This window comes from Pelophylax lessonae (assembly GCF_965119305.1).
Source record: "Pelophylax lessonae genome assembly, chromosome: 3".
NCBI lineage: Eukaryota > Metazoa > Chordata > Amphibia > Anura > Ranidae > Pelophylax > Pelophylax lessonae.
This window is the reverse complement of record NC_138770.1, coordinates 685,620,757-685,764,935: the sequence shown is the minus strand read 5'-3', so window position 1 is coordinate 685,764,935 and position 144,179 is coordinate 685,620,757. Positions and strand designations below refer to the sequence as shown.

General features: G+C 48.1%; 2 protein-coding genes across 2 annotated transcripts; one reads left to right on the top strand and one right to left on the bottom strand.

Moving 5' to 3' along the window:
- Window positions 1–25,039: 25,039 nt before the first annotated feature.
- SPDYA (speedy/RINGO cell cycle regulator family member A) lies at window positions 25,040–87,216 on the top strand (the record flags this gene model as incomplete). The annotated part of the gene is made up of 6 exons (XM_082249314.1): window positions 25,040–25,241; window positions 44,211–44,269; window positions 49,820–49,905; window positions 70,076–70,247; window positions 79,493–79,775; window positions 87,113–87,216. 6 exons carry the CDS (start codon window positions 25,040–25,042, stop codon window positions 87,187–87,189), a joined length of 879 nt encoding a protein of 292 aa, XP_082105440.1. The 3' UTR covers window positions 87,190–87,216.
- A 1,353-nt stretch (window positions 87,217–88,569) lies between these two features.
- TRMT61B (tRNA methyltransferase 61B) lies at window positions 88,570–112,428 on the bottom strand (the record flags this gene model as incomplete). Its single annotated transcript, XM_082249320.1, has 8 exons — window positions 88,570–88,684; window positions 99,859–99,945; window positions 101,525–101,727; window positions 104,271–104,362; window positions 106,208–106,398; window positions 108,841–108,943; window positions 111,292–111,950; window positions 112,098–112,428. 8 exons carry the CDS (start codon window positions 112,426–112,428, stop codon window positions 88,620–88,622), a joined length of 1,731 nt encoding a protein of 576 aa, XP_082105446.1. The 3' UTR covers window positions 88,570–88,619.
- Window positions 112,429–144,179: the final 31,751 nt, after the last annotated feature.

Below are 144,179 nucleotides of genomic sequence, written 5' to 3'. Positions count from 1 at the left end.
TCCCCTATACTGTACATGGACAGACTTCTCCCCCTATACTGTACATGGACAGACTTCTCCCCCTATACTGTACATGGACAGACTTCTCCTCCTATACTGTACATGGACAGACTTCTCCTCCTATACTGTACATGGACAGACTTCTCCCCCTATACTGTACATGGACAGACTTCTCCTCCTATACTGTACATGGACAGACTTCTCCTCCTATACTGTACATGGACAGACTTCTCATCCTATACTGTACATGGACAGACTTCTCCTCCTATACTGTACATGGACAGACTTCTCCCCCTATACTGTACATGGACAGACTTCTCCTCCTATACTGTACATGGACAGACTTCTCCTCCTATACTGTACATGGACAGACTTCTCCCCCTATACTGTACATAGACAGACTTCTCCTCCTATACTGTACATGGACAGACTTCTCCTCCTATACTGTACATGGACAGACTTCTCCCCCTATACTGTACATAGACAGACTTCTCCTCCTATACTGTACATGGACAGACTTCTCCCCCTATACTGTACATGGACAGACTTCTCCTCCTATACTGTACATGGACAGACTTCTCCTCCTATACTGTACATGGACAGACTTCCCATCCTATACTGTACATGGACAGACTTCTCCCCCTATACTGTACATGGACAGACTTCTCCTCCTATACTGTACATGGACAGACTTCTCCTCCTATACTGTACATGGACAGACTTCCCATCCTATACTGTACATGGACAGACTTCTCCCCCTATACTGTACATGGACAGACTTCTCCCCCTATACTGTACATGGACAGACTTCTCCCCCTATACTGTACATGGACAGACTTCTCCTCCTATACTGTACATGGACAGACTTCTCCTATACTGTACATGGACAGACTTCTCATCCTATACTGTACATGGACAGACTTCTCCTATACTGTACATGGACAGACTTCTCCCCCTATACTGTACATGGACAGACTTCTCCTATACTGTACATGGACAGACTTCTCCCCCTATACTGTACATGGACAGACTTCTCCCCCTATACTGTACATGGACAGACTTCTTCTCCTATACTGTACATGGGACAGACTTCTCCTCCTATACTGTACATGGACAGACTTCTCCTATACTGTACATGGACAGACTTCTCCCCCTATACTGTACATGGACAGACTTCTCCCCCTATACTGTACATGGACAGACTTCTCCTCCTATACTGTACATGGACAGACTTCTCCTCCTATACTGTACATGGACAGACTTCCCATCCTATACTGTACATGGACAGACTTCTCCTATACTGTACATGGACAGACTTCTCATCCTATACTGTACATGGACAGACTTCTCATCCTATACTGTACATGGACAGACTTCTCCTCCTATACTGTACATGGACAGACTTCTCCTCCTATACTGTACATGGACAGACTTCTCCTATACTGTACATGGACAGACTTCTCATCCTATACTGTACATGGACAGACTTCTCCCCCTATACTGTACATGGACAGGCTTCTCATCCTATACTGTACATGGACAGACTTCTCCTCCTATACTGTACATGGACAGACTTCTCCTCCTATACTGTACATGGACAGACTTCTCCCTATACTGTACATGGACAGACTTCTCATCCTATACTGTACATGGACAGACTTCTCCTCCTATACTGTACATGGACAGACTTCCCATCCTATACTGTACATGGACAGACTTCTCCCCCTATACTGTACATGGACAGACTTCTCCCCCTATACTGTACATGGACAGACTTCTCATCCTATACTGTACATGGACAGACTTCCCATCCTATACTGTACATGGACAGACTTCTCCCCCTATACTGTACATGGACAGACTTCTCCTCCTATACTGTACATGGACAGACTTCTCCCCCTATACTGTACATGGACAGACTTCTCCTCCTATACTGTACATGGACAGACTTCTCATCCTATACTGTACATGGACAGACTTCTCCTCCTATACTGTACATGGACAGACTTCTCCCTATACTGTACATGGACAGACTTCTCCCCTATACTGTACATGGACAGACTTCTCCCCCTTATACTGTACATGGACAGACTTCTCCCCTATACTGTACATGGACAGACTTCTCCCCCTATACTGTACATGGACAGACTTCTCCCCTATACTGTACATGGACAGACTTCTCCCTCCTATACTGTACATGGACAGACTTCTCCTCCTATACTGTACATGGACAGACTTCTCCCCCTATACTGTACATGGACAGACTTCTCCTCCTATACTGTACATGGACAGACTTCTCCCCCTATACTGTACATGGACAGACTTCTCCTCCTATACTGTACATGGACAGACTTCTCCCCCTATACTGTACATGGACAGACTTCTCCCTATACTGTACATGGACAGACTTCTCCTCCTATACTGTACATGGACAGACTTCTCCTATACTGTACATGGACAGACTTCTCCCTCCTATACTGTACATGGACAGACTTCTCCTCCTATACTGTACATGGACAGACTTCTCCTCCTATACTGTACATGGACAGACTTCTCCCCCTATACTGTACATGGACAGACTTCTCCTCCTATACTGTACATGGACAGACTTCTCCCCCTATACTGTACATGGACAGACTTCTCCCCCTATACTGTACATGGACAGACTTCTCCTCCTATACTGTACATGGACAGACTTCTCATCCTATACTGTACATGGACAGACTTCCCCCCTATACTGTACATGGACAGACTTCTCATTCCTATACTGTACATGGACAGACTTCTCCCCCTATACTGTACATGGACAGACTTCTCCCCCTATACTGTACATGGACAGACTTCTCCCCCTATACTGTACATGGACAGACTTCTCCTCCTATACTGTACATGGACAGACTTCTCCTATACTGTACATGGACAGACTTCTCCCCCTATACTGTACATGGACAGACTTCTCCTCCTATACTGTACATGGACAGACTTCTCCTCCTATACTGTACATGGACAGACTTCTCCCCTATACTGTACATGGACAGACTTCTCCCCTATACTGTACATGGACAGACTTCTCCTCCTATACTGTACATGGACAGACTTCTCCTATACTGTACATGGACAGACTTCCCTCCTATACTGTACATGGACAGACTTCTCCCTCCTATACTGTACATGGACAGACTTCTCCCCCTATACTGTACATGGACAGACTTCTCCCCCTATACTGTACATGGACAGACTTCTCCTCCTATACTGTACATGGACAGACTTCTCCTATACTGTACATGGACAGACTTCTCATCCTATACTGTACATGGACAGACTTCTCCCTCCTATACTGTACATGGACAGACTTCTCCTCCTATACTGTACATGGACAGACTTCTCCTCCTATACTGTACATGGACAGACTTCTCCTATACTGTACATGGACAGACTTCTCCCTCCTATACTGTACATGGACAGACTTCTCCCCTATACTGTACATGGACAGACTTCTCCTCCTATACTGTACATGGACAGACTTCTCCTCCTATACTGTACATGGACAGACTTCTCCCATGTAATGGACAGACTTCTCATCCTATACTGTACATGGACAGACTTCTCCTCCTATACTGTACATGGACAGACTTCTCCCCATACTGTACATGGACAGACTTCTCCCCTATAATGTACATGGACAGACTTCTCCTCCTATACTGTACATGGACAGACTCTCATCCTATACTGTACATGGACAGACTTCTATTACTGTACATAGGACAGACTTCTCATCCTATACTGTACATGGACATACTGTACATGGACAGACTTCTCCTCCTATACTGTACATGGACAGACTTCCCATCCTATACTGTACATGGACAGACTTCTCATCCTATACTGTACATGGACAGACTTCTCATCCTATACTGTACATGGACAGACTTCTATACTGTACATGGACAGACTTCTCATCCTATACTGTACATGGACAGACTTCTCCTATACTGTACATGGACAGACTTCTCCCCCTATACTGTACATAGACAGACTTCTCCTCCTATACTGTACATGGACAGACTTCTCCTCCTATACTATACATGGACAGACTTCTCCCCCTATACTGTACATGGACAGACTTCTCCTCCTATACTGTACATGGACAGACTTCTCCTCCTATACTGTACATGGACAGACTTCTCCTCCTATACTGTACATGGACAGACTTCTCCCCCTATACTGTACATGGACAGACTTCTCCCCCTATACTGTACATGGACAGACTTCTCATCCTATACTGTACATGGACAGACTTCCCATCCTATACTGTACATGGACAGACTTCTATACTGTACATGGACAGACTTCTCATCCTATACTGTACATGGACAGACTTCTCCCCCTATACTGTACATGGACAGACTTCTCATCCTATACTGTACATGGACAGACTTCTCCTCCTATACTGTACATGGACAGACTTCTCCTATACTGTACATGGACAGACTTCTATACTGTACATGGACAGACTTCTCATCCTATACTGTACATGGACAGACTTCTCCTCCTATACTGTACATGGACAGACTTCCCATCCTATACTGTACATGGACAGACTTCTCCCCCTATACTGTACATGGACAGACTTCTCCCCCTATACTGTACATGGACAGACTTCTCATCCTATACTGTACATGGACAGACTTCTCCTATACTGTACATGGACAGACTTCCCCTCCTATACTGTACATGGACAGACTTCTCCCCCTATACTGTACATGGACAGACTTCTCATCCTATACTGTACATGGACAGACTTCTCCTATACTGTACATGGACAGACTTCCCATCCTATACTGTACATGGACAGACTTCTCCCCCTATACTGTACATGGACAGACTTCTCCTCCTATACTGTACATAGACAGACTTCTCCTCCTATACTGTACATGGACAGACTTCTCCCCCTATACTGTACATGGACAGACTTCTCCCCCTATACTGTACATAGACAGACTTCTCCTCCTATACTGTACATGGACAGACTTCTCCTCCTATACTGTACATGGACAGACTTCTCCTATACTGTACATGGACAGACTTCTCCCCCTATACTGTACATGGACAGACTTCTCCCCCTATACTGTACATGGACAGACTTCTCCTCCTATACTGTACATGGACAGACTTCTCCTCCTATACTGTACATGGACAGACTTCCCATCCTATACTGTACATGGACAGACTTCTCCCCCTATACTGTACATGGACAGACTTCTCCTCCTATACTGTACATGGACAGACTTCTCCTCCTATACTGTACATGGACAGACTTCTCCTATACTGTACATGGACAGACTTCTCCTCCTATACTGTACATGGACAGACTTCTCCTATACTGTACATGGACAGACTTCTCCCCCTATACTGTACATGGACTGACTTCTCCTCCTATACTGTACATGGACAGACTTCTCATCCTATACTGTACATGGACAGACTTCTCATCCTATACTGTACATGGACAGACTTCTCCTCCTATACTGTACATGGACAGACTTCTCCTATACTGTACATGGACTGACTTCTCATCCTATACTGTACATGGACAGACTTCTCCCCCTATACTGTACATGGACAGACTTCTCCTATACTGTACATGGACAGACTTCTCCTCCTATACTGTACATGGACAGACTTCTCCCCCTATACTGTACATGGACAGACTTCTCCTCCTATACTGTACATGGACAGACTTCTCCTCCTATACTGTACATGGACAGACTTCTCCTATACTGTACATGGACAGACTTCTCCTCCTATACTGTACATGGACAGACTTCTCCCCCTATACTGTACATGGACAGACTTCTCCTCCTATACTGTACATGGACAGACTTCTCCCCCTATACTGTACATGGACAGACTTCTCCTCCTATACTGTACATGGACAGACTTCTCCTCCTATACTGTACATGGACAGACTTCTCCTATACTGTACATGGACAGACTTCTCCCCCTATACTGTACATGGACAGACTTCTATACTGTACATGGACAGACTTCTCCTCCTATACTGTACATGGACAGACTTCTCCCCCTATACTGTACATGGACAGACTTCTCCCCCTATACTGTACATGGACAGACTTCTCCCCCTATACTGTACATGGACAGACTTCTCCCCCTATACTGTACATGGACAGACTTCCCCTCCTATACTGTACATGGACAGACTTCTCCCCCTATACTGTACATGGACAGACTTCTCCCCCTATACTGTACATGGACAGACTTCTCCTATACTGTACATGGACAGACTTCTCATCCTATACTGTACATGGACAGACTTCTCATCCTATACTGTACATGGACAGACTTCCCATCCTATACTGTACATGGACAGACTTCTCCCCCTATACTGTACATGGACAGACTTCTCCCCCTATACTGTACATGGACAGACTTCTCCTCCTATACTGTACATGGACAGACTTCTCCACTGTACATGGACAGACTTCTCATCCTATACTGTACATGGACAGACTTCTCCCCCTATACTGTACATGGACAGACTTCTCCCCCTATACTGTACATGGACAGACTTCTCCTCCTATACTGTACATGAACAGACTTCTCCCCCTATACTGTACATGGACAGACTTCTCCCCCTATACTGTACATGGACAGACTTCTCATCCTATACTGTACATGGACAGACTTCTCCCCCTATACTGTACATGGACAGACTTCTCCTATACTGTACATGGACAGACTTCTCCCCCTATACTGTACATGGACAGACTTCTCCTCCTATACTGTACATGGACAGACTTCTCCCCCTATACTGTACATGGACAGACTTCTCCTATACTGTACATGGACAGACTTCTCCCCCTATACTGTACATGGACAGACTTCTCCTCCTATACTGTACATGGACAGACTTCTCCCCCTATACTGTACATGGACAGACTTCTCCTATACTGTACATGGACAGACTTCTCCCCCTATACTGTACATGGACAGACTTCTCCCCCTATACTGTACATGGACAGACTTCTCCCCCTATACTGTACATGGACAGACTTCTCCCCCTATACTGTACATGGACAGACTTCTCCTATACTGTACATGGACAGACTTCTCCCCCTATACTGTACATGGACAGACTTCTCCTCCTATACTGTACATGGACAGACTTCTCCCCCTATACTGTACATGGACAGACTTCTCCTATACTGTACATGGACAGACTTCTCCTATACTGTACATGGACAGACTTCTCATCCTATACTGTACATGGACAGACTTCTCATCCTATACTGTACATGGACAGACTTCTCCCCCTATACTGTACATGGACAGACTTCTCCTATACTGTACATGGACAGACTTCTCCCCCTATACTGTACATGGACAGACTTCTCCCCCTATACTGTACATGGACAGACTTCTCCCCCTATACTGTACATGGACAGACTTCTCCTATACTGTACATGGACAGACTTCTCCCCCTATACTGTACATGGACAGACTTCTCCTCCTATACTGTACATGGACAGACTTCTCCCCCTATACTGTACATGGACAGACTTCTCCCCCTATACTGTACATGGACTGACTTCTCCTATACTGTACATGGACAGACTTCTCCTATACTGTACATGGACAGACTTCTCATCCTATACTGTACATGGACAGACTTCTCCCCCTATACTGTACATGGACAGACTTCTCCTATACTATACATGGACAGACTTCTCATCCTATACTGTACATGGACAGACTTCTCATCCTATACTGTACATGGACAGACTTCTCCCCCTATACTGTACATGGACAGACTTCTCCTCCTATACTGTACATGGACAGACTTCTCCTATACTGTACATGGACAGACTTCTCCTCCTATACTGTACATGGACAGACTTCTCCCCCTATACTGTACATGGACAGACTTCTCCTATACTGTACATGGACAGACTTCTCCTATACTGTACATGGACAGACTTCTCCTATACTGTACATGGACAGACTTTTCACTAATGCCTCGTACACACGCAACGATTGTTGGCCGAACGATCGGCCGTCTTTTGTCCAGTGTTGTTGTGTTGGTTGGAATGTGCCTAGACTGCACACGAATTTTCTTGGCCAACAAAAACCAACTTCAGAAGTGATGTCATGTTCTGGTTTACTTTTCGTGTGTTTTTTCTTCTCTGAGCATGCCCAGTCTTGCTCATCAGATTTTTGTCTGCCGAAATCTGTACTGACTGACGGAAAATCGGCCGTTCTGTTGACGGCCAACAAAAATTTTATAGCCTGCACACCAGATTTTGTTCGGCCGAAAAGTCGCAAAGCATCATACTAACAAGCCGATGATCGGCCGATCGGACGTTGGCCGAAAATTCATGGCCAACAATCGTTGCGTGTGTATGAGGCACAAGCCAACATTTCTGTATTACAAATCCTTTTTTTTATTGGTCTCATGTAATATTCTAATTTTCTGAGATACTGAATTTTGGGGTGTCACTCGCTGGAAGCCAAAATCATCAAAATTAAAGAAAGAAATGCTGGAAATCTCTCACTCTGTGTGTAACATCTATAGAAAATATCGGAGATTACCTTTCTGAATTTAATTACTGAAATAAATTAACTTTTTGATGATATTCAAATTTTTGGAGATACACCCTGTATATATGTGTGTATATATATATATATATCACTACAATAACAATGTATATATATATGACACAGATAGCATTGATGGATCGGTGTAACATGAAATAAAGTGAACGTTCGGTGAAGGATGAGAGATGAAGGAAAGGAAGAGCCGTGTCTTGGGATGGTTCAGGAAAGTCATTGTTCATTGAAGTATAAAATGAAGATCATGGCGCCATCTGCTGTCCATTGTGTAATATCACAATACATCCTCCAACATCACATACCGCCCCCCTGCTGGTGACACAGATCTCCTTCTGCTGGACTTTTTATGTAAAGTGAAAAAGAAGAGAAAATGATTTCTGTCTTCCCATCATTTATCAAAGGAAATGGAAACTCTGAGATCATTCACTAAACATCTGTAAATCAGACGGACGGACGGATAGATAGATAAGATAGCACTGTACAGAAACACATCATTAAAGCTGCACTCAGATATAAAAGACACAAATTAATCCAATTCCATTACCCACACTAGGATTACAGCTGTCCCCTCCCCCTCCTAACACCTATATACTGACTAACCTGTGCAAGAAAGATCTATATACTTCCCTATTCCCAGCCCACTCTGCTCCGGTCATGTGATCCGACTCCCAGCCAGTGGCAGCTGCAGGGGAGAGGAGACATTCTAATGGACCTCTTATGTGATGGGGGGCTTATGTGACTCACCCCCGCCTGAACCATTACCCCCCCCCCCCCTCCTCCCCCACACCATTACACCACCACCACCAGCCTGAACCATTACCCTCCCCCCCCCCCCCCATACCATTACACCACCACCAGCCTGAACCATTACCCTCCCCCCCCATATCATTACACCACCACCAGCCTGAACCGTTACCCCCCCCCCCCACACCATTACACCACCAGCCTGAACCATTACCCCCCCTCCTCCCCCACACCATTACACTACCACCAGCCTGAACCGCCCCCTCCCCTCCCCCACACCATTACACCACCACCACCAGCCTGAACCATTACCCCCCCTCCCTCACACCATTACACCACCACCACCAGCCTGAACCATTACCCCCCCTCCTCCCCCACACCATTACACCACCACCACCAGCCTGAACCGTTACCCCCCCCTCCTCCCCCACACCATTACACCACCACCACCAGCCTGAACCAATACCCCCCCCTCCCCCGCACCATTACACCACCAGCCTGAACCATTACCCCCCCTCCTCCCCCACACCATTACACCACCACCAGCCTGAACCATTACCCCCCCCCTCCTCCCCCACACCATTACACCACCACCAGCCTGAACCATTACCCCCCCCCTCCCTCACACCATTACACCACCAGCCTGAACCATTACCCCCCTCCTCCCCCACACCATTACACCCCCACCACCAGCCTGAACCATTACCCCCCCTCCCCCACACCATTACACCACCACCAGCCTGAACCGTTACCCCCCTCCTCCCCCACACCATTACACCACCACCACCACCAGCCTGAACCATTACCCCCCCCTTCCCCCACACCATTACACCACCACCACCAGCCTGAACCATTACCCCCCCTCCCCCACACCATTACACCACCACCAGCCTGAACCATTACCCCCCCCACACCATTACACCACCACCAGCCTGAACCGCCCCCCCCCCTCCCCTCCCCCCACACAGTAAGTCCGATCCCAAGCCGGGAATCGGTTTCTCAAAGGAGAAAAAAAAGCTGATCACCGGCTTCTGTGAGAGGGAAATCTGTCCCGAACGCAGAGAGACACTGCTGCCCCATCTGTGCCCAGCAGTGCTACCTACCAGTGCCACTTAGTGCTCACCAGTGCCACCTATCACTGCCACCTTCCAGTGCCCTTCAGTGCCATCAATCAGTGCCCACCAATGCCACCCACCAATGCCTACCAGTGAAACCCATCAGTGCCACCTACCAGTGCTCACCAATGCAAATCAGTGCTCACCAGCGCCACCTACCAGTGCAACATACCAGTGCAAATTAGTGCCCTCCAGTGGATACCAGTGCCACCTAATAATGCCCACTAGTGCCACCTATTAGTGCTGCCGGTGTTACCTACCAGTGCCCTTCAGTGCCACACTATCAGTGCCCACCAGTGCCACCTACCAGTGCAAATCAGTGCTCACCAGTGCCACCTATCAGTGCTGCCAGTGTCACCTACCAGTGCCTCTCAGTGCCATTTAGTGCTATACTATCAAAGCCCACCAGTGCAACCTACCAGTGGCCCACCAGTGCTACCTATCAATGCACATAAGTGAAGGAGAAAAATTATGTTTGTAAAATGTTATAACTACGAAAACTTTTTTTGTTTGTTTAGCAAAAAACAAGTTCCACCTACCAGTGCCCATCAGTGCCACCTATTGGTGCCCTTTAGTGCCATCCCCACCAATGCCACCTACCAGTGCCCACCAGTGCCACCTACCAGTGCCACCTGTGACGGGAGTCACTTTGGTTGGGGGCCTGTGGAACCCAGCTTACCTTAGAGAGGTTGGGAAATCCCTCTATCTGCCCCTAGGCCCCTCTTATGTGTAAGTCCCCCTGTGTCTATTAGGGGCACAGGGTGACTCGGAAAATGCAGACAGATACTTAATGAACACTGAAAATAAGGTTTAGATTACTTCAAATGGGACAGTAATATTTATCAATGATATCCCTGGAGAGGTATATGAAGATTTAATCCCACTTTACACTGTGGGGCCTGTGGCCTCTTGTGGATCGAAGTCTGTGGCTCCTAAGTGGTCAGGGCATTGTTTGGATGTGGATTCCATGTACTCCACATAGGCTGGTATAAGTGCTGAGTTAATTAGCATGTTAATGATATCAGCTATAGTCGTTACTAGAGAGGGATTATCCATGAGTCAGCTGTACCTCGTTATCTAACCATTGTGTGAGGTTTTGGGTAAATATTCGGCTCATTCTTCATGTAGTGACTGACAAACTTCTCAAGTGTATATAAAGTCTGTTTCTTCTTCAATAAATCAGTTTCAGAGTTTGCAGCTAAAACGAGTTCTGTCCGGTCTCGGTTGCAATAGGCGGCTATAATATCTGATATCTATCTTCAGACTGGAGGGAGCCGTATACTGACGGAAGAACGCAAGCACAGTGTACGTCAGTCCCGTCACACCACCTATCAGTGCCCATCAGTGCTGCCAATCAGTGCCACCTACAAGTGCCTATCAGTGCCACCAATCAGTGCCACCTACAAGTGCCCTTCAGTGCCACCTACCAGTGCAAACCATTGCCACCTACCAGTGCCCACCAGTGTCACCGATCAGTGTCACCTACCAGGGGCCATCAGTGCCACCTATTAGTGCTACCTATCACTGCCCACCAGAGCCAATCAGTGCCCACCTGTGCCACCTACCAGTGCCCACAAGTGAAACATACCAGTGCAAACCATTGCCACCTACCAGTGCCCACCACTGTCACCTATCAGTGCCCACCAGTGCCACATATCAGTGCAAATCAGTGCCCACCATTGCCACCTACCAATGCCCACCAGTGAAACCTACCAGTGCAAATCAGTGCCCACCAGTGCCATCTATCAGTGCAAATCAGTGCCCACCAATGCCACCTACAAATGCCTACCAGTGAAACCCATCAGTGCCACCTACCAGTGCCCACAAGTGAAACATACCAGTGCAAACCATTGCCACCTACCAGTGCCCACCACTGTCACCTATCAGTGCCCATCAGTGCAAATCAGTGCCCACCATTGCAACCTACCAATGCCCACCAGTGAAACCTACCAGTGCAAATCAGTGCCCACCAGTGCCACCTATCAGTGCAAATCAGTGCCCACCAATGCCTACCAGTGAAACCCATCAGTGCCACCTACCAGTGCAAATCAGTGCCCGCCAGTGCCACCTACCAGTGCTCACCAATGCAAATCAGTGCCCGCCAGTGCCACCTACCAATGCAAATCAGTGCCCTCCAGTGGATACCAGTGCCACCTATCAATGCCCACCAGTGCCACCTATTAATGCCCACCAGTGCCACCTACCAGTGCCCACAAATGAAACATACCAGTGCAAATCATTGCCACCTACCAGTGCCCACCAGTGTCACCTATCAGTGCCCATCAGTGCCACCTACCAATACCCACCAGTGCCACCTATCAGTGCAAATCAGTGCCCACCAGTGCCACCTACCAATGCCCACCGTGCCACCTACCAGTGCTACCTATCAATGCACATCAGTGAAGGAGAAAAATGATTGTAAAATGTTATAACAAACTACGAAAACTTTTGTTTTCAAAATTTTTGGGCTTTTTTTGTTTGTTTAGCAAAAAGTGATGAATTATCACCAAAATAACCGCTCAAAAATGATACAAATATAATTTGGGTACAATGGGGGGGGGGTCAGGAAGGGGGAGGGGAGTGCCCGGTATGGGGGGGGTGTCAGGAAGGCGGAGGGGAGTGCCCGGTATGGGGGGGTGGCAAGGAGGGGAGTGCCCAGTGTGGGGGGGTGTCAGGAAGGGTGAGGGGAGTGCCCAGTGTAGGGGGGGGGGGTCAGGAAGTGGGAGGGGAGTGCCCGGTATGGGGGGTGGCAGGGAGGGGAGTGCCCAGTGTGGGGGGGGGTCAGGAAGGGGGAGGGGAGTGCCCGGTAGGGGGGGTGGCAGGGAGGGGAGTGCCCAGTGTGGGGGGGGGTCAGGAAGGGGGAGGGGAGTGCCCGGTAGGGGGGGTGGCAGGGAGGGGAGTGCCCAGTGTGGGGGGGGGGGGTCAGGAAGGGGGAGGGGAGTGCCCGGTATGGGAGGGGGGGTGGCAGGAAGGGGGAGGGGAGTGCCCGGTATGGGGGGGGTTTCAGGAAGGGGGAGGGGAGTGCCCAGTATGGGGGATGGCAGGGAGGGGAGTGCCCAGTGTGGGGGGGGGGGTCAGGAAGGGGGAGGGGAGTGCCCGGTATGGGAGGGTGGGTGGCAGGAAGGGGGAGGGGAGTGCCCGGTATGGGGGGGGGTTTCAGGAAGGGGGAGGGGAGTGCCCAGTATGGGGGATGGCAGGGAGGGGAGTGCCCAGTGTGGGGGGGGGGGTCAGAAAGGGGGAGGGGAGTGCCGGTATGGGGGGTGGCAGGGAGGGGAGTGCCCAGTGTGGGGGGGGGTCAGAAAGGGGGAGGGGAGTGCCCAGTGTGGGGGGGGGTGTCAGGAAGGGGAGTGCCCGGTATGGGGGGTGGCAGGGAGGGGAGTGCCCGGTATGGGGGGCTGGCAGGGAGGGGAGTGCCCAGTGTGGGGGGGGGGTGTCAGGAAGGGGGAGGGGAGTGCCTGGAAGGCAAGTGGTTAAAATAAAATATATATGTAATAAATGGAATTGATATATATAGAATATAATAAATATAAAGGGGAGGGACAATAATCTATCACACAGATAATGACCTCTTCTCACACAAGTCACAGCCAGTACTGCTCACCTCCACCAAGGGGGTCACAGTGCTGGCCCCGCCCCTTGCTTTCTCTTCCCACCAATAAGCGCCTGACACCACCCCAGCCTTTGCCCCTATGGCCGCTAGGGCTGTACACTGGGCGGGGCGTCATCCTTCAGGCTTGTCTGTGATATGCGGGTTCCCCTCAGTTCATTCCGCTATTGGTCATAAACGAATGGTGTGTAAGTTACCTCCGCTGTTGATTGGTCGAAATCATGTAGAAACTTCTATTGGTGTAAAGCAGCGCATTGTTCATCAGAGCTCCGCCAATCAGAGGCTGATGGTGATTGGCGGGAATTACCTCAGCCCCAGGGTAGGCGCGCTGTCATTGGGCAGAACCTTAGAGTGGCATTTCATGGAGTGGGACTGCGCTGTTGTTGGGCGGGATTCAGTGTTCACCACTATTGGTCAGAAGTCAGAGCGTGGGCGGAGCCCATTGGTGGAATCCTCAGGAATCATCTTCTCAGCCTGAGTGGTACTGCCCTGTGATTGGTGAGTGGCAGCGTGTTATCGGCTGCTGATTGGTGGAAAGCTCTCCCTCATCTTCTCCCCGCCTGGGCGCCAAACGGAGTCTGTGACAGAATCCTCCAATCCTGGAGGAGGGAAGGTAGAGAGAGGCCCCTCCTCACCACAGGGGCCCCTATACAGGTCACCACAGGGGCCCCTATATATACAGCTCCTCACCACAGGGGCCCCTACACAAGTCACCACAGGGGCCCCAATATATATATATACAGCTCCTTACCACAGGGGCCCCTATATATATACAGCTCCTCACCACAGGGGCCCCTATATATATATACAGCTCCTTACCACAGGGGCCCCAATATATATATATACAGCTCCTTACCACAGGGGCCCCTATATATATACAGCTCCTCACCACAGGGGCCCCTATATATATACAGCTCCTTACCACAGGGGCCCCTATATATATATATATACAGCTCCTTACCACAGGGGCCCCTATATATATACAGCTCCTCACCACAGGGGCCCCTATATATATATACAGCTCCTCACCACAGGGGCCCCTATATATATACAGCTCCTTACCACAGGGGCCCCTATATATATATACAGCTCCTTACCACAGGGGCCCCTATATATATATATACAGCTCCTTACCACAGGGGCCCCTATATATATACAGCTCCTCACCACAGGGGCCCCTATATATATATATACAGCTCCTCACCACAGGGGGCCCTATATATATATATATATACAGCTCCTCACCACAGGGGCCCCTATATATATATATATATATATACAGCTCCTCACCACAGGGGCCCCTATATATATATATACAGCTCCTTACCACAGGGGCCCCTATATATATATACAGCTCCTTACCACAGGGGCCCCTATATATATATACAGCTCCTCACCACAGGGGCCCCTATATATATATATACAGCTCCTTACCACAGGGGCCCCTATATATATATACAGCTCCTTACCACAGGGGCCCCTATATATATACAGCTCCTCACCACAGGGGCCCCTATATATATACAGCTCCTTACCACAGGGGCCCCTATATATATATATACAGCTCCTCACCACAGGGGCCCCTATATATATATATACAGCTCCTTACCACAGGGGCCCCTATATATATATACAGCTCCTTACCACAGGGGCCCCTATATATATATACAGCTCCTCACCACAGGGGCCCCTATATATATATATACAGCTCCTTACCACAGGGGCCCCTATATATATATACAGCTCCTTACCACAGGGGCCCCTATATATATACAGCTCCTCACCACAGGGGCCCCTATATATATACAGCTCCTTACCACAGGGGCCCCTATATATATATATATACAGCTCCTCACCACAGGGGCCCCTATATATATATATACAGCTCCTCACCACAGGGGCCCCTATATATATATATATACAGCTCCTCACCACAGTGGCCCCTATATATATATATACAGCTCCTTACCACAGGGGCCCCTATATATATATACAGCTCCTTACCACAGGGGTCCCTATATATATATATACAGCTCCTCACCACAGGGGCCCCTATATATATACAGCTCCTCACCACAGGGGCCCCTATATATATATATATACAGCTCCTCGCCACAGGGGCCCCTATATATATATATATACAGCTCCTCACCACAGGGGCCCCTATATATATATATACAGCTCCTCACCACAGGGGCCCCTATATATATATATATACAGCTCCTTACCACAGGGGCCCCTATATATATATACAGCTCCTCACCACAGGGGCCCCAATATATATATATACAGCTCCTTACCACAGGGGCCCCTATATATATATACAGCTCCTTACCACAGGGGCCCCTATATATATATATACAGCTCCTCACCACAGGGGCCCCTATATATATACAGCTCCTCACCACAGGGGCCCCTATATATATATATACAGCTCCTTACCACAGGGGCCCCTATATATATACAGCTCCTCACCACAGGGGCCCCTATATATATATATATACAGCTCCTTACCACAGGGGCCCCTATATATATATACAGCTCCTTACCACAGGGGCCCCTATATATATATATACAGCTCCTCACCACAGGGGCCCCTATATATATACAGCTCCTTACCACAGGGGCCCCTATATATATATATACAGCTCCTTACCACAGGGGCCCCTATATATATACAGCTCCTTACCACAGGGGCCCCTATATATATATATATATATACAGCTCCTTACCACAGGGGCCCCTATATATATATATACAGCTCCTTACCACAGGGGCCCCTATATATATATATATATATATATATATATACAGCTCCTTACCACAGGGGCCCCTATATATATATATATATACAGCTCCTTACCACAGGGGCCCCTATATATACAGCTCCTCACCACAGGGGCCCCTATACAGATCACCACAGGGGCCCCTATACAGCTCCTCACCACAGGGGCTCCTATATATACAGCTCCTCACCACAGGGGCCCCTACACAGGTCACCACAGGGGCCCCTACACAAGTCACCACAGGGGCCCCTATACAGCTCCTCGCCACAGGAGCCCCTACACAGGTCACCACAGGAGCCCCTATACAGCTCCTCACCACAGGGGCCCCTATATATACAGCTCCTCACCACAGGGGCCCCTATATATATACAGCTCCTTACCACAGGGGCCCCTATATATATATATACAGCTCCTTACCACAGGGGCCCCTATATATATACAGCTCCTCACCACAGGGGCCCCTATATATATACAGCTCCTTACCACAGGGGCCCCTATATATATATACAGCTCCTTACCACAGGGGCCCCTATATATATATATACAGCTCCTTACCACAGGGGCCCCTATATATATACAGCTCCTCACCACAGGGGCCCCTATATATATATATACAGCTCCTCACCACAGGGGCCCCTATATATATATATATACAGCTCCTCACCACAGGGGCCCCTATATATATATATACAGCTCCTCACCACAGGGGCCCCTATATATATATATACAGCTCCTTACCACAGGGGCCCCTATATATATATACAGCTCCTCACCACAGGGGCCCCTATATATATATATACAGCTCCTTACCACAGGGGCCCCTATATATATATACAGCTCCTTACCACAGGGGTCCCTATATATATATATACAGCTCCTCACCACAGGGGCCCCTATATATATACAGCTCCTCACCACAGGGGCCCCTATATATATATATATACAGCTCCTCGCCACAGGGGCCCCTATATATATATATATATACAGCTCCTCACCACAGGGGCCCCTATATATATATATACAGCTCCTCACCACAGGGGCCCCTATATATATATATACAGCTCCTTACCACAGGGGCCCCTATATATATATACAGCTCCTCACCACAGGGGCCCCAATATATATATATACAGCTCCTTACCACAGGGGCCCCTATATATATATATACAGCTCCTTACCACAGGGGCCCCTATATATATATATATATACAGCTCCTCACCACAGGGGCCCCTATATATATACAGCTCCTCACCACAGGGGCCCCTATATATATATATACAGCTCCTTACCACAGGGGCCCCTATATATATACAGCTCCTCACCACAGGGGCCCCTATATATATATATATACAGCTCCTTACCACAGGGGCCCCTATATATATATACAGCTCCTTACCACAGGGGCCCCTATATATATATATATATACAGCTCCTCACCACAGGGGCCCCTATATATATACAGCTCCTTACCACAGGGGCCCCTATATATATATATACAGCTCCTTACCACAGGGGCCCCTATATATATACAGCTCCTTACCACAGGGGCCCCTATATATATATATATATATATATACAGCTCCTTACCACAGGGGCCCCTATATATATATATACAGCTCCTTACCACAGGGGCCCCTATATATATATATATATATATATATATACAGCTCCTTACCACAGGGGCCCCTATATATATATATATATATACAGCTCCTTACCACAGGGGCCCCTATATATACAGCTCCTCACCACAGGGGCCCCTATACAGATCACCACAGGGGCCCCTATACAGCTCCTCACCACAGGGGCTCCTATATATACAGCTCCTCACCACAGGGGCCCCTACACAGGTCACCACAGGGGCCCCTACACAAGTCACCACAGGGGCCCCTATACAGCTCCTCGCCACAGGAGCCCCTACACAGGTCACCACAGGAGCCCCTATACAGCTCCTCACCACAGGGGCCCCTATATATACAGCTCCTCACCACAGGGGCCCTTATATATATATATATATATATATATATATATATATATATACAGCTCCTCACCACAGGGGCCCCTATATATATACAGCTCCTCACCACAGGGGCCCCTATACAGGTCACCACCACAGGGGCCCTTATATATATACAGCTCCTCACCACAGGGGCCCCTATACAGCTCCTCACCACAGGGGCCCCTACACAGGTCACCACAGGGGCCCCTATATATACAGCTCCTTACCACAGGGGCCCCTACACAGGTCACCACAAGGGCCCCTATACAGCTCCTCACCACAGGGGCCCCTACACAGGTCACCACAGGGGCCCATATACAGCTCCTCACCACAAGGGCCCCTATACAAGTCACCACAGGGGCCCCTATACAGCTCCTCAACACAGGGGCCCCTACACAGGTCACCCCAGGGGCCACAATACAGGTCCTCACCATAAGGGCCCCTATACAGATCCTCACAATAAGGGCCCCAATACATGTCCTCACCACAGGGGCCCCTATACAGGTCCCTAGCAAAGGGGCCCCTACACAGGTCACCACAGGGGCCCCAATACAGGGTATCAAATATATACAATTAATATTTAAATAAATAATATTTTATATTCAATGCAACAAATGTGAAATCGCACCCCCTCCCCCGACATCTCACCGACCTCCCCCCGACATCTCACCGACCTCACACCGACATCACACCGACCTCACACCGACATCTCACCGACATCTCACCGACATCTCACCGACATCACACCGACATCACACCGACATCACACCGACATCTCACCGACATCTCACCGACATCACACCGACATCACACCGACATCACACCGACCTCACACCGACATCACACCGACATCTCACCGACATCACACCGACATCACACCGACATCTCACCGACATCACACCGACATCACACCGACATCTCACCGACATCTCACCGACATCACACCGACATCACACCGACATCACACCGACATCTCACCGACATCTCACCGACATCACACCGACATCTCACCGACCTCACACCGACATCTCACCGACATCACACCGACATCACACCGACATCTCACCGACATCTCACCGACATCACACCGACATCACACCGACATCTCACCGACATCACACCGACATCTCACCGACATCTCACCGACCTCACACCGACATCACACCGACATCACACCGACCTCACACCGACATCTCACCGACCTCACACCAACATCTCACCGACATCACACCGACATCACACCGACATCCCACCGACATCACACCGACATCTCACCGACATCACACCGACATCTCACCGACATCACACCGACATCACACCGACATCTCACCGACCTCACACCGACATCTCACCGACATCTCACCGACATCACACCGACATCACACCGACCTCACACCGACATCTCACCGACCTCACACCGACATCTCACCGACATCTCACCGACATCTCACCGACATCTCACCGACATCACACCGACATCACACCGACCTCACACCGACATCTCACCGACATCTCACCGACATCACACCGACATCACACCGACATCTCACCGACATCTCACCGACATCACACCGACATCACACCGACATCACACCGACCTCACACCGACATCACACCGACATCTCACCGACATCACACCGACATCACACCGACATCTCACCGACATCACACCGACATCACACCGACATCTCACCGACATCTCACCGACATCACACCGACATCACACCGACATCACACCGACATCTCACCGACATCTCACCGACATCACACCGACATCTCACCGACCTCACACCGACATCTCACCGACATCACACCGACATCACACCGACATCTCACCGACATCTCACCGACATCACACCGACATCACACCGACATCTCACCGACATCACACCGACATCTCATCGACATCTCACCGACCTCACACCGACATCACACCGACATCACACCGACCTCACACCGACATCTCACCGACCTCACACCAACATCTCACCGACATCACACCGACATCACACCGACATCCCACCGACATCACACCGACATCTCACCGACATCACACCGACATCTCACCGACATCACACCGACATCACACCGACATCTCACCGACCTCACACCGACATCTCACCGACATCTCACCGACATCACACCGACATCACACCGACCTCACACCGACATCTCACCGACCTCACACCGACATCTCACCGACATCACACCGACCTCACACCGACATCTCACCGACATCACACCGACATCACACCGACATCTCACCGACATCTCACCGACCTCACACCGACATCTCACCGACATCACACCGACATCACACCGACATCTCACCGACATCTCACCGACATCACACCGACATCACACCGACATCACACCGACATCTCACCGACATCTCACCGACATCACACCGACATCTCACCGACCTCACACCGACATCTCACCGACATCACACCGACATCACACCGACATCTCACCGACATCTCACCGACATCACACCGACATCACACCGACATCTCACCGACATCACACCGACATCTCACCGACATCTCACCGACCTCACACCGACATCACACCGACATCACACCGACCTCACACCGACATCTCACCGACCTCACACCAACATCTCACCGACATCACACCGACATCACACCGACATCCCACCGACATCACACCGACATCTCACCGACATCACACCGACATCTCACCGACATCACACCGACATCACACCGACATCTCACCGACCTCACACCGACATCTCACCGACATCTCACCGACATCACACCGACATCACACCGACCTCACACCGACATCTCACCGACCTCACACCGACATCTCACCGACATCACACCGACCTCACACCGACATCTCACCGACATCACACCGACATCACACCGACATCTCACCGACATCTCACCGACCTCACACCGACATCTCACCGACATCACACCGACCTCACACCGACATCTCACCGACATCACACCGACCTCACACCGACATCTCACCAACATCTCACCGACACCGACATCACACCGACATCACACCGACATCTCACCGACATCTCACCGACATCACACCGACATCACACCGACATCTCACCGACCTCACACCGACATCACACCGACCTCACACCGACATCTCACCGACCTCACACCGACATCTCACCGACATCACACCGACATCACACCGACATCACACCGACATCACACCGACATCACACCGACATCTCACCGACATCACACCGACATCACACCGACATCACACCGACCTCACACCGACATCTCACCGACCTCACACCGACATCTCACCGACATCACACCGACATCACACCGACATCACACCGACATCTCACCGACATCACACCGACATCTCACCGACATCACACCGACATCACACCGACATCTCACCGACATCACACCGACATCACACCAACATCACACCGACATCCCACCGACATCACACCGACATCTCATCGACATCACACCGACATCTCACCGACATCACACCGACATCACACCAACATCACACCGACATCACACCGACCTCACACCAACATCTCACCGACATCACACCGACATCACACCGACATCTCACCGACATCACACCGACATCTCACCGACATCTCACCGACATCACACCGACATCACACCGACATCTCACCGACATCACACCGACATCACACCGACATCTCACCGACATTTCACCGACATCACACCGACATCACACCCACATCACACCGACCTCACACCGACATCTCACCGACATTTCACCGACATCTCACCGACATCACACCATCTCACCGACATCACACCGACATCTCACCGACATCACACCGACATCTCACCGACATCACACCATCTCACCGACATCACACCGACATCACACCGACATCACACCGACATCTCACCGACATCTCACCGACATCACACCGTCATCTCACCGACATCACACCGACATCTCACCGACATCACACCGACATCACACCGACATCACACCGACATCACACCGACATCTCACCGACATCTCACCGACATCACACCGACATCTCACCGACATCACACCGACATCTCACCGACATCACACCGACATCACACCGACATCACACCGACATCTCACCGACATCTCACCGACATCACACCGACATCTCACCGACATCACACCGACATCTCACCGACATCACACCGACATCTCACCGACATCACACCGACATCACACCGACATCACACCGACATCTCACCGACATCACACCGACATCTCACCGACATCACACCGACATCACACCGACATCACACCAACATCACACCGACATCACACCGAAGAATGGTCAGCTGTGTTTACAACATCCGACCGTCCTTCTCTCTCAGTGGGGAGCGATTGCGGGTGTCAGGCGGCAATCAGAGTCAGCCGACCTGTGCATCGGAGTCACGGCTGATGAGTGGGGGTGGGAGCGCGCCACCGGCGGCACGCACTCGCCCCCTAGTTGCCTGCCCGCGACCAACATAGCCCTACGTCGGTTTGCCTGGGGGAGCCACAATGCTGCAGTAAATACACAGCGTGTGGCCGGCAACTGGTTAAATTGAATTTGACTGACACCCCTACTCTATTTCATTGCGGGTGCTGCAGTGTTATGGGTATTATGGGTATTAGGAGTATTATGGGTATTAGGAGTATTATTGGTATTATGTGTATTATGGGCGGGATTATGAAGGGCCGGTTGTATCTGTATGACTAGATGTCAAGAGCACCCCACCCCCCCCCTCCCTTACATACCAGTGCATCCCCTTACCCTGTGCTGCTGACATGGAGATGCTTAGGGTGAAGCCAGGAAGCAGAAAGTGCAGGGTCTGGAGGAGGTCCAAAGGGAGGGCTGGAGTCAGCTGAATGCTGAGACCAGGGGAGGCGGAGATGACGGGGTGCTGCAGCTGCACAGAGAAGTGCAGGATCTGGAGGAGGAGTTTTGTCCTCCTCGCTGCTGAGATAAGATAGGGGGTGGAGATGAGCCTCTCAGCAACTGCACAGTGAACTGCAGGATCTGGAGGAGATGTTCTGTCCTCCTCACTGCTGAGACAAGGTGAGGGGTGGAGATGAGCCTCTCAGCAGCTGCACTGAGAAGCGCAGGATCTAGAGGAGGAGTTCTGTCCTCCTCACTGCTGAGACAAAGTGGGGGTGGAGATGAGACTCTCAGCAGCTGCTCAGAGAAACACAGGATCTTTAGAAAGATTTCTGTCCTCCTCACTGCTGCCCACTGCTGAGACAAGGTGAGGGGTGGAGATGGGACTCTCAGCAACTGCACAGCAAAGCGCAGGATCTGTAGAAAGAGTTCTGTCCTCCTCACTGCTGAGACAAGGTGAGGAGTGGAGATGGGACTCTCAGCAGCTGCACGGAGAAGTGCAGGATCTGTAGAAAGAGTTCTGTCCTCCTCACTGCTGCCCACTGCTGAGACAAGGTGAGGGGTGGACATGAGACTCTCAGCAGCTGCACAGGGAAGCGCAGGATCTTGAGAAGGAGTTCTGTCCTCACTGCTGAGACAAGGTGAGGGTTGGAGATGAGCCTCTCCGCAGCTGCACAGAGAAGTGCAGGATCTGGGGGAGGAGTTCTGTCCTCCTCACTGCTGAAACAGGGTGGGGCAGAGATGAGCCTCTCAGCAGCTGCATGGAGAAGTGCAGAATCTGGGGGAGGAGTTCTGTCCTCCTCACTGCTGCCCACTGTTGAGACAAGGTGGGGGGGGGGTGGAGATGAGGGGGTAGCTGCAATAGAGGTGCAAGGGCCACATGAAATGGTCTGGACTCAGCCTTGTGTTTGATACATGTGGCGTAGACAATAGCCAAAATTGACTGACATAGTTGCAGCCACTTGCAGTCTACTATACAGCAGGGCTTAGGTTGGCAGTGGAAGAAGCAGCACAAGAAGCCAATCAGTTGTGCAGCAATACATTGAGCATGCTAATAGGAGGAGAAAGTATAGAGATACCCCATGAGGCGTCTTTCACTGCCCAATCAGTGGCGAGAGGGAAATACAAAGTGTTTGGCAGGTAAAGCTGCCGCGGTGTTTGTATTTATCTGTTTGCCTGGAGTTCAGCTTTCACCGCCGCTCATAGATGTGCGTTCCAGCGATTTCCGCGTCTCACCACAATCTCTTCTTTCTGAAGATTGCTCCGGACATGAGACACAACCCACCCTGCAGTCAGACGCCCGCCACGGTCACAGTGTACGTCCGCTCTGCATCCAGACCCCCCCAGCAGAACAAACTTCTCATGAAGCGCTATAAAGAGGAAACGCACAACAGCACTGCTGCAAAACGGAGCCGAGGACTCTGCCTGATCATACAGCGCCAGGAGATGACCGCCTTCTTCCAGATGTTTGGTAACTCCTTCCATATTCCTTTCCTTCTTCCAGATGTTTGGTAACTCCCTCCATATTCCCTTCCTTCTTCCAGATGTTTGTTAACTCCCTCCATATTCCATTCCTTCTTCCAGATGCTTGGTAACTCCCTCCATATTCCATTCCTTCTTCCAGATGCTTGGTAACTCCCTCCATATTCCATTCCTTCTTCCAGATGTTTGGTAAATCCCTCCATATTCCCTTCCTTCTTCCAGATATTTGGTAACTCCCTCCATATTCCCTTCCTTCTTCCAGATGTTCGGTAACTCCCTCCATATTCCTTTCCTTCTTCCAGATGTTTGTTAACTCCCTCCATATTCCATTCCTTCTTCCAGATGCTTGGTAACTCCCTCCATATTCCATTCCTTCTTCCAGATGTTTGGTAAATCCCTCCATATTCCCTTCCTTCTTCCAGATATTTGGTAACTCCCTCCATATTCCCTTCCTTCTTCCAGATGTTCGGTAACTCCCTCCATATTCCATTCCTTCTTCCAGATGCTTGGTAGCTCCCTCCATATTCCATTCCTTCTTCCAGATGTTTGGTAAATCCCTCCATATTCCCTTCCTTCTTCCAGATGTTCGGTAACTCCCTCCATATTCCATTCCTTCTTCCAGATGCTTGGTAGCTCCCTCCATATTCCATTCCTTCTTCCAGATGTTCGGTAACTCCCTCCATATTCCATTCCTTCTTCCAGATGCTTGGTAGCTCCCTCCATATTCCATTCCTTCTTCCAGATGTTTGGTAACTCCCTCCATATTCCCTTCCTTCTTCCAGATATTTGGTAACTCCCTCCATATTCCCTTCCTTCTTCCAGATGTTTGGTAACTCCCTCCATATTCCATTCCTTCTTCCAGATGCTTGGTAACTCCCTCCATATTCCCTTCCTTCTTCCAGATGTTTGGTAACTTCCTCCATATTCCATTCCTTCTTCCAGATGTTTGGTAAATCCCTCCATATTCCCTTCCTTCTTCCAGATGTTTGGTAACTCCCTCCATATTCCATTCCTTCTTCCAGATGTTTAGTAACTCCCTCCATATTCCCTTCCTTCTTCCAGATGTTTGGTAACTCCCTCCATATTCCCTTCCTTCTTCCAGATGTTCAGTAACTCCCTCCATATTCCCTTCCTTCTTCCAGATGTTTGATAACTCCCTCCATATTCCATTCCTTCTTCCAGATGTTCGGTAACTCCCTCCATATTCCATTCCTTCTTCCAGATGTTTGGTAACTCCCTCCATATTCCATTCCTTCTTCCGGATCTTCGGTAACTCCCTCCATATTCCATTCCTTCTTCCAGATCTTCGGTAACTCCCTCCATATTCCTTTCCTTCCTCCAGATCTTCGGTAACTCCCTCCATATTCCTTTCCTTCTTCCAGATGTTCGGTAACTCCCTCCATATTCCTTTCCTTCTTCCAGATGTTCGGTAAATCCCTCCATATTCCTTTCCTTCTTCCAGATCTTCGGTAACTCCTTCCATATTCCTTTCCTTCTTCCAGATGTTCGGTAACTCCCTCCATATTCCTTTCCTTCTTCCAGATGTTCGGTAACTCCCTCCATATTCCTTTCCTTCTCCAGATCTTCGGTAACTCCCTCCATATTCCTTTCCTTCTTCCAGATCTTCGGTAACTCCCTCCATATTCCTTTCCTTCTTCCAGATCTTCGGTAACTCCCTCCATATTCCTTTCCTTCTTCCAGATCTTCGGTAACTCCTTCCATATTCCTTTCCTTCTTCCCAATTTTCAATAACTCCTTCCATATTCCTTTCCTTCTTCTAGATGTTCGGTAACTCCCTCCATATTCCTTTCCTTCTTCCAGATCCTCGGTAACTCCCTCCATTTTCCTTTCCTTCTTCCAGATCTTCGGTAACTCCCTCCATATTCCTTTCCTTCTTCCAGATCTTCGGTAACTCCCTCCATATTCCATTCCTTCTTCCAGATCTTCGGTAACTCCCTCCATTTTCCTTTCCTTCTTCCAGATGTTCGGTAACTCCCTCCATATTCCATTCCTTCTTCCAGATCTTCGGTAACTCCCTCCATATTCCTTTCCTTCTTCCAGATCTTCGGTAACTCCTTCCATATTCCTTTCCTTCTTCCAGATTTTCAATAACTCCTTCCATATTCCTTTCCTTCTTCTAGATGTTCGGTAACTCCCTCCATATTCCTTTCCTTCTTCCAGATCTTCGGTAACTCCTTCCATATTCCTTTCCTTCTTCCAGATGTTCGGTAACTCCCTCCATATTCCTTTCCTTCTTCCAGATCTTCGGTAACTCCCTCCATATTCCTTTCCTTCTTCCAGATCTTCGGTAACTCCCTCAATATTCCATTCCTTCTTCCAGATCTTCGGTAACTCCCTCCATTTTCCTTTCCTTCTTCCAGATGTTTGGTAACTCCCTCCATATTCCTTTCCTTCTTCCAGATCTTCAGTAACTCTCTCCATATTCCTTTCCTTCTTCCAGATGTTCGGTAACTCCCTCCATATTCCTTTCCTTCTTCCAGATCTTCGGTAACTCCCTCCATATTCCTTTCCTTCTTCCAGATCTTCGGTAACTCCCTCAATATTCCATTCCTTCTTCCAGATCTTCGGTAACTCCCTCCATTTTCCTTTCCTTCTTCCAGATGTTTGGTAACTCCCTCCATATTTCTTTCCTTCTTCCAGATCTTCGGTAACTCCCTCCATATTCCTTTCCTTCTTCCAGATCTTCGGTAACTCCCTCCATTTTCCATTCCTTCTTCCAGATGTTCGGTAACTCCCTCCATATTCCATTCCTTCTTCCAGATGTTTGGTAACTCCCTCCATATTCCCTTCCTTCTTCCAGATGTTTGGTAACTCCCTAAATATTCCCTTCCTTCTTCCAGATGTTTGGTAACTCCCTCCATATTCCATTCCTTCTTCCAGATGTTCGGTAACTCCCTCCATATTCCATTCCTTCTTCCGGATCTTCGGTAACTCCCTCCATATTCCATTCCTTCTTCCAGATGTTTAGTAACTCCCTCCATATTCCCTTCCTTCTTCCAGATGTTTGGTAACTCCCTCCATATTCCATTCCTTCTTCCAGATCTTCGGTAACTCCCTCCATTTTCCTTTCCTTCTTCCAGATGTTTGGTAACTCCCTCCTTATTCCTTTCCTTCTTCCAGATCTTCAGTAACTCTCTCCATATTCCTTTCCTTCTTCCAGATGTTTGGTAACTCCCTCCATATTTCTTTCCTTCTTCCAGATCTTCGGTAACTCCCTAAATATTCCCTTCCTTCTTCCAGATGTTTGGTAACTCCCTCCATATTCCCTTCCTTCTTCCAGATGTTTGGTAACTCCCTCCATATTCCCTTCCTTCTTCCAGATGTTCAGTAACTCCCTCCATATTCCCTTCCTTCTTCCAGATGTTTGATAACTCCCTCCATATTCCATTCCTTCTTCCAGATGTTCGGTAACTCCCTCCATATTCCATTCCTTCTTCCAGATGTTTGGTAACTCCCTCCATATTCCATTCCTTCTTCCGGATCTTCGGTAACTCCCTCCATATTCCATTCCTTCTTCCAGATCTTCGGTAACTCCCTCCATATTCCTTTCCTTCCTCCAGATCTTCGGTAACTCCCTCCATATTCCTTTCCTTCTTCCAGATGTTCGGTAACTCCCTCCATATTCCTTTCCTTCTTCCAGATGTTCGGTAAATCCCTCCATATTCCTTTATTTCTTCCAGATGTTTGGTAACTCCCTCCATATTCCTTTCCTTCTTCCAGATGTTCGGTAACTCCCTCCATATTCCTTTCCTTCTTCCAGATCTTCGGTAACTCCTTCCATATTCCTTTCCTTCTTCCAGATGTTCGGTAACTCCCTCCATATTCCTTTCCTTCTTCCAGATGTTCGGTAACTCCCTCCATATTCCTTTCCTTCTTCCAGATCTTCGGTAACTCCCTCCATATTCCTTTCCTTCTTCCAGATCTTCGGTAACTCCCTCCATATTCCTTTCCTTCTTCCAGATCTTCGGTAACTCCCTCCATATTCCTTTCCTTCTTCCAGATCTTCGGTAACTCCTTCCATATTCCTTTCATTCTTCCCAATTTTCAATAATTCCTTCCATATTCCTTTCCTTCTTCTAGATGTTCGGTAACTCCCTCCATATTCCTTTCCTTCTTCCAGATCTTCGGTAACTCCCTCCATTTTCCTTTCCTTCTTCCAGATCTTCGGTAACTCCCTCCATATTCCTTTCCTTCTTCCAGATCTTCGGTAACTCCCTCCATATTCCATTCCTTCTTCCAGATCTTCGTTAACTCCCTCCATTTTCCTTTCCTTCTTCCAGATGTTCGGTAACTCCCTCCATATTCCATTCCTTCTTCCAGATCTTCGGTAACTCCCTCCATATTCCTTTCCTTCTTCCAGATCTTCGGTAACTCCTTCCATATTCCTTTCCTTCTTCCAGATTTTCAATAACTCCTTCCATATTCCTTTCCTTCTTCTAGATGTTCGGTAACTCCCTCCATATTCCTTTCCTTCTTCCAGATCTTCGGTAACTCCTTCCATATTCCTTTCCTTCTTCCAGATGTTCGGTAACTCCCTCCATATTCCTTTCCTTCTTCCAGATCTTCGGTAACTCCCTCCATATTCCTTTCCTTCTTCCAGATGTTCGGTAACTCCCTCCATATTCCATTCCTTCTTCCAGATCTTCGGTAACTCCCTCCATTTTCCTTTCCTTCTTCCAGATGTTTGGTAACTCCCTCCATATTCCTTTCCTTCTTCCAGATCTTCAGTAACTCTCTCCATATTCCTTTCCTTCTTCCAGATGTTTGGTAACTCCCTCCATATTTCTTTCCTTCAACCAGATCTTCGGTAACTCCCTCCATATTCCTTTCCTTCTTCCAGATCTTCGGTAACTCCCTCCATTTTCCATTCCTTCTTCCAGATGTTCGGTAACTCCCTCCATATTCCATTCCTTCTTCCAGATGTTTGGTAACTCCCTCCATATTCCCTTCCTTCTTCCAGATGTTTGGTAACTCCCTAAATATTCCCTTCCTTCTTCCAGATGTTTGGTAACTCCCTCCATATTCCATTCCTTCTTCCAGATGTTCGGTAACTCCCTCCATATTCCATTCCTTCTTCCGGATCTTCGGTAACTCCCTCCATATTCCATTCCTTCTTCCAGATCTTCGGTAACTCCCTCCATATTCCTTTCCTTCTTCCAGATGTTCGGTAACTCCCTCCATATTCCTTTCCTTCTTCCAGATGTTCGGTAACTCCCTCCATATTACTTTCCTTCTTCCAGATCTTCGGTAACTCCCTCCATATTCCTTTCCTTCTTCCAGATGTTCGGTAACTCCCTCCATATTCCTTTCCTTCTTCCAGATCTTCGGTAACTCCCTCCATATTCCTTTCCTTCTTCCAGATGTTCGGTAACTCCCTCCATATTCCTTTCCTTCTTCCAGATGTTCGGTAACTCCCTCCATATTACTTTCCTTCTTCCAGATCTTCGGTAACTCCCTCCATATTCCTTTCCTTCTTCCAGATGTTCGGTAACTCCCTCCATATTCCTTTCCTTCTTCCAGATGTTCGGTAACTCCCTCCATATTCCTTTCCTTCTTCCAGATGTTCGGTAACTCCCTCCATATTCCTTTCCTTCTTCCAGATCTTCGGTAACTCCTTCCATATTCCATTCCTTCTTCCAGATGTTCGGTAACTCCCTCCATATTCCTTTCCTTCTTCCAGATGTTCGGTAACTCCCTCCATATTCCTTTCCTTCTTCCGGATCTTCGGTAACTCCCTCCATATTCCATTCCTTCTTCTAGATGTTCGGTAACTCCCTCCATATTCCTTTCCTTCTTCCAGATCTTCGGTAACTCCCTCCATATTCCATTCCTTCTTCTAGATGTTCGGTAACTCCTTTCATATTCCTTTCCTTCTTCTAGATGTTCGGTAACTCCCTCCATATTCCATTCCTTCTTCAAGATGTTCGGTAACTCCCTCCATGTTCCTTTCCTTCTTCTAGATCTTCGGTAACTCCCTCCATATTCCTTTCCTTCACCCTGAGAGGGGGCTTTTTGCCCAATGCACAGGTAGGGGTTGTACCAGAGCTGGGACAGATAGGAAGGTAGGAGAAAGCACAGATGTGAGAAAGTTTTTTTGGGATTTTTTTTTTGGGGGGGCCGGGGTGGGGTGGTGAGGGCTGTGGAGGCAGGTGGGAGAATGGGAGCAGAGCGCACTCCTGAACGCCGCACTCTGTACTCAGCGCACTCCTGAGCCCCGCACTCCGTACCCAGCGCATGCCAAAACTAAGTACGCAACCCCGCACTCTGTACCCAGCGCACTCCTGAACTCCGCACTCAGGAGTGCGCTGGGTACGGAGTTCGGAGTTCAGGAGTGCGCTGAGTACGGAGTGCGGAGTTCAGGAGTGCGCTGTACCCAGTACCCAGCTGGTGCGCTGGGTACGGAGTGCGGAGTTCAGGAGTGTGCTGGGTATAGATTGCGGAATTCAGGAGTGCGCTGGGTACGGAGTGCGGAGTTCAGGAGTGCGCTGGGTACAGAGTGCGGCGTTCAGGAGTGCGCTCTGCTCCCATTCTCTGGGTGCGGAGTTCAGAAGTGCGCTGGGTACGGAGTGTGGAGTTCAGGAGTGCGCTGGGTACAGAGTGCGGTGTTCAGGAGTGTGCTGGGTACGGAGTGCGGAGTTCAGGAGTGCGCTGGGTACAGAGTGCGGAGTTCAGGAGTTCACTGGGTACAGAGTGCGGAGTTCAGGAGTGCGCTGGGTATAGATTGCGGAATTCAGGAGTGCGCTGGGTACGGAGTGCGGAGTTCAGGAGTGCGCTGGGTACAGAGTGCGGAGTTCAGGAGTTCACTGGGTACGGAGTGCGGAGTTCAGGAGTGCGCTGGGTATAGATTGCGGAATTCAGGAGTGCGCTGGGTACGGAGTGCGGAGTTCAGGAGTGCGCTGGGTACAGAGTGCGGAGTTCAGGAGTGCGCTGGGTACAGAGTGCGGAATTCAGGAGTGCGCTGGGTACAGAGTGCGGAGTTCAGAAGTGTGGTGGGTACAGAGTGCGGAGTTCAGGAGTGCACTGGGTAGGAAGTGCAGGGTTGCATACGGAGTTTTGGCGTACGCTGGGTATGGAGTGGGGGGCTCAGGAGTGCGCTCTGCTCCCATTCTCCCACCTGCCTCCCCAGGTTCTGAGGAGAGAAAGCAGGAGACTGGCCGGTCGGCCGGGCATGCGCTCAGCTCAATCAGCCGGCACCGCTAGAAGGACAGAGGGAGCCTCAGATGTCTGCTTGGAGACCGGCCAGCCGCACATGCGCTCAAACAAAGGTGGCGCCAGAGGATGTATTTGCTTGCGAGACCTTGCGAGACAGCGACAAAGAGGTGGAAGGCAGCTGCTGCTACGCAGGCCACATGAAAAGGCCTGGCGGACGGATTCGGCCCGCGGGCCTTGTGTTTGCCACCCGTGCCCTAGGCTCACACTTAACATAATTGTTATTTAACCACTTACCGACTATCAGCAGGTCGGCTCTGTCCCGCGAAACGATGTAACTGTACATCGCTATGGGGGGACCCTGAGCGGAGGGGCATGCACCATGGGGGATGCTGATCTGCGGGTTCAGCGGCCGCGATTGCCGCTGGGCACCCACGATTGCTCCTCGTGGGGACAGAACGGCTGTCTGCCATTGTAAACACAGCAGATCGTTGTTCTCTCCGTGATGAACACAGGGATCCTCCTATTTAGGAACACAGGTCTCTGTGTTCATGCAGCAAGCCCATCCCCCACACAGTTAGAAAACACCCACTAGGGACACATTTAACCCTTTGATCACCCCTGGTGTTAACCCCTTCTCTGCCAGTGTCATTATTACAGTGACAGTGCATATTTTTAGCACTGATTACTGTAGTAATGTCACTGGTCCCCCAAAAGTGTCAAAAATGTCAGTTAGGGGTCCGATCTGTCCGCCGCAATGTCGCAGTCCCGCTAAAAATCGCAGATTGCCGCCATTACTAGTAAAAAAAGTAAATAAATAAAAATTACATAAATCTTTCCTCTAGTTAGTAGACGCGATAACTTTTGCGCAAATCAATAAAAATACGCTTATTGCGATTTTTTTTTTTTTTTTTGCCAAAAATATGTAGCAGAATGCAAATTGGCCTAAAATGATGAAAAAATTTGATTTTTTTAATTTTTTAGTGTCAATAAATTTTTATTGGAGTTTCAATATAGGAAAGAAACAGATTGTATAAATGTCAAGAAAATTGCATGACTCGCAGGTCAGCATAACAGAGGAAAACAGGTAATAAATTGCGTGACCACATGTAAATTATGCAAAAAAAAAAACGTTCATTATACATCATGGTTATCTGTCTGTGGGGAGCGCGGTCCCAACTCGCATCCGCCCGTGCCCTGGCCCCGAATCTCTCAAGGTGGCGGGGAAGACCAGGGCCTGAACGAAGCGCAACCAGCTAAGACTGGGGGAAGCCACGCCCTCTCTTCTTACATATACATTCAGGTGTGAGAGCGCATGAGGTCTCCGCCTTCAAACTGACGGGTTAAATAAGGGGGGAACGGGGAGAGAGGAAAAAAAAAGGGGGGGAGGGGAAGGGAGTACACAGTCATGACTAATAGGAGGTGAATTGGGACGTCCAGGGTTCCCAGAGTTTAGCACATAGATGGAGTCTGTTCTCGGAGGAGGCAAACATCCTCTCATACGAGGCATGCGTGCGGATGATTTGGATAGTCTAGTGTTTTCCAGTGGCGTAAGATCGTCAGGCGGGCCACCAGCAAAATGTGGGCTAGAACCGTCCTGAGTCTGAAGTGCACTTTCTCGATCCCCAGAGAGCATAGTGCCATAGCTGGGGACAGAGGAAGAGTGATTCCTAGCGTTTGGTGAATGAGGAAGAAGATTTTGTTCCAGAAAGCAGTCAATTTCGGGCATTCCCAGAGCATATGGATCAACGATCCAGTGAGTCCGCATCCTCTCCAGCAGTGAGAGGACACCTGCGGAGAGAATCTAGCAATTGGGCATCTTGTGGCCAAAATTACGTATTGCACTTTATTTTTCATCTAATTAGTACCACATCTGAATGCAATTAATTGGCCTCTATAAATGTCTGTGCACTTCCTTCCACCGCTAGCTCTGAGGAAACTGGCTTGGCACCAGTGAAACATGTCAGCGTAGACGTCATCAGCTTGTCTCCAATTGAATTTTGACCATCGTGTCCATCGGGCACCGTACGGCTGGATCTTATCCGTTCCCCCGCCCCCTACATCCGGCGTGATGTCGGGCTGCCATCGACGTTCCTGCTCCCGCCATAGGGAAGCGTGCAGAGGGGAGCCAGACACGGGGAACGCCTTTGCCGGAGTGCACCGTCTACAGGTCATTTGGGTCAACATCTCCCGTGAAGACTTCCATGGCTTACACTCCAGGATGGTAACTCACTATCTCTCCTATAACAGTCTCTTTATTTGATATGGTTTGAGAGAACTCATTATCCACACAACGCTGGGTTTACCTGAGAGTTTGTGTACATCAGCAAATCGCATCTGCCTGCCATTCAGTTACCAACTACTCGGCTCTTGTTGATTCCAGGTTCTTCATATAGGAACCTATATTACTCACATCCATTCACCCCTGGTGGTGAGCTCTTAGGGCTCTTTCACACGGGCGATCCGATCAGATCCGCCTGTCAGTTTTTTAGGCGGATCTGATCGGATCCTCCATGCCGCTTTATGGGGCAGCGGGTGTCAGCGGAGACACCTCCGCTGACACCCGCTGCCATCCGCATCCGATCCTGTGCTTGAAATCTGGACGGATGGAAACCCTATTTTTCCATCCGTTCAGTAATCGGATCGGATCTGATGAGAGCGGACAAGCGGTCCGCTCTCATCCGATCCCCCATAGAGGGCAGCGGGGGCTGTGACACCTCCCTCTCCGCTCTGCAAGCGGAGACGGAGCTGTCATCCGCCCGGCTCAGCGGGGATCGCGGATCGATCCCCGCTGAGCAACACGGATCCGCCTACGGAGGCTGACCGTGTGAAAGAGCCCTTACTTGAGGAATTACATCGGCTGAACTGTATACGGGCAGTACTTATGTGATTGATTCTTTGACCCTGGGATTGCTTGATCTTATTCACCCTTCTGGTTTATGTAACCTGATATCCCTCATCATCATCATCATTATGATTATTATCATCAGCATTACCATCTAATTATCTTTGGAAGCTCATTTATCCAACCCGGGTTGATGTTTTTCATTTGGATGATATTGTGTTTTTAATCTGATTTTACTTATGTTATGTCACACCTTATTACACTGATTTTGATACCTTGCATTGGCACATGTGCCCAATAAAGTTTATTTTTGTTTAATTTGCATAACGGTGTCCTTAGTTGACTCTTTCTCTGGGGGGATTCTTGTTCTCTCCCTGCCCTGTTTTTTTACAGTACTGCTCTGTCAACGGCCACCTGTTGTGAATCTGGATTTCACCAATTTTTTGGTGCTCCCGTTCACTGGGGCCTGTGGGTATATGCTTGAATGAAGACATTGTGTTGCCCTCCCTGTGTCCCAAGCCTAAGCATCCTAAAGAAGTTGCCTTGCACTCTCTGAATGTGGTTCGGGCAATAGGGTGTATCTGGCATCTACAGAATGTTTTAGGAAATCAGACTCACTATTTGTCCTCACGGATGGACCTCGCAAGGGACTGGCTGCTTCTGCTGTGACCATTTCCAGATGGATCAGACAAACTGTGGATCAGGCTTATTCTATTAAGGGTCAGGTTCCTCCTTTCCCTGTCAAGGCTCATTCTACTGGGGCACTCAGTGCCTCCTGGGCCTTCCGTCATCAGGCATCAGTGATGCAGGTTTGCAGGCGGCTACCTGGTCGTCTGTACTCACATTCACAAAGTTTTATAAAGTGGATGTGTTGGCATCTGCGGATGCTTCCTTTGGCCCCAAAGTTTTGCAGGCTGCTGTTTAGAGGACTTGTCCTTTTTGAGGGTGTTTTTTTTTTTAAGGTGAGCTCCAGTTGTTGACAGTTGAGCTCCTAGTTACTTGGTTGGCTACGTTTAGACCCCGTTCACACTGGGGCGACGCTACTTTCCCGGGGCGACCTCACAGGTCGCGGTGCGCAGCTCGCACCGCGACCTCGGAGCGGCCAGCACGGACTTCATATCATTGAAGTCAATGCAGGTCGCTCCAGGTCGCCCCAAAGAAGCTCCGGGCCCTTTTTCTAAGTCGGAGCGACTTGTGTCGCTCCTATTAGAACAGGTCCACAGCTTCTCTATGGCAGGCGACCTGTCAGGCGACCAGGTCACCTGACAGGTCGCCCCAGTGTGAACGGGCTCTTAGCCTTCGGAATATTTGTTTTTTTTTGCTGTGTCCACCCCTCATGTTTGACACTGCTTTGGGACGTCCCTACGGTCAAGAAGATGAAGAGCTGTGTCCATCAATGAACGAAAGAGAAAATGGGATTTTACTGTAAAATCCATTTCTCTGATGTTCATTGACAGACACAGCACCCGCCCCTCTATGGAGTTTGTTTTTTTCCTTCTGACACTGCTTTTTACAAAACTAAATACTTATAGCAGGAAGTAGGAGTATACTAGGGTGACCACGTGTCCCGGATCGCCCGGGACAGTCCGACTCCCTGCATCTCCCTGTCAGACCGGGGGGCGCGCAGAGCTGTATTATCCTGCCGCCGTCATATGACATCCGGTCAGGATAATAGAACCACATTCCCGCCGTCATTCTGCTATAGGGCGGGCGGGATGGGGTTAAACCTACGGTCAAGAAGATGAAGAGCTATGTCCGTCAATGAACATCTGAGAAATGGATTTTACGGTAAGACAAAAATCCAATTTTTTCGATTACCTATTCCTGGGAGGTGCCTGGGAATGCCTCTCCTGACCTCTTTGATGTAAAAAGGCGAGGTGGCCCTATGGGGGAGAGGGTAGGGGAGGATGTTTGGAGGTCCGTGATTTGGGACCTTACAGTAGGTTCTCCCTACCTTTCCCGCTGAAGCTGCCAGTATGGCGAGAGCTTGCACAGGGGTGAGAAGATTCCATAGGTGGGTGAGGAACTGTCACAGGTACTCCTTAAGAGAGGTGCCCACACCTGCAGGGGTCCCTTCAGTTTGTAGGCAGAATGGGATGGATATTACTTCCATTGGTCCATGAAGGTAAACTGACGGTGATATCACTGGGGGATGCCTTCCACTTCCTGGGGACAGGACGTTGTGTAGAAGCCATTTCTCTTACGTCCTCCGACAGTCGCCGCCTCCTCTAAGTCATCACTGTTGGGTATTGACTTCCCATCTGCAGGAGTAGCTAGGCGTATAGACTTAGTCCAAAGACAAAAGGCATTAGCATATACACACCCATGGGGGCTGTCCCATCTGGTAAATACCCCCCTGCAGTGACCACTCCCAACTCAGTTTCTTTCTGCCTAGCGTCAGGAGTAGTTAGGCTTCCCTGTGCTGGGGCTTCAGTCTCAGCCTTCCTAATCTTTTATTTGATTTTCTTTGAAAATGTCAGTTTTTTTCTCTTACTTTACTAGCTGTTTATTTTGTCAGCTTCTAGTGTTAGTCTTCTCTTCGGATGAAGATGGATCATGCGGTGCTGGGATTCAGAATGACCGCCCTGGTTCCCCAGGGCAGAAGGGTCAGATGGACCCCCAGCCAGCGAGCGTTCAGCTATGGTTCGCCCTGGCATTATGAACGACCCATCCCTGTTCGCTGCAGGGATGCAGCCGTGAGGTGGCTACCTCACAGGACACATCTGCGGTGCGGCAGTGTCATGTCCCTAGCTCACGGCACTCCCTGTCAGGTGAGGACAGCGGTTTTCCGTGCATAGAGGCTTCCCACGCCATCTGGTACAGGTAAGTACTTCTGTGTGGGGCCTCTGTCTGGGGTGGCAGTCTGTGTTGCTGTGTGTCCCCCATGTCTATGCCTGTGTGACTCCCTGATGCGGCCCCTGCAGGGATCGCTTGTGCAGATTCTGTATGTGTGGGGGTCCCCTTCCCTGTATGTGTGGGGGTCCCCTTCCCTGTGTCACTTCGGTGCATTGTTGGGGGTGCAGACGTTGTGTGGCGACCGCAGCGGAGTAAACTCGCGCGGTCCGCCATCTTTGATTTGGGCAGGCATGGTAAGCTTCTCTGTGGGCGATACTGCATGCTGTTTTGGCGCCATCCGCCGCCATTTTTGTGGGTGTAGAACGATCGATCCGACTGCATGTTCGGCGGCCATTTTCGTGAAGCCTCCAATGCAATCCTATGGGGCAGCCATTTTCCCTAAGTCTGGAAGTCTTTAAGTTCAGTCTACTTCAGCAGCACTTCCTTTCCATATGCAGCAGGACATCGGTGGCAACACTCTGCGGGCTCTGCAGGTTATCGCTCTCAATATTCCTCTGTATTATCGCTTCTGGCTCAGTTTTCTCTTCTCCTTTTGGGGGTCTTGTCACTGTAGCTGTAGCGGTGGGCTTCGCATACCGCAGCGTTTTTAAAAGGGACAGTACACATTTTATTGCACTGTTTTTTCTGTGAACATTGAGCAATGGATTCTCAGGAAAGCAAGTTCCCCCCAGCTTCAGTGGGGGTCCCCAGTTCTCCTGTGGCCCCGCTGCGACCCGATTTGGCTGCTGTGGTGGCGACTTTGGTGTCTAATATGGAAATACTGATGTCTGAACGTGCTGCAAAAAAGAGGCCCAGATTGTCTCTCTCCTCTGATTCAGATGGGGATATGGCTGCTGCTGCGAGCGTGCCCTTTTCAGGGTCCCGCTCATCCTTAGACCCCCCGGGGTCTGAGGGGGAGGCTGAGATGGAGGGGGTTGATACCTCCTCCCCAGGGTCACCTGAAGAACGGGCGACCATGGATGAGTTAATTGTTTCTGTTAAAGAAACCTTACATTTAGAGGATGAGCCCTGTCCTCCGGGCGTTGTGTCCTCATTTGGGACACACAGGACCCGCAAGTCAGCGCAGGTTTTCCCCTGCCCAGCGGAATTCCATTACACTGTTAATGAAATGTGGCGCACGTTGAAACGTCCATTCCTGGTACCTAGCCGGTTCAAATTGCTTTATCCTTTTGCACCGGCTACAGAATCACGATGGTGTGTGCCTCCACAGGTGGATCACACTGTGGCCGTGTTAAACAAGGCTACCTTGGTTCCTACTGAGGATACCCCGGTTTTCTGGGATCCCACGGACCGACGGTTGGAGTCTCTAGCTTGCCATTCCTATGCGGTGGCGGGTTCGTTGCTCAAACCTGTTTTCGCGTCCATTCTGGTGGCTCAAGCGGTGGCTGATTGGACTAAGATGCTTAGGAGCAATCTCGTGTCTGATGGCGTTCCGCCTGCCTGGCTAGAAATGGTGGATCAGATCCACCAAGGAGTCATGTATCTGTGTGATGCAGCCTTGAATGAGGCCCCCTTAGTGGCTCGCCTCTCTAGTGTCGCGGTGCTTAACCGGCGACTGATATGGCTGAAGAGCTGGTCGGCTGACCAGTCCTCACGGAAAACAGTTGCTGATTTTCCCTATGCTGGCTCTCGCCTTTTTGGCGAGGCGTTGGACACCCTGGTGAAAGGCGTCACAGGGGGCAAGAGCACTATACTGCCCCAGAACCCGAAGAACAAGGCCTTTCAAGGCAAGCGGGGTTCTGCGCCTAGATCCAATCAGGGGTCCTTTCGTGCCTTTCGGAACCAATCCAAGGGCAAGCCCTTCAAGACCCAGGGCAGTCAGAAGAAGCCCTGGGCGGGTAAGCAGAAGTCTGGCAATGCCGGCTCGGCGGGTCAGTCCGCCTCTGCCTGAAGGGGCGCCCTCACCCATTTCAGGGGTGGGGGGACGTTTTCTTCCAACCTTGGCTGCTCCGGGTATCGGACAGGTGGGTTCTGGAAATCGTTCGATCGGGATACAAGATCGAATTCCTTTCCCGGCCGGCGGACAGATTCTTTCCCTCCAATCTTCATCTGATTCCGGGGCGTCTGCAGGACTTGCATCAAGCGGTGCAGGACCTGCTTGCTCAGGGAGTGATTGTCCCGGTGCCACATCGGGGCAGGTTTCGGGGGTTTTATTCAAATCTGTTCACTGTGCCCAGAAAGGAGGGCAAAGTGCGTCCTATTCTGGACCTGAAAGCGCTGAACCGCTTCGTGCGTGTTCGGAAGTTTCGTATGGAGTCTCTCCGTTCGGTGGTGGCCTCCTTGAGTCCAGGGGAATTCCTGGCCTCGATAGATCTGAAGGATGCGTACCTGCACATCCCCATTTTCGAGGGTCATCAGCGGTACCTTCGGTTTGCTATCGCAGAGGACCACTACCAGTTTGTGGCGTTACCTTTCGGTCTCGCTTCGGCACCAAGGGTGTTTACCAAAGTGTTGGCGCCAGTTCTGGGCCTGCTGAGGGCTCAGGGCATTGCGGTCTTGGGTTACCTGGATGATCTACTTCTGAGATCACGTGCCAGCCAGGACCTTGTGCGCGATCTGTCCATCACGGTGCAGATGCTCCAGGAGTTCGGATGGACCATCAACGTTCAAAAATCGACGTCTCCATCGCTTCGTCTTCCCTACTTTGGAATGATTCTGGACTCTGCTCAGGCAAAGGTGTTCTTGCCGGAGGACAAGTTCCGGACTTTGCAGGACGAGCTCAGGTCCCTCAGGGACAACCCGTCCTTGTCACTCAGGACCTGTATGCGGGGCCTGGGGTTGATGGTATCGGCCTTCGAGGCGATACCCTTTGCTCAGTTTCACACACGGGCTCTCCAAGCGGAGATCCTGGCCAGGTGGGACAGACTGCCTCAGTCCCTGGATCTGTGTGTCTCCTTGAGTCGTCAGACCAGATTGGCTCTTCTGTGGTGGCTCCAGTCCCCGTTGGTGGTGGCAGGCAAGTCCTTCCGTCCGTTGGTGTGGACGGTGATTACCACGGATGCCAGCCTGTCGGGCTGGGGTGGAGTTAGTAGCCCCTTGGCATCAGTATCGTCTGATGTATGCCTTTCCTCCAATTCAGTTACTATCCCGGTTCCTCCGCAGATTGGTCTCGGAACCGCACCTGGTGATTCTGGTGGCTCCGGACTGGCCACGCCGGTCCTGGTACGCTGATGTTGTTCACCTGGCAGTGGCGCCTCCGTGGCGTCTGCCTCTGCGGAAAGATCTCCTGTCTCAAGGTCCGATCTTCCATCCTGCTTTACGGTCGCTGGCTTTAACGGCCTGGCTGTTGAGACCCAGGTCCTGAGGGACAGGGGTCTCTCTTCTGAGGTCATCCCTACCCTTGTCAAGGCTAGAAAGACCTCCTCCGGTAAAATCTATTACCGTACCTGGAAGGCTTATTTCGCCTGGTGTGAGTCCAGGGGGTTCTCCCCTCGCTCGTACTCGTTGCCAAGAGTGTTGGCCTTCCTCCAGTCTGGAGTGGACCAGCGCCTGGCGCTGGCCACGATCAAAGGCCAGGTGTCCGCACTGGCTATTCTTTTTCAACGCCCTGTGGCGTCTCATTCCCTGGTTCGCACCTTCATTCAAGGTGTGCGACATTTGGCTCCTCCCAGGAAGGAGCCCTTACCTCCATGGGACTTGAACTTGGTTCTGTCCGTGTTACAGCGTGCTCCCTTTGAAAACATTTGGGAAATATCGTTACCTCTGCTGTCTAGGAAGGTTGCCTTTTTGGTGGCGATCACTTCGGCTCGCAGGGTGTCGGAACTGGCAGCGTTATCTTGCCGTTCCCCGTACTTGGTGATTCACCGGGATAAGGCGGTTTTGCGTCTGCATCCCTCCTTTCTTCCTAAGGTGGTCTCTGAGTTCCACATTAATGAGGACATTGTCCTGCCTTCGCATTGCACGAAGCCTAAGCATCCTAAGGAGGTTGCTCTGCACTCTTTGGATGTTGTCAGGGCGATCAGGGTTTACCTGTCATCTACGGAGTCCTTTCGGAAGACGGATTCCCTCTTTGTCCTTCCTGAGTGACCTCGGAAGGGCATGGCTGCATCTGCAGCAACTATTGCCAAATGGATCAGACAGACCATTGAACGGGCTTACGCCTTGAAGGAACGGGTTCCGCCCTTCCCTGTTAAGGCTCACTCCACCAGATCTGTGAGTGCGTCCTGGGCCTATTGGCATAGGGCCTCGGTGGCCCAGGTGTGCAAGGCTGCGACTTGGTCGTCGGTGCACACTTTTTCAAAATTCTACAAAGTAGACGTTCTGGCATCAGCTGATGCTTCCTTTGGCCGCAAGGTTCCCAGTGCGGCAGTGCCATGATGGACCCTTGTGTTTTTTTCTGGGTCCCTGGCTGTTGGCATTTGCTTTCCTGGGCTGTTGCTCCTGTTGAGCATTGTTTTTTTCTATTGCCCAGTTGGTTCTCTTACAGTGCATGTAAGGTTCCTTTCTCTGATGTGGGTACTGCGTTGCCTTTTCTACGGTTGCGTCTCCCACCCCTTATGTCTATACTGCTTTGGGACATCCCAACAGTGATGACTTAGAGGAGGCGGCGACTGTCGGAGGACGTAAGAGAAAACTGAATTTTTGTAAAATCTTACCTGTAAAATTCCTTTCTCTGAGTCCTCCGACAGTCGCTGCCCCGCCCCTCTTTTGGGGTTCTTATTACCTACTGCTATGCTACCAAACTGAGTTGGGAGTGGTTATGCAGGGGGGGGTATTGACCAGATGGGACAGCCCCCATGGGTGTGTATATGCTAATGCCTTTTGTCTTTGGACTAAGTCTATATGCCTAGCTACTCCTGCGGATGGGAAGTCAATACCCAACAGTGATGACTTGGAGGAGGCGGCGACTGTCGGAGGACTCCGAGAAAGGAATTTTACAGGTAAGATTTTAAAAAAATTCAGTTTTTCTTGTGGCCAGACCTATCCCTCCAGGATGGGAGGACCCAGCCAAGGTGGCAACTTCTCTGAAGCCAGGCACCAACCCCTCTACGGTAAGACCATAACAGTTTAGTGGGTACGTCTGGTGGAGGGCTCTATGAGTCCAGCCTTTTGAGGTATGCCTTACCGGATAAGTGCACCTATTCAGGGCCTAATAGTTAGCCAGGAAGTTTTGACTACGCCTCGTCCAATCAGAGAACGCTTTGCATTCATTCAGGAGAAATGCAAAGCATTCTCTGAATGGTGCCAGGCCTACCTCCTCTGTTCACAGTGCATCATACCAGCTGCTTACAGGATCCAGAAGCAAAAGGAAATCACTGTAGTAGTGGTATTATAGGGGTGTAGTAGCAGTGTAGTAATGGTGTAGTGGCAGTGTAGTTGTTGTGTAGTAGTGGTGTAGTAGCAGTATCTACTTGATTTTCATCTTCCAGGGGCATCAGCCAGGTATGGTATTTACATCGTTGGGTGAAAACTTTAACAATGTAATTATATATACAGTATAAAATATCCATACCTGGAATTCAGCTTTAAAGTATGTAGAGTATATTTTTTATTTTGAGATAGATTCAAGTTGTGGCATCTTGTTATTCCTATGTTGTATATTTATTTGTTATAACATTTAGATCCTCCTTGAGGGGGTTGTGCCACCTGTTAGGCCCCATTCTCACCTCAACGTTTTGTGGCTTGAAGCTCGAAGCTCCAAAACGCTGGAGGAGAAAAAAATCAATTATTCTCCATGGGGATGGATCACATCTCCACTCCGAGTCACCTGACGACAAACGCCTGAAGCTCAAAACAGTTCTGGAGCTTTTTTTTGTAGCTCCAATCGGGCAGACTTGAGCATTTTGGCCTGTTTTTATTCTCATAGAAATAAACGGAATTTGCACGTTTTTGTGCGCATTTGCGTGATTTTCTGCTCAAATTAAAAAAATTTAAAAAATAAAATAGTAATAATATTTGAATAAATAAATGTAAAATAAATACAGAAATCACAAAAATCATCATAAATAATAACTTTTTATAGCTATCGGATCGCTGAAGAGAAGGGGGTGGGATCTGTTAGGTCAGTTTAAAGGGGTAAATCACATAAGGGCACTCTTTCTTCAATTTTCACTTTAATGTGTCCAGACATTTGTACTTTCATTACAGATGACGACTTAATTCAAGATTTCTTGTGGATGGACTGCTGCTGTACAATAGCAGACAAGGTAATCTTTTCATAAGGGTTCTATTATTTTAAAAAAAATAATAAAAAAAAAAAATTGCATATATATATACATACAGTATCTCACAAAAGTAAGTACACCCCTCACATTTTTGTAAATATTTTATTCTATCTTTTCATGTGACAACACTGAAGAAATGACACTTTGCTACAATGTAAAGTAGTGAGTGTACAGCTTGTATAACAGTGTAAATTTACTGTCCCCTCAAAATAGCTCAACACGGTGGCAAGATGGTACAAGACCCCGGTCATATTGGCGAAATTTATTCCGTCTTACTCACCGTTATGCTGGAGGGGCTGTGGTCAACCAGCTAATATCTTTCATGTATTTTGGTCATGTGTGGGTATTTCCAGCTTCTGGAAGAAAATATTCCAAATCATGGCTGAAATATCTGAAATACTGAAAAAGCCAGACCCCGCCTTAGCTGTTCTCCATTTAGGGGTGCAGGACTATCCATGGGAATTCCGAACCATTATGGTCCATTTACTATTGGCCGCTAACTTATGCATAGCTAGGCATTGGAAGGATAGCTCAGCCCCTGGCCATAGAGAAGTATTAGTCCAAGTCAACCTGACTTACCACTATGATCGTCTACTTGCAGCCAGAACTAGGGACAATGTTATCCCTTTTGACAAACAATGGGCAGCTTGGGTTCACTGGTACTCCTCTTCGTAACATACCTGTCATGCTACGAGCTCTTTGTCCACATATGCCTACTACGTAATACGTTCTCCTGAATTTACCACAGACGGTTATTGCTTTGTTTCTGTTTCTCTGATTTGACCTCACCTAGGTGATTGTATTTTGTTACTGATTGTATTTTGTCACTGATTATAATGACTACGCTCCACCTCATCTTGAGCGAGAGTTTGCTTGTTCTTTGTTATTTGTTTATGCGATTCCTTGTATTTTGAAAATTTAATAAAAATTATTTGGAAAAAAAAAATAACTGAACACGCAGCCATTAATGTCTAAACCGCTGGCAACAAAAGTGAGTACACCCCTAAGTGAAAATGTCCAAATTGGTCCCAAAGTGTCAATAGTTTGTGTGGCCACCATTATTTTCCAGCACTGCCTTAACCCTCTTGGGAATGGAGTTCACCAGAGCTTCACAGGTTGCCACTGGAGTCCTCTTCCACTCCTCCATGATGACATCACAGAGCTGGTGGATGTTAGAGACCTTGCGCTCCTCCACCTTCTGTTTGAGGATGCCCCACAGATGCTCAATAGGGTTTAGGTCTGGAGACATGCTTGGCCAGTCCATCACCTTTACCCTCAGCTTCTTTAGCAAGGTAGTGGTCATCTTGGAGGTGTGTTTGGGGTCGTTATGTTGGAATACTGCCCTGCCCCCCAGTCTCTGAAGGGAGGGGGAATCATGCTCTGCTTCAGTATGTCACAGTACATGTTGGCATTCATGGTTTCCTTAATGAGCTGTAGCTCCCCAGTGCCAGCAGCACTCATGCAGCCCCAGACCATGACACTCCCACCACCAAGTAAGTACACCCCTAAGTTAAAATTTCTAAATTGGGCCCATAGTGTCAATATTTTGTGTGGCCACCATTAGATGCCCCACAGATGCTCAATAGGGTTTAGGTCTGGAGAAATGCGTGGCCAGGCAGTCCATCAGCTTTACCCTCAGCTTCTTTAGCAAGGCACTAGGCAGTGGTCGTCTTCTGCTTCAGTATGTCACAGTACATGTTGGCATACATGGTTCCCTCAATGAACTGTAGCTCCCCAGTGCCGGCAGCACTCATGCAGCCCCAGACCATGACACTCCCACCACCATGTTTGACTGTAGGTAAGACACACTTGTCTTTGTACTCCTCACCTGGTTGCCCCCACACACGCTTGACACCCTCTGAACCAAATAAGTTTATCTTGGTCTCATCAGACCACAGGAGATGGTTCCAGTAATCCATGTCTTTAGTCTGCTTGTCTTCAGCAAACTGTTTGTGAGCTTTCTTGTGCATCATCTTTAGAAGAGGCTTCCTTCTGGGATGACTGCCATGCAGACCAATTTGATGCAGTGTGCGGCGTATGGTCTGAGCACTGACAGGCTGACCCCTCCCCCACCCCTTCAACCTCTGCAGCAATGCTGGCAGCACTCATACATCTATTTCCCAAAGACAACCTCTGGATATGACGCTGAGCAATTGCACTCAACTTCTTTGCTCGACCATGGCGAGGCCTGTTCTGAGTGGAACCTGTCCTGTTACACCGCTGTATGGTCTTGGCCACCGTGCTGCAGCTCAGTTTCAGGGTCTTGGCAATCTTCTTATAGCCTAGGCTATCTTTATGTAGAGCAACAATTCTTTTTTTCAGATCCTCAGAGAGTTCTTTGCCATGAGGTGCCATGTTGAACTTCCAGTGACCAGTATGAGAGAGTGAGAGCGATAACACCAAATTTAACACACCTGCACCTGATTCACACCTGAGACCTTGTAACACTAACGAGTCACATGACACCGGGGAGGGAAAATGGCTAATTGGGCCCAATTTCAACATTTCTATTTAGGGGTGTACTCACTTTTGTTGCCAGCGGTTTAGACATTAATGGCTGTGTGTTGAGTTATTTTGAGGGGACAGTAAATTTACACTGTTATACAAGCTGTACACTCACTACTTTACATTGTAGCAAAGAGTCATTTCTTCAGTGTTGTCACATGAAAAGATAGAATAAACTATTTACAAAAATGTGAGGGGTGTACTTACTTTTGTGAGACACTGGATACCTGGAAACTACAGGCTGGTCAGCCTAACACCAATAGTCTGCAAGCTATTGGAGGGGATGATAAGGGACCATATACAATATATTAGTAATGAAAACAGTATTAGTAGTAATCAGCATGGATTCATGAAGAATCGTTCTTGCCAGACCAATCTATTAACCTTCTATAAAGAAGTGAGCTGCCATGTAGATAAAGGAAGGCCTGTGGATGTGATGTATCTGGATAAAGGAAGGTCTGTGGATGTGATGTATCTGGATAAAGGAAGGTCTGTGGATGTGGTGTATCTGGATAAAGGAAGGTCTGTGGATGTGGTGTATCTGGATAAAGGAAGGTCTGTGGATGGGGTGTATCTGGATTAAGGAAGGCCTGTGGATGTGGTGTATCTGGATAAAGGAAGGTCTGTGGATGTGGTGTATCTGGATAAAGGAAGGTCTGTGGATGTGGTGTATCTGGATAAAGGAAGGTCTGTGGATGTGGTGTATCTGGATAAAGGAAGGTCTGTGGATGTGGTGTATCTGGATAAAGGAAGGTCTGTGGATGTGGTGTATCTGGATAAAGGAAGGTCTGTGGATTTGGTGTATCTGGATAAATGAAGGTCTGTGGATGTGGTGTATCTGGATAAAGGAAGGTCTGTGGATGTGGTGTACCTGGATAAAGGAAGGTCTGTGGATGTGGTGTATCTGGACTTTGCAAAGGCACCTGATACAGTTCCCCACAAACGTTGACTGTACAAACTAAAGTACGTAAGTATGGACCATAGGGTGAGTACCTGGATTAAAAGCTGGCTGCAGGGGCAAGTCCAGAGGGTGATGATTAATGGAGAGTACTCGGATTGGTCAGGTGTGGAAAGTGGGGTCCCACAAGGATCTGTCCTGGGACCAATCCTGTTTAACCACTTTACCACCGGAGGATTTTGCTGTCTTACGTCCAGGCCACTTTTTGCGATTCGGCACTGTGCAACTTTAACTGACAATTGCGCGGTTGTGCGACGCCATACCCAAACGAAATTTACGTCCTTTTTTTCCCACAAACAGAGCTTTCTTTTGGTGGTATTCGATCACCTGTGCGATTTTTACTTTTTGCGCTCTAAACAAAAAAAGAGCGTTTATTTTGAAAAAAACAACAATATTTTTAACATTTTTTTATATGAAATTCCCCCCCAAAAAAATGTAAAAATCTAATTTTTTTTCAATTTTTGGCCAATTTGTTTTCTGCTACCTATGTTTGGTAAAAAAATTGCAATAAGCGTATTTTGATTGGTTTGCGCAAAAGTTATTGCGTTTACTAACTAAGGGAAAGATTTCTGTAATTTTTGGTGTTTTTTTTTTTAGCGCGTAATGGCGGCGATCTGCGTTTTTTTTTTGTGGGACTGCAACATTGCGGCGGACAGATCGCACCCCTGACTGACATTTCTGACACTTTTGGGGGTACCAGTGACATTACTACAGTAATCAGTGCTATACATATGCACTGTTACTGTAAAAATGACACTGGCAGGGGAGGGGTTAATTTTGTTGGAGAGGGAGGGGTTAATGTATGCCTAGTGCTTACTGACGTGTGGGGGGGGAGGTGACTGTGTGACACAAGGACAGATCGGATGTTGAGCTATGCTGAACACTCCGATCTGTCACTCCCTGTCACTTAGGAGATCCGCCCGCTCTGTTTACACAGGCAGGCGGATCTCCAAACTCAATTCCCCGACGATCGGGGAGGAGCGGCGCCGCCGCTCCTCCCCTGGCCCGACTCCCGCTGTGACTGAAAACAGCGGGAGTGCGCCTACAGGGGGAGGAGTCCAGCGACGTAGGTCTACATCACTGGACGGGATCGTGCCACATTGCCGCAGTAGCAGCAATGTGAGCGGTCCTAAAATGGTTAATTTATTCATAAATGATCTAGAGGATGGGATAACCAGCGCAATCTCGGTATTTGCGGATGATACAAAAATAGGCATGCCAATATCTTCTATGCAGGATGTGGAAACCTTACAAGAAGACCTGAACAAAATAATGGGATGGGCAACTACATGGCAAATGAGGTTTAATGTTGGAAAATGTAAAGTAATGCATTTGGGTGCCAAAACTACGAATGCAAGTTACTCACTAGAGGGAGAACCTCTGGAGGAATCAAGGATAGAAAAGGACCTGGGGGTCCTAGTAGATGACAAGCTCAGCAATGGCATGCAATGCCAAGCTGCTGCAAGCAAAGCCAACAGAATACTGGGTTGTATAAAAAAGGGGATTCACTCCAGAAATAAAGAGATTATTCTCCCACTCTACAAGACTCTGGTCCGGCCACATCTGGAGTATGCTGTCCAGTTCTGGGCACCGGTCTTCAGGAAGGATGTGCTGGAACTGGAGAAAGTCCAGAGAAGGGCAACAAAAATAATTAGGGGAATGGAGGACATCAGCTATGAGGAAAGACTACAAGCACTGAACTTATTCTCTCTGGAGAAGAGACGATTGAGGGGGGATATGATATCAATGTACAAATACTGTACTGGTGACCCTAGCATAAGGAACAAACTTTTTAGTAAAAGGGAATATAAAAGGAGTCGCGGCCATTCACTAAAATTAGAGCGTTGGGTGTCCTATGTGTGGATGTTTCTGCATTTTGTAAAACAATTAGAATAGAAACATTGCTCTATAGGAGCACTGAGACTAAAAACGACTGCCATTATAAAGTGTCGGGTGTAATAGAAGGGATTGCCATTTGCCAGGGAGAAGGATAGAGAGCTGTTAAAGTGTCTTTCATGTTTGTAGAGATTCTATACTAACGGCTGCGTGTTTTCTCTATTTGTGTGCAGTACCTCTTGGCAATGACATTTGTTTATTTTAAGAGAGCCGGATTCAGTATAAATGAGTATACTAGAGCTAATTTCTTTATAGCTTTGTAAGTATCAGTTATTTTCATGTAATGGATGTAGTTTATTTTTGTTTAATAATTTTATTAGGATAAAGACAATGTATGTAAGTCATAGGGAAATCGAATTGTACATATTCTTTAAATATGAGCGCATTTCAGTACATACAGTGCCTTGAAAAAGTATTCACACCCCTTGAAATTTCCCACATTTTGTCATGTTACAACCAAAAACGTAAATGTATTTTATTGGGATTTTATGTGATAGACCGACACAAAGTGGCCATAATTGTGAAGTGGAAAGAAAATGATAAATGATACAAATAAATCTGTGAAAAGTGTGGCTGCATTTGTATTCACCCCCCTTTACTCTGATACCCCTAACTAAAATCTAGTGGAACCAATTGCCTTCAGAAGACACCTAATTAGTAAATAGAGTCCATCTGTGTCTCATTTAATCTCAGTATAAATACAGCTGTCCTGTGAAGCACTCAATGATTGGTAGAGAATCTTAGTGAACAAACAGCATCATGAAGGCCAAGGAACACACCAGACAGGTCAGGGATAAAGTTGTGGAGAAGTGTAAAGCAGGGTTAGGTTATAAAAAACGATCCCAAGATTTGACCATCTCACGGAGCGCTGTTCAATCCATCGTGGGAAAATGGAAAGAGAATGGCACAACTGCAACCCTACCAAGACATGGCCGTCCACCTAAACTGACCGGCCGGGCCCCTACCAAGACATGGCCGTCCACCTAAACTGACCGGCCGGGCCCCTACCAAGACATGGCCATCCACCTAAACTGACCGGCCGGGCCCCTACCAAGACATGGCCGTCCACCTAAACTGACTGGCCAGGCCCCTACCAAGACATGGCCGTCCACCTAAACTGACCGGCCGGGCCCCTACCAAGACATGGCTGTCCACCTAAACTGACTGGCTGGGCCCCTACCAAGACATGGCCGTCCACCTAAACTGACCGGCTGGGCCCCTACCAAGACATGGCCGTCCACCTAAACTGACCGGCCGGGCCCCTACCAAGACATGGCCGTCCACCTAAACTGACCGGCCCGGCCCCTACCAAGACATGGCCGTCCACCTAAACTGACCGGCCTGGCCCCTACCAAGACATGGCTGTCCACCTAAACTGACCGGCTGGGCCCCTACCAAGACATGGCCGTCCACCTAAACTGACCGGCTGGGCCCCTACCAAGACATGGCCGTCCACCTAAACTGACCGCCGGGCAAGGAGAGCATTCATCAGAGAAGCAGCCAAGAGGCTCATGGGAACTCTGGAGGAGCTGCAGAGATCCACAGCTCAGGTGGGAGAATCTGTCCACAGGACAACTATTAGTCGTGCGCTCCACAAATCTGCCCTTTATGGAAGAGTGAGAAGAAGAAAGCCATTGGTGGAAGAAAGCCATAAGAAGTCCTGTTTGCAGTTTGGGAGAAGCCATGTGGGGGACACAGCAAACATGTGGAAGAAGGAGCTCTGCTCAGATGAAACCAAAATTTAACTTTTTGGTCTAAAAGCAAAACGCTATGTGTGGGGGAAAACTAACACTGCCCATCACCCTGAACACACCATCCCTACCGTGAAACATGGTGGTGGCAGCATCATGGTGTGGGAATGGTTTTCTTCAGCAGGGACAGGGAAGCTGGTCAGAGTTGATGGGAAGATGGATGGAGACAAATACAGGACAATCTTAGAAGAAAACCTGTTAGAGTCTGAAAAATACTTGAGACTGGGGCGGAGGTTCACCTTCCAGCAGGACAACGACCCGAAACATCCAGCCAGAGCTACAATGGAATGGTTTCATGTGTTAGAATGACCCAGTCACAGTCCAGACCTAAATCACATTGAGATTCTGTGGCAAGACTTGAAAATTGCTGTTCACAGACGCTCTCCATCCAATCTGACAGAGCTTGAGATATTCTGTAAAGAAGAATGGGCAGAAATGTCCTCTCTAGATGTGCAAAGCTGGTAGAGACATCCCCAAAATGACTTGCAGCTGTAATTGCAGGGAAAGGCGGTTCTACAAAGTATTGACTCCGGGGGGTGAATACAAATGCAGCCACACTTTTCACAGATTTATTTGTATCATTTATCATTTTCCTTCCACTTCACAATTATGGACACTTTGTGTCGGTCTATCACATAAAATCCCAATAAAATACATTTACATTTTTGGTTGTAACATGAGAAAATGTGGAAAATTTCAAGGGGTGTGAATACTTTTTCAAGGTACTGTAAAGAAGACATCATAACAAATCAGTAAGAGATGTCTGTAGGGAGCTGATTAAGCACAGTTGTAAAATCCAAAAGATCCCGACCATCGAGTCTGTCTGTGGGGTGACACCAAATATTAATTGGATTTCCCTTTCTCCATTTACTTTCCATTTTGTTAATTGATAAAAAAAAAAAACGATAAACACTTCGATCACTGAAAGAATTCTTATTTTACAGCATTTCTTCACACCTGCCTAAAACTTCTGCAGAGTACTGTATGAAATGCATGACCCAACCTCTAATAAAAAGCAGAAAAAACTCTGCGCTCACCAACTTATATAGAAAATGTGACAAAATCTACCAAATAAATGTTGCAACCAGCCACCGTCCTGTGTTCCCACACCACAAATCACACTAAAAAACCAATATACAGCGCTCAGTATGAATGAGTACACCCCAATATACAGTGCACAGTATAAATGAGTACACCCCCAATATACAGTGCACAGTATAAATGAGTACACCCCAATATATACAGCGCTCAGCATAAATGAGTACACCTCAATATACAGCACTCAGGATAAATGAGTACACCCCAATATATACAACGCTCAGGATAAATGAGTACACCCCAATATACAGCGTTTAGCATAAATGAGTACACCCCAATATACAGCGCTCAGCATAAATGAGTACACCCCAATATACAGCGCTCAGCATAAATGAGTACACCTCAATATACAGTGCACAGTATAAATGAGTACACCCCAATATACAGTGCTCAGCATAAATAAGTACACCCCAATATACAGCACCCAGTATAAATGAGTACACCCCAATATACAGCGCTCAGTATAAATGAGTACACCCCAATATACAGCGCTCAGTATAAATGAGTACACCTCAATATACAGAGCTCAGTATAAATGAGTACACCCCAATATACAGCGCTCAGGATAAATGAGTACACCCCAATATACAGCGCTCAGCATAAATGAGTACACCCCAATATACAGCGCTCAGGATAAATGAGTACACCCCCAATATACAGCGCTCAGTATAAATGAGTACACCCCAATATACAGCGCTCAGTATAAATGAGTACACCCCAATATACAGCGCTCAGTATAAATGAGTACACCTCAATATACAGAGCTCAGTATAAATGAGTACACCCCAATATACAGCGCTCAGGATAAATGAGTACACCCCAATATACAGCGCTCAGCATAAATGAGTACACCCCAATATACAGCGCTCAGGATAAATGAGTACACCCCCAATATACAGCACTCAGCATAAATGAGTACAACCCAATATACAGCACTCAGCATAAATGAGTACACCCCAATATACAGTGCACAGTATAAATGAGTACACCTCAATATACAGGGCTCAAGATAAATGAATGCACCCTAATACACAGCGCTCAGCATAAATGAGTACACCCCAATATACAACGCTCAGGATAAATGAGTACATCCCAATACACAGCGCTCAGCATAAATGAGTACACCCCAATATACAGCACTCAGTATAAATGAGTACACCCCAATATACAGTGCTCAGCATAAATGAGTACACCCCAATATACATCGCTCAGCATAAATGAGTACACCCCAATATACAGTGCACAGTATAAATGAGTACACCCCAATATACAGCGCTCAGCATAAATGAGTACACCCCAATATACAGCGCTCAGCATAAATGAGTACACCCCAATATACAGCGCTCAGCATGAATGAGTGCACCCCAATATACAGCGCTCAGGATAAATGAGTACACCCCAATATATACAGCGCTCAGCATGAATGAGTACACCCAAATATATACAGCGCTCAGGATAAATGAGTACACCCCAATATACAGCGCTCAGGATAAATGAGTACACCCCAATATACAGCGCTCAGGATAAATGAGTACACCCCAATATACAGCGCTCAGGATAAATGAGTACACCCCAATATACAGCGCTCAGGATAAATGAGTACACCCCAATATACAGCGCTCAGTATAAATGAGTACACCCCAATATACAGCACACAGTATAAATGAGTACACCCCAATATACAGCGCTCAGCATGAATGAGTACACCCCAATATACAGCACACAGTATAAATGAGTACACCCCAATATACAGCGCTCAGCATAAATGAGTACACCCCAATATACAGCGCTCAGTATAAATGAGTACACCCCAATATACAGCGCTCAGCATGAATGAGTACACCCCAATATACAGCACACAGTATAAATGAGTACACCCCAATATACAGAGCTCAGCATAAATGAGTACACCCCAATATACAGCGCTCAGGATAAATGAGTACATCCCAATATACAGCGCTCAGGATAAATGAGTACACCCCGATATACAGCACACAGTATAAATGAGTACACCCCAATATACAGCACTCAGCATGAATGAGTACACCCCAATATACAGCACACAGTATAAATGAGTACACCCCAATATACAGCGCTCAGCATAAATGAGTACAACCCAATATACAGCACTCAGCATAAATGAATACACCCCAATATACAGCACACAGTATAAATGAGTACACCCCAATATACAGCACACAGTATAAATGAGTACACCCCAATATACAGCGCTCAGGATAAATGAGTACACCCCCAATATACAGCGCTCAGCATAAATGAGTACACCCCAATATACATCGCTCAGCATAAATTAGTACACCCCAATATACAGCGCTCAGCATAAATGAGTACACCCCAATATACAGCGCTCAGCATAAATGAGTACACCCCAATATACAATGCTCAGCATAAATGAGTACACCCCAATATACAGCGCTCAGCATGAATGAGTACACCCCAATATACAGCGCTCATCATGAATGAGTACATGCCAATATGCTTACCAGATGACGTTTACCATCATCTGGTAGGCATATTGGCATGCCACACTAACAGACGCACTGTGGAGGACTGTATTTAACACTGCTGTGGTGGAGGACTTTTCATTTTTTTCTACACCGTTGTCACCTCATTTTTGGGACATTTAATTTTCTTTTATATATTTAGATATAATTTTTTTATTATATATTTTTTCTTGTGAGTGTCATGGTCAGGAGCTGCATGAGTGCTGCCACCATTGGGGAGCTACAGTTCATTGAGGGAACCATGAATGCCAACATGTACTGTGACATACTGAAGCAGAGCATGATCCCCTCCCTTCAGAGACTTGGGGGCAGGGCAGTATTCCAACATAACGACCCCAAACACCTCCAAGATGGCCACTGCCTTGCTAAAGAAGCTGAGGGTAAAGGTGATGGACTGGCCAAGCATGTCTCCAGACCTAAACCCTATTGAGCATCTGTGGGACATCGTCAAACGGAAGGTGGAGGAGTACAAGGTCTCTAACATCCACCAGCTCTGTGATGTCATCATGGAGGAGGGGAAGAGGACTCCAGTGACAACCTGTGAAGCTCTGATGATCTCAATGCCCAAGAGGGTTAAGGCAGTGCTGAGAAATAATGGTGGCACACAAAATATTGACACTTTGGGCCCAATTTGTACATTGTCACTTAGGGGTGTACTCACTTTTGTTGCCAGCGGTTTAGACATTAATGGCTGTGTGTTGAGTTATTTTGAGGGAACAGTAAATTTACACTGTTATACAAGCTGTACACTCACTACTTTACATTGTAGCAAAGTCTCATTTCTTCAGTGTTGTCACATGAAAAGATAGAATAAAATATTTACAAAAATGTGAGGGGTGTACTTACTTTTGTGAGATACTGTAAGAAGGGCCAGGGGAGCTGGAAAATGAGTTTCCAGAGCCCTCAAAGGTAAGCTGGGTTCCACTGGCCCCCCAACCAAAGTGACTCCCGTCACAATGTCGCCGTTCATTCCATGTCTAGAAGATTTTGTGCTGTCCTTGCAAATCATGGAGGTCTTACAAAATCCTGGATGGAGGAGTTTTTTTTTTTTTTAACAAATTCAGTATTTATTAAGGAGAAAAAGGCATACACAATCAACAAGAGCAATGAATTGAAATACATCCGAACATCAAGGAAACATCGGAGCAGAAGGCAGGAACCATGCGGACATAATAATATGCAATAAAGGATAATACACAGTTATTATAAGTACCTGCAGGATAGCAGGCCTCAAGGGAAAGAACACACCCCCACCGGCATCTGTCACACGGCCGGTATACAGGAGTGAGGAGGGCATCCCACGAGGCCAGCCACCCCAACAGACCCCAAAAGGAGGCAATGATATGTATGCCTTAAGGAGTTTTTGTTGTGGGGTGTGTTCATTTTTTCATCAACTAATTTGAGTAAAACTGCAGATTTTGTAATCTAACTTCTATTTTTAACTCCTTCCTTTCATGTAATGAGCCAAACAAATGTTCTGAAAAAATTCAGTTTTGTCACATTGTTGGACACTGTTCTTATGTTCATTGAGATATTGATTAATATGTTACTTTTTAAAAGGGGTGTACTCATTTATGCTGAGCACTGTATATTGGGGTGTACTCATTTATGCTGAGCGCTGTATATTGAGGTGTACTCATTTATGCTGAGAACTGTATATTGGGGTGTACTCATTTATGCTGAGAACTGTATATTGGGGTGTACTCATTTATGCTGAGCACTGTATATTGGGGTGTACTCATTTATGCTGAGAACTGTATATTGGGGTGTACTCATTTATGCTGAGAACTGTATATTGGGGTGTACTAATTTATGCTGAGCACTGTATATTGGGGTGTACTCATTTATGCTGAGCACTGTATATTGGGGGGTGTACTCATTTATGCTGAGCACTGTATATTGGGGTGTACTCATTTATGCTGAGCACTGTATATTGGGGGTGTACTCATTTATGCTGAGAACTGTATATTGGGGTGTACTCATTTATGCTGAGCGCTGTATATTGGGGGTGTACTCATTTATGCTGAGAACTGTATATTGGGGTGTACTCATTTATGCTGAGCGCTGTATATTGGGGTGTACTCATTTATGCTGAGCACTGTATATTGGGGGTGTACTCATTTATGCTGAGCACTGTATATTGGGGGTGTACTCATTTATGCTGAGAACTGTATATTGGGGTGTACTCATTTATGCTGAGCGCTGTATATTGGGGTGTACTCATTTATGCTGAGCACTGTATATTGGGGTGTACTCATTTATGCTGAGCACTGTATATTGGGGTGTACTCATTTATGCTGAGCACTGTATATTGGGGTGTACTCATTTATGCTGAGCACTGTATATTGGGGGTGTACTCATTTATGCTGAGAACTGTATATTGGGGTGTACTCATTTATGCTGAGCGCTGTATATTGGGGTGTACTCATTTATGCTGAGCGCTGTATATATTGGGGTGTACTCATTTATGCTGAGCGCTGTATATTGGGGGTGTACTCATTTATGCTGAGCGCTGTATATTGGGGTGTACTTGTGACAGTATTCACCGTCACTGGAAGTTAAAGACAGATAAGTAATGGTTTGAATTGCTTCAGATGGGACGGTCATATTTGCCAGCAATATCTCCATATAGGAATATAAAGATTTATTCCCATTTGCCATGAAATCTGTTCTTCCTAAATGCTGTGTATATTACATATCTTTCAATGTCAGACAGGTTTTCCTTTTGTTTGTGTATTGGGAGGGAATGTGGATTGCCCTGTCTCATTGTTAAGTGTTAATGACCTCACATTGTTCTGTCTGACTGCCTTAAGAGAAACTTATTATGGGATGTATATAGGTATGGGGATTGGATGCTAAGGGGAGGGGGGATTGTCCAACATTGTATATTTTTGTGTACACTGTATGAGAGTGTAAAACTCTGTTCCTATTGGATTGTGAATGTCTTGTCCAGTCTTCAACAAGGTCCACCTAGGCGGTAACCTTGTGGGTGAAAACTGTATATAAGTCTGTTTCTTGTTCAAATAAAGTTGTTCTAGAGTTACTTCACCCTCAATCTAGAGTCCTGTCTCTTATTGGGGCAATCTGCTACAAGGGATTGCTATGGTCTTTAATACTCCCTTAGATAATCACTAAGCTCTTGTGTAAGAGCTTGTTCCTGCTGCCCTCTCTGGGGAAAGAGAGGTTCACCCACGGGAACCTGGAGCCTTGTCGTAGGTCCAGGGTGGGTAGGAGACGGCGAGACCCTAACCAAGCTGCGGCGGTTCGTGGGGTCTGAAGTGGTTACGGTGTCTGGTGGAGTGCTTGGAGCCCTCGGGAAAGAACTAGGAGCATCTGTCAACGGAGGTGCCTGGTCGGGGTGCTGGTTGATCCGTTACAGTACTCATTTATACTGAGCGCTATATACTGAGGTGTACTCATTTATACTGAGCACTGTATATTGGGGTGTACTCATTATGCTGAGCGCTGTATATTTGGGTGCACTCATTTATGCTGAGCACTGTATATTGGGGTGTACTCATTTATGCTGAGCACTTCATATTGGGGTGTACTCATTTATACTGAGCACTGTATATTGGGGTGTACTCATTTATGCTGAGCACTTCATATTGGGGTGTACTCATTTATACTGAGCACTGTATATTGGGGTGTACTCATTTATGCTGAGCACTTCATATTGGGGTGTACTCATTTATACTGAGCGCTGTATATTGGGGTGTACTCATTTATACTGAGCGCTGTATATTGGGGTGTACTCATTTATACTGAGCGCTGTATATTTGGGTGTACTCATTATGCTGAGTGCTGTATATTGGGGTGTACTCATATATGCTGAGTGCTGTATATTGAGGTGTTCTCATTTATGCTGAGCGCTGCAATATTTGGGTGTACTCATTTTGCTGAGCGCAGTATATTGGGGGTGTACTCGTTTTGCTGAGCACTGTATATTGGGGTGTACTAATTTATGCTGAGCACTGTATATTGGGGTGTACTAATTTATGCTGAGCACTGTATATTGGGGTGCACTCATTTATGCTGAGCGCTATATATTTTTTGAACATATATTTTTATGGTATTTATTTGATATTTAAAGTATAACTAAAGGCAAAACTTTTTTCTCTTTCGTTCATTGACAGACACAGCTCCTGTTCTTCTTGATCATTGTGTTATGCTGACCCCTGCAGGAGTAGGACACTAGGCAGAAAAAACTTTTGGGCAGTCCCTTGGGGTATACTTTTTTTTCCTCCGGGAGTTTTCCTGTGAGATCTACAATGAACTGCTGGACTGGGCAAGGGGTTGGATTATTTAGATCCAGTGGTCACCCCAGTCTGGCCAGCGAGCGCACGCAGGCCTCAGCTCTGCACTAGGTTGGCCGCGACATATTGGACGGGGGCGGGCCCTGCGAGGTCGCATACGACCTGGCCCCGGCACAGGATTCCTCCTGGCCGACAGCCCGCCCATTTCAATGGATAGGGGTTCTGTCTGGAGTGGTGCCCACCCGCTTCCTGGTATGGTGATTAGCTGTCCCCCCACTAACCCTGGAGGGTTTTGGGTTGGACGTGGGCTCCTCCTTGGGACGGTCCAACCCCTGGGTTCCCCTCCTTCCCACAGGCAACCCCCCCTTGCCAGATTCCTCATCTTGCCCCCCCTCCACATATGCTGGGGATGTATTTTTTTGGGGTGGTCTGGCCACTTTCCTGGGGTAGGGGCAGGGCGCTAACTGGCGAAGGAGGCGGCGGGGGGGGGGGTGGGTCGCCGGGGACTGGGCGATCGACTAACCAGGGGGGGGGGGTTGTACCTGGTGGGGGCTCCTACCAGGACCCCTGTCCTGCCTGGATCTGTCCTGAGGCCTGGTATCCCAATTTCTGGGTCCCTGTAGGCCTCGTGGTGCCGCCATTTTTTTGTAGCCTTGTGTATTCCTATACACGATGGCCATGTTTGTGTAGTCCGGCAGCCAATTTCTTGTGGTTTGCATTGCAAATAGCGGCAGCCATGACAGTGGAGCCCCGTGAGCGCCGATTTCAGCGGTGGGAGCCCCTCCCTATCCCCTGGTGCTGAATCCTGGATCATTTAGCTTCCTGATCGCCACACATGTGGTGCAGATTCTGGTGTAGGTGAGTCTGGTGGGGTCCTCTCCCTCTCTGCTGAGGATCGCTCTGTGCCTTGTGCTTGGCAACCGGGTAGTGCTGCCAGCGTGGTGGGGGTTGTCCCTTTTTGGTGCGTTACACTTTTTGTGGGGTCCCCCTGCTGACTGATGGAGTCTTTGGATCACGTTTCCCCACCTGATCCCCTCTCTGAGGCTAGAGGGCCCTCCGGGTCCCAACCATCCATCCATGCACTGAGGGGGGTACTGGAGTCCCTTAGGGGCGGTTTTCGGGGTCAGGCTAGCAAAAGCGCCCCCCGCCTTTCCCTGCCTCATCTGTCTCATCAGAATCCCTATGGGTAGAGCTTCAAAGGAAAGGCACAGTGGGGAAGGTAATATTGGGCGTATGCTATAGGCCCCCCAACCAGAGGGAGGAGGGTGAGGCGGACCTCATGTTACAGATAGGATTGGCAGCAAGGATGGGAAATGTCATTATAATGGGGGACTTTAATTATCCTGATATAGACTGGGCAGAAGGAACCGCGCATTCAGCCAAGGCTCGGCAGTTCCTAAATGTTTTGCAGGACAATTTCATGGGTCAGATGGTGAATGCACCGACAAGAAACAATGCGGTACTTGACCTACTGATTACCAACAATACAGACCTGCTCACGGATATAGAAACACGGGAAAACTTAGGGAACAGTGACCATAGGTCAATTGGTTTCAGTATTAATTACAGTAATAGGAAACACAAGGGTAATATAAGGACACTGAATTTCAAAAGAGCCAATTTCCCTAAACTGCGCTCGCTGCTAGACAATATCAAATGGGATAGAACCCTGGGAACAAAGAACACGGAGGAAAAATGGGAGTGCTTCAAGAGAATACTTAAAAAGGGGGTGGGCCAGTGCATTCCACAGGGAAATAAATTTAAAAGAGCAAAACTAAACCCTGGGTGGCTAAACTCCAACATAAAAATGTATATTAGAGCTAAAGAAAAGGCCTTCAAAAAATACAAGACTGAGGGGTCATTGGCAGCATTTAAGCATTACAAAGAGTGTAATAAGAAATGTAAAGATGAAATCAAGGCGGCTAAAATAGAACACGAGAGACATATAGCAGAAGAGAGTAAAAAGAACCCCAAGAAGTTCTTTAAGTATATAAACAGTAGGAAAGCGAGGCCAGAACACATTGGCCCCATAAAAGATGATAAAGGAAAAATGGCCACAGAGGACAGAGAAAAGGCGGAAGTGTTAAATAATTTATTTTCTTCAGTCTTCACAAAGGAATCGGGGGGCTACACGAACCCCGCTTGTAAGGCCGAACTAAATAATACACCTCAGGAAGTGCCGCCATGGCTAACAGAAGATAGACTTAGAGCTAAACTAGAGAAACTTAACATAAATAAATCACCGGGACCGGATGGCCTGCACCCGAGGGTTCTTAATGAGCTCAGCCAGGTGATTGCCAGACCATTATTCTTGATCTTTAAGGATAGTTTACAGACGGGTATGGTGCCAGCTGATTGGAAAAAAGCCAACGTGGTACCAATATTTAAAAAGGGGCCGAGATATATCCCGGGTAACTATAGGCCGGTCAGCCTAACATCAGTAGTCTGCAAAATTTTGGAGGGGATGATAAGGGACCACATACAAGACTTTAGTAATGAAAACGGTATTATTAGTAGTAATCAGCATGGATTCATGAAAAATCGTTCTTGCCAAACCAATCTATTAACCTTCTACGATGAAGTGAGCTGCCACCTAGATAAAGGAAAGCCTGTGGATGTGGTGTATCTGGACTTTGCAAAGGCCTTTGACACCGTTCCCCACAAACGATTACTGTACAAACTAAGGAAGGTAGGTATGGACCATAAGGTGAGTACCTGGATAGAGAACTGGCTCCAGGGGAGAGTCCAGAGGGTGGTGATTAATGGGGAGTACTCGGATTGGGCGGGTGTGGAAAGTGGGGTCCCCCAGGGTTCTGTCCTGGGACCAATCCTGTTTAATTTATTCATAAATGATCTAGAGGAGGGGATATCTAGTACAATCTCAGTATTTGCAGATGATACTAAACTAAGCATGCCAATATCTTCTATGCAGGATGTGGAAATCTTGCAAGCAGACCTGAACAAAATAACAGGGTGGGCAACTACATGGCAGATGAGATTTAATGTAGAAAAATGTAAAGTAATGCACTTGGGGGCCAGAAACCAGAAAGCAAGCTACTCACTAGGGGGGGAACCTCTGGGTGAGTCTAGGATGGAAAGGGACCTGGGGGTACTGGTAGACAACAGGCTTGGCAGTGGCATGCAATGCCAAGCCGCCGCAAGCAAAGCCAACAGAATACTGGGTTGTATAAAAAAGGGGATTCACTCCAGAAATAAAGAGATTATTCTTCCACTCTACAAGACTCTGGTCCGGCCACATCTGGAGTATGCTGTCCAATTCTGGGCACCGGTCCTCAGGAAGGATGTGCTGGAACTGGAGAAAGTCCAGAGAAGGGCAACAAAAATAATTAGGGGAATGGAGGACATCAGCTATGAGGAAAGACTACAAGCACTGAACCTATTCTCTCTGGAGAAAAGACGATTGAGGGGGGATATGATATCAATGTACAAATACTGTACTGGCGACCCTAGCATAAGGAACAAACTATTCAGAGAAAGGAGATACAATACTGGCGCTTTTCCACTGCATGGAACCGTACCGATTCGGCACCCTTTTGTGCTTTTCCACTGCTGGTACCGCATGGTATAGGGTCGGAACGGTTCGGTACGGTACGGTATAGGTTTGCTTTTCCACTGCATGGAACCGAACGGTACGGTACGGTACAGCTCTGAAAAAACAGTACCTACTCGATTGTGGTTCCAACAGGTACCAAACTGGTACCATATCCCACAATCCTTTGCATGCAGTCACTACTAGCCACTGATTGGTCAGAGAATCCCACCCACCCCGTTGTTATCCCACCCACTTAACTTTAGTACTACTTTAGTGGAAAAGCAAACCTATACCGTACCGTACCGAACCGTTCCGACCCTATACCATGCAGTACCAGCAGTGGAAAAGCAAACCGGGCCAAGTAGAGCCGAGCCGGTACTAGCCGGTACTTGCAGTGGAAAAGTGCCATAAGACACGTGGCCACTCACTAAAACATGAGGAAAGGCGGTTTAACCTTAAAGTGCGTAAGGGGTTCTTCACTGTAAGAGCGGTAAGGATGTGGAATTCTCTTCCACAAGCAGTCGTATCAGCAGGGAGCATTGATAGTTTCAAAAAACTATTGGATGGACACCTTAAAGATCACAACATACAGGGGTATACAATGTACGGTTAAAAGCAAACACACACACACATCATAGGTTGAACTGGATGGACTTATGTCTTTTTTCAACCTCATTAACTATGTAACTATGTAACTATTTTGAATCCGCCGCGGACGTGGGTCACCCTGCTGGGTCTGCGACCATGCGCCTGGAATCCTCTGATAGTGAGGATGGTTCCTCCAGGTCTGCGACCACGCACGGAAAGGCGCTGGTAGATACACTGATTGTATCTGTGCATGAGACCTTGAAGATGGAAGACGCAGCTGAAGCTGCGACCGAGGCGCAGGTACCTTTTGGCACTCACCAGCCATCTAGAGCGACAAAGGTGTTCCTTTTTCCTGCATAGTTTGACAGAATTGTCGCTAAAGTGTGGGGGCAACCAAAGCATCCCGTTGGGTTCCTAAGCGCTTTACTAGGCGTTACCCCTATGAGGAGTCCCTTCTTAAGAACCCTCCGGTTTCCAGATTGAACAAGGCAACCATACATAGTTACATAGTAGTTGAGGTTGAATAAAGACAATAGTCCATCCAGTTCAACCTGTGTACGTGTGAATCATTTCCCATACCCCTGAATGTTTTTATCCTTGAGAGGTGTGTCCAAGAATCTTTTAAAAGTAGCCATACTTCCGGCAGTTACTACCATGATTTAGGTGGAATAGTCCCCGGCCTTTAGGGATCTGGCTGACCTGAAGGCGGAGGCTGTGGCCCGCATTTTGTACACCTTAGCTGGTTCGGCAATGAGGCTGGCATCTACCATTGCCCTGGTGTCACAAACTGTAACCGAGTGGGCTAAGCTCCTATGCCGTGACCTGGAGAGTAAACAACTCCCTCCTGCATTTGCTAAGCTGTAATGCCTCTTTGGATGCGGCTCCCCTGATGGCTCGCCTCTCTGTTTTGGAGGTGGTCCTTCTGCGTGTCTTTTGGCTCAAATGCTGGTCTGCGGACCAAACTTCTAAAAAGGCTTTGACTGATCTTCCCTTTCAAGGAGATCGTCTGTTTGGAGCTGTTTGAATTACATCATTAAAGGTTTTACAGGGGGAAGAGTACCTTTCTTCCGCAGGTTATTAAGGGTAAGGAACGTCTTCGTAGACGTGGACCTTCCTTCTCGGCTCATAAGAAGTTTTTTCGTCCCTTAGGGTCAATTGACAAGGGCTCAAAGCCTTTCAGGGACTCCTCTGGCGGATCAAAACGACCCTGGTCTGGCACCCTCATGCAGACGGAGCCTGAATCTTCGCTGGTTTCCGGATCGGTGGACCACCCTGTTGCAAGACAAGTGGGTCCACAAAGTCATTCGGTCAGGTTACAAGATCGAGTTTCACTCTTGTCCCCTGGGCAAGGTTTTTTCCTTCCAATCTGCGTCTGTCCATGGACCGGTTGCAGGGTCTGTTTGGGGCGGTACAAGATCTGTTCCTTCAAGGGGCGGTCGTCCCGGTTCTGACTTCGAAACGTTTTCAGGGTTTTTACTGAAACCTGTTCACAGCCCTCAGGAAGGAAGGCAAGCGCGTCCAGCCCTGGACCTCAAGGCACTGAACTGCTTTGTGTGGGTACAGAAGTTCAGAATGGAGTCCATTCGAACAGTGGTGGCATCCCTGCGTCGGGGGGAGTTCCTCACCTCTATAGATATCACGGACGCCTATCTTCACATTCCAATATGTGCCAGTCACCAGCCTTTTCTCCACTTTGCTGTGGGAGAGTAGCATTATCAGTTTATGGTGTTACCCTTTGGTCTCGCCTCCACTCCTCAGGTCTTCACAAAAGTGTTGGCTCCGGTGATAGCCTTGCTATGCCAATGGAGGATTGCGGTACTGGACTACTTGGTCGATCTCCTTCTGCGAGCGGAGTCTCGCTCTGCTCTGGTGGAGAACCTGGAGATCACACTATGAACTCTGCGGGAGTTTGGCTGGATTTTGAATCTTCAGAAGTCTGCCCTGTTTCCATCCACAAAGCTGGACTATTTGGGCCTGACTCTGGACTCGTAGCCAGAGTGCTCCTTCCTCTAGACAAACTCCAGAAATTGCAGGCTGCAATTCGTCTCCTTCTGTACAACAAATGGTCATCCCTCCGGACTTGCATGCGGGTGCTGGCCAGCCTGTCCGGCTGGGGAGGCGTCCTCGGCAAGAGTCCAGACTATCAATCAATGTCCTGGAACTCCGAGCGATCAGTCTGTGTCTGGTTTATTGGATGGATCGTCTTTAGGGATGCCCAGTGCGCATTCAATCGTACAATGCCACGGCCGTGGTTTATGTCAATCACCAAGGGGGCACAAGAAGTGCCCTGGTGGCTCTGGAGGTAGCCGGCATTCTAACGTGGGCAGAACAGTTTGTTCCAGCCCTCTCCGCTATGCACTTTCCCGGGGTGGAAAATTGGCAGGTGGATTACCTTGGTCGGCAGGCGTTGGACCAAGGGGAGTGGTCCCTTTATCCTGAGGTTTTTCATCAGCTCCAGTGGGGCACCCCCAAGGTAGATCTGTTGGTGTCTTGGCTCAACATAAAGGTGCAGAGGTTTGTGGCCCGGTCAAGGGATCCCCTGGTCGACGCCACAGATGCACTGGTGGCCCCATGGGGTCAGTATCGTCTGATCTATGCCTTCCCTCCTCTCAAACTTCTGCCCAGACTCCTATGCAGGATCGAGGCAGAAGGAATTCCAGTTATCTTAGTGGCTCCGGACTGGCCTCGCTGAGCCTGGTACACTGATCTAGTGCGGCTGGTTGCCGACGTCCCTTGGAAGCTTCCTCTCAGGGAGGATCTGCTGTCCCAGGGACTGATCTTCCACCCAGTTTTCTTCAGGGTGTCCGTCATTTGGTTTCTGCAGTGTGGGCTCCGTTGCTGCCCTGGGATCTTAATTTGGTGCTTTCAGCTCTACAGAAGTCTCCCTTTGAAAATTTTCGGGAGATTTCCCTGCTTACGCTGTCCCAGAAGGTGGCCTTTTTGGTGGCTATCGCTTCTGCGCACAGGGTGTCGGAACTGGTGGTGTTATCCTGTCGTTCACCTTATTTGGTGGTTTCACAAAGAACCTCAACCTCAACTACTATGTAACTATGGATGTGTTGGCATCTGCGGATGCTTCCTTTGGCCGCAAGATTTTGCAGGCTGCTGTTTAAGAGGACCTGGTCCTCTTTGAGTGTGTATTGCTTTTTTCAGGTGAGCTCCAGTTGTTTTTGTTTGAGCTCCTGTTACCTGGTTGGCTAATGTTTAGCCTTGGGAATTTTTTTGCTTTTTCCCACCCCTCATGTTTGACACTGCTTTGGGACGTCCCAATGGTCAAGAATGACAGGAGCTGTGTCCATCAATGAAGGAAAGTGAAAATGGGATTTTTGACTTACCGTAAAATACATTTCTCTGATGTTCATTGAAGGACACAGCACCCACCCCTCTGTGGAGTTATAATTCTCCTGACGGTGCTTGTAACAAAACTGAGTGCCTATAGCAGAGAGATGAAGTATACCCCCTGGGACTGTCCATGGGTGTAGTCAGAAGTTTTTTTTAAGGCTAATGTCCTACTCCTGTAGGGGGCAGCATAACCCAATGGTCAAGAATGACAGGAGCTGTGTCCGTTAATGAACATCAGATCAGAGAAATGGATTTTATGGTAAGTCAAAAATTCCATTTTTAGTTTTGGATGGAGTGGGATTGGACCCCCTGTAAGTTTTTATTGCTGTCTGTGCCCCCAAGATTCCCCTTCTATATTTGCCCTGTTTACCAATCACAGATAGTGGAAAAAAAATCACAAATTTTGGGTTGTCCCCAGAAAAGTAATAGAGGGGAAATCTTCCAATGGGGACACTAGTTCTGGTGACCTGGGGGGCAAGAAATCCCCTTGATTTGCAGGGATTTCCTCTCACTTCCTGTTTGGCTATGGGACAGGAAGTGAAGGAAACTACCCCTAAATGGGACACAGATGGCGAAAAAAAACCTGACAGGGTTATAATGCTCAGATAATAACAAATTACCGTGATAAATGGCCCATACCCCTGAATATATATAAGACACAGCCAAAGAGAAAAAGATGGGGCTTTGTAAAGACCAATGGAGAGACGAGGAACACAGGTATTACACAATTGTATAAAAAATCATCTTTATAGAACAAAACAACATAGGATAAAAAATATATATCATAAAGACATATATCCAATTACAATATATAAAAGAAAACGCATGTGTAGAAATAAATTCCCATATGGGAATGCCGATACTTGGTATCAGAAGATGGTATGGTCTCTATGTAGCGCGGTCTAAGGGTCCCCAGCAAGCCGACACGTTTCGCAGCAAGGCTTCCTCAGGGTCAGAGAGACCAAGACAGACCAATATTTCCCACTGTGACAGGGACCATGACGAACAGATGCGCCGATGGGCAGATCGGCCAGGGTGACCAGGATAAAAGGCTCACACTGAAATAACCATATGTGCATGGATAGAAAATACATCCCATTCATCTTCAAGGTGTCACAATACACCTGCAGCTTAAATACGCATATATTAGGGAATCCCTCTCACACTCTGCATCAGTGGTGACGACAACTACTTATTCTAACCCACTGTCAGCATGAGGCAGGCGCTCCCCAGGTACATTCCAAGCAGTCCAACATAGATAATATAACCCCGCTGACCACTAGGTTAGGGGTAGCCTCAAATACACCAGCAATTCACGAGCCTGCCTCAAGGGGTTTATATTATCTATGTTGAACTACTTGGAATGTACCACATATGGTTATTTCAGCGTGAGCCTTTTATCCTGGTCACCCTGGCCGGTCTGCCCATCGGCGCATCTGTTCGTCATGGCAGTATTTATGTAAAGGTGAACTAACCCTATAAAGTAGAAATCCATGATGACCATAACTAATCCTAAAAATACTCCCTCCCCCATCCTAACACCTATGCTGCCTTAAAGGGTGTATACACTATCTCACAAAAGTAAGTACATCCCTCACATTTTTGTAAATATTTTATTCTATCTTTTCATGTGACAACACTGAAGAAATGACACTTTGCTACAATGTAAAGTAGTGAGTGTACAGCTTGTATAACAGTGTAAATTTTCTGTCCCCTCAAAATAACTCAACACACAGCCATTAATGTCTAAACCGCTGGCAACAAAAGTGAGTACACCCCTAAGTGATAATGTCCAAATTGGGCCCAATTAGCCATTTTCCCTCCCAGTGTCATGTGACTCGTTAGTGTTACAAGGTCTCAGGGGTGAATGGGGAGAAGGTGTGTTAAATTTGGTGTTATCGCTCTCACTCTCTCATACTGGTCACTGGAAGTTCAACATGGCACCTCATGGCAAAGAACTCTCTGAGGATCTGAAAAAAAAAGGAATTGTTACTCAACATAAAGATGGCCTAGGCTATAAGAAGATTGCCAAGACACTGAAACTGAGCTGCAGCACGGTGGCCAAGACCATACAGCGGTTTACCAGGACAGGTTCCACTCAGAACAGGCCTCACCATGGTCGACCATAGGAGTTGAGTGCACATGCTCAGTGTCATATCCAGAGGTTGTCTTTGGGAAATGGACGTATGAGTGATGCCAGCATTGCTGCAGAGATTGAAGGGGCGGGGGTCAGCCTGTCAGTGCTTAGACCATACGCCACACACTGCATCAAATTGGTCTGCATGGCTGTCATCCCAGAAGGAAGCCTCTTCTAAAGATGATGCACAAGAAAGCCCGCAGTTTACTGAACACAACCAGACTAAGGACATGGATTACTGGAACCATCTCCTGTGGTCTGATGGGACCAAGATAAACTTATTTGGTTCAGATGGTGTCAACCGTGGCGGCAGCCAGGTGAGGAGTACAAAGACAAATGTGTCTTGCCTACAGTCAGGCATGGTGGTGGGAGTGTCATGGTCTGGGGCTGCATGAGTGCTGCTGGCACTGGGGAGCTACAGTTCATTGAGGGAACCATGAATGCCAACATGTACTGTGACATACTGAACCAGAGCATGATCCCCTCCCTTCAGAGACTGGGCCAGAGGGCAGTATTCCAACATAACGACCCCAAACACCTCCAAGATGACCACTGCCTTGCTAAAGAAGCTGAGGGTAAAGGTGATGGACTGGCCAAGCATGTCTCCAGACCTAAACCCTATTGAGCATCTGTGGGGCATCCTCAAACGGAAGGTGGAGGAGCGCAAGGTCTCCAACATCCACCAGCTCTGTGATGTCATCATGGAGGAGTGGAAGAGAACTCCAGGGACAACCTGTGAAGCTCTGGTGATCTCCATGCCCAAGAGGGTTAAGGCAGTGCTGGAAAATAATGGTGGCCACATAAAATATTGACACTTTTTGGGCCCAATTTGGACGTTTTCACTTAGGGGTGTACTCACTTTTGTTGCCAGCGGTTTAGACATTAATGGCTGTGTGTTGAGTTATTTTGAGGGGACAGTAAATTTACACTGTTATACAAGCTGTACACTCACTACTTTACATTGTAGCAAAGTCTCATTTCTTCAGTGTTGTCACATGAAAAGATAGAATAAAATATTTACAAAAATGTGAGGGGTGTACTTACTTTTGTCACATACTGTACATTAAGTTAACCAAACAGAGATTTTTTTTTAAGGCGTCAGCTGACTGCCAGTCTCGTGTAAGGTCCCAGTCCTTTAATACTGATCAGAAAGAATGAAGGCTGTTCCTTGTTGTTTAGATATCTGGCAAACACGGTAGAAGAGGACAATGAAGAAGCCAAATATGAGATCTTCCCCTGGGCATTAGGAAGGAACTGGACGCGGCTCTTCCCAGACTTCCTAAGAGCGAGGGATGAGCTGTGGTCGCGTATCCAGCACCGAGCGGCTGTCAGCAGGCGTTGCTGTGATGAGGTCAGTCGCTTCTACAACACGTTTAACCACTTCTGGACCGGAAGGTTTTACCCCCTTAATGACCAGGCCATTTTTTGCGATATGGCACTGCGTTACTTTAACTGACAATTGTGAAGTCGTGCGACGCTGTAGCCAAAAAAAAAAAATTTATATTTTTTTAATCACAAATAGAGATCTTTGGTGGTATTTGATCACCTCTACGGTTTTTATTTTTGGGGCTATAAAAAAAAAGTGACAGTTCTGAAAATATTTTAAACTTTTTGCTTTAGAACATCCAATAAAAAATAAAAAGAATCAAATGCTTTCATCATTTTAGGCCAATTTGTATTCTGCTACATATTTTTGGTAAAAAAAAATCCCAATAAGTGAATATTGATTGGTTCGCGCAAAAGTTATCGCGTCTACAAACTAGAGGAAAGATTTATGTCATTTTTATTTATTTATTTTTTGACTAGTAATAGCGGGGATCATCGATTTTTAGCGGGACTGCGACATTGCGGCGGACAGATCGGACCCCCTAACTGACATTTTTGGGGGGGACCAGTGACATTACCACAGTAATCAGTGATAAAAATGTGCACTGTCACTGTACTAGTGACTCTGGCAGGTGTTAACTGTGTGCCTAGGGAGTGCTTTCTAACTGTGTGGGCTCAATAGATGAACACAGAGATCCGTGTGCCTAAAGGCCCGTACACACGTGCAGATTGTCGGCCGAAAAGATTCGGCCGACGACCGATCGGCCGATTTTCGGCTTGTTAGTATGATGCTTCCGACAGCCGACAGCGCACTTTCGGCCGAACAGAATCTGTCGTGCAAGCATTAAAATTTTTGTATGCCGACAGACAGCAGATTTGCAAGACTGGGCATGCTCAGAAAAGAAAAAAGACAAGGAAAGTTAACCATCACATGACATCACTTCTGCAGTCGGCGGACAAAATTCGTGTGCAGTCTTTTGCACTTTTCAGCGGACACGACAGCCCTGGACAAAAGACGGCCGATCGTTCGGCCGACGATCGGTACGTGTGTACGGGGCTTAAATAGCAGGAATAGAAGATCCCTGTGTTCATCTGTGACAGAACAGTGGTCTGCCTTGTTTACATCACAGACCGCCATTCTGTCTTCATGGGGAGAGATTGTGGGTGGCCGGCAGGCATCACGTCCACCGGACCCGCTGATTGGCTCTCCCTCTGGCCAATCAGCGCTCACGCCCCCACTGTCTATTACACAAAACAATCAACGCATCAAATTGGTCTGCATGGCTGTCCTCCCAGAAGGAAGCCTCTTCTAAAGATGATGGACAAGAAAGCCTGCAAACAGTTTGCTGAAGACAAGCAGACTAAGGACATGGATTACTGGAACCATCCCTTTATACAGTATATCACCCCTGTGCTAGTACCATCCCTTTATATACCACCCCTGTGCTAGTACCGTCCCTTTATATACCACCACTGTGCTAGTACCGTCCCTTTATATACCACCCCTGTGCTAGTACCGTCCCTTTATATACCACCCCTGTGCTAGTACCGTCCCTTTATATACCACCACTGTGCTAGTACCATCCCTTTATATACTCCCCCTGTGCTAGTACCGTCCCTTTATATACCACCACTGTGCTAGTACCATCCCTTTATATACCACCCCTGTGCTAGTACCATCCCTTTATATACCACCCCTGTGCTAGTACCATCCCTTTATATACCACCACTGTGCTAGTACCGTCCCTTTATATACTCCCCCTGTGCTAGTACCATCCCTTTATATACTCCCCCTGTGCTAGTACCATACCTTTATATACTCCCCCTGTGCTAGTATCATACCTTTATATACTCCCCCTGTGCTAGTACCATCCCTTTATATACTCCCCCTGTGCTAGTATCATACCTTTATATACTCCCCTGTGCTAGTACCATCCCTTTATATACTCCCCCTGTGCTAGTATCATACCTTTATATACTCCCCCTGTGCTAGTATCATACCTTTATATACTCCCCCTGTGCTAGTACCATCAATTTATATACTCCCCCTGTGCTAGTACCATACCTTTATATACTCCCCCTGTGCTAGTGCCATCCCTTTATATACTCCCCCTGTGCTAGTGCCATCCCTTTATATACTCCCCCTGTGCTAGTACCATCCCTTTATATACCACCCCTGTGCTAGTACCATCCCTTTATATACCACCCCTGTGCTAGTACCATCCCTTTATATACCACCACTGTGCTAGTACCGTCCCTTTATATACTCCCCCTGTGCTAGTACCATCCCTTTATATACTCCCCCTGTGCTAGTACCATACCTTTATATACTCCCCCTGTGCTAGTACCATCCCTTTATATACCACCCCTGTGCTAGTATCATACCTTTATATACTCCCCCTGTGCTAGTATCATACCTTTATATACTCCCCTGTGCTAGTACCATCCCTTTATATACTCCCCCTGTGCTAGTATCATACCTTTATATACTCCCCCTGTGCTAGTACCATCCCTTTATATACTCCCCCTGTGCTAGTATCATACCTTTATATACTCCCCCTGTGCTAGTACCATCAATTTATATACTCCCCCTGTGCTAGTACCATACCTTTATATACTCCCCCTGTGCTAGTGCCATACCTTTATATACTCCCCCTGTGCTAGTGCCATCCCTTTATATACTCCCCCTGTGCTAGTGCCATCCCTTTATATACTCCCCCTGTGCTAGTACCATCCCTTTATATACTCCCCCTGTGCTAGTATCATGCCTTTATATACTCCCCCTGTGCTAGTACTGTCTCTCTGCAGCTGCTTCAAAGACAGTCCAAGGCCTCTTGCTCGGTACAGCTTTTTATTTTTTTACGGAGTTAAAATACAGCCCATGAAGTGCAATGTGCCTGTAATTTACGCCTCATACGCTCAAATGTCCATTTACATATTGTGCAGAGCAAGAATGTGAGAATATGTTTTTTCCCATTTGTGTGAAATACGTACGCATAAATACATTAAAAAATGTCTGGAAAAAGTACCGTATATACTCGAGTATAAGCCGAGTTTTTCAGCATGTTTTTTCATGCTGAAAAAGCCCCCCTCGGGTTATATACTCAAGTCACGGTCTCACTTACCTTTTCCCCAGTCAGTGCGCATGCGCCGCTGACGCTCAGGAAAGCCCGTACATGTTTGGCTATTCCCAGGCAGACAGCGCTTGCGCAGTGACGTTTTGGCACCTGGCGGCGCCATTTTTAAATGTAAGGCGGAAAGGTAAGTGAGACTCCTCCACAGCACTGCAGGTAAAGGTGAGACTCCTGTACCATGCCCGCAGCACTGCATCTCCTGTGCCATCAGTGCCATATCTGTGCCATATATGTACCATGCCTGTACCATCTGTGCCATGCCTGTACCATATCCTGTGCCATGCTTGAACCATCTTCTGTGCCATGCCTGTACCATCTGTGCCATGGCTGAACCATCTTCTGTGCCATGCCTGAACCATCTGTGCCATGCCTGAACCATCTTCTGTGCCATGCCTGTACCATCTGTGCCATGCCTGTACCATCTGTGCCATGCCTGTACCATATCCTGTGCCATGCCTGAACCATCTTCTGTGCCATGCCTGAACCATCTGTGCCATGCCTGTACCATATCCTGTGCCATGCCTGAACCATCTTCTGTGCCATGCCTGAACCATCTGTGCCATGCCTGTACCATCTTCTGTGCCATGCCTGTACCATCTGTGTTTTTTAGTTTAGGTTATAAAATTTTGTAAATAGATACGTTTTTTCCTGCACTGATGAGCACTGATGACGCCGCACTGACAGGCACTGATGAGGAGACACTGATGGGGTGGCACTGATAGGTAGCACTGATGGGCACTGATATGTGGCACTGATAGATAGCACTGATACTGTATGCAGCATTGGTGGGCACTGATAGGCAGCGCTGATGGACACTGATAAGCAGCACTGATGGGCACTGATCGGTGGCACTGATGGGCACTGATAGGTGGCACTGATGGGCGGCACTGATCAGCACTGATGGGCGGCACTGATGGGCACTGATAGGCAGCACTGGTGGGCAATAATGGGCACTGGTGGGCGGCACTGATAGATGGCAATAATGGGCACTGGTGGGCAGCACTGATAGATGGCATTGGTGGGCAGCAGTGATAGGGAGGGCACCACTGGCAGGCTCTCTGAGCTCTGTTTGCCATCCATGGTGGGCATCCCTGGTGGCTCTAGTGGCACCCCCCCCCCCCCCCCCCAGGGCTGCACTGGTAATCAATGTTCTGATTACCAGCGCAGACCCCCCCTGTGATCAGTGAGTAATTAGAAATACCCACTGATCCCCCCCGGCTGTAATAGAGATCCTGTCTTCTTCTCCTCACTGACAGGATCTGTCAGGAGGAGAAGAGATCTAAGCCGTTACAACTGTGTTTACATTACATGACGGCTGTGATTGGACACAGCTGTCATGTGATCAGGAGGGCCAATCACAGGGTCCTCCTGCCGCATCTTGTTGCTCTGTGTCCGAGGGACACAGGCACATCGCGGCGGCGCGATCTCGCTCCTTCTGAAGGACGTTCCGGAACGTCCGATCAGAAGGACGAGACTCCCACCCGGCCGTATATGTACAGTGGCCGGGTGGGAGGTGCTTAAAAGTTCATCAAATGATAATAAATCAACAAGTGACAGTGAAAGTTCCAATTTTTGGTTTTCTTCAGTGCAAAAGGATTTCTTCAGAAGTGGATTATAAAGTGAAGGCGCTCAGTGATATTTTCCACAATTATTGTAACTTTTCTTAAAAGTGCAGGTGCTGGTTTCCTTTATCCTGTGGTATGTAAAAGGTCGGTGACTTACCAGATGTAATGGGTCTCATATATCGTATGATATTGAGACCAATCACGCTTGTAGGCCCTCAGGGCCACGGTAGGTCCCCTTGTGGTGCCTCCTGGATATGCAGGTTATGGTTCCTCCTCACTGTTCCACGTATCAGCATACAGTAGATGGGTAAAAGAGATAAAAAAAGCTCCAGATAGTGTGATAAAGTTTAAAAGGTTTTATTTTCCATAAAAGCAGTTTTCCAATTAAAAGGCCGGCAATCGTAGGCAAAATGGGCTAAGGGTCCCCGTGACATGAATGTACAACCATGCAGAGTGGCGAGCGGAGGTAATACCGGCTTGCGCTCCAGTGTATGTCACATAATGCGTTCCACGTTCCAAATCCTTTTGCACTGAAGAAAGCCAAAAATTGGAACTTTCAATGTCACTTGTTGATTTATTATCATTTGATGAACTTTTAAATATATATATTTATTTGTTATATGCAATTCATGTCACAATATTGATTCACATGTCACATCATTTATTTATTTTATATATTTAATCAATTATTCGCACAATATCAATCAAGCATTGGGATCATATATATATATATATATATATATTTTTATAATATTTTATATATTTTTATATATATATTTTATATTGTTTGCACAGTATTTTGCAAATTTAATTGATATTTTAGCACGCGCTGTACCATCCGTGCCATGCCTGTACCATCTCCTGTGCCATGCCTGTACCATTTCCTGTGCCATGCTGCAACCATCTCCTGTGCCGTGCCTGTACCATTTCCTGTGCCATTCCTGTACCATCTGTGCCATGCCTGTACCATCTTCTGTGCCATGCCTGAACCATCTCCTGTGCCATGCTGCAACCATCTCCTGTGCCGTGCCTGTACCATTTCCTGTGCCATTCCTGTACCATCTCCTGTACCATGTCTGAACCATCTCCTGTGCCATGCCTGTACCATCTACTGTGCCATTCCTGTACCATCTTCTGTACCATGCCTGTACCATCTGTGCCATGCCTGAACCATCTACTGTGCCATTCCTGTACCATCTGTGCCATGCCTGAACCATTTGTGCCATGCTTGAATCATCTCCTGTACCATGCCTGTACCATCTGTGCCATGGCTGAACCATCTCCTGTGCCATGCCTGTACCATCTCCTGTACCATGCCTGTACCATCTGTGCCATGCCTGAACCATCTCCTGTGCCATGCCTGTACCATCTCCTGTACCATGCCTGTACCATCTGTGCCATGCCTGAACCATCTCCTGTGCCATGCCTGTACCATCTCCTGTGCCAATCCTGAACCATCTCCTGTGCCAAGCCTGTACCATCTCCTGTGCCATTCCTGTACCATCTTCTGTACCATGCCTGTGCCATGCCTGTACCATCTCCTGTGCCATGCCTGTACCATCTCCTCTACCATGCCTGTACCATCTCCTGTACCATCTGTGCCATGCCTGAACCATCTCTTGTGCCATGCCTGTACCAACTCCTGTGCCATGCCTGAACCATCTCCTGTACCATGCCTGAACCATATCCTGTACCATGTCTGTACCATCTGTGCCATGCCTGTACCATATCCTGTGCCATGCCTGTACCATCTCCTGTACCATCTCCTGTACCATGCCTGTACCATCTCCTGTACCATCTCCTGTACCATGCCTTTACCATGCCTGTACCATCTCCTTTACCATGCCTGTACCATCTCCTGTACCATGCCTTTACCATGCCTGTACTATCTGTGCCATGCCTGTACCATCTCCTGTACCATCTGTGCCACGCCTGTACCATCTCTTTACCTTTCCTGTACCATCTCCTGTACCATGCCTATACCATCTCCTGTACAATGCCTGTACCATCTCCTGTACAATGCCTGTACCATCTCCTGTACCATGCCTGTACCATCTCCTGTACCATGCCTGTACCATCTCCTGTACCATGCCCACAGCCCTGCATCTTCTGCACCATGTCCGCAGCCCCTGCACCATGCCCGCAGCCCTTGTTTTGGGTCTCGTGGTGGTCCAGTTGGGTCCAGTAGCTGCTGCATTTCCCACCCTAGGCTTATACTCGAGTCAATACGTTTTCCCACTTTTTTGTGGTAAAATTAGGTGCCTCGACTTATATTCGGGTCAGCTTATACTCGAGTATATACGGTAGATGCTCAAACAGGAGTATCATGTGTTAGAGGCCTAAACAAGTAATAAATCCACTTACAATGTGACGCCTTTGTAAATAAAACATCCTTTACCTTCCCTGACTGAGCCAAATCCTCCTCTGTGTCGCCCACGCTCCCGCTTCCAGACACTGCAGCTCACAGTGGGAGGGTTGCGGCAACAGAGGCAGCGCAGCCAATCCAGGACACAGGGGGCGGGTAATAGCCTGAGGAATTATTAGTAACAATGCTGATAGCCATGCCCCCCTGCAAAATCCTCCCACCCCACTGTAGTGCAAGCAGACACCGCCTACATGAGGGTGACAACTCTGCTGTGAATTCAGGAGCAGTGCAGCATTATTGTCTCCCCATCACAGGAAGATACATTAGAACGACTCCACTGGCAGGATCAACAGGTACTTGTAGGACTGTTCAAAAAGTGTAACTGCAGATTGACTTGTATTTAGGTGGTGCATTTTTTTTTAATGAAGGCTATAGTTCTACTTAGACGTATTTCGGATGTATCCGAATTACAATAGTAAGGAATTTAAACAAATCTGAAATACCAAATTGAAATTCTAATTACATTCTAAAACAAGAATAGAATAAAATGTAACAGAATAGTGTTAAATAGAACACAATAGAATAGAAAATAACAGAATAGAATCAAATAGAATAGAAAATAATACATTTTGTTTGGAAAAAAAAAGAAAATAATAGAATATAAAAGAACAGAGTAAAACTGAATAGAATAAAAAAAGAAAGTAATAAAATAGAATAGAAAATAAGGGAATGGAATAGAAAATAAAATAGAATAGAAATTAAAGGACTAGAATAAAAAAACAATGAAATAGAATTGAATAAAATAGAAAGAAGATTACCATCTTCCCAAATTCGAATTTTAATTAAAATAAATTCAATTAGAATAGAAAATAAAAGAATAGTTATAAATAGAAAGAATATAACCATCTCCAGAAATTCAAATTTGAAATTGAATAAATTAGAATAGAATAGAAAATAAAAGAAAAGAATAGAATAATAAAAAAAAAAACAATAGAATAGAATTAAATGGAAAGAATATAACAATCTTTAGAATTTTAAACAGAATCAATTTGAATAGAATAGAAAAAACAAAAAATTAGAAAGAATATAACAATTTTTCAAATTTCGAATATAATAAATTTGAAAAGAATAGAAAAAAACAATAAAATAGAATAAAATAGAAAGAAGATAACCATCTTCCCAAATTCAAATTTTAAATAGAATGTATTTGAAAAGAATAGAAAATAAAAGAATAGATTAGAAAAAAATAGAATATAACCATCTCCAGAAATTCAAATTTCGAATTGAATAAATTAGAATAGAATAGAAAATAAGAGAAAAGAATAGAATAAAAAAATAGAATAGAATAAAATGGAAAGAATATAACAATCTTTAGAATTTTAAATAGAATCAATTTGAATAGAACAGAAAAAGCAATAAAATAGAAAGAATATAACAATCTTTCGAATATCGAATATAATAAATTTGAAAAAAAAAATAGAAAAAAACAATAAAATAGAGTAAAATAGAAAGAAGATAACCATCTTTGCAAATTCAAGTTTCAAATAGAATTTATTTGAATAGAATAGAAAATAAAAGAATAGAAAAAAATTGAATAAAATAGAATATAACCATCTCCAAAAATTCAAATTTCGAATTGAATAAATTAGAATAGAATAGAAAATAAGAGAAAATAAAAAAAAAAAACAATAGAATAGAATAAAATGGAAAGAATATAACAATCTTTAGAATTTGAAATAGAATCAATTTGAATAGAACAGAAAAAAACAATGAATGGAAAGAATATAATAATAATCTTTTGAATTTTGAATATAATAAATTTTGAATAGAACAGAAAAAACATTAAAATAGAATAAAATATAAAGCATAGAACTGTCCGTCTTCCGAATTTCAAATAGAATAAATTTGAATGCCGAGTCGAATTTTCCAAATTCAGTTGAATTGAATTCAATTCGGAAAATTCGAATCAAATTTGAAAATGAATAAATGAAATGAATTCAGAAAACGAATTAATCAAATTGGACTAAACAAAATAATTTATATATAGCAATATGGAACGAATGTTTTCGTTCTGCACGTATCTAGTTTTACTATAAGCTGCAGAGAGCACCAACATTTCCTCTTATAATCAATAATATAAAACCGGCCGGTTTACTTTCTGAATGTGTAAAAAAATAAGCACTCCCCTCTCTCACTTCCTCTGCAGGTGATGGCGATCGCCCCGACGCACTACATCTGGCAGCGAGAACGCTCTGAACAGCATAGCGGTGCAGTGAGAAATTATAATCCGGATGAATCTCGTTTTCCCCGCGGTCCTTCAGCCACACCTCCAGACTGCTTCGTGTGCGGGAAAAAAGGACGCCTCGTGGCCCCGGGATTATCCGGCTCCTCATCATCCTCACCTGACACTACACCCATGAAAAAAAAAGTACCGCAGGGCTCTCCAAAACCAATGGCCGACCCACAACCGTCCTGCCAATACTTCCAAGGTTTGCCCCTCTCTGTGACATATTTCACTCGGCGGTGAAGCAGTTTATTGTAATTTTTTAATAATCTTCTGTTTATTCAAAGCGCTCCGTGTTTTCCTGAGCCCAGAGGATGGAGAGGTATTTAAATGTGGAACACATTTACTTTTAATCTCCAGAAAGTTTTACCCTCTTCATGACCAGACTGTTTTTTTTTTTGCTATTCAGCACTGCGCTACTTTAAACACTTCTGGACTGAAAGGATTTCCCCCTTAATGACCAGGCCATTTTTTGCGATTCGGCACTGCGTTCCTTTAACTGACAATTGTCATACAACACTGTACCCAAATAAAATTGATGTCCTTTTTTCCCCACAAATAGAGATTTCTTGTGGTGGTATTTCATCACCTCTGCGATTTTTATTTTTTACGCTATAAACAAATAAAAGCGACAATTCTGAAAAAAAATATATATATATTTTTACTTTCTGCTATATAACATTCCCAATATTTTTTTTTATCCTTTTAGGCCAATTTGTTTTCTGCTACATATTTTAGGGGAAGAAAATTGCAATAAGCGTATTTTGATTGGTTTTCGCAAAAGTTATTGCGTCTACAAACTAGGGGAAAGATTTATGGAATTTTTTTTTTTTCTATTAGTAATGGTGGTGATCTGCGATTTTTAGCGGGACTGCGACATTGAGGTGGACAGATCGGATCCCTAACTGACATTTTTGACACTTTTGGGGGGACCAGTGACATTACTACAGTAATCAGTGCTAAAAATGTTACTGTAATAATGACACTGGCAGGGAAGGGGTTAACACCAGGGGCGATCAAAGGGTTAAATGTGTCCCTAGGGGGTGCTTTCTAACTGTGTGGGGGATGGGCTTGCTGCATGAATACAGAGATCTGTGTTCCTAAATAGGAGGATCCCTGTGTTCATAACTGACAGAACAGCGGCCTGCCATGCCACAGAGAGCAAATGTGGCAATTGCGCCCACTGGACCCGTATTAGCTTCCCCTGTGGCGAATGGGCGTGCCCCCGCGAGCGGTCCCGCGAAGTGACGCACAGGTACGTCGTTTTGTGGGACAGAGCCGACCTGCCACTGTAAAACTACAGCGGCTGGTCAGCAAGCGGTTAACCAGTTCTGGATATACTGCGACAGGGCGGCCACCCGCGTGGGACTACATACCTGTACGTCATTTTGTGCACTGGGTCTGGGGTGCGCCACCAGCGACCCGCTCCCACTGTGATTGGACACAGCAGAAGGTGTTGTGGAAATGTTATTAGGATTAATGTGGACATTTTTCAGGATGTGTTTTATTTAGCTTGTTATTATGGCTCCTGTTGTCGTTTTGCTTGCAGTACGCTCATTAGAGCGTGTACGAAGGAACCGGCATTGAGGAAAGTCTACTGGCAGTGAAAACTTTCCCCTAGGTGTGTAGACGCGTTCACTCTACATCAGAAGTCTTCAAACTACGACACTCCAGTTGTTTAGGAACTACAATTCCCATCATGCCTAGTCATGTCTGTGAATGTCAGAATTTTACAATGCCTCATGGGGCATGTAGTTCAGCAACAGCTGGAGGGCCATAGTTTGAGGATCCCTGCTCTACATAGACATCTCTGCCTGGGAACACTCCATGCGCTGTGCGCGGGTCTGTTTGCCAGTAGAGATCTATGTGTATTGCGGTGCGGAGTTCAAGCAGCAAGGATTTGACCGCCAGTGGGGGCCCCTGTATAATGTGCAGATTTGTTCGCTCTGTGGGGATATGTTTGCTCTGTGAAGTCAATATAGTTTTGATATCCAACTGCCTTTATGAAGGGATACACGCTTATGAATTTCTACTGTGCCTGATCACCATAGTGGAAACAGCATGGCTCTTTCTCTGCAGATAGCCTCACCGCTATGGGAACAGTAGTATAATCCTATTAGGCATTGTTATCTGAGCCTTGCTGAGTGGGATTCACACCAGTAGTAGTGGGGGGGGGGGGAATACATGCATGAGTTTGATCAGAGCAGCGCTCGCGGTTCTACACGCTGGTTTCATTGTGTAGTGTTAGGCGCGAATTCTGCTACACGTGGGTTTTATTGTTAACTGCGGTGTGCGGGAAGCTGTGCACACTGTTCTGCTCATTCACGATCGTGTACTCCCCCTCTCTATTGTATATTTGAATGTATACAGGTGTGCCATTGGCTGATTCTATGTGAGTAACTTATGTCATGTGACTGTACATTTGGAACTGATTGGCCGATGTTGTATAGCCATCACTTCCTGCTGTTATCTCTGTGTTGTCCCATAAATAAACAGAGCTCAGTGCTTTAGGCAGGACATTCTATCGAATCTATATTAACCCTTTGATCGCCCCTGGTGTTAACCCCTTCCCTGCCAATGTCATTAGTACAGTGACAGTGAATTTTTTTTAGCTCTGTTCACTGTATTGCTGTTTGCCGCCAGTACTAGTAAAAACAGTCAGCATGCCAATTGCACGCTCCCTCAATACTTGCCACATCTGTGGCATTGTGCTGTGTGATAAAACTGCACATTTTAGAGTGGCCTTTTATTGTGGGCAGCCTAAGTACCCACCTGTGCAATAATCATGCTGTCCAATCAGCATCTTGATACGCCACACCTGTGAGGTGGACGGATTATCTCGGCAAAGGAGAAGTGATCACTAACACAGATTTACACAGATTTGTGAAGAATATTGGAGAGAAATCGGCCTTTTGTGTACATAGAAAAAGTCTGAGATCTTTGAGTTCAGCTCATGAAAAATGGGGGCAAAAACAAAAGTGTTGTGTTTATAATTTTGTTCGGTGCATACAAAAAAGGGACATCAAAGCACATGTGAGACCCGCCGGGGTCGGGAGGACTGTGACACCTCAACCAGCATGTTCAAGCAGAGGTAACCGCACCAGAGAGTATGTAAGGCGGGTGACGTGATGTGTTAGGAAGGAAAGGATGCCACATCTGTTGATGGAAATGAAAAATCTATCACCCTACAGAGTAGTGATCGACCGATATAGTTTTTTTACCGCCGATACCGATTTTTTGGTCATCGGATATCGGTATCGGCCGATATCTGCCGATATTTTTTTTTTTATGTCTACAGGTACTGTGGTGGAGGGATCTGAGGGTCTAAAAGACCCCAAACCCCTCCTCTGCACTTAAAAGCATTCAAAACGCCAAGTTTGGCTGTTTTGAAGGCTGTAAGTTTTTTTAATTCGGCGCCGCCAGTACTCGGAAGTGATGTCATGTCATGACATGACATCACTTCCAGGTATGCGGCGGCACCAAATTCAAAGAAATAGAGTCCCGGGTCAGACGGCGGCGGTGAAAGTAGGATTCCCGGTGGGATGGGAGACCCGGGCGAGCCGCGGAAGGCGGCGGGAGGGGGGGGGGACGTCCCCTCCCGCTCCTTGTAATGACAGCCGAGCGGCTTCTCAGCCGCATCGTTTGTCGTTACAAGACAGCTGACCGTCGGCTATGGACGCCGGTACCGGGATGATGCCTCTAGCTGCAGGGATCACTCCGGTACAGCACTTTCCCTGAAATATCGGCAAAATCGGTAAATCAAAAGCCGATTTCGATATATCTGGGAAAGTGCAGATCGGCCCCCGATATATCGGTGTTGCCGATAATCGGTCGATCTCTACTACAGAGGGCTGAATTCAAAGACACCCTGAAAATCAAAGTGAAAAAATTATGCAGCATGCAAATCCATTTTGCTGAAATGTCATTGCAGGACCTCAGAATGGTCCTCAGTAGTTTGTGTGGCCCCCACAAGCTTGTATGCATGCCTGACAATGTCAGGGCATGCTCCTATTGAGACGAGGGATGGTGTCCTGGGGTATTTCCTCCAAGATCTGGACCAGGGCATCACTGAGCTCCTGAACAAACTGAGGTGCAACCTGGCGGCGGCGGATGGACTGAAATATAATGTCCCAGAGGTGTTCTGTTGGATTTAGGTCAGGCGAGTGTGGGGGCCATTCAATGGTATCAATTCCTTCATCCTCCAGGAACTGGCTGCATACTCTCACCACATGAGGCCGGGCATTGCCGTGCACCAGGAGGAACCCAGCACCCACTGCACCAGCATAGAGTCTGAGAATGGGTCCAAGGGTTTCATCCCGATACCTAATTGCAGTCAGAGTTCCATTGTCTAGCCTGTAGAGGTCTGTGCGTCCCTCCATGGTTTTGGCGTTTTGAATACACCAGTGCAGTGGAGGGGTTTGGTGTCTTTTAGACCCCCGATCCCTCCATAAAGAGTTCCTGTCACTGCCTATTACTGTCACATGGGATGTTTACATTCCCTGTGACAGCAATAAAAATGATCAGATTTTATTTTTTTTAAAAACAGTGTTAAACCCGCCTGTTCCTGGTATGGCGAGTACATGTTCCCCTTTCTTGCCCTGGGGTGGACGCGGGCCTCTCCCTAGGACAGTCGGACCCTCACAATCCCGGGTTCCCCTCTGTCCTGTCACACACCCCCCCACCTACCTGCCCCCCCGCTTACTACTGGGGCAATTTAGACGTTTGTAGCTACTCCCAGGGGCTGGGTCTGAGCTTCAGGCCGCAGGTGCGCCGCCTGTGACGGACGACCCATCATTCCGAGTGGGGGGGGTTTCTACCTGTCACTCCGGGGCCCACCTTCCAATCAATCCCGTTCAGGAGGCTGGGGGGGCCCACGAGGGTCCTCAATAGCTCAGCAGGCCACGTGGGCCACTATTTTCTTGTAGCCCTTGTGTTCTGCATGAATCGTGTCCATCTTGGTACACCGGGCCATTTTGCGGTGGTTTTCTGATAGGAATCACTGAATGGGAGTTCCTGAAGGCGTTTTTTCTGGGTGGAGCCCCCCCCACACCCTGGTGCTGATCATCAGATCTTTCTTTCTGGATCGAGATTGCTGCAGACACATGCTGTGCAGATGTTCTGGGCCTCCTGGTGCATCTTTGGTGTAGGGTGGTGAGTCTGGGGGGGGGGGGGGGGTCTCTCTATCTCTCTCTGCTGGGGGTCTCAAGTGCACTCTGCCTAACCTCTTAGGGGTGCTGTAGCCCGTTAATGTTTTGAAAAAAAAAAATAATAATAATAATTAAATGTTGAAAGTGCTGAAATATAAAGCTTGTCTGAGCTGTAAACCTGTAAAAAATAAAATAGAATAACATAAAATTAGGGATGCACCGAATGTTCGGCAACCGAACATTATTCGGCCGAAAATAGCAAAAAAAGCACTTTCTGTGTTCGGCCGAATAAGTAAAAAGGCCGAATAAATTTGTGCCGAACAATGACATTTTTAATGACGCGGATGGTGGGTCGGTAAGCCCAGATTGCGGGTCCCCGACCGGCGACCCGCCATCCCCGAGCATCACTGTAAACATAGCCGGAGGCACTACAGGAAGCAGAGCGGATGCTTCCTGTATAGCCGCTTAGCGCCGGCTTCTGTCACAGGCGGAGTGATACCAAATGTACTCCGCCTCCGCCTGTGACAGGGCACAGGAGCCATACAGCAAACATCGACTATGCAGATGGGAGGGAGGGAGGTAAGGAGAGACATGAGAGGACAGAGACACGTGAGGACAAGAGAGAGAGACACGAGAGGACAAGAGAGAGAGTGAGAGGACAAGAGAGAGAGTGAGAGGACAAGAGAGAGAGAGAGAGAGACATGAGAGGACAAGAGAGAGAGACATGAGAGGACAAGAGAGAGAGAGAGAGAGGACAAGAGAGAAAGAGAGACATGAGAGGACAAGAGAGAGAGAGATATGAGAGGACAAGAGAGAGAGGACAAGAGAGAGAGAGACATGAGAGGACAAGAGAGAGAGAGACATGAGAGGACAAGAGAGAGAGAGTGAGAGGACAAGAGAGAGACATGAGAGGACAAGAGAAAGACATGAGAGGACAAGAGAGAGAGAGACATGAGAGGACAAGAGAGAGAGACACGAGAGGACAAGAGAGAGAGACACGAGAGGACAAGAGAGAGAGAGAGACACGAGAGGACAAGAGAGAGAGAGACACGAGAGGACAAGAGAGAGAGACACGAGAGGACAAGAGAGAGAGTGAGAGGACAAGAGAGAGAGAGAGAGGACAAGAGAGAGAGAGAGGACAAGAGAGAGAGACATGAGAGGACAAGAGAGAGAGTGAGAGGACAAGAGAGTGAGAGGACAAGAGAGAGAGAGACATGAGAGGACAAGAGAGAGAGACATGAGAGGACAAGAGAGAGAGAGAGGATTTATTTATCTGAAAAGCAACACAAAATAGTAAAAAGCAAATTTTTACCATTTAATTATTGTAATGGTGAAAAAATTGGCAAAATAAAAGGAAAAAATGCGAAACACCGCGTTCGGTATTCGGCCTTCGGCCAAGCATTTCATTATTATTCGGCTTCGGCCAAAAATTTCATTTCGGTGCATCCCTACATAAAATGGTAAAAAATAAATAAATAAAGAAACTACACCAGTGGCAGAACTATCAGGGTCCCAAAGAACGAAAGTGCAACTGGGCCCTGGCGTTCCACCACTGTGGGGTGCAAAACATGTGAAATGGTCCTGCTGCGGAAGTAAAAGGCTCCAGGATCAGTGAGCCCTAAACAAGGGGCCCGGCCGAGGGTAAGAGGGACCCTTCATGGTTTCCTGCACCGGGTCCTGAAGGTTCTAGTTATGCCTCTGATTAACCTGTTTGCTCTGTTGCCATTGGCACAGGAAGTAGGGAAATCTTCCTAATAGGGAAGAAGACAGAAATAAAAAATTGACTGAAGTTCCGACTGCTCCTCAAAAAAGGGGGCAGAGAGCTAAAATTACACTCTGCAGAGCTCAGTGAGGAGAGCTCTGAGAGCTGATTGGAGAGAAGGGAAACACCCCTCTTCACACAGGAACAGAGCTGAGGTTGTCAATATCAGGCTGTGTGCTGGAGCTCCTCCCCTGTCACTATTTATCTCTTGATGTCAGGAAAACTTATCAGAAGTGACTCATGCAGATAGCAGAGGACGGAGGCAGCAGAGAGAAATGACACTTAGTGCTCTGGACTGAGACAAGTACACACTATAGAGCAGTGATGGTGAACCTTGGCACCCCTGGTGTTGTGGAACTACATTTCACATGATGCTCATCTACAGTGCAGGAGCATCATGGGAAATGTAGTTCCAAAAAAATCTGGGGTGCCAAAGTTCCCCATCACTGCTATAGAGGGAAATGCTTTGTTCAGATTTCATATCTGAGGTTTACAAATACTTTAAAGAATTGAAAAAAACCAAACACCAGCTAGGTGCAGTCACTGAAAGCATAGGGAACATTTGGATTAGGATTTAGTTATATTTTCTACAACATTCCAGTGAAATTGATGTTCTATTTGTGCTCTTTTCAGTTAACCAGGAAAATGTGACAGGAAGACGCTCCGGATCCCAAGACAAGTCCATGGAGTGGTTCTCACACAGCGAGTAGATTTGGCCGCAGCGTGTGAAATAATGACGGTTACAGAATATTTATAGTAGATGTAGTAAAAGTTTGAATAGAAAAGTATTATTGGAAATTGGAATGGTTTTATTGTCACCAACACCCCCCCCCCCCCTCAGAGTATGAAGCAATCCTGAATTACAACCCATGTAAAGGCATATGGTGCGTGGGGGGTGAGAGAACCTGGATGGAGGAGAGTTACCTCTTCCCTTTCCTTCTGCCCCTCGTTTTCTCTCCCATCACCCCCCCATGTCCCTACCCCACTTAATCACTCCCCTCTCCCCTCATACTTACCCATTCCCTTGCTCCTCCATGCCCTAACCTACCTAATTACCCCCCTCTCCCATCATCCCCCTATACCCACCCATTCCATTGCCCCCCCATCCAACTCAATCCCCCCCTCTCCCTTCATCACCCCATACTTACCCATTCCCTTGCCACACCCCCAAAATCACTCCCCTCTCCCATCATCACCCCATACTTACCCATTCCCTCCCCCCCCATGCCCCTATCCCCCTCAATCTCCCCCCTCTGCTATCATCCCCCCATACCCACCCACTCCCTTCCCCGCCCCTTTTCCCTACCCCACACAATCACCCCCCTCTCCCATCATCACCCTATACTCACCCATTCCTTTGCCCCCCCCCCCTTTCCCCATCCCACTCAATCACCCTCCTCTGCCATCACTCCCCCCCATACCCAGCCATTCCCTTGCCCCTCTATGCCCTACCCTACTTAATCACCCCCATTTCTCATCATCCCCCTCCATATCCACCCATTCCCTTGCTCCTCTATTACCTACCCCACTCAAGCACCCCCTCTTCCATCACCCCCCCCCCCCCATTCCCTTGCCCCCCCATTGCCCTACCCCACATATTCCCTTGCTCTCATATACCCTACCCAATCACCCCCTCTCCCATCATCCCCCCATACCCACTCATTTCCTTGATCCCTTATGCCCCTATCCCATTTAATCGCCCCCCCTCGTATCTTCCCCACATGGCATCCCCAGTTTTTATAAAACACATACATTGGGAACAATGATCCCTCCAGTCATACCGCACCTCTAATCATACAATAGTTCTTACTGATGGGAATAACACAAGCTGAGTGCCGGGAACAACACAAGGTGAGGGCCCGGAATAACACAAGCTGAGGGCCCGGGAATAACATTTTATTACTCTGAAGACGTGGATGAAACGCTGCAATCTCCTATACTGGGCTGACTATTGGAGTCATATCCTTGTTTGCCAAAATGCTTTATTGTCAGTTTATGAATCTTCTTCTCCTGAATAAAGGCCGTACACAAAGTAGAAGTCATATATTTATTTGGGTCACTGTATGCTGCATATTGTAAAAAAACATGAAGCTATGTACACATAATAACAATACTAATATACATAATAAAGCCCTCCGCATCAGCTGGTATCTTCCGGATCGGTTGGTGGTGCCGGGATCAATTTCCTCAGGTGCACAAGAAAGGCTGGAAAATAAAGATCAATCCTGCTGAATGGTAATAATCATTCCTAGTGTCACAGCCAAACAATAACAGAGTTCCCAGCCAATCAATAACAGAGTTCCCAGCCAATCAATAACAAGAGTTCCCAGCCAATCAATAACAGAGTTCCCAGCCAATCAATAACAGAGTTCCCAGCCAATCAATAATAGAGTTCACAGCCAATCAATAATAGAGTTCACAGCCAATCAATAATAGAGTTCACAGCCAATCAATAAGAGTCATAGTTTGGTAATCTATGTAATGGGCACACATTGGGGGGATTAATGTTCCGCCTGACGCAGAGAGCGCCCCCTCATGTCCAATCTGGAGAGGAGGGCCAGGCATGGAAAGGACGCACCCGCTATCAGTTTTTATAACTACTTCCAGTCTGCCCTTTTCTGACACTTTTTGCTGACATGTAACAATCGGGATTTTTTACTGGAAGATTACTCAGAACCCCCAAACATTATATATACAGGGTTCGTACGTTCATGAAAAACCTGGAAAAGTTATGGAATTTAAAAATGGCAATTTCCAGGCCTGGATAAGTTTTGGAAAATAATTTAATCCACAAAGTTTTGGAAAAGTCATGGAAATTTGAGAGAAAGGCGCCACTCAGTGTAGCAGATGTAAATCATTTTACTGACACATTAAGAAATGACATGGAGGTGTAAGCGTTTATCTTCATAACTCGGCGTCCTTCCAGGTCCGCGGTGTTTCCATCCCTGAGGCTGGCCAACAGCCAGGAGAAGACACTAGGGGAGAACCAATCAGGGGACTCAGTCGGATCGAGGCAGCGGTGAAGCGCATACCTCACTGGAGGGTTGCATGAATGTGATAACGCGCGGGGGGAGCGATACCCGGTTTCGGAGCATGTGTGAATCGCTCCCCTGATTGGTTCTCCCCTAGTGTCATCTCCCGGGTGCTGGCCAGCCTCAGGGATGGAAACACCGAGGACCCGGGAGGACGCCGAGCTATGAAGTTAGACGCTTACCACCATGTACCGTATATACTCGAGTATAAGCCAACCCGAGTATAAGCCGAGGCCCCTACTTTTAGCACAAAAAGATGGGAAAAATCATTGACTCGAGTATAAGCCTAGGGTGAGAATGCAGGGCGGCGGGCATGGTACAGGAGAATGCAGGGTGACTGGCATGGTGCAGGAGAATGCAGGGTACTGGCATGGTGCAGGAGAATGCAGGGTACTGGCATGGTACAAGAGAATGCAGGGTACTGGCATGGTGCAAGAGAATGCAGGGTACTGGCATGGTGCAGGAGAATGCAGGGTACAGGAGAATGCAGGGTGACTGGCATGGTGCAGGAGAATGCAGGGTACTGGCATGGTGCAGGAGAATGCAGGGTACTGGCATGGTGCAGGAGAATGCAGGGTACTGGCATGGTGCAGGAGAATGCAGGGTACTGGCATGGTGCAGGAGAATGCAGGGCACTGGCATGGTGCAGGAGAATGCAGGGTACTGGCATGGTGCAGGAGAATGCAGGGCACTGGCATGGTGCAGGAGAATGCAGGGTACTGGCATGGTGCAGGAGAATGCAGGGTACTGGCATGGTGCAGGAGAATGCAGGGTACTGGCATGGTACAAGAGGATCCGGGGTTGTGGGCATACTACAGGAGATGCAGTGCTGTGGGCATGGTACAGGTGGACCATGCCCGCAGCACTGCATCCCTTGTAGTGTGCCCGCAGCCGTGCATAATGGCAGTTAGTGAAGCCGTTTCACTTACCTGTTCCAGAGGCGCCTTCATTTTAAAAATGGCGCTGCCCGGCGCCGACACGTCATTGCGCACGCGCCGCCTCCGCTCCTATAATTTCGGCTATTCCCGGCCTCTCCCGAGTGGCGGCGGCGCGTGCGCGGTGACATGTATGCGACGGACGGCGCCATTTTTAAAGCTTAAGCCCGTCGGAGCAGACTTTTTTTTCCTTGACTCGAGTATAAGCCGAGGGGGACGTTTTCAGCACAAAAAAATGTGCTGAAAATCTCGGCTTATACTCGAGTATATACGGTAAGTTTTTAATATGTGTTAATAAAATGATTTACATCTGCTACACTGAGTGGCGCCTTTCTCTCTTTTCTGCCTCTTCGTGGGATTGTTGCTTCGGCCTAACAAAGAGCCGCCCTCAATGTAAGCGCCACATTTGTGCATCTGTGCCATCCATACCAGTCCGGCTGCACCTTATCCATCATGGTTGCCTGAACTGAAGCTTTATCCCCTAACAGGAGCGCCCATCAAACCTTTTTCTTTCTCCAGTATATTCCAATATAGTGGATAAAATTGAATAAATTTAAATCGTTAACTTTCGCGCGATCCGTCGCGTGACGGTCTCTGCGTGGGGGGTAACCTTTTTTACAGTCTATGGGGGTAACGCAGTTTCAGCTAACGTTTAGTGTGCAGCAATGCCAGGGAAATGGGTGTAACGTGGATTTTCTTCTTATATAACATGTATACATAGACATTTCATGAAACATTAGGTCATGAATATTTACATGGAATTTTATTGGTAAAAACGTGTACGAATCCTGTATATATATTTTTTAACCTCTTCCAGCCCAAGGAGGTCATGTGACATCCTGGACTGTGAGTGGCGATATCGGGGTGACGGGTGCAGCTGCAGACATTCAGATATCATCTTCTGCAGCCGGCGATTCCTTGCACCGTAAAAACAATCATATCAGCAGTTCAGCCATTGGATCGCTCTTACAGGTGTCGGGAGGGACATTTCCCCCCTCCCCCTCCCCCCACCGCCCTCCGGTGCTTCTACCGGCTCACCCATGCGATCGGCAAGCCGGAGAATGAATCTGCCGGCGGCGAAAGTTCACCATAGAGAATACAGAGGACCAGATGGTCCCTGGAAGTCTCTATGACTCTGAGGGCGGGACACGACGTTATGACGTCACATCCGTCCTGGCAGTTGTAAACACCGCCATGTTTTCAGCTAGAAATCGGAAATCTTTCCAGCCTAGAGGAGAGATGTGAGGTCTTATAGACCCCAAACCTCTCCATAAAGAGGAGCTGTCATGTCCTATTCCTATTACATGGGATGGTTACATTACTTCTAATAGGAACAAAAGTGATAAAAAAAAAATGTAAAGGGAAAATGTAAAAATATTAAAAAAAAAAAAAAAAATGGAATTTTTGTAAAATCTTACCTGTAAAATTCCTTTCTCTGAGTCCTCCGACAGTCGCCGCCATCTTCATATTCGTCACAATGGGTATTAGTCCCTGCTTCGTAGGAGTAGCTAGGCAACAGAATATGTCAATATTAAAGGTTTTAACATATCCCACCCCCAGGTGGTCCCCTCAGACAATACCCTCCCATTTCCTGTATCCATTCCTCAGTTTCAGTGGAATAGCAGTAGAGAGTACATCAAACCCCAAAAGAGGGGCGGGGGCGGCGACTGTCGGAGGACTCAGAGAAAGGAATTTTACAGGTAAGATTTTACAAAAATTCAGTTTTCTCTTACGTCCTCCGACAGTCGCCGCCATCTTCATATTCGTCACAATGGGGACGTCCCAAAGCAGTGCAAACATGAGGGGTGGGAAACGCAGTCGCGCCTAAAGGCAACGCCGTCTCCTCATCAGAGAAAGGAACCTTACCAAAGGAAGGAACCCAGCTGGGTAACCTGAAAAACTTGCTCAACAGGAGCAACAACCCAGGAAAAACAAATAACCCAGGGATGAAAACAAATCCCGGACAAATAAAGGGTCCAAAAACAAGGGCCCTTACGGAACTGCCGCACTAAGAACCTTGCGGCCAAAGGAAGCATCTGCCGATGCCTGAACATCCATTCTGTAGAATTTTGTGAAAATGTGTACAGTCGACCAAGTCGCCGCCCTACACACCTGGGCCACAGAAGCCCCATGACGACAGGCCCAAGACGCACTCAGCGATCTGGTAGAGTGCGCCTTCACAGGCACAGGGGGAACTTTCCCCTTCAAAGCATATGCCTGTTCAATGGTCTGTCTGATCCATTTGGCGATGGCGGAACCCGACGCCGCCATGCCCTTCCGAGGACCTTCCGGAAGTACAAACAAGGAATCCGGCTTGCGAAAAGACTCAGTCGATTTTAGGTAAACCCAAATCGCCCGAACAACATCCAAGGATTGTAACTGTACCTCCTTCGGATGCTTAGACAATGCCCTCATGGAGATGAAAAAACCGAAACGCACTTCGGAAGAAAAGAAGGGTTAGGTCGTAAGACCACCTTATCCAAGTGAACGACCAGGTCAAAAATGCGACCTCCTCGGACAGCATAGACAAAGAGATCTCCCTGATCTGTTCAAAAGGAGCACGTTGTAACACGGACAGAACAAGGTTCAAGTCCCAAGGAGGTAAAGGATCCCTCCTCGGAGGGACCAGATGTCGCACCCCTTGGACAAAGATGCTAACCAAGGGGTTAGATGCCACAGGACGTTGAAAAAGAACGGCCAGCGCAGACACCTGACCCTTGATTGTAGCCAGCGCCAAACGCTGGTCGACACCCGTCTGAAGGAAGGACAACACTCTAGACACCGAGAAGGTGCGAGGTGAGACCCTCCTGGACTCACACCAGGCAAAATAAGCCTTCCAAGTACGGTAATAGACCTTCCCCGAGGAAGATTTCCTCGCGTTGATCAAAGTGTGAATGACCTCAGGAGAGAGACCTCTATCCTTCAGGATTTCCGTTTCAACAGCCAGGCCGTCAAAGCCAGCGACTGTAAAGCAGGATGGAAGATCGGTCCTTGAGACAGAAGATCTTCTCGAAGAGGCAGACGCCATGGAGCGTCGATCGCCAGATTTACGAGATCTGCGTACCAGGACCGGCAAGGCCAGTCCGGTGCCACCAGAATCACTGTGTTTTATTCCGAGTGCAACCTGCAAAGGAACCTGGACAGCAATTAAAGCGGTGGAAACGCATACATCAGTCGGTACTGATGCCACGGGACTACCAACGCGTCCGACGCGTCTGCCCGAGGATCGCGCGTCCTTGCCACGAATCTTCTCACCTTGTTGTTCAAACAAGACGCGAACAGGTCGACCTCCGGAAGACCCCACTTCTCGCACAACATCTGGAAGACATCCGGGTGGAGGGACCATTCCCCCTGGTCCAGGGTCTGGCGGCTCAGATAATCCGCCTGCCAGTCCTCCACCCCCGGAATGTGAACCGCCGACATTGCCGGGACGTGTGTCTCGGCCCAAGACAGAATGTCGGCCACTTCCCGAGCCGCTCGGGCACTCCTGGTGCCCCCTTGGTGCTTGATGTAAGCCACCGCCGTGGCATAGTCCATCTGCACCCGAACCGGGTAGCCCTGCAGCCTGTCCGTCCAACGACGGAGGCAGAGATTTATCACTCGCAATTCCAGAATATCGATCGGAAGGGAGGATTCCTCCTCCGACCAAGTTCCCTGGGCAGACAGAATGCCCAGAACACCGCCCCAGCCCGACAGGCTGGCATCCGCGGTGATCACCGTCCATGAAAGAGGAAGAAAAGACTTGCCCCCCGACACCGCCGGGGACTGGAGCCACCACAGAAGATCCCTTCCGGTGCGATGACTCAAGGAAATCTGGAGATCCAGAGACTGTGGTCGCCCGTCCCACCTGGATAGGATCTCCGCTTGGAGACCCCGCGTGTGAAACTGGGCGAAGGGAATCGCCTCGAAAACCGAGACCATCAATCCCAGACACCGCATGCACGCCCGGAGAGGCGAGCACGGAGCGTCCCTGAGGGACCTGACTTCTTTCTGAAGAGTCCTGAGTTTGTCGTCCGGTAGGAAGACCTTCGCCTGGACCGAGTCCAGGACCATTCCCAGGTAGGGAAGACGAACCGACGGACACAGCGTCGACTTTGGAACGTTTATCGTCCAACCAAACTCCTGCCGAGTCTGCATCGTAGTGGACAGGGCCTCCACCAGACCCTGGCTGGTCGCAGACCTAACTAGAATGTCGTCCAGATACCCCAGGACAGAGATGCCCTGGGCTCTCAACAAAGCCAGAACCGGTGCAAGCACCTTGGTGAACACTCGTGGGGCTGAGGCGAGACCAAAAGGTAACGCCACGAATTGGTAGTGATCCTCCGCAATGGCGAATTGAAGGTACCTCTGGCGACCCTCGAAAATCGGGATGTGAAGGTACGCATCCTTCAAGTCGATGGAAGTCATGAACTCCCCTGGAACCAGGGCAGCCACCACCGACCGCAGTGATTCCATGCGGAACTTGCAAACCCGCACAAAGCGGGTCAGGGCCTACAAATCCAGGATCGGACGAACCTCGCCCTCCTTTCTGGGCACAGTGAATAGATTGGAATAGAACCCCCGAAATCTGTCCTGGTGAGGCACCGGGACCACCACTCCCTGAGCCCTCAGACCCCGCACCGCCAGGTGCAGATCCCGCAAACGCTCCGGAGACAGTTGAAGATTTGAGGGAAAAAATCTGCTCTCCGTAGAGAGAAAACTCGATCTTGTAGCCAGACCGAACGATTTCCTGAACCCACCTGTCCCGAACCCGGGCCAGCCAGGGTTGAAGAAAACCGAGCAAGCGTCCCCCCACCCCAGAACTGGGTGAGGGCGCCCCTTCAGGCCGCATTGTTATGGCAGTGGGTCCGGACTGGCCGGACTTCTGCTTACCTGACCACGGCTTCTTTTGGGAGCCTTGACCCTTGAAGGGCTTGCCCTTATAGTGCGACCGAAAGGCACGAAAGGACCCCTGAGAGTGCCGAAAAGAAGCATGCTTCTTACCTTGAGCAGCCTTAGCCTTGCGGGAGTGGGGCAGGAGCGTCCCCTTCGCCACCCGTGACCCCCTTTATCAGCGTATCCAAAGATTCGCCAAAAAGGCGAGACCCATCATAAGGCAGATTGGCTAAGGTTTTCGCGCGAAGAGTGGTCCACAGACCAACACTTCAACCAAACCAAGCGGCGAGACAACACCGCCACACTGTGTACACGTGCAGCCAACGGTACCATATCCAAGTCCGCATCACACAGATACATGACACCCTGATGGATTTGATCCACCATATCCAAAGTCGCCGGGGAGGCAGATTCAGCCACCAGGACGCGCCTAAGCACCTGCGTCCAATTCGCGACAGCCTGGGCTGTCATAAGTGAAGCAAATAAAGCTTTCAGCATAGACCCGGTAACAGAGTAAGTATGGCGGGCAAGAGACTCCAATCTCCTGTCCGTGGCATCCCGGAACACCGGGGCATCCTCTGAGGGAACCGCAGTGGACTTCTTCAAAACCGACACCGCGTGATCCACCGGAGGTGGCACACACCAACGTTCAGCAGTAGCGGGTGTGAAGGGATAACGCAGCCTGAACCTACTCGGTACAGCAAAAGGCTTGCGTATATAGCGCCATTGTTCCTTAACAGCGCGCTGAAAATCATCCTAGCAGGGGAAAACCTGCGATGACTTGCGCCTCTTTTGTGTCCCAAAAGCTGCCAGAGCAGCAGGAGGACATGGTTCACCTTGTAAATGCAGCTCTTGCTTGATAGAAGCAATCAATTCATCCATGAGAGCAAGCTCTTCAGACGAGCCAGGGGGAGAATCATCCACACCTTCTACCTCAGCCTCCACCTCGGACCCCACAAGATCCAGGGAGGAATGGGACCCCGATAAGGAGACCCCAGCCATAGCAGCCCCACCACCATCATCCTCTGAGTCAGCATTTGCACCTGAGCAGCAATATTAGCCACAACCGCAGCCAAATACCCCCCCTGGGGGGGAGACAGCAGACCCTTGTGAACCCGCCAAGTGGTATGAAATTTGCTTTCCTGAGAATCCATTGCCCCCAGAACAGACCGGAAAATAAAGGGTTAACAGCCCCTACAACAAGCGCGGCGAGCGCTGCCCACCACCACACACACTAGCACAATCGAGACCCCCACAGGGATAAAGGCTAAACTTAGGCAAGGACACAGGGATAGATAGGATAAAACCTGCAAAGACCACTGCTGCTGCTCCGATCGGTGCGCCCAGGGAGAAGGATGAGATGTAATACAGGGCGCTTCTGTGCAAGCCTATGGAAGGCTACAAGAAAATGACCGTCAGCAGTGTTACCATGCGCCCGGAGCGAGCGCTGTCAAAATGGCGTCGTTTGGCGCCGAAAACTCCGCTCCCTCACCTCAGTGAAATGCACAGTAAACATGGCAGTCTTAGAAATGTGCCCCAACACGATACATGCATGTTATACACAGTCTGACACACAGATCCAGTCTGACACAGAAGTGCAGCACAGCCCCCCTCCTTGCAGCCCACAGCATGCAGCCAGAGAGATAGGGAACATTTACAGTGTGACAGAGGCAGGGTAACACAGTCCCAGACTGACACCCCCCAGACAGACAGGTCCCCACATAGATTACACTTACCTCATAGGTGGCGTGGGGAACCCGCACAGGCGAACAAGCCACTGTACATGAGACAGGGAGAGTCGCATCCAGGACGCAGCAAAGGTGGGTTAAGAAACCGCACAGCGTCCAGTGAGGTAGCCACCTCACCATAGCATCCCTGCACCGAACAGGGATGGGTCGTTCAGAACGTCAGGAGCAGTACCTGACTGAACGCTCGATGGCGGGCTGAGAAGCCACTGACCCACAACCTGCGAACAGGGGGGTCAGCCCGAGACGCAGCCCGCATGATCCTCTTCATCAGAAGAACTAAACTAATGCTGGTAAAAATAACAGCTAGGTAAAGAAAGAGAAAAAAACTCAAAATAAAATCAAAAAAGAAGAAAAAGGCTGAGACAAAAGCCCCAGCATATAGACATCCAGCTACTCCTGACAAGCTAGACATTGAAACTGAGGAATGGATACAGGAAATGGGAGGGTATTGTCTGAGGGGACCACCCCCTGGGGGTGGGATATGTTAAAACCTTTAATATTGACATATTCTGTTGCCTAGCTACTCCTACGAAGCAGGGACTAATACCCATTGAGACGAATATGAAGATGGCGGCGACTGTCGGAGGACGTAAGAGAAAATGCATCTATACGTTGCGCCCACATATGTAAACCGCGTTCAAACCGCACATGTGAGATATCGCTGCGAATGTTAGAGCGACAGCAATAATTCTTCTCTGTAACTCTAAATGGGCAACTTGTAAAAATGTTTAAAGCGTCACCAATGGAGATTTTAAGGTACTGAAGTTTGGCGCCATTCCACGAGTGTGCGCAATTTTAAAGCGTGACATGTTAGGTATCTATTTACTCAGCGTATCATTATCTTTCATATTATATAGAATATAAACATCCCTTGTGACAGTAATAGGCAGTGACAGCTCCTCTTTATGGAGAGATCGGGGGAGGGGGGATGTGACAGTAATAGGCAGTGACAGCTCCTCTTTATGGAGAGATCGGGGGAGGGGGATGTGACAGTAATAGGCAGTGACAGCTCCTCTTTATGGAGAGATCGGGGGGGGGAATGTGACAGTAATAGGCAGTGACAGGTACTCTTTATGGAGAGATCGGGGGGGGGGGGGGGGATGTGACAGTGACAGCTCCTCTTTATGGAGAGATGGGGGGGGGGGGGAGGGGGGAATGTGACAGTAATAGGCAGTGACAGCTCCTCTTTATGGAGAGATCGGGGCTCTATAAGACCCCAAATTCCTCCTCTGCACCTAAAAGCAATAGAAAAAGCGAAGATCCGTGTTTTCTGAATGTTTTGGATTTTCAGAAAGTGTCGGCGATGATTTCTGAGTACCCTGGAAGGGATGTCATCACTTCTGGGTTACTAGAATGAACAGCCAATCACGGCTTTGCTTGGCTGTCTTGCCAGCTGGCGGACGTGCCGGCTGGTCGCTCAGGTATCCCGGCGGGACGGGAGAGCCCAGGAGAGCTGCGGAAGGTGGGGGGGGACATCCCCTCCCAACAACCCCTCCCACTGCTTGTAAAAGCAATCAAGCGGCTGCTGAGTCGCAGCAGTTGCTATTAGAAGCGTCGGCTGGTACAGAGCTTCTTGAAAACATCACAGCCCCCGGCCTCACTACCCCTCTCAAGTACCGATGCAAGCAGTGGGCGGACTCTTGGGAGGAGTTATGCAAATATCAAAATGCCTTAATGGATGGGTGTCAGTCTGGAGGAGTTGGCGTTCCTAGGCAGGCTGTATTTGTAAAGGGAACACCCACATTTGATGCGGAGTCTCCATTAATGAAGAAACGGAAATCGCATGAATGAAAGGGGCGGGGCCAGGGACAGTCAGGCTGAGAAGGAAAGAGTTAGATGATGCTGGATGTCCTCCAGGCAGGAAATGAGGCGCAGCTCTATCTGACTTGCTGTGAGAAGCTCACAGTGTGCGGTGAAATCAGAGGAAGCCGTTTCAGTCCAGGAGAGAAGCCGCTACAGCTGTGCAAGACTGAAGGAGGAGGAGCCAATACACCTGTGCAAGACTGAAGGGGGAGGAGCTGCTACACCTGTGCAAGACTGGAGGGGGGAGGAGCCACCACACCTGTGCAAGACTGGAGAGGGGAGGAGCCAATACATCTGTGCAAGACTGAAGGGGGAGGAGCTGGTACACCTAAGCAAGACTGAAGGGGGAGGAGCCGGTACACCTAAGCAAGACTGAAGGGGGAGGAGCCGGTACACCTGTGCAAGACTGAAGGGGGAGGAGCCAGTACACCTTTGCAAGATGGAAGGGGGAGGAGCAGATACACCTGTGCAAGATGGAAGGGGGTGGGGCCGATACACCTTTGCAAGACTGAAGGGGGAGGAGTCGGTACACCTGTGCAAGACTGAAGGGGGAGGAGCCGGTACACCTGTGCAAGACTGAAGGGGGAGGAGCCGGTACACCTGTGCAAGACTGAAGGGGGAGGAGCTGGTACACCTGTGCAAGATGAAAGAGGGGGAGGAGCCGATACACATGTGCAAGGCTGAAGGAGGGGCCGGAGATCAGAATAAAAGCGTATTCCCAGTTTTAGTATTTTAGTAATTTCCTGTAAATCAGAGAGATTTCTTCCACTCGGTGTATATCATTCTACAGAGACTCAGCTACTGATAGTGGGGGGGCCATTTATAAAGGTAGAAAACAAGCAATTAACTGCTCCCAATAGCAACCAATGAGAGGGCGGCACAAGCGAGGAAAGGAAAGCAGACATTTGGTTGGTTGCTATGGGCAACAGAGCCATCTTTTCTTTCATGTTCTTCTTAGTCTTATAAACAGTATGTCCTCTACTTACCTGTGTGTCCCGTCTGCCAAGGGAGGGGCCGAGCAATATAAGGCACTTCTCCAAATGCCTCTGATCCTGCTGGGCATTCATCGCCCCCTACAGGAAGAAAAGGAAAATACTGCATGAAAGTTACAATCAAACTAGAATTTATTTAACCGCTTGTCTACCGGGCACTCCCCTCCCCCTTCCTGCCTTCCTTTCAGCGCTGTCACACTCTAAATGACAATTGCACGGTCATGCAACACTGCACCCATATGACATTTTTATAATTTCTGTGATATAGCGGGAGCTTTCTTTTTGGTGGTATTTAATCACCACGGGGGGGGGGGGGGTTATTTTTTGCTAAACAAAAGGAAAAATATGTAAAACTTTGAAAAAAATAAAAAAGCAAAAAAAAAAAAAAGTTTCATATTTGTAAAAATGTTGTAAATAAGTAATTTTTCTCCTTCACTGATGTGCGCTGATGAGGCTGCACTGATAAGCTACACTGATGGGCACTGATAAGGTGGCACTGATGAAATGGCACTAAAAGAATATCTTCTTTCTTATAACTCTATTGCTATTCAATTAATACCTTTTATATTCAATTATACAATACTGACCTTATGTACCGTATATTATGAAAGGCACTAATGAGGAGGCACTAATATGCACCACTGATGGGCACAGATAGGCGGCACTGACTGGCATCACTGCTGGGCACTGTTGGGGCTGCACTGATGATCAGAGCCATGATTATCTGTGCAGATCTCCCCTGTGAGGAAATGCCGCTGATCGCCTCTCCTTCTCACACGCTGTCAGTGTGAGGAGAGGAATGCAGATAACCGGCATTTCCTTCTCACATGTGATCAGATGTAATTGGACACAGCTGATCACATGGGTACAGAGCCTTGTCACCGGCTCTTTACCAAAATTATTGATGCGCTGTGTTCCAGAGACAGAGCGCTCCACCGATGGGTGCGCAAGCATGTCAAGAGTAGAATGACGTCGTCCCAGAACAAGAGAGCCACCCTGCACCCATCAATTCATAATATGGCGGGCATGGGGTGGTTAACCACTTTCCGCCCAGCGTATTGTAATATGATGGCTGGGCGGGGAATTCCTTGTTCTGGTTGGACATCACATGACGTCCTCCCGAAACTCGTCCCACGGCACGATCTGTGACCGGCTGTGTCCACCAGACACAGCCCATGACTGATCAGTGTACCAGCTGGCTGCCGGTACCATGTTAGCGCTGTGACCAATCACAGCAGATCACATGACAATTGTACATAGTGGATGGCTTCCATACATGCTATTTATTGTGTACAATTGTGTTTCTAGCTGTGATTGGTCACACTGATCATATGGTACAGACAGGGCCAATCACAGCCCATCTGTACCATGTGATTAGCTGTGGCCAATCATAGCTAATCACAATAGTGGACACTGAATTAATTAGTTTCATTCAGTAAAAATGATGACAGGCTCCCGCTGTGAGCACATGCGCGTGCCCTAAACCCGAAAGTAGACAGCGACGTACGGGTACATCTCCTTGCCTACAGCAGCCGATTGGCCACACTACATTGCAGGCAGGGCGGGGGAGGGGGGGGGGGGCGACAAGCGGATATAAGTCAGTGACCCTTTGCTGTGATTTAGGGAATATGTGCCCTGCTGGTACCCTGTAGTATCTTACCATCACTTTCATCATCATTCTCTTTTTCCTCTCCATGAAGCTGTTCCAGTGTTTGAGGCTCCACCCTCTTGGAAAGTTTTCCATCTTTGCCTACAGATGGCGCCACCAGCCAGTCTGTGACACCGACCTCTATTATCTTTTCACACATCAGGGGAAGCTTACAGCACCGAATCCCCTCCAGGAGGTCAATAACCTGCGTGATACTTATATGGACACAACGCAGAGCAGAAAATGAATCCCAGGAGATGTCATGTTGTTTTCAGACAATACAAAAGTAAGACATTGTAGATAAAGCTGAACTCCGGGATCCCTGACTTTTCCCCTTCATCTCCCTTTCCATATACCCCGCACATCCCCCGATACGTATCCCGGGCTCCACTCACCCATCTGTGGGCCCGGGACTGGCATAGTGGGTGCCACCGGGAAGAGGGGAGGGAGGAGACACGTCCGCTCTCCTCCCCTTCTTATTGCTGACCCGGAAAGGACGGGTGTGACATCACTTCCGGGTCCCCGATGACAGTGACATCACTTCTGGGTCCCTCGGTGACACATTGACATCACTTCCGGGTCCCTCGGTGACAGTGACATCACTTCCGGGTCCCCCAATGACAGTGACATCACTTCCGGGACCTTCGGTGAAAGTTAAATCACTTACGGGTCCCCAATGACAGTTACATCACTTCCGGGTCCCCGATGACAGTTACATCACTTCCGGGTCCCCAATGACAGTTACATCACTTCCGAGTCCCCACTGACAGTGACATCACTTCCGGGTCCGTCTGTGAAAGTGACATCACTTCCAGATCCCCACTGACAGTGACATCACTTCCGGGTCCCCACTGACAGTGACATCACTTCCGGGTCCCCCACTGACAGTGACATCACTTCCGGGTCCCCCACTGACAGTGACATCACTTCCGGGTCCCCCACTGACAGTGACATCACTTCCGGCCCCCCCCCCCAGTGACAGTGACATCACTTCCGGCCCCCCCCAGTGACAGTGACATCACTTCCGGGTCCCCAGTGACAGTGACATCACTTCCGGGTCCCCAGAGACAGTGACATTACTTCCGGGTCCCCAATGACAGTTTTCTTGCTCATCATGGCCAGGAAAGAATGTATTGTGATGTGATCTGCATTGTATTACATTCAGTGGAGCACAGGGGAGACATGCGGGGTCTCTTACACCCTGGAAAAAAAATGTTAAGTAAAAACAAAAAAATGTATAGTGAGCACGGACTGAAAGCATTACATCCCGTAGAGCTCACTGAGAGGAGGCGGGGCGGAGCGTGGACTCAAAGCAATACAGCTGGTGCCGGTCTGGAAATAACGCGAGATTTCGTCACTAGGTGATTCGCAAGGGCTGCTGGGATACATGACGCCGCTAGGAGCCCTTGCGAATCACCTAGTGATGTAATCGCCTATAGGCGGTCGGACCCGGAAGTGCGGATGAATAAAGAAGAAAAAAGGTATTTCTTTGCAAAAAAAAGTAAAATAGTTTACATTGGTAAAAGCATTTTTAAAGGGGATTACCTACATCTCAACTTATTAAAATGGGTGGAACTCCGCTTTAAGTTGTGCCAACCTGAAGATTTTTCTTCTCTGTTATACAGAATAATAAAGAAGATACTGCTGGCTGGTACTGCTGGTGGGTACTGATAGCTGGTATTGCTGGTTAGTACTGATAGCTGGTACTGCTGGTGGGTACTGATAGCTGGTACTGCTGGTGGGTACTGATAGCTGGTACTGCTGGTTAGTACTGATAGCTGGTACTGCTGGTTGGTACTGATAGCTGGTACTGCTGGTGGGTACTGATAGCTGGTAATGCTGGTGGGTACTGCTGGCGGGTACTGATAGCTGGTACTGCTGGTTAGTACTGATAGCTGGTACTGCTGGTCGGTACTGATAGCTGGTACTGCTGGTCAGTACTGATAGCTGGTACTGCTGACTTGTACTGCTGGTGGGTACTGATGGCGGGTACTACTGGTTAGTACCGCTGGCTGGTACTGCTGGTGGGTACTGCTGGTGAGAAATGCTGGCTCCTCTGAGACACATCAACCCCGGAGTGTGAGTAGCGGTCCTGGAGGAAGCATGCAGAGCCGATGTTTCCTGTATCTCTCCTCTCACAGGCGGGGGTGGGGTACATTTGATATCACTCCGCCTGTGACAGGACGGAGCCGGAACTATACAGGAAGCATTGGCTCTGTTCTGACTCGGGAATACGATGACAGCCGGGCAGCCGGCCAATCGCACGGCACTTGCGGGTGTCAGGGAGCTGCAGCCCAAATGTGGGAGACTTGGGATGTCTGCCCTGACAAAAGTGCACTTTGGGTATCAAGGGGCAAAGGGGAAGGTGCTCAAGCTTCGCCCCCCGCATGTGCCTGGCTCCTGGAAGTGTCAGATTCCGAAGACACTTCCATCTGTTTTTCTTTACAGCAGAGATCAGAGGTGCTGGCGGCAGGAGGAGACGTGAGCGCCATCTTCTTTGCAGGGAGGACTTGTTTTTTTTTTTACACACTGTATGTATTGCTCTTGCTGACCTCCTAAAAAACGCTCCTCACCTGGCTATCTATCTCCACAAGAAGTGAGTGAAATCAGATCTCCCTATCCATACATTCTCTGTGCCAATGACTCAGAAAGCATTGAAGCCAAAGGATGAGTATAACATAGGCAAGAAAGAGGGGCTGATTGATGAGATGTTATGTCTGCATGTTTCAGAAGTAACATAAAACCTTCATGGACTTACTTAGCGATGTACGCGGCACACACGGCTCCCGGCTTGAGGTTCCCCATTATTACTGGAAGAGCCACTTGTGGGTTCAACATGTCCAGTGCAGCCTACAGAAAAGACAAGGAATAGAGCAGCTTAGGGAAGTCACAAATCATCAAAATGAAAGAGTTCAGCCTGCCCCCCCCCCCAACACCGACGTCATTTCAGACGAAACATGTAGGACGTTGCTATGACGTGACGTCATCACGCATGCCTGCCAACCGGAGCCTAGGCGCGGGTATTTCAGCCTGCTACACTGGAAGGTGTAATTATTTGGTATGTGTGGCTGTAGAGCCGGTTTTTAGCTTGCTATATGCATTGTTGCTGTGCCCATTCACATAGATTTATATAAACTGCTGTGTCTAAGTCCTGTTTAATACATTTATATTTTTTACACACTTCACTATGGGCAGGCATCATTTTTATTTTTTGGCAACCATCTAATGCTGGCGGAGAGATCCGGATGGAGGACGCACCTTATGCCTGGAAAACCGAAAACTACGGAATAAGCGCTATCTGACCGTTTATAATTCAATCGCTTAGTGACCGCCCCATGCAGATATACTGCAGCATTTTGTTTATTGCGCAAAAGATAAAAATCGCAGAGGTGATCAAATACCACCAAAAGAAATCTCTATTTCTGGAAAAAAAATGAGATAATTTTTTTTTGGGTACAGCGTCGCACGACCGCGTGATTGTCAGTTAAAGCAACGCAGTGCTGAATCGAAAAAAATGGCCTGGTCATAGTTACATAGTAGGTGAGGTTGAATAAAGACAATAGTCCATCCAGTTCAACCTGTGTAGGTGTGTGTGACTGTAATCATCTAACATAGCCCTCAATCTCCTGATCCTTGAGATGTAAGTCTAAGAGTCTTTTGAAAGTCACCATACTACCCGCAGAAACCACCTCTTGTGGTAGACAATTCCACAATCTTGTTGCCCTAACAGTAAAGAACCCCCCGCGTTGCCTGAGGTTAAAACGCTTCTCCTCTAATCGCATTGTATGTCCTCGAGTCCTCATGCAATTCCTTCGAATGAACAGCTTTTCTTCTAAGCTGGGATCCCCATTAAGATATTTATAAATTGCTATCATGTCCCCTCTCAGACGTCTTTTCTCCAGGGAAAATAAATCGAGCGATTGCAGCCGCTCTTCATAGGTAAGGTCCTCCAACCCCCTAATCAGTTTAGTTGCCCTTCTCTGGACTTTCTCCAGCTCCAACACATCCCTCCTGAGGACTGGCGACCAGAACTGGACAGAATACTCCAGATGCGGTCGGACCAGAGTTTTATAAAGTGGAAGGATTATAGTCTTATCTCTGGAATACATCCCTTTCTTTATGCATGCTAATATTCTGTTGGCTTTGGAAGCTGCCGCTTGGCATTGCATGCTGTTGCCTAATCTATCATCAACCAAGACTCCCAGATCTTTCTCCATTTTTGATTCCCCCAAGGGTTCCCCTCCTAACGTGTATTGTGCTTTTATGTTTTTGGTCCCCAAGTGCAAAACCTTACACTTCTCCACATTAAACCTCATTTGCCATGTCGTTGCCCACTCCGTAATTTTGTCCAGGAGGGTAAATCTTCCAGGGGGAGGAAGTGGGTTGAGAGCTATGTGTTGTTTACCTACACAGAGCTCTCTTCTGTCATTGGCTCATGCGATGGGCGGGTTCCAGACATAAATCATTGGCTGGGATCCGCTGATTGGCTTGTGCTGAGGTGAATGGTAGCGCAGCGGGGGGCGCGTGCCCCCTACCCGGGAGTGCTGGGTCATACACATGTACATGATTCAGTGCAGCGGAGCCGCTCTGCCGTGATTGGCGGTCGGCAAGAAATAAAAATAAATGTCCGCCCACATTTCTGTGATTGGTGGAAGTTTTCTAAGCTGATTAGTGTGGAGAGAATGTGACACTCACCGCATCAAAGGCCACCGATTTAATGTCAGGAAAGGCGTCTGTGATACTCTTGTTGATGAAACGCACATTATCCGGCCACGCCCGACCGCTGCGAATCTGCCACGCCTTCCTCCAATAGGAAAAGTTCCTCTTTGCGACTTCATGGTGGTCGGCACGCACTTCGAAGCTGTACACGGCGCCGTCCAATCCCACTGGGGGGCGTCACCATGAGAAGATATATAAGAGAACAGAGAGATCATTATCTTCCCAGACACAGGAGAGCAAAGTGAGATCTACAACAGGGGATCTACAATGGGGGGGGGATCTACAATGAGGGATCTACAATGGGGGGGGTCTACAATGAGGGGGGATATACAACAGGGAATCTACAATGGGGGGGGATCTACAATGAGGGGATCTACAATGGGGGGGTCTACAATGGGGGGGGATATACAACAGGGGATCTACAATGGGGATCTACATGGGGGGGGATATACAACGGTGGATCTACAACAAGGGGGTCTACAATAGAGGGATCTAAAATGGGGGGTGTCTACAATGGGGGCGATCTACAACGGGGGATCAAATCTACAATGGGGGATGTGCAAAATCCACACACAGAAAGGTAATGAGGTCCTTACCTTCCCTACCAGGACTGTTTTTGCAAACACTTTAACCCCTTCAATACCAGGCACCCCCCCCCCTTCCCAATAATGGTCATAAAGTAAATTTTCTCCTTTATGATGAACACGGGTGAGGCTGCATTGGTGGGGGCTGCACTGGTGGGCACTGATAAGGCTGCACTGGTGGGCACTGATAAGGCTGTACTGGTGGGCACTGATAAGGCTGCACTGGTGGGCACTGATAAGGCTGCACTGGTGGGCACTGATGAGGCTGCACTGGTGGGCACTGATGAGGCTGCACTGACAGACACTGATGAGGCTGCACTGGTGGGCACTGATGAGGCTGCACTGGTGGGCACTGATGAGGCTGCACTGGTGGGCACTGATGAGGCTGCAGTCAAGCACGGAGGTGGAAACATGATGCTTTGGGGCTGTCTCTCTGCTAAAGCTCCACAAATTTTTGGCATTTTTTTATTTTTTTTTTTAATAAAAAAAAACCAGCAGTGATAAATACCACCAAAAGAAAGCTCTATTTGTGTGAAAAAAAAGATAAAAATGTAATTTGGGTACAATGTTGTATGACCGCGCAATTGTCATTCAAAGTGTGACAGTGCAGAAAGTTGAGAATTGGCCTGGGCAGGAAGGGGGAGGGGAGTGCCTGGTAGGCAAGTGGTTAAAAAAAAATATATACTGACCCCTGACTCTTACATGACCCAAACACTAACCCTGACCGAGATCAAACCTTCATCCGGGGATTTTTTCATTATTTCATTCATTTTTTCTCTTTCTTTCTGCATGGAAACAGAAGGATACATTGTATCTTTCCTCTCCATTCACAGAGAGAGAAAAACACAGGGGCGGGCTTCATAGTGACTGCAGTAGCCAATCAGAGGCTATCACAGTGATCAGGTGACATGGAATCAGGAGATCCGGGTCCCGATCATTAATACGGGGCCCTCGGTGAGACCCCAGTCTCTGTGCTCAGAGCACCGCACAAAGGGAGATACATATATATATGCAGAAAAAGTATAAAATTGTAGCGCTTAAAGATGATAAAAAGTCCACATAATTAAAAGGAAAAGTCCTTTAAAATCAATAAGACAGTAGATAACCACGTGTAGATAAAAAATGGCGTTCACCAGTTCTCCCTCGGAAGATCACGTGACATAAAACCACCACCAAGAGAGGTATCTTAAATACCCTTACCAGATCTCACAATCTTATAGGCAGTATACGATATCAACAGACATAAGACTTGCTCCCAGCAGGTATCCGTGGTCAACCATATCTCATACGCTGATATTCCCCTGTGAACCTTTATCTCAAAAAGATACAAGAGGAGCCTCTCATAGTGAAATAGGTCCTGAATAATCTTTTATTTAGCATAAATCGTAATAAATTGCACTCACATTTATGCAGTGACAGCAACGTTGAGTATATCCACATGTAGTTGTTTCAAACCGAAAAGATGGCCGCCGTCGTCCTCCACTGCGCATGCGTCCGCCTCCACCAATGGGGACTCCCGACGTACGTTTCGTCATACGTAATGACGTTGTCAGGGGCGACGTATTGACGTATACTGCCTATAAGATTGTGAGATCTGGTAAGGGTATTTAGGATACCTCTCTTGGTGGTGGTTTTATGTCACGTGATCTTCCGAGGGAGAACTGGTGAACGCCATTTTTTATCTACACGTGGTTATCTACTGTCTTATTGATTTTAAAGGACTTTTCCTTTTAATTATGTGGACTTTTTATCATCTTTAAGCGCTACAATTTTATACTTTTTATGCTATGTGATTATTTCAGGATCTTTTTGTGTAGCTGCTTTTTATGTAATTTATTCAATTATCTGTAACATTTGATTGTTCGTTCAGTGGTGCATAGCGCAGCTGTTTTACACGTTTCTATATATATATATGCAGCCCCATGGGAAAAAGCCCACTTCCGTGAGGCGACATATACAGTATATATGTTACATCGGCATGAAGGGGTTAGGATTGGTGACAGAATAACAGCCAATCACATTCACCTGCACGAGACAAAAACAGGCTGAACGCTCCAGAACCGGAACCGGCTTCCAGGACAACATCCCCGGGACTGACGTCCATCACCATCATCATGGTGGCCATGTCCTGTTATAGGGAAGATTATGTTAGTAATGTAACAGACTGTGACACCCCAGAAAACCATCACCTTTATTCAGGAATCAGACACCGCCAGGTGACAGGGTCTCTTGAAAGATTGCCCCCCTCCCCCTCCTATACCCCCCTTTTCTGTGCTCACCTTAGGGCAGGAAGTGTGTTACGGGCAGGATCATCAGGTGGGCAGGGACCATAGCCTGGGAAAACACCCACGCTGGTTTTATATTGGGGGAACATTTGTGATTGGCTGGGAAGATCCAATGTTCCACCACCATTCAACTGACACACCAACCAACCAATCATCCATGGACAGTTTGGGATGGAAGCCAATTAGAGCACCTGAGGTAAGGCCATACAAACTCCATGCAGATGAGGCACCTGCACTCAAAGACCCAACGGCTGCATGGTCACACTAACCACCATATTGCCCATCTACTGACTCGCCTACCCACCATCCTACCCTGCTGGTCATCTACAGAACCTCGTAACCACTGTACTGTCCTACTGGTCATCTACTGACCCTCCTAACTACCATATTGCCCTGCTGGTCATCTACTGACCCTCCTAACTACCGTACTGTCCTGCTGCTGATCGACTGACCCTCCTAACCACCGTGCTGGTCATCTACTGACCCTCCTAACCTCCATACTGTCCTGCTGGTATTTTATTGACCTTCATAACCACCATACTGTCCTGCTGGTCATCCATTGACCCTCCTAACAATCCATACCGCCTTGCTGGTCATCTACTGACCCTCCTAAACACAATATTGTATATATATAAATAAAGCTGCGCTAACAAATGAAACAGTCCATGTGAATGTCCATAAATGAAAGGGAAAAATGATGACCCTTGTACAGGTACCGCTTACCAGATTCCAATCATTAAAGAGCCAAGAAATTAAAGGCAGAGTCTTCAAATGTGGAACACAGCAAGCTTCATAGGGCTCCGATGTAAATCTCCTCAGTGGTATATGAATAGAAGGAGAAAAACAACACCATAGTGTAAACCAGTAACAAAAATGGGAAAAAATGCGTTGTGACTTGTGCGGGTACCGCTTACCAGAAGTAGCAGATACTGTAGCCAAAATAATGGGAACCGAATCCACAGACCTCAGAAGGCAGCAACCCGTACCGTGGTGATGCAGGTGTCCAGGGATACGTTTAAATGAGGAAAAAAGAGGCAAACGCCATAGCGTAAAACCATAAAACAAACGATGATAACACCCAAATAGTGATAACTAAAAATCCAATAGTGGTGAATAGTGACAGCCACCACCGAAGAGGGTAGGTTCCCTTATAGACTGTACCAAGAAGTTTAAGCAGGTAGTGAGATAAACCGCTTACCAGATAGACTAGAAGGTAGACGTATAATAGAACCTAGAGGGCACCAGTGAGAATGGGTACTCTTACCAGCTCCAGATATTAATTGAGCGGGGGTTCAAAGTGACGCTGGACAACACTCCTGATAGCGCTCGTCAACCAGACTCAGGGAGGGATGCAGATATATCCGCTTTACCAAGAGCATAAAATGTTTTTGCAATTGTGCTTGTAGTCCTTTTAAAGTCCTTGTTCAGGTAAGTGTCCTTTCTGGAACAAACGATAATATCCCAGTTTTCATAGACCATCAGCCATGCTCCAATTTTCTTCCTGTAATGGAGACATCCACTTTTCTCCTTCTATTCATATACCACTGAGGAGATTTACATCGGAGCCCTATGAAGCTTGCTGTGTTCCACATTTGAAGACTCTGCCTTTAATTTCTTGGCTCTTTAATGATTGGAATCTGGTAAGCGGTACCTGTACAAGGGTCATCATTTTTCCCTTTCATTTATGGACATTCACATGGACTGTTTCATTTGTTAGCGCAGCTTTATTTATATATTTTCTTCTTGGGGTGTCAGTCGCACTTGAAGCTGCTGCTTTGCTTTTTTGAATTAGCGCAGTTGTTTTTTCTCCTTTATAAACACAATATTGCCCTGCTAGTCATCTACTGACCCTCCTAACCTTCCTACTGTCTTGCTGGTCATCCACTGACCATCCAAACCACCATATTGCCCTGCTGGTCAGCTACAGACCCTCCTAACTACCATACTGTCCTGCTGGTCTTTTATTGACCTTCATAACCAGAAAACTGTCCTGCTGGTCATCCATTGACCCTCCTAACCACCATACTGCCTGGCTAACAATCTACTGACCCTCCTAACCACCATACTGTCCTGCAGGGATTGATCCTCCTAACCACTTCAAAAATAATAATTTCCTTATCTCATTGGTATAAATTATCCCTCACAGATCTTCATTCCTCCATGGAGAGGTGTTGGCCCAGCTCCTCCATACCTTCGGATAGGCAATATTGGGCCCCCTCTTCATGTAGCTGACATATTCCTCCAATGAGGGTCTTCTGAAGAGGAGTTTGTGCCCGGTAGAAGTCTGGAGCCTCTGTCCTGGCAGTTTGCCCATTATGTCTTGGTTGTTGACGGCCCCCCAGTTACTGACGAGTTTGCCCTGAGGTTTCAGGAGGAACATCTTCTTGAAGACGGAATGGTGTTTCCTCTTGTACTCCGCCAGCAGGAGGTCCCCAGGACTGAACGGTGTCCCCTGCAGAGGTGAGAGGTCTCCATCTGTTTCTGGGGTGGGAAGGGGGGTGGGGGTCAGAGGGGGTGTTGGGGGTAGGGATGGAGAGGTCTTCTCTGTGGTCTCCTCACCATGTGGTTGGGCCAAATTCCCAAACTCTCCTCTCACCTCTTTACCCCATGGAGGTGCCGAAGCTCCAATGTCCTCCAGGTCTCCATGAAAGGGGCTTCCTGGAGATGATGGGGGTGGGGAGACATGGTGCAAGGGCCCCTCCCCTGGTGGACTGGAGAGTTCCCGCCCCCGCAGATCCTGGACCTCTTTACCCCGTGGAGGTGCTGAAGGTCCGGCGTCCTCCAGTCCAACATGGAAGGGGTTTTCTGTAGTGGATGGGAGAGCCGGGACCGGGTCTAAGGGCCCCTCACCTGGTGGACTGGAGAGGTCCCGCCCCCGCAGATCCTGGACCTCTTTACCCTGTTGAGGAACCGAAGCTCTGGCGTCCTCCAGTCCAACATGGAAGGCGTTTTCTGTATTGGATGGGAGAGTCGGGATCTCATCTAAGGGCCCCTCACCTGGTGGACTGGAGAGGTCCTGCCCCCGCAGATCCTGGACCTCTTTGGAGAGGAGCTCAGGGGGGATCATCCTACTGACCCTGTCCAGAGGAGACAGAGATCTGCCCCACGCTCTCCTGAGCAGCCAATCCCTGGCAGATCCTGTGGCCCCTGATCCCTCCTGGGCCCCCGGGGCATCCTCCCTGCCCCCTTCTCCGGGGCAGTCTGAGTGACTGAAAGCCGGGAGCACGCGGAGCCGGCAGGAGAGAAGAGAATCCGCACCGCCAGCAGAGGGCGGTGTACGGGAGAGCAGAGCGCGGCACAGCCGAGGAATCTTCCTCCCCGGGAACATGCTGACACTCAGCACCGCGCATCCTAATGACGTCAGCAGCGAGTGACCGCTGTTCTGCCGAAAGATCCAACCGGCTGGTGACGTCATTAGGATGCGCGGTGCTGAGTGTCAGCATGTTGAAGGTTCCTCTGCTCTCCCGCACACCGCCCTCTGCTGGCGGTGCGGATTCCCAGCCGTCAGTCACTCAGACTGCCCCGGAGGAGGGGGCAGGGAGGATGCCCCGGGGGCCCAGGAGGGAGCAGGGGCCCGGGATGCTCCAGGGGCCACAGGATCTGCCAGGGATTGGCTGCTCAGGAGAGCGTGGGGCAGATCTCTGTCTCCTCTGGACAGGGTCAGTAGGATGATCCCCCCTGAGCTCCTCTCCAAAGAGGTCCAGGATCTGCGGGGGCGGGACCTCTCCAGTCCACCAGGTGTGGGGCCCTTAGACCCGGTCCCGGCTCTCCCATCCACTACAGAAAACCCCTTCCATGTGGGGCCGGAGGACCCCGGAGCTTCGGTACCTCAACAGGGTAAAGAGGTCCAGGATCTGCGGGGGTCGGACCTCTCCAGTCCACCAGGTGAGGGGCCCTTAGACCCGGTCCCGGCTCTCCCATCCACTACAGAAAACCCCTTCCATGTTGGACTGGAGGACGCCGGAGCTTCGGTACCTCCACGGGCTAAAGAGGTCCAGGATCTGCGGGGGCCGGACCTCTCCAGTCCACCAGGGGAGGGGCTCTTGCACCATGTCTCCCCACCCCCATCATCTCCAGGAAGCCCCTTTCATGTAGACCTGGAGGACATTGGAGCTTCGGCACCTCCCCGGGGTAAAGAGGTGAGAGGAGAGTTTGGGAATTTGGCCCAACCACATGGTGAGGAGACCACAGAGAAGACCTCTCCATCCCTACCCCCAACACCCCCTCTGACCCCCACCCCAGAAACAGATGGAGACCTCTCACCTCTGCAGGGGACACCGTTCAGTCCTGGGGACCTCCTGCTGGCGGAGTACAAGAAGAAACACCATTCCGTCTTCAAGAAGATGTTCCTCCTGAAACCTCACGGCAAACTCGTCAGTAACTGGGGGGCCGTCAACAACCAAGACATAATGGGCAAACTGCCAGGACAGAGGCTCCAGACTTCTACCGGGCACAAACTCCTCTTCAGAAGACCCTCATTGGAGGAATATGTCAGCTACATGAAGAGGGGGCCCAATATTGCCTATCCGAAGGTATGGAGGAGCTGGGCCAACACCTCTCCATGGAGGAATGAAGATCTGTGAGGGATAATTTATACCAATGAGACAAGGAAATTATTATTGTTGTGGTGGTTAGGAGGGTCTATAGATGACCAGCAGGGCAGTACAGTGGTTAGGAGGGTCAGTAGATGACCAGCAGGACAGTGTGGTGGTTAGGAGGGTCAGTAGATTAGCAACAGGACAGTACAGTGGTTAGGGGGGTCAGTAGATGATCTGCAGGACAGTATGGTGGTTAGGGGGGTCAGTAGATGATCTGCAGGACAGTATGGTGGTTAGGAGGGTCCATAGATGACCAGCAGGACAGAATGGTGGTTAGGAGGGTCAGTAGATGACCAGCAGGACAGTACGGTGGTTAGGAGGGTCAGTAGATGACCAGCAGGACAGTATGGTGGTTAGGAGGGTCAGTAGATGACCAGCAGGACAGTATAGTGGTTAGGAGGGTCAGTAGATGACCAGCAGGACATTACAGTGGTTAGGGGGGTCAGTAGATGACCAGCAGGACAGTATGGTGGTTAGGAGGGTCAGTAGATGACCAGCAGGACATTACAGTGGTTAGGGGGGTCAGTAGATGACCAGCAGGACAGTACGGTGGTTAGGAGGGTCAGTAGATGACCTGCAGGACAGTATGGTGGTTAGGAGGGTCAGTAGATGACCAGCAGGACATTACAGTGGTTAGGGGGGTCAGTAGATGACCAGCAGGACAGTATGGTGGTTAGGAGGGTCAGTAGATGACCTGCAGGACAGTATGGTGGTTAGGAGGGTCAGTAGATGACCAGCAGGACAGTGTGGTGGTTAGGAGGGTCAGTAGATGACCTGCAGGGCAGTACAGTGGTTAGGGGGGTCAGTAGATGACCAGCAGGACAGTGTGGTGGTTAGGAGGGTCAGTAGATGACCTGCAGGGCAGTACAGTGGTTAGGGGGGTCAGTAGATGACCAGCAGGACAGTACAGTGGTTAGGGGGGTCAGTAGATGACCAGCAGGACAGTACAGTGGTTAGGAGGGTCAGTAGATGACCTGCAGGGCAGTATGGTGGTTAGGAGGGTCAGTAGATGACCAGCAGGACAGTATGGTGGTTAGGAGGGTCAGTAGATGAGCAACAGGACAGTATGGTGTTGAGGGTCCATAGATGACCTGCAGGGCAATATGGTGGTTAGGAGGGTCAGTACATTGCCAGCAGTGCAGTGTGGTAGTTAGGAGGGTCAGTACATGACCAGCAGGACAGTACGGTGGTTAGAAGGGTCAGTAGATGACCAGCAGGGCAGTACAGTGGTTAGGGGGGTCAGTAGATGACCAGCAGGGCAGTATGGTTGTTAGGAGGGTCAGTAGAAGACCAGCAGGACAGTACGGTGGTTAGGAGGGTCAGTAGATTGCCAGCAGTGCAAGGAGGGTCAGTAGATGACCAGCAGGACAGTACAGTGGTTAGGGGGGTCAGTAGATGACCAGCAGGGCAGTATGGTGGTTAGGAGGGTCAGTAGATTGCCAGCAGTGCAGTATGGTAGTTAGGAGGGTCAGTAGATGACCAGCAGGACAGTACGGTGGTTAGAAGGGTCAGTAGATGACCAGCAGGGCAGTACAGTGGTTAGGGGGGTCAGTAGATGACCAGCAGGGCAGTATGGTTGTTAGGAGGGTCAGTAGAAGACCAGCAGGACAGTATGGTGGTTAGGAGGGTCAGTAGATGACCAGCAGGACAGTATGGTGGTTAGGAGGGTCAGTAGATGACCTGCAGGGCAGTATAGTGGTTAGGAGGGTCAGTAGATGACCAGCAGGACATTACAGTGGTTAGGGGGGTCAGTAGATGACCAGCAGGACAGTATGGTGGTTAGGAGGGTCAGTAGATGACCAGCAGGACATTACAGTGGTTAGGGGGGTCAGTAGATGACCAGCAGGACAGTACGGTGGTTAGGAGGGTCAGTAGATGACCTGCAGGACAGTATGGTGGTTAGGAGGGTCAGTAGATGACCAGCAGGACAGTGTGGTGGTTAGGAGGGTCAGTAGATGACCTGCAGGGCAGTACAGTGGTTAGGGGGGTCAGTAGATGACCAGCAGGACAGTGTGGTGGTTAGGAGGGTCAGTAGATGACCTGCAGGGCAGTACAGTGGTTAGGGGGGTCAGTAGATGACCAGCAGGACAGTACAGTGGTTAGGAGGGTCCGTAGATGACCAGCAGGACAGTACAGTGGTTAGGGGGGTCAGTAGATGACCTGCAGGGCAGTATGGTGGTTAGGAGGGTCAGTAGATGACCAGCAGGACAGTATGGTGGTTAGGAGGGTCAGTAGATGAGCAACAGGACAGTATGGTGTTGAGGGTCCATAGATGACCTGCAGGGCAATATGGTGGTTAGGAGGGTCAGTACATTGCCAGCAGTGCAGTGTGGTAGTTAGGAGGGTCAGTACATGACCAGCAGGACAGTACGGTGGTTAGAAGGGTCAGTAGATGACCAGCAGGGCAGTACAGTGGTTAGGGGGGTCAGTAGATGACCAGCAGGGCAGTATGGTTGTTAGGAGGGTCAGTAGAAGACCAGCAGGACAGTACGGTGGTTAGGAGGGTCAGTAGATTGCCAGCAGTGCAGTATGGTAGTTAGGAGGGTCAGTAGATGACCAGCAGGACAGTACAGTGGTTAGGGGGGTCAGTAGATGACCAGCAGGGCAGTATGGTGGTTAGGAGGGTCAGTAGATTGCCAGCAGTGCAGTATGGTAGTTAGGAGGGTCAGTAGATGACCAGCAGGACAGTACGGTGGTTAGAAGGGTCAGTAGATGACCAGCAGGGCAGTATGGTTGTTAGGAGGGTCAGTAGAAGACCAGCAGGACAGTATGGTGGTTAGGAGGGTCAGTAGATGACCTGCAGGACAGTATGGTGGTTAGGAGGGTCAGTAGATGACCAGCAGGACAGTACAGTGGTTAGGGGGGTCAGTAGATGGCCAGCAGGGCAGTACAGTGGTTAGGGGGGTCAGTAGATGACCAGCAGGGCAGTACAGTGGTTAGGGGGGTCAGTAGATGACCTGCAGGGCAGTATGGTTGTTAGGAGGGTCAGTAGAAGACCAGCAGGACAGTATGGTGGTTAGGAGGGTCAGTAGATGACCAGCAGGGCAGTATGGTGGTTAGGAAAGTCCGTAGATGACCTGAAGGGCAATACAGTGGTTAGGAGGGTCAGTAGAAGTCCAGCAGGACAGTACAGTGGTTAGGAGGGTCAGTAGATGACCAGCAGGGCAGTATGGTGGTTAGGAGGGTCAGTAGATGACCTGCAGGGCAGTATGGTTGTTAGGAGGGTTAGTAGATGACCGGCAGGACAGTATGGTGGTTAGAAGGGTCAGTAGATGAGCAACGGGACAGTATGGTGTTTAGGAGGGTCCGTAGATGACTTGCAGGGCAATATGGTGGTTAGGAGGGTCAGTAGATGACCAGCAGAACAGTACATTGGTTAGGAGGGTCAGTAGATGACCTGCAGGACAGTACGGTGGTTAGGAGGGTCAGTAGATGACCAGCAGGGCAGTACAGATGTTAGGAGGGTCAATAGATGACCAGCAGTGCAGTACGGTGGTTAGAAGGCTCAGTAGATGACCGGCAGGACAGTATGGTGGTTAGGAGGGTCAGTAGATGACCAGCAGGGCAGTATGGTTGTTAGGAGGGTCAGTAGATGATCGGCAGGACAGTACGGTGGTTAGGAGGGTCAGTGGATGACCTGCAGGGCAATGTGGTGTTTAGGAGGGTCCGTAGATGACCGGCAGGACAGTATGGTGGTTAGGAGGGTCAGTAGATGACCAGCAGGGCAGGACAGTGGGTAGGAGGGTCAGTAGATGACCTGCAGGACAGTACGGTGGTTAGGAGGGTCAGTAGATGACCAGCAGGGCAGTACAGATGTTAGGAGGGTCAATAGATGACCAGCAGTGCAGTACGGTGGTTAGAAGGCTCAGTAGATGACCGGCAGGACAGTATGGTGGTTAGGAGGGTCAGTAGATGACCGGCAGGACAGTATAGTGGTTAGGAGGGACAGTAGATGACCAGCAGGGCAGTACGGTGGTTAGAAGGCTCAGTAGATGACCGGCAGGACAGTATGGTGGTTAGGAGGGTCAGTAGATGACCGGCAGGACAGTACAGTGGTTAGGAGGGTCAGTAGATGATCGGCAGGACAGTACGGTGGTTAGGAGGGTCAGTGGATGACCTGCAGGGCAATGTGGTGTTTAGGAGGGTCCGTAGATGACCGGCAGGACAGTATGGTGGTTAGGAGGGTCAGTAGATGACCAGCAGGGCAGGACAGTGGGTAGGAGAGTCAGTAGATGGACAGTATGGTGGTTAGTGTGACCATGCAGCAGTTGGGTCCTTGAGTGCAGGGGCCTCATCTGCATGGAGTTTGTATGGCCTTACCTCAGGTGTTCTGGTTTTCGGCTTCCATCCAAAACTGTCCATGGATGGTTGGTGTGTGTCAGTTGAATGGTGGTGGGACATTGGATCTTCCCAGCCGATCACAAATGTTCCGCCAAGATAAAACCAGCGTTGGTGTCTTCCCAGGCTATGGTCCTTGCCCACCTGATGATCCTTCCCCTAACACACTTCCTGTCCTAGAGTGACAATCCTACATAATCCTACGGGCTTTCTCCTCAGCCAAGCTGTGTGCATCTATTGACACACACGGTACGGCTCAGCACCCCCCCCCCCCCCCCCCACACACACACACTCCCTCCTCACAGGATGTGATGGACAGCAGCAGGAGCCAGTGACTTCCGCTGCTTCTTCTGTGAGCTGAGAGAGCGTAGAGAGTCGCTGCAGATGGGCACAGTGCCAATCCTAATACCGGGCACCCCCTTCCTGCCCAGACCAGATTTCAGCACTGTCACACTTTGAATGACAATTACGCGGTCATGCAACACTGCACCCAGGTGACATTGTTATCATTTTTTTCACACAAATAGAGCTTTCTCACTGCAGTAAAACCTTGGATTGAGAGGAATTTGGTCTGAGAGCGTTTTGTAAGACAAGCAAAATTTTTCTATAAATTGTGACTTGATAAAGAAGCGATGTGTTGATATAGAAGTAGCGTCACGTCACACCTGAGTATCAGGCCTCATACACACGGGGCCAATTTACAGCGCCTGCTTTTGGCGTTTTTTTTAGCAGCCAATAAACTCTATTGATAAAGAAACCTCAGATCTCAGCTCCGCACTAGGTCGGCCGTAACATAGCTCCACTGGACAGGGACTGGCCTGCGAGTTAAACGCCTCGTGAGACTGGGTCTTCTGCTTGATGAGAGGAAGGAGGAGGATGATTGAGGAGAAGGAGGAGGATGATGATTGATGAGAAGGTGGATAATGACTAATGAGGCGGAGGAGGAATGATGATGAGGAGGAAGATTGATGAGGCGGAGGATTGATGATGAGGAGGAGTATTGATGATGAGAAGGAAGATGATGATTGAGGAGGAGGATGATGACTGAGGAGGAGGAGGATAATGATTGATGAGAAGGAGGAGGATGATGATTATGGGGAGGAGGATTGATGATGATCGGGAGGAGGATTGATGATGAGGAGGAGGAAGATAATGATTGATGATGGTGAGGACGAGAAGGAGGAGGATTGATGATGAGAAGGTAGATAATGATTGACGATAATGGGGAGGAGGACTGATGAGGAGGAGGAGGAAGATAATAATTGATGATGAGGAGAACTGATGATGAGGAGGAGGAAGATAATAATTGATGAGGAGGAGGAGGAGGATTGATGATGAGGAAGAGAAGGAAGATAATGATTGATGATGATGAGGAGGAGGATTGATGATGAGGAGGACGGATGATGATTTTCTTCCGCACTACAAAGGCATGCTCCCTTGCGTTAGTGGTGCAGTGGTGAGCATATCTGCATTCCAAGCAGATGACCCGGGTTCGATTCCCGGCTAACGCAATCGCCAAGATGGCTGCCTCACCTGCGAAGTGCTCTGAGTCCCCAGAGACTGGAATTAAATGTTGTGTAAATATAAATATAAGCGGTGGAATAAAATTTAAATTGAAAATAACAAAGTGAATGTCTGATGTTTGTATAGATTTTATTGAAGGTGGATGTGATTGTTCTGTATTCTCATTTTCAGCCAGTAGGTGGAGCACTCTGCTCCTTTTCAAGTATTTTTTTGGCTCTCCTACACAGCTTGGCTGAAGAAGGGTCGGCTATGTACTATATACAGGGGGGAAAATAATGATTTGATCCTCTGCAGATTTGAATTTTAATTGCCCACTTACAAAGAAATGGCGGGTGTATAATTTTTATCATAGATGTATTTTATATGATAGAGACAGAATATCAACCAAAAATCCAGAAAAACACATGATATAAATGTTATAAATGGAGTTGAAGTTCAGTGAGTAAAATAAGTATTTGATCCCCAAGCAACCATCAATAACTCTGCCTTCCACAGACTGGCTACAGTAGGGGCTCATGTGGTCACAGATTAGTCCTGTCAATGTAAGAAGGAGCTCCTAACGACAACTCGTTATGTGTATAAAAGACACCCGCCCACAGAATCTCTTTCCTCCAATCACAGCTCACCATCATGGGAAGACCAAAGAGATGTCAGAGAAGATCAGGGACCGGATTATAGTCCTGCACAAGGCTGGAATGGGCTACAAGACCATCAGTAAGAAGATTGGTGAGAAGGAGACAACTGTTAGAGCGATTATTCACAAATGGAAGAAATACAAAATTACCATCTATGGCCCTCAGTCTGGAGCTCCATGAAGGATTTCTCCTCATGGGGTGAGGATGGTCATGAGAAAAGTGAGGGATCCGCCCAGAACTACACAGGAGGAGCTTGTGAATGGTCACAAGGCAGTTGGGACCACAGTCACCAAACTATTGGTAACACAACACGCCACCATGGATTGAAATCCTGCAGTGCCCTCAGGAAGACACATGTACAGAACATCTGAAGTCTGCCAATGAACATCTAAATGATTCAGAGAAGGATTGGGAGAAAGTTCTGTGGTCAGATGAAACCAAAATTGAGCTCTTTGGTATTAACTCTATTCACGATGTTTGGAGGAAGATAAAAGCTGACTATGACCCTAAGAACTCCATCCCTACAGTCTCCGTCCCTACAGTCACCATCCCTACAGTCACCATCCCTACAGTCACCTTCCCTACAGTCACCGTCTCTACAGTCACCTTCCCTACAGTCACCGTCTCTACAGTCACCGTCCCTACAGTCACCTTCCCTATAGTCACCGTCCCTACAGTCACCTTCCCTACAGTCACCGTCTCTACAGTCACCATCCCTACAGTCACCTTCCCTACAGTCACCGTCCCTACAGTCACCTTCCCTACAGTCACCGTCTCTACAGTCACCGTCCCTACAGTCACCTTCCCTATAGTCACCGTCCCTACAGTCACCTTCCCTACAGTCACCGTCTCTACAGTCACCATCCCTACAGTCACCTTCCCTACAGTCACCGTCCCTACAGTCACCTTCCCTACAGTCACCGTCTCTACAGTCACCGTCCCTACAGTCACCGTCTCTACAGTCACCTTCCCTACAGTCACCGTCTCTACAGTCACCATCCCTACAGTCACCTTCCCTACAGTCACCTTCCCTACAGTCACCTTCCCTACAGTCACCTTCCCTACAGTCACCGTCCCTACAGTCACCTTCCCTACAGTCACCTTCCCTACAGTCACCGTCTCTACAGTCACCATCCCTACAGTCACCGTCTCTACAGTCACCGTCCCTACAGTCACCGTTCCTACAGTCTGCGTCCCTACAGTCACCTTCCCTACAGTCACCGTCCCTACAGTCACCTTCCCTACAGTCACCGTCTCTACAGTCACCATCCCTACAGTCACCATCCCTACAGTCACCATCCCTACAGTCACCGTCCCTACAGTCACCATCCCTACAGTCACCATCCCTACAGTCACCTTCCCTACGGTCACCGTCCCTACAGTCACCTTCCCTACAGTCACCATCCCTACAGTCACCGTCCCTACAGTCACCGTCCCTACAGTCACCATCTCTACAGTCACCCTCCCTACAGTCACCATCCCTACAGTCACCATCCCTACAGTCCAGCACAGAGGTGGAAACATGAGGCTTTGGGGCTGTTTCTCTGCTGAAGGTACAGGCAGACTTTGCCGCACTGAGAGGCCAATGGGCGGGGCCATGTTTTGTAAAATCTTGGATGAGAACCTTCTTCCCTCAGCCAGAACACTGAAGATGGGTCATGGATGGGTCTTCCAGCATGACAGTGACCCAAAACATATCGCCAAGGCAACAAAGGAGTGGCTCAAGAAGAAGCACATTAAGATTATGGAGTGGCCTAGCCTTAATCCTATACAAAATTTATGGAGGGAGCTGAAACTTTGAGTTGCCAAGTGACAGCCAAGAAACCTTAAGGATTTAGAGAAGATCAGTAAAGAAGAGTGGACCAAAATCCCTCCTGAGATGTGTGCAAACCTGGTCACCAACTACAAGAAACGTCTGACCTCTGTGCTTCCAACTACAAGAAACGTCTGACCTCTGTGCTTCCAACTACAAGAAACGTCTGACCTCTGTGTTTCCCAACTACAAGAAACGTCTGACCTCTGTGCTTCCCAACTACAAGAAACGTCTGACCTCTGTGCTTCCCAACTACAAGAAACGTCTGACCTCTGTGCTTCCCAACTACAAGAAACGTCTGACCTCTGTGCTTCCAACTACAAGAAACGTCTGACCTCTGTGACCCCCAACTATAAGAAACGTCTGACCTCTGTGCTTCCCAACTACAAGAAACGTCTGACCTCTGTGCTTCCCAACTACAAGAAACGTCTGACCTCTGTGCTTCCCAACTACAAGAAACGTCTGACCTCTGTGCTTCCAACTACAAGAAACGTCTGACCTCTGTGCTTCCCAACTACAAGAAACGTCTGACCTCTGTGCTTCCAACTACAAGAAACATCTGACCTCTGTGCTTCCCAACTACATGAAACGTCTGACCTCTGTGCTTCCCAACTACAAGAAACGTCTGACCTCTGTGCTTCCCAACTACAAGAAACATCTGACCTCTGTGCTTCCATCTACAAGAAACGTCTGACCTCTGTGCTTCCATCTACAAGAAACGTCTGACCTCTGTGCTTCCAACTACAAGAAACGTCTGACCTCTGTGCTTCCAACTACAAGAAATGTCTGACCTCTGTGCTTCCAACTACAAGAAACGTCTGACCTCCGTGACCCCCAACTACAAGAAACGTCTGACCTCTGTGACCCCCAACTACAAGAAACGTCTGACCTCTGTGCTTCCAACTACAAGAAACGTCTGACCTCTGTGCTTCCCAACTACAAGAAACGTCTGATATCTGTGCTACCAACTACAAGAATCGTCTGACCTCTGTGCTACCAACTACAAGAAACGTCTGACCTCTGTGCTACCAACTACAAGAAACGTCTGACCTCTGTGCTTCCATCTACAAGAAACGTCTGACCTCTGTGCTCCCATCTACAAGAAACGTCTGACCTCTGTGCTCCCATCTACAAGAAACGTCTGACCTCTGTGCTACCAACTACAAGAAACGTCTGACCTCTGTGCTCCCATCTACAAGAAACGTCTGACCTCTGTGCTACCAACTACAAGAAACGTCTGACCTCTGTGCTACCAACTACAAGAAACGTCTGACCTCTGTGCTACCAACTACAAGAAACGTCTGACCTCTGTGCTTCCATCTACAAGAAACGTCTGACCTCTGTGCTTCCATCTACAAGAAACGTCTGACCTCTGTGCTCCCATCTACAAGAAACGTCTGACCTCTGTGCTACCAACAAGGGTTTCTCCACCAACTACTAAGTCAGGTTTTGCTTGCATTTAAAAAAAACGTATTTTAGTCACTGAACTGCAACTCCATGTCAGTAAAGCCAAAGAAATGGCGCTGTAGGTGAGTGAGCGACTCTCACACGTTGTGAACCGGAACCCCGGGGGCTGCACAGGTCCTCTGTGAGATTCAGAGACATCCAAACATCCCCAACATTGCTGCACTCCTTGGTAACTTATTGAAGTATTAAAATCACATCACAGGTATGACAGGACCATAAAAGGTAACGCGTTTCACGCTAAAGTCAGCGCTTACTCAAACCTCATATACATTGCATGAAATCTATATATGTATGATACAAGTAAGCATGGTATGGCAATTCAAGATGATAAATCAATTAAAGATTCACCCCCACTACACTACTGACAGTCTATGCTCCTCGCCTTCCCATACTAACATATCATATAACACATGAATCAAAAAATATCACAAACAAAACAAGCCACAGAAATCTCCTCCAACCCATCCCCCACCAACACAGATCCAGCAGCCACTGCTGGATGACTGTGCAGGAGAGCACAGGGAAGGAGATAGTGAGCCAACTACAGCAGGACACCCTCACAAACTAAGTGCCCATAATGCCACAATGTGAGGGATACACATAATGTTGTTTCCTCCTCTGGCAGGCTGTGTGGCTAACAAGCCAATCACAGCACGCCAGACAGACAATGATGACCTGGCATCTCCTCTCCTTCCCTGTGCTCTCCTGCACGGTCATCCAGTAGTGGCTGCTGGATCTGTGTTGGTGGGCGATGGATTGGAGGTTTTGTTAGCAAGGGTGAGTATTGCGCTCAGCAATCAGTTCTCACTGTAAAGTGCTATAGTACATATGTGATTGGTCACAAGCTTGCAATATACAGGCAAACCTATTCAGTAAAAATAAAATGCATAAATCAGTGAATAAATCAATGGTGGTTTATGTGGTAAAAACTAAAGTCCTTAAAGTGCTCAGTGCAGACTGTGTCTTCAGCAACAAACTTGGACTTGATGAGAAACCTTCACCATACACCTCCACCCAGTGGTTAGACAATATACTTCTTACCAGAAGAAGATGACCCCTTAATTACAGGGGGTCAAAACCGGCATTTATCTCCGCACAGGCTCAAGACTCTCCTCATCGCTGTCACCACATCAAAAGGATTTTAGCCCCAATGCCTTTACAAAGCTCCGGATCTCCGGGCATCATAATGCAAAAAATATAAAGGAAACTCCGATAGTGTATTATCGTCATATACTGGCATTTTAATAAGATAGATTGCACTTACATCATAGCAGTATTTCAACGCCTGGAAGTACAATAATTTGGCTGGTCTGGTGGATGGGAAGCCGCTCGCGCTCTGCGCTCCACCTCACCGGAACTCTACGGTCTCACGCTCCCGACGCACATTTCGTCAGCCGTGCTGATGTCATCCGGGGATCATCCCCTGATGACGTCAGCGCGGCTGACGAAACGTGCGTCGGGAGCGTGAGACCGTAGAGTTCCGGTGAGGTGGAGCGCAGAGCGCGAGCGGCTTCCCATCCACCAGACCAGCCAAATTATTGTACTTCCAGGCGTTGAAATACTGCTATGATGTAAGTGCAATCTATCTTATTAAAATCCCAGTATATGACGATAATACACTATCGGAGTTTCCTTTATATTTTTTGCATTATGATGCCCGGAGATCCGGAGCTTTGTAAAGGCATTGGGGCTAAAATCCTTTTGATGTGGTGACAGCGATGAGGAGAGTCTTGAGCCTGTGCGGAGATAAATGCCGGTTTTGACCCCCTGTAATTAAGGGGTCATCTTCTTCTGGTAAGAAGTATATTGTCTAACCACTGGGTGGAGGTGTATGGTGAAGGTTTCTCATCAAGTCCAAGTTTGTTGCTGAAGACACAGTCTGCACTGAGCACTTTAAGGACTTTAGTTTTTACCACATAAACCACCATTGATTTATATATTTATTCACTGATTTATGCATTTTATTTTTACTGAATAGGTTTGCCTGTATATTGCAAGCTTGTGACCAATCACATATGTACTATAGCACTTTACAGTGAGAACTGATTGCTGAGCGCAATACTCACCCTTGCTAACAATTTTTCAAGTTTTTACGTTTATATTGCGGCTCGCAGTGTGGAAGTAATTCCCAGAAACAATTTCACATTTATTTATTGAAAATTTCTGTTGTCAAATATTTATTTTGTGCAGGTCTGTTTTGGTTAGCACCAATTATTTTGCGATGGATTGGAGGTACCCAGCCACCCACAGCAGGGTACCAGCCACCCACCTACAGCAGGGTGCCATTCAGCCACCCACCCACCCACAGTGAACAAGCACGCAGCAGTCGTGTGAAGCGCATCTACTGTCCTACCCTGCTGTACCTTGTACCACTGATGTGAATAAAGGAACTTTTCTTCATTGGATTTCATGGTGGTGTGCAACCATTTTCTTCTTTTAAGCTACCAACTCACAGCAGGGTGCCAACCAGCCACCCACAGCAGAGTGCCAGTCAGTCATCCACAGCGGGGTGCCATTCACTCACCCACAGCAGGGTGCCAGCCAGCCACCCACTCACAGCAGGGTGCCCGCCAGCCACCAAGTCAGTGCAGGGTACCAGCCAGCCACGCACAGCAGAATACCAGCCAGCCACCCACTCACAGCAGGGTGCCAGCCAGCTAATGATTAAGCTAATGAGTAATGATTAAGCACACAGTCAGTGTGTGAAACGCGTCTACCTTGTCACGATTGTCATATTTGGATGTCCAGTCGATAAATCTGGATTTTGACTCAACCTGGAGTGCTGCCAATTCCTTTTCCTTTATCAAGTGCCAGCCAGCTAGCCACCCACTTACAGCAGGGTAACAGCTGCCTACAGCAGGGTGCCAGCCACCCACAGCAGCAGGGTGCCAGCTAGCATTCCCAAAGCAGGGTGCTAGCCATCCACTCACCCACAGCAGGGTGCCAGACTGCCACCCACCCACAGCAGGGTGCCAGCCAGCCAGTCACCCACCCACCCATTTCAATAAACATTAACATTTTTTTAGTATGGTGGAGTGAAAACAATGCACAATAGGCGCTACAAATATGCAGAACTCACTCACCCAGCACTCAAATTACACCAGAGACGCAAATTATAAATCAAAAAGAACCCCAATGAAAGGGTCACAGCTGCTGCTATAATAGAAAAGAGTATAACAACGGTGTAATAGAAAAATCCAAAACTTATAGATAAAACCACCACACTAGCAGCGCTAATAAGTATACATATTAATATACTGTATATCATTAAACGTCAATCCTGCAAGGAAGGAATAATACAAAGTCTCTTGGTTAAATATATTCTGAATCCAGTGAGGCTCAGTCCAAGAAAATTAGGGAAAAGGTGTGAAGGATCTCTCAAACATCCACCAAATCTCCACCACCACTGGTGCTCCCCCCTCTTTCTGGACACTCACCAGATAACAGATTAAAACTCTCCTTTACACAATGTATCGATCCTCAAATGATGTGTCTCCAAACCAGGGGAGGACTGGGCCAGGGGGCAGGGGGGCAATTGCCCCCTGGGCCGCTCTGATTTCCTGTAAAAAGGCTGCACTGCTTCTGCCACAGACATGCCTATAGGATTCCTGGTGAAGAGAAGTAAAAAGTCTCCACCACTGACCTACTGAGTGTGGGATGAAGACAAGGACAGAGTGCAGGCCTCCCAACCCCCCCCCCCCAGCATGGATGGTTTAAACTGTGTCTGAGCAGAGGTCGATTCCATGCCCCACTGGAGACTCTCCCCCCCTGGTCAGCCCCAACCAAGCTGTCCCAGCTCCCCCCAACTGCCCCCTGCTGGCCAGGTTGGGAACCCGGATTCTGCCAGTGAGTAGAGAGTACCTGGAGCAGAGCTTCAGCCTGGAATGGGGGTCAGGAGGAGGCTGGGAAGAGGGAGAGTGGGAGGGGTCAAGTCCCTGCACCATGGGCTTTTGGTTTGTACTTGCCCCCTGGGCCGAAAGTTGCCAGTCTGCCCCTGCTCCAAACTCATAGGATCCAAATTCCACGTGACGTTTAACAGCCTTCACAATACACTCCATTCATCATACCATGAAAATAAATAGAGTGGGGGCACATAGCGTAATTCCGCAAAACTTTAATAAAGTAAAAGAAAATACACTTGCCCCTCTCCCCTCCAGGTACTACTTACAAAACGAAGCTGTAATGAAGGCATTTAGCAATACATGCACACTCTAAGACCTCCGCTGCAATGGTCCCGAATCCAGCAGGAACTCGTAGCGTGGCATCAAGGTTGGCGACTGCGCACACACGTTCTGACGCGTTTCGTCGTAAAGGACTTCCACTGAGAGCGTGTTTTTATTAACATGTTCAGTTTATAGCAAATTTGTGTAAAAAATTGTGTTGATTTTTCAAACTTTAAATTTACAGAATATCGGCACCTGATATCACCTATCTGCCAGAAAGGAGGCCGAAAAATCAGTTTCAGCCCTGAAAAAACGATATCAGTCGTCCCCAAACACAAACATAAGTTTAAAAACAAATGTTATTGTTACAAAGTTCACTGAAATGATGTTGGCATTGATGGCTCCGGGATGGAGGCACATTGTCTTTTTTCTGTGGACACAGAGGCAGGAGACCATTGGACTCTTGGACCATTATAGTTTTAGAGTGGCCAATTTGCCCCCGCACTGGATGTGTATATATTCATATCTAACAGAGCTCTTCATTTATTGGCTCTATAAGTCTAATACGCCATTCTTCTTGTTTGGGACTATGTCTGTGGCTCCCTGATGTGTGCGGGGATGGGGAACCCCTAGTTTGTGCACTTGTTCGGTGATTACTATCTTATGCCCATCCTGTGTGTGACCAAATGGGAGAGATTTTCTGGCTCCTCCTGGGATACATTCTATCTCATATCTATTCAACTCTCTCTGACTGCTCTCCTCTAAAACCCTGAAGAAGCTGACAAGGCGAAACACGTTGGGATTGTGATCATCCTCCCCAATGTGATACCTCAATGTTTATTTTCTTCTGCAATGATGGCTGTATAACAATATTCTGATAATACTATATACACACAGGGAGGGAGGAATCACTATCTTCAGGGGGGTGGGGTTTGAAAAATGAGCTGCGATATAGACCCAGGGCCGGCGCTACCTATGGGCAAGGTAGGCGCCGGCCTAGAGCGCACATCAGTGGTGGGCGGCGCTCACTCTCCCTCTCTGCCTCTCCGCCATTGTCCATCACTTGTGGAGTAGCATACCTTGAGTCCCAACAGTCCCAAGCCAGCGGAGTGTACAGCCGCAATGAGAGCGTGTGTGAGTCCAGGAGTGGAGCTGTCAAATTGAAACTCTGATGTCGGGAAGGGCGGGTCCGATATGTAAGGGTCCGCCCCTTTGTTCCGTCCATAGAGAAAACAGCCAGCGTTTACACATTGGTGGGCGGGGAAGAAGGTGGCAGGAGGAGGGACCAACTACTGCATGTGCATCCACAGCTCTGTATAATTCAGGTTGATTATACAGAGCTGTGGGTGCACATGCATTAGCTGGTCCCGCCCCCTGCCACCTTCTTTCCCGCCCACCAATGTATAAATGCCGATTGTTTTGTCTATGCAGGGGACAAAGGGGTGGAGCCCCGCACTTTGGCCACGCCCATCCCAACATCAGAGCTTTAAAAAGCAGCAGGGTGGACTCCTGATCAGTAGTAGCTGGAGCGTCACGTGAGTAACATCTGCGCCCCTTTCTCCTCCCTCCTCCTGCTCACTCCTCCTCCTGTATTATTGGTGTTTCTGTCACATCTCCGCCCCTTTCTCCTCCCTCTTACCGCCCCCTCCTGTATTATTGATGTTTTTATGTCAAATATCAGAAAAAAGAAACATTTCTATAATTATAAGAAATATATAAATAGGATTTATTTATTAAAGTTTATCAATAATCTGTCTGTAAATAATATCGAAGAATATATTGATAGATGGATATGGATTGATTATGTATAGACAGATATTGATAAATTATACTTATAGAGAGATTAATTGATATATATATAAATACAGTTCTATTCAAAATTATTCAACCCCCACTGAAATTGATTGTTTTGGCCAGTTTGACATTGATTTTGATCATTCAGTCATCCTGCTTACAATGAAATCAAAGAGGCCGGTGTAGGTCAGACAAATATAACATTTATAATGAAATAACCACAAATGTCTTTTCTGTGCTCACATCATTATCAGTTTTATTCAACCCCCAAGTGACATTCAATCTTAGTACTTAGTACAACATCCTTTTACAGTTATAACAGCTTTTAAACGTGAAGCATAGCTTGACACAAGTGTCTTGCAGCGATCTACGGGTATCTTCGCCCATTCCTCATGGGCAAAAGCCTCCAGTTCAGTCACATTCTTAGGCTTGTGCACTGCAACTGCTTTCTTTAAGTCCCACCAGAGGTTCTCAATCCGATTTAAGTCTGGTGACTGCGATGGCCACTCCAAAATGTTCCAGCCTTTAATCTGCAACCATGCTCTAGTGGACTTGGAGGTATGCTTGGGATCATTGTCCTGTTGAAAGGTCCAACGTCTCCCAAGCCTCAGGTTTGTGACGGACTGCATCACATTGTCATCCAATATCTCCTGGTACTGAAGAGAATTCATGGTACCTTGCACACGCTGAAGCTTCCCTGTACCTGCAGAAGCAAAACAGCCCCAAAGCATGATTGATCCCCCCGCCATGCTTCACAGTAGGCAAGGTGTTCTTTTCTTCATAGGCCTTGTTCTTCCTCCTCCAAACATAGCGTTGATCCATGGGTCCAAACAGTTCTAATTTTGTTTCATCAGTCCACAGAACACTATCCCAAAACTTCTGTGGTTTGTCCACATGACTTTTGGCATACTGCAGTCGACTCTTCTTATTCTTTGGAGACAGCAAGGGGGTGCACCTGGGAGTTCTGGCATGGAGGCCTTCATTACGCAGTGTGCACCGTATTGTCTGAGCAGAAACTTCAGTACCCACATCTGACAAATCTTTTCTCAGTTCCTCAGCAGTCACACGGGGACTTTTCTCCACTCTACGCTTCAGGTAGCGCACAGCAGTGGAAGTCAGCATCTTCTTTCTGCCACGACCAGGTAGCGTTTCAACAGTGCCCTTTGCCTTGAATTTGCGAATGATGCTTCCTATGGTGTCTCTTGGTATGTTTAACATCTTTGCAATCTTCTTATAGCCATTGCCCTTCCTGTGAAGAGTAATCACCTCTTCTCTTGTCTTCCTGGACCATTCTCTTGACTTCACCATGTTTGTAACCACACCAGTAAATGTCTAGAAGGAGCTGAGTATCACAGTCATTTTAAAGCTGCCTAATTGGTGCTTATTAGGCTTTATTGCTGCTCCCTGACATCCACAGGTGTTTTCAATACCTGATTGAAAACACTTCAATGAACCTCAGTTCTTCAGAGTGGTAGTCTTTAAGGGGTTGAATAATTGTGTCAATGAAGAATTCACAAAAGAAACATTTACTACTGTATTACAAAACCAATTGATGTCATTTTAGTTGCATATGGTTCTTTAAGAAGTCCTTGTAGGATTTCATTCTGAATACAATTACAAATGTACACTAAATTCCCTAAAACCCTTTACAGCATTGGGGGGTTGAATAATTTTGAATACAACTGAATATATATATATATATATATATATATATATATATATATATATATATATATTGACACTTTATAGATATATATGATTTATTTATTGATACCTAGAATTTTTTTTATCTATCATATATCTATGATCTGTCTATACATGATCAATATCAATTTATCAATATACGGCATACTTATATTTGATTTATTTATTGATATCTAGAAATTCTCTATCATAATAGTATGCTGTATATTGATAAATTGATATTGATTATGTATTGACAGTTCAAAGATACAGGATAGATAGAGAGACTAAAGATATTGATGGATAAATTTTATATATATATATTTAATGATTACATAGAGACAGATAATTGCTACAGACAGGGCCGGACTGGGAATAAAAACCAGCCCTGGAATAATTTCATACCAGCCCCATTGCATTATTATACCAGCCCAACAGAATGACGTCATTATTTTCCTAATCATAAAAGGGAAAACCATGCATTTTAAAGCACATGTGAAGAGTGCATTATATATAGATAAGACAGATATGAAATCACATTGGGCTTTATGTATATATATATATATATATATACAGTAGAGCAAATTCCAGTTAAAAGTGATCATGAACAGTCCACTTATTGCGATGGTGATATATTACCAGAATAAAAATAATTAAAGTTTGCCTTTACATCAGGGTCCGCAGAGGTCCCCCTTGCACTGTAATGAGGAATCCTGCAGACTCTGATGTAAAGGGGAACCCCAGGAACTCTGGAAATGTGACCAGAGACCACCGTCCACAGAAAGAATACACTAAGGTAACGGGGGGGGGGGGGCGCGGTTACAGATATAAGGGGGTAACCTTTATATCAGTGCCCCCTTGCATTACTGTATTCACTTCCCCCCTACATCACCTCCCCCCCTCATCAGACTGGCCTGGCGGAGCAGACACTGACCTCCTCTCAGTTGCACCATGCAAGGCTCAGTCAGTCGGCTCTGGTTTTATCCTATAGTCTCCTCTTCACAGTCCACATACGTCTGACTTCTCCCGTGACCCCCATCCCGGCGGCACTTCCACTCCTGACTCCTCCAGACTCCCCCTCAGAAACTGCAGACATGACATGGTACAGGAGATGTCAGGGGCTGTGCGGACATAGTACAGGAGAGGTCAGAGGCTGTGCGGACATGGTACAGGAGATGTCAGAGGCTGTGCGGACATGGTACAGGAGATGTCATAGGATGTGTGGACATGGTATAGGAGATGTCAGAGGCTGTGGGGACATGGTACAGGAGATGTCATAGGATGTGCGGACATGGTACAGGAGATGTCAGAGGCTGTGGGGACATGGTACAGGAGATGTCAGAGGCTGTGGGGACATGGTACAGGAGATGTCAGAGGCTGTGTGGATATGGTACAGGAGATGTCATAGGATGTGCGGACATGGTACAGGAGATGTCAGAGGCTGTGTGGACATGGTATAGGAGATGTCAGAGGCTGTGGGGACATGGTACAGGAGATATCAGGGGCTGTGCGGACATGGTACAGGAGATGTCAGAGGCTGTGTGGACATGGTACAGGAGATGTTTTAGGCTGTGCGGACATGGTACAGGAGATGTCATAGGCTGTGCGGACATGGTACGGGAGATGTCAGAGGCTGTGGGGACATGGTACAGGAGATGTCAGAGTCTGTTCGGACATGGTACAGGAGATGTCAGAGGCTATGTGGACATGTTACAGGAGATGTCAGAGGCTGTGCGGACATGGTACAGGAGATGTCAGAGGCTGTGCGGACATGGTACAGGAGATGTCAGAGGCTGTGGGGACATGGTACAGGAGATGTCATAGGTTGTGGGGACATGGTACAGGAGATGTTGTAGGCTGTGCGGACATGGTACAGGAGATGTCAGAGGCTGTGCGGACTAGGTACAGGAGATGTTGTAGGCTGTGCGGACATGGTACAGATGTCAGAGGCTGTGGGGACATGGTACAGGAGATGTCAGAGGCTGTGGGGACATGGTACAGGAGATGTCAGAGGCTGTGGGGACATGGTACAGGAGATGTCAGAGGCTGTGTGGACATGGTACAGGAGATGTCAGAGGCTGTGGGGACATGGTACAGGAGATGTCAGAGGCTGTGCGGACATGGTACAGGAGATGTCAGAGGCTGTGGGGACATGGTACAGGAGATGTCAGAGGCTGTGGGGACATGGTACAGGAGATGTCAGGGGCTGTGCGGGCATGGTACAGGAGATGTCAGAGGCTGTGCGGACATGGTACAGGAGATGTCAGAGGCTGTGCGGACATGGTACAGGAGATGTCAGAGGCTGTGCGGACATGGTACAGGAGATGTCAGAGGCTGTGCGGACATGGTACAGGAGATGTCAGAGGCTGTGGGGACATGGTACAGGAGATGTCAGAGGCTGTGCGGACATGGTACAGGAGATGTCAGAGGCTGTGCGGACATGGTACAGGAGATGTCAGAGGCTGTGCGGACATGGTACAGGAGATGTCAGAGGCTGTGTGGACATGTTACAGGAGATGTCAGAGGCTGTGCGGACATGGTACAAGAGATGTCAGAGGCTGTGCGGACATGGTACAGGAGATGTCAGAGGCTGTGCGGACATGGTACAGGAGATGTCAGAGGCTGTGCGGACATGGTACAAGAGATGTCAGAGGCTGTGCGGACATGGTGCAGGAGATGTCAGAGGCTGTGCGCACATGGTACAGGAGATGTCAGAGGCTGTGTGGACATGGTACAGGAGATGTCAGAGGCTGTGCGGACAGGGTACAGGAGATGTCAGAGGCTGTGCGGACATGGTACAGGAGATGTCAGGGGCTGCGGACATGGTATAGGACATATCAGAGGCTGTGTGGACATGGTACTGGACAGGACTTCAGTGGCAGCGGTGGATGTGGGGAGGGGGGGCGGGATCAGGGGCAGTAGAGGTGGTGTAGAGGGGGTTGGGATCAGTGGTGCTGGTGGAGAGGGGGTGGGATCAGTGGCAGCGGTGGTGGTGGGGAGGGGTGGGATCAGTGGCAGGGGAGGTGGTGGGGAGGGGATTGGGATCAGTGGTAGCGGTGGTGGTGGTGGGGGGGGATCAGTGGTAGCGGTGGTGGTGGTGAGAGGGGTGGGATCAGTGGCAGCTATAGTGGTGAGTGGGAATGAGTGGCAGTGGTGATGGGGGATGCCATCCTCCCCCAACACAACTGCTGCCTCTTACTGACCCCACCCCCCCAATCAGGGTTTAGATCTGTGGGGTGGTGGGATCAGCAACAGGCAGTGGTGGTGGAGGATGGGATCATTTGCACTGCTAATTACTTACTTTGTCAGTTGATTCCCCCTCAGCCTCAGTGCCTCTCTCTGTGCCTCTTCACACGTGCCTGCAGGGATGCTTCTTCTGACGTGGGGGGCTCCCAGCAGAGAGCAGAGCTCCGCCCCATTCACTGTATTGGTCGTCAGCTGGTAAGCTGACTTTCTTCTTTCCGCTTCCAGCTTCTCTCTCTGCAGCTATGGGCGGAGAGGATAGGTGGGGCGGTCTGCGGAGACACTGTTCAGCCTCCGATTTGCAGCGAGCAGACATCGGCGGCCACCCCCCCCCCCCCCCGGGTGGAATGGGTGGGCGGCCCTAAGGGCTGCTGTCCTCAAAGCGGCCCCAGGGCAGTCGACCTTACCGGCCTACCGGGAAATTGGCTACAGATAGATAGGATATAGTCAGTGATGTAGCGTGGCTTGTCAGTTCCTGAGGCAAGGCAATCAATTTGTGGCCCCTAACCGTGCACTTTTAGATACCACCCTGATCACACACCCCAGATAACCCCACCCTGATCACACCCTCCCAGATATCCCCCACACTGATCACACACCCCAGATACCCCCTCCACTCTGATGACACCCCTCAAATACCCCCTTTCACTCTGATGACACCCCTCAAATACCCCCTTTCACTCTGATGACACCCCCTGATACCCCCTCTACTCTGATGAAACCCCCCAGATACCCCCTCCACTCTGATGACACCCAAATTTACCCCCTCCACTCTGATGACACCCAAATTTACCCCCTCCACTCTGGTGACACCCCCCAGATACCCCCTCCACTCTAATGAAACCCCCCAGATACCCCCTCCACTTTGATGACACCTTTCATATATCCCCTCTACTCTGATGACACCCCCCAGATACCCCCTCCACTCTGATGACACCGCCCAGATACCCCCTCCACTCTGACCCCCCCCGCAGATACCCCCTCCACTCTGATGACACCCAAATTTACCCCCTCCAATCTGATGACACCCAAATTTACCCCCTCCACTTTGGTGACACCCCCCAGATACCCCCTCCACTCTAATGAAACCCCCCAGATACCCCCTCCACTTTGATGACACCTTTCATATATCCCCTCTACTCTGATGACACCCCCCCCGATACCCCCTGTACTCTGATGACACCCCCAAGTTACCTCCTCCACTCTGACGACACCCTCCAGGTACCCCCTCCACCGCGGCGGCGGCCAGTGTGTTGGGGCACAGGGGCGCCGCCCCCCCTATTCATGCGTCCGGCCCCCTAATCTGCATCGGCGCCAGACACATGGAGTTCAATAGGGTTTTTTTTTATATCACCTGATTAGAGCCAGAGGCTCTAATAGGCTTCAGAAGAGGGTGTACCCGGGGCGCAGAGCAGTGCGCCCCGAGCCCACCCATTTTGTGACAATAGCGAATGAAAATTAGCTATTGTCACATGGATCCTCCTCCTGGCCAATCAGGAAGCGGGTTCGAGACCCGCTTCCTGATTGGCCGAAAGGCGAACACATTCCATTGGCCGAGGAGGAGGCGGGAGGACTCGAGGAGACGCCGGGGGAATGAGGAGAAGCCGCCGCTGCAGGTAAGTCTCTCTGCATTGAAGGGGGCACGGCACGCTGGTCACTGCATTGAAGGGGGAACGGCACGCTGGTCACTGCATTGATGGGGGCACGGCACGCTGGTCACTGCATTGAAGGGGGAACAGCACACTAGTCATTGCATTGATGGGGGCACGGCACGCTGGTCACTGCATTGATGGGGGCACGGCACGCTGGTCACTGCATTGAATGGGGGCATGCTGTGGTAACTCTGCATTGAATGGGGGCATGCTGTGGTAACTCTGCATTGAATGGAGGGACGCTGTAGTAACACTGCATTGAATGGGGGCATGCTGTAGTAACTCTGCATTGAGGGGCGGACACAGCAAGGGGAGGGGCGGACACTGGGAGGGAGGGGGGGAAACAGTGAGGGAGGGGCGGACACAGCGAGGGAGGGGCGGACAAAGGGAGGGAGGGGCAGACACAGCGAGGGAGGGGCGGACACAGGGAGGGAGGGGCGGACACAGCGAGGAAGGGGCGGACAAAGTGAGGGAGGGGCGGACACATGGAGGGAGGGGCGGACACAGCGAGGGAGGGGCGGACATAGGGAGGGAAGTGCGGACACAGGGAGGGAGGGGCAGACACAGCGAGGGAGGGGGCGGACAGAGAGAGGGAGGGGCGGACACAGGGAGGGAGGGCCAGACACAGCGAGGGAGGGGCGGACACAGCGAGGGAGGGGCGGACACAGCGAGGGAGGGGCGGACACAGGGAAGGAGGGGCGGACACAGCGAGGGAGGGGCGGACACAGGGAAGGAGGGGCGGACACAGCAAGGGAGGGGCGGACACAGCGAGGAAGGGGCAGATATAGCGAGGGAGGGGCGGACACATGGAGGGAGGGAGGGGTGGACACATGGAGGGAGGGAGGGGCGGACACAGCGAGGGAGGGGCGGACACAGGGAGGGAGGGGCGGACACTGGGAGGGAAGTGCAGACACAGGGAGGGAGGGGCAGACACAGGGAGGGAGGGGCGGACACAGTGAGGGAGGGGCGGACACAGGGAGTGAGGGTCAGACACAGCAAGGGAGGGGCGGGAAGAAGTTGATGCAGCCTCTTCCATTCATGTGGAGGGGGGAGCTGTGCTGTCTGGGCTCTGTGAGAACGGAACACAGACACTCAGCAGTGTGACAGATGCAGGCATCTGTATATTCACAGAGGGTTGGAAACACTATTTGGGCATCCTACGCAGGAGTACTGGCCTGACACCCCCCAATGGGTGTCACCTGGGACGGACCACCCCCAGTTTGTATGTCACTGGTGCCGCCCCTGAATCCGGGGACAGAACCGGGGACATGCTTGGTTCTGGGATGGGGATGTCTGTTCACCCTATAAATTCACTCTAATGACACCCTCAGAGACCCCCTCCACTCTGATGACACCCTCAGAGACCCCCTCCACTCTGATACACCCTCAGAGACCCCCTCCACTCTAATGACACCCTCAGAGACCCCCTCCACTCTGATGACACCCTCAGAGACTCCTCCACTCTGATACACCCTCAGAGACCCCCTCCAATTCTGATGACACCCTCAGAGACCCTCTCCACTCTGATGACACCTCCAGAGACCCCCTCCACTCTGATGACACCTCCAGAGACCCCCTCCACTCTGATGACACCCTCAGAGACCCCCTCCACTCTGATGACACCTCCAGAGACCCCCTCCACTCTGATGACACCCCCCAGAGACCCCCTCCACTCTGATGACACCCATACACTTCTGAATTTTACTGGAAATTTGAATTCAATCAGCTGCTTGATCACGTGACATAAAAAAATAACAAGCCAACTCCCACCATTGTATTCCCTGAGGTGTCAGGTGATATATGATTGGGGGGTTTGAACTAATCTTCAGGCCTAAAATCAGCAATAGAACACACATGTGCAGATAAAGCCCCTGCAAGTAAAGGGTTAACACCAGATGGGGATTCTAGCCCCTCCCCTTGCCCTGCCCACACATACAGTTCTTTAGGCCAAGCAGTTGGCTGTTACTAGGATCTGCCCATGTGCAGGCTTGGTCACATGACACGTGCTGACTCCTCCTCCTGGCTTACTGCGGCTTGTGCTGGCTCCACCCACCACACCTCCCATTGGTTCATGTTCAAAGGTGGCTCCGCCCACTGATGGTATAAAAGCAGCAGCAGCAGACTCCCTGATCACTCTCAGTTGGAGTGTCAGGTGAGTAACAGCTCCTCCCTTTTCTCCTCCCTCCCAGCCGCCCCCTCCTGTATTATTAGTGTTTCTGTCACATCTCCGCCCCTTTCTCCTCCCTCCTACCGCCCCCTCCTGTATTATTGATGTTTTTATGTCAAATATCAGAAAAGAGAAACATTTCTATAATTATAAGAAATATATAAATATGATTTATTGATTAAAATCTATCAATAATCTGTCTGTAAATAATATCTAAGAATATATTGATAGATGGATATTGATTGGTTATGTATAGACAGATCACAGATACAGGACAGATAGATATTTATATATGATATTTATACACAGAGAGATTTATTGATTATATATTGACAGTTAATAGATATATATGATTTATTTATTGATCCCTAAAAAATTTTTATCTATCATATATCTATGAACTGTCAATACATAATCAATTGATCTCTCTCTGTAAATTTATATAATTTATCAATATATGTATATCCTCTATCTATAATCTGTCTATACATAATCAATATCAATTTATCAATATACAGCGTACTTATATGATAGAGAATTTCTAGATATCAATAAATAAATAATATACAAGTAAGCTGTATATTCATAAATTGATATTGATTATGTATAGACAGATCACAGATACAGGATAGATAGAGAGATAAACTATGGATATTGATAGATACATTATATATATATATATACGGGGCTTTTTTTTTTTTCAGAAAATAGGTGCAGGAACTCAACCACGACCCCCCAAATTCCGCCCCTCCCCCACACCCTCCAAACTGCACCAAATAGTGGGTGTGGTCTAATTTCACTAACAGTGAGACTTTTAATTGTATTATACAAATAAGTGAAATAATCCGATGATTACAATCAGTGGCAGCAAACACAAGTCCAAATATCCTAAAAGTAAGGAGTAATCTTACTAATCCAGTGACATAAGGCTGCACTAATGGGCACTGATAAGGTTGTGCTACTCTGATGGCCACTGATGTGGTGGCACTGATAAGCTGCATTGATGGGGCTGCACTGATAAGCTGCACTGATGGGCACTGATATGCTGCACTGATGGGCACTGATAGGCTGCACTGATGGGCACTGATAGGCTGCACTGATATGCTGCACTGATGGGCACTGATAGGCTGCACTGATGGGCACTGATAAGCTGCACTGATGGGCACTGATAAGCTGCACTGATGGCCACTGATAGGCTGCACTGATGGGCACTGATGAGGTGGCAATGGTGGGTACTGATAAACAGCACTGATAGGCACGAATGAGGCTGTACTGATATGGCAGCACTGATGTGCTGCACTGATGGCACTGCACTGATGGGCGTGAGGCGGCACTGATAAGCTTTACTGATGGGGCTGCACTGATAAGCTTCACTGATGGGCACTGATATGTTGCACTGATTGGCACTAATAGGCTGCACTGATGGCCACTGATGAGGCTGCTCTTATGGCCACTGATGAGGTGGCACTAATAAGCTGCACTGATAAGGCAGCACTGATGGGCAGTGATTTGATACACTGATAGGCTGCACTGGTGGCCACTTATGAGGATGCACTGATTTGCTGCACTGATGGGCATTGGTAAGGCTGCACTGAAGGGCACTGATGAGGCTGAATTTATGGGAACTGATGAGGCTGTACCAATGGGCACTGATAGACGGTGGTTGATGTCTGTGGTTTACAGATAACAAGGCGGGTCATAAACAGGAAGTGGGTGGGTCATTTTTAAATTAGGGTGTGCCCAAGTTTACTCAGGACTAGGGCAGCACAAAACCTAAATACACCACTGGGTTGAGGGTGTGCTGCGTGCAGAGTTTGGGATACCTCCTCTACTCTGATGACACCCCCACCCTGATCATACACCCCCTGACTCCCCCCATTCACTATACAATCTGATTGTACAATCTGCTCAATGCCGGCCATGCACTTCTGAGTTGTGCTGGAAATTTGAAGATGTCAGGTGATATATGATTGGGGGGTTTGAACTAATCTTCAGGCCTAAAATGAGCAATAGAACACACATGCACAGAAAAAGCCCCTGCAAGTAAAGGGTTAACACCAGATGGGGATTCTAGCCCCTCCCCTTGCCCTGCCCACACATACAGTCCTTTAGGCCGAGCCGTTGGCTGTTACTAGGATCTGCCCGTGTGCAGGCTTGGTCACATGACACGTGCTGACTCCTCCTCCTGGCTAACTGCCGCTTGTGCTGGCTCCGCCCACCACACCGCCCATTGGTTCATGCTTGTGGTGGCTCCGCCCACTGATGGTATAAAAGCAGCAGCAGCAGACTCCCTGATTACTCTCAGTTGGAGTGTCAGGTGAGTAACAGCTCCTCCCTTTTCTCCTCCCTCCCAGCCAACCCTCCTGTATTATTAGTGTTTCTATCACATCTCCGCCCCTTTCTCCTCCCTCCTACCGCCCCCTCCTGTATTATTGATGTTTTTATGTCAAATATCAGAAAAGAGAAACATTTCTATAATTATAAGAAATATATAAATATGATTTATTGATTAAAATCTATCAATAATCTGTCTGTAAATAATATCTAAGAATATATTGATAGATGGATATTGATTGGTTATGTATAGACAGATCACAGATACAGGACAGACAGATATTTATATATTATATTTATAAACACAGAGAGATTAATTGATTATATATTGACAGTTAATAGATATATATGATTTATTTATTGATACCTAGAATCTCTTTATCTATCATATATCTATGAACTGTCAATACATAATCAATTAATCTCTCTCTGTAAATATATATAATTGATCAATACCTGTCTATCCTCTATCTATAATCTGTCTATACATAATCAATATCAATTTATCAATATACAGCGTACTTATATGATAGAGAATTTCTAGATATCAATAAATAAATAATATACAAGTACGCTGTATATTGATAAATTGATATTGATTATGTATAGACAGATCACAGATACAGGATAGATAGAGAGATAAACTATGGATATTGATAGATACATTATATATATATATATACGGGGCTTTTTTTCTCAGAAAATAGGTGCAGGAACTCAACCACGACCCCCCAAATTCCGCCCCTCCCCCACACCCTCCAAACTGCACCAAATAGTGGGTGTGGTCCAATTTCACTAACAGTGAGACTTTTAATTGTATTATACAAATAAGTGAAATAATCCGATGATTACAATCAGTGGCAGCAAACACAAGTCCAAATATCCTAAAAGTAAGGAGTAATCTTACTAATCCAGTGACATAAGGCTGCACTAATGGGCACTGATAAGGTTGTGCTACTCTGATGGCCACTGATGTGCTGGCACTGATAAGCTGCATTGATGGGGCTGCACTGATAAGCTGCACTGATGGGCACTGATATGCTGCACTGATGGGCACTGATAGGCTGCACTGATGGGCACTGATAGGCTGCACTGATGGGCACTGATAAGCTGCACTGATGGCCACTGATAGGCTGCACTGATGGGCACTGATGAGGTGGCAATGGTGGGTACTGATAAACAGCACTGATAGGCACGAATGAGGCTGTACTGATATGGCAGCACTGATGTGCTGCACTGATGGCACTGCACTGATGGGCATGAGGCGGCACTGATAAGCTTTACTGATGGGGCTGCACTGATAAGCTTCACTGATGGGCACTGATATGTTGCACTGATTGGCACTAATAGGCTGCACTGATGGCCACTGATGAGGCTGCTCTTATGGCCACTGATGAGGTGGCACTAATAAGCTGCACTGATAAGGCAGCACTGATGGGCAGTGATTTGATACACTGATAGGCTGCACTGGTGGCCACTTATGAGGATGCACTGATTTGCTGCACTGAAGGGCACTGATGAGGCTGAACTTATGGGAACTGATGAGGCTGTACCAATGGGCACTGATAGACGGTGGTTGATGTCTGTGGTTTACAGATAACAAGGCGGGTCATAAACAGGAAGTGGGTGGGTCATTTTTAAATTAGGGTGTGCCCAAGTTTACTCAGGACTAGGGCAGCACAAAACCTAAATACACCACTGGGTTGAGGGTGTGCTGCGTGCAGAGTTTGGGATACCTCCTCTACTCTGATGACACCCCCACCCTGATCATACACCCCCTGACTGCCCCCATTCACTATACAATCTGATTGTACAATCTGCTCAATGCCGGCCAAACACTTCTGAGTTTTACTGGAAATTTGAAGGTGTCAGGTGATATATGATTGGGGGGTTTGAACTAATCTTCAGGCCTAAAATGAGCAATAGAACACGCATGCACAGAAAAAGCCCCTGCAAGTAAAGGGTTAACACCAGGTGGGGATTCTAGCCCCTCCCCTTGCCCTGCCCACACATACAGTCCTTTAGGCCGAGCCGTTGGCTGTTACTAGGATCTGCCCGTGTGCAGGCTTGGTCACATGACACGTGCTGACTCCTCCTCCTGGCTAACTGCCACTTGTGCTGGCTCCGCCCACCACACCTCCCATTGGTTCATGCTTGTGGTGGCTCCACCCACTGATGGTATAAAAGCAGCAGCAGCAGACTCCTTGATCACTCTCAGTTGGAGTGTCAGGTGAGTAACAGCTCCTCCCTTTTCTCCTCCCTCCCAGCCGCCCCCTCCTGTATTATTAGTGTTTCTATCACATCTCCACCCCTTTCTCCTCCCTCCTACCGCCCCCTCCTGTATTATTGATGTTTTTATGTCAAATATCAGAAAAGAGAAACATTTCTATAATTATAAGAAATATATAAATATGATTTATTGATTAAAATCTATCAATAATCTGTCTGTAAATAATATCTAAGTATATATTGATAGATGGATATTGATTGGTTATATATAAACAGATCACAGATACAGGACAGAAAGATATTGATAAATGATATTTATATACATAGCGAGAGATTAATTGATTATATATTGACAGTTAATAGATATATATGATTTATTTATTGATACCTAGAATCTCTTTATCTATCATATATCTATGAACTGTCAATACATAATCAATTAATCTCTCTCTGTAAATATATATAATTTATCAATATCTCTGTCTATCCTCTATCTATAATCTGTCTATACATAATCAATATCAATTTATCAATATACAGCGTACTTATATGATAGAGAATTTCTAGATATCAATAAATAAATAATATACAAGTACGCTGTATATTGATAAATTGATATTGATTATGTATAGACAGATTATAGATAGAGGATAGACAGAGATATTGATAAATTATATATATTTACAGAGAGAGATTAATTGATTATGTATAGACAGATCACAGATACAGGATAGATAGAGAGATAAACTATGGATATTGATAGATACATTATATATATATATACGGGGCTTTTTTTTCTCAGAAAATAGGTGCAGGAATTCAACCACGACCCCCCAAATTCCGCCCCTCCCCCACACCCTCCAAACTGCACCAAATAGTGGGTGTGGTCTAATTTCACTAACAGTGAGACTTTTAATTGTATTATACAAATAAGTGAAATAATCCGATGATTACAATCAGTGGCAGCAAACACAAGTCCAAATATCCTAAAAGTAAGGAGTAATCTTACTAATCCAGTGACATAAGGCTGCACTAATGGGCACTGATAAGGTTGTGCTACTCTGATGGCCACTGATGTGGTGGCACTGATAAGCTGCACTGATGGGCACTGATAGGCTGCACTGATGGGCACTGATAGGCTGCACTGATGGGCAGTGATAGGCTGCACTAATGGGCACTGATAAGGTTGTGCTACTCTGATGGCCACTGATGTGGTGGCACTGATAAGCTGCATTGATGGTGCTGCACTGATAAGCTGCACTGATGGGCACTGATAGGCTGCACTGATGGACACTGATAGGCTGCACTGATGGGCACTGATAAGCTGCAGTGATGGCCACTGATAGGCTGCACTGATGGCCACTGATAGGCTGCACTGATGGCCACTGATGAGGTGGCAAAGGTGGGTACTGATAAACAGCACTGATAGGCACGAATGA